The 118,673-nt window shown below is 41.5% G+C and overlaps 1 protein-coding gene across 3 annotated transcripts; it reads left to right on the top strand.

The window, feature by feature from the left end:
• Positions 1 to 14,659: 14,659 nt before the first annotated feature.
• LIN28B (lin-28 homolog B) lies at positions 14,660 to 99,501 on the top strand (the record flags this gene model as incomplete). 3 transcript variants are annotated; one of them, XM_084202504.1, is made up of 4 exons in its annotated part: positions 14,660 to 14,693; positions 22,044 to 22,231; positions 61,748 to 61,932; positions 99,132 to 99,501. In XM_084202504.1, 4 exons carry the CDS (start codon positions 14,660 to 14,662, stop codon positions 99,499 to 99,501), a joined length of 777 nt encoding a protein of 258 aa, XP_084058630.1. The 3 variants fall into 3 exon arrangements, with proteins under 3 accessions (XP_084058630.1, XP_084058632.1, XP_084058631.1); XM_084202506.1 differs by having other exon boundaries at positions 22,047 to 22,231; XM_084202505.1 differs by lacking the exon at positions 14,660 to 14,693 and adding an exon at positions 21,594 to 21,624.
• Between the last annotated feature and the right edge of the window lie 19,172 nt (positions 99,502 to 118,673).

Raw genomic sequence — 118,673 nt, forward strand, 5'->3', positions numbered from 1 at the left:
ATGAAAAGCTCCATATTACTTCTCCTTTTTAAAAAGTGCCATAACCTCCACTCTCTAACTATTCTAAAGAGGAGCATTCTGAAACCTTTCTGTTTGAACTGATCCTGAAACCTGAAATCAGAAATAGAATAAACATTTAAAATCTTGGTAAAAACTACCACTTTGGGTAATCAGCTAGACACAAGGAGACCTAAGTCCTTATTTCCTCCCTACTAACTTTTTCTTTAATAGTAGTATAATATCAAAGACAGAAAAAATCCAGAGCAGAAACCACTCAATTATGAATCTCATTTTTAAAGCTGGCTCTTAAAAAGGGAACTCTCAGGGTGGACACTCCCCTGATCCCCTCCTTCTCTGCTTCCCCTCCTCTCACCAAAGTCATTGTGGGGTCAAGGCCATGTCTCCACCAGTGAATAAAAAAGTCCAGGGCTCATTTTCTGCTACGCTGTGGCTAACTAGCCTGGCACATCTCACAGCCATACAGGAGTTTTAGCCAGTTGTTTCTAAAACCAGACCAATAGGAATCTGCCCCTTAGGGCTTGAGTTTCTCCTATGCTAGCAGCCACAGCCTGGCACCTATTGTTTTGGTGAAGCCTGGTTGGCACTAAACCACTTCATGGACTATGCACAACCAGTGCTCTGGCATTTCATTTGCTAATTCAGATGTGGCCAGAGAGTTTCCATATCCCTGAGCAAGCAAGCCAGCAGTAAGGACCTGGGCGCAGGATTTTCCATCCGTCCCCTCCATGATAGGGGGAACAGATAAATTGAGAACAGTAGTCCCTTATACTTGGTTTGGCAGGTGCAAAATATTTGTCTTCTTCCTTGATGTAAAACCAATACCTATGTGACACATACTGACATGCTCATTCTCATTAGTAGGAAAGCTCAAGCCAACACTTCTTTTGGAGCTACATGTATGGCCTTGGCCTAAAAAACAGAAAGCAGAATCTGCTTTCACTGTAGGGGTTCACATCTTCCTTTGTGGCTTGGTCTTCCTGATGAATCTCTCTCCAGTTGATCTCATGGCAAATTTCTGGAGGGACACAGCTCAATTTCTGCACCAGTTTAAACAAGAAGCATAATGTCAGCTTTCAAATTAGTGTATCTGAGCCCTGAACAAGGGCAGAAATGATTGAGCATTTGAAGAAGGCCAGATATCTACTGGCTTGGAATTAAGTGCACACTTGTCAAGGTTGGTAAATAATGGCTTAGAAAAGGTGTGGAGAAGTAACAGTTAAGGCTTGGCTTGGCAGAGAACACTGGGTGTGCCTGTGTAATAAATTGACTTTGCAGCAACTAAATAAATGCCTAAAAAGTCATTTTTGATAAAATAATTTTCTCTGATTACCATATTGAATGTTCATGTGCTTAGATATCTGCCTAGGTTTGCAAACGGAACATTCTTGAGAATCTCACATTAAAATTTAAAGCTTCATAAAATGCTACATAATTTTCATAAGGCCACAAAATAAAGCAGAACAGCATATTTTGGCACAGCTTTTTCAAACAAACTTCTAAAGAAATCACTTCATTTCTTTGGCCCCACTGGCAAATGCAAATAAAATAGGAGGAAGACACATGGAAAATAGGAAACTAAATGTTACTAACATTTTCATGGGATCATTAAAAAAGAAACCCAAAGGCAAAGAAGGAGACTAATGGCTAAAAAGAGGACAGAGATAGTTATGTAACTGCAAAAGCCATTGACAGCTAAGAAACAGTTTGGACCATGAGCATTTCTGGGGGAAAGAAAACAAGACCCTCACCAGTGTCCTTCTATAGCACATTTCATATTACTTCTGCTGCCAGCATGCAGGGATCATTTAGCTTTAAAACTGCAGTAACTTCTTTTGGTTGAGTTTTATAGTAGAATTGATGTGGTTTTAAAAAATAAATCTCTCAGTCAAATGAAAAAAGACAAATGCAAGACCAGAATGAGAAAAAAAAAAAAATCCATAGCTTAAGAGGAAGGTCCAAGGAACAAAAAATTGAGCCTGGAAACTGGGGAGCAGAGGCAGAGACTCACTGCCAAGAGCATCTCAGTCATATCAGTGTGTCCATTGGCCAACATAGCTTAGTCTGCAATATGTGAAAATGAGTTTATGAAGATTAGCATTACTGTTGGCTGGAAGAGCTGTCATACATATCTTCAGGAAGCAGCAGCATCTCTCCTATTAATTGTGAGGGGCAAGGACAGGGGAGGCTGATTAGAAAACCATGAGGAAAGAATGGGAAGTTATTGGGCAAATAGGATAGGTTAAAAGGAAGGAAGAGAAAAAGGGTCTGGAAATGCAGTGGAGGAGGAAAAAAAATAAGAAGCACATCTGCAAAACGTGGATTGGGATGGCAGGCCACTTTAACAGGTCACATTAGGAAGAAATGTCATGGCTCATGAAAATGCCTATTACTGTTTAATCTGCATAGGAAGAAACAAATTTTTCAGCAAGTTCTCAGAGGGAAACCCTATGAAAAAGGTCAGTGAAAAAAAGCTGAAAAAAAGAGAAAGCAATAGGAAAAAAAATGTGCAAAGTTTTCACAGCCTGTTTGCTGTGATTTATTGAAGGAGTTCAATTCTGCTTATGTTCCATATATAATTTGTTTTATTCAAACTTGCTATAAAATTAGGTTATATCGTATTCTGAGGGCACAGCAAAATGAAGCATGTGGGGAAGTTTCTTTTTCTGCAAAAATAACTACCTCAGCAGAAATAGTGGGTATCAGGAAGGAACTCTTCCCCATCTATAATAAATAAATAAAAATAAAGTGAAAAACCAACTTCTGACCATGATTTGGTTTTGCTTGTTTGTTTTTCAGAAAAGATCATGTAGTCTCAAACTATTAACCAAATACACCTAAAGTTGTGTTAAGGTAACATAGCTCTGTGCTAGGTTAGATTTATATATATACACACAGAGTATGCACCAAATTCTAGGTAACAGAGTCAAATATTAGGATTCTAGATAAATGTGGGTACTTAAAATCTCATCTGTGAAACATGGAGCAGCTTTCTATGGCTGTGCCTAGATAAGTTGAAGTGAAACAGTTTGGTCATTTGGTCTCTGGAAGACTCCCTACTGAGCCTTGGAAGCATCTCTGTTCCACACAAAACCTTTCTGAGCTAAGTAAGGCACAGTATTTGAAGGCTAGAGACATTTCACAGCTGCTTTAATCACAGGCTAAGATCACAGAGCAAAATTCTGTGTAAAGCTTTTTCTGTTGAAAGGAAGATATAAAGCTATGTACGATAAGAATTTTAGCGCTGACTTTGCGCTTACTTACACCAAAAAATGCTAATAAATTATTGAAAGACTTACTGCACCCTCAAAAATTAAATCTACAAAGGAAAGCCCAAGAGTGGAAAGTTCAAGGCAAGCATACTAATGCCTAATGATAGAAAATACATGTGAACCGGGCTCACTACAGTCTGTGTTTTTATCTTGTTCTCTTAAGAAAATGGATTTGCTATCCATCTCTTTGCTCTCAGGCTAATTTTGAACCCTTTTCACAATTTCAGCCCAAATCAACATAAAGGACCCAGAAACACTTTGTGTCATGATGAAAACCAGCAGTCAGAAAAATGAGACTGCTAATCAGTGTCCTCTCCAGATGGAAGACGGTGTGACTTCACCAGTTGCCTACTTTTTGACTCACCAGTTGGCTAATCCTCAGCACATGTGAGGAACCACACTGCTGACAACCATATCCGTTTTGCCAGTGCCTGTGGAAAGTGGTGACTACTGGAGCCTGTGTAGAGTGGATTGGTAGCAAAAGAATGTGGAACATGGGTCCATAGGTAGCCAAACTTTGTTGACCCTTTTATTTTTAGAACAAAGAAAAATATACCCTTGGGTGAAGTTGATGCTGGCTTATGACAGTACGTAAACTACCATTGGGGTATTCCACAGTTAAGTCAGGCCAAGCTAGGAAAATAAAACTTTGGCATTTTTAAAGTCTCATATGCCAGTAAAGGAAACCAATCATGCCGCAAGGCTACTGGGAACAGACAAGTTCTGGACAAACCAGTTGTACAGTGGGAATCCTGCCTGCTTTGTGGATGTGAACTGCACACCAGCAGGTCGTGGCTGCAGTTGGTTAAAGTGCTGTTAAGACGCACAAGATCGTCCAAACAGGAGCGATGCCCTGCCACCAGCAAGCGGCAGAATTGGGGGTGAGCAGCAGCGCAAGAAGAGCCCAGTCCTCGGGGCGGCGGGGCCGGACGCAACCACAGGTGCCAAAGGGCCTCCATGATGCGCGGCCAAGAAGGCGCCTGGGGGAGGAGGTTGCTGGCTGGATGCGGCGACCGAGGCCCTCGCCCTCGGCGAGAGTCGGCTCCGGCGGGGCCGTCGGGGGGCTCCCGGGGGCGCGGCCGGCCCCACCCCGCCCGCCGGCTGCCGCTGCCCTGGAGCGCCCCCGCGCGCAGCCGCCGGTGCCGCCCGCCCGCCCGCCCGCGGGGAGGGCGGCGGGGCAGGTGCGCGGCGGCTGCGGCGGCGTGAGCCAGCGCCGGGGCCGTGTCCGCCCGCCGCCGCCGCCCCTCCTCGCTGGCTGCTACTGCCGCCGCCTTCCCGCCGGGAGCACCGGTTCCCTCTGCCGCCGCAGCTCGCTTTCTCCTCCTCCTCCTCCGTTCCGTCCTCCCAGTGGCTCGGGAAGGCAAAGCCCCCCGCCGGGGGCGCCCGTCGGTGGGTGCGTGCCCCCCAGCCGCCGCGCTCGCCTCGCCACCGCGGCAGCCGCCGGCACAGCCCCGCTCAGCCCGGCCACCATGGCGTGCGGGAGGTAAGCGAGCTCCCTTCACCTCTCCCTTCGCGGGTCTCGCCCTCCCGCCGGCGCCGCACCTGCCGGGGCGCTGGTGGGCGGCCGCGGGGAGGGGACGGCCGGCGGGTTTCTCCGGTGCCGGCGGAAAAGTTGCGCTGGGCGGAGGCGGAGCGGCGCCGCATTGTTGTGTGTGCGGGCGCGGGTGCTCCCTGCGGGCGGCGGCGGGGCGGGTGTACTTCCGGGTTCGCACCTTTCTCCCTTCGCCGCCGCCGCCGCGCCCCCTCCTCCGCCGGCCGCCGCTGCCCCCGAGCCCGCCCGCTCCGGCCCCGGCTGTCCGCGCCCGAGCCGCCGGCACGGGAAAAGGGGGCGCCGGGCCGCGCCGCCCGTCAAACGCCAACGACGACGGCAGCCGCGGTAGAGGAAAGGGTGAAGGGACGAAGCCGCCCCCCGCGCCGAGCGGGGCGCGGGGCGCAGCGCCCCGCCGAGAGCCGGTGGCGGCCGGGGCCGGGGGACCGGCCGCGGGGACGGTGCGGCAGCCCGACGCCAGGGGGCGGCCCGCGCCCCGCCGACAGCCGCCGCCGGATGGCGGTGACCGCCCGGCGAGCGGCCGCGGCCGGGAGGGGCGGGCAAGGACCGGCGCGGGGCGCCCGCGACCCGGCGGAAGGGAAGGCCGGGGGAGGAAAGCGCACTGACGGCGGGACGGGACCCGCCGGGCGACGCTCCGCTCCGACGCGGCTGGGGAGCGGAGGATGGGGCGGAGGCGGCGCGCCCCGAAGGGTGCGGGGCTCGACCGCCCTGCGGTAACCACCGGCGGGGCGGGCGGGGGCCGCGTGTCACGCGCGGCGCCGTGTGCGCGGTGCGGGGCGTTTAACGCGAGTGGCGGCCGGGCCGCCATCTTGGATAGCTCCCGCCGCGGCGCGGGGAGCGCGGGGTCGCGGCCGGGCGCTGCCCGCCCCCGGTGGGGCTGCGGGGACAGCGGCGGGGCCGCGGCGCGCCGGGGCCGGGGGCGCGTCCCCGCCGGCGAGGGGGCGGGCGGGCTCTCCGGGGCACTGTGACACGAAGCCCCGCGACTGGCTGGCTCTGAGGTGCCGGCCAGGCAGGGTGCGGGACGCGGTGTGGGGGAGAAAAATAAAGTGCCGAAATGCCTCCAACACGCCTTGCTCCTCCCTGTCTGGTTGCGCGCCCGCGGTTCCGCGTGGCCGCTGCCTCCGCGGTGAGGGTACGGCCGCGGTATCTCCGGGCTCCGCGGGCAGCGAGCGTGTCTGAGCGCCGGCAGCTCCACTCGGCTGTTGTGTCATTGTAGTACAGACAGCGGGTCAGAAAACCAGCTATCGAATGAGAACGTTAATCTGAAAATAAGTAAACAGCAGCAATGCACGCATTTTGTCCAAGCTATAATAAAAAATGCAATTGGCGTATGTAAATAAATTTGAAAACTCTAAGTTAATTCTAAGTATCTTTTTAGCTTTAACATGAGGGAATTACCCATTTTAATCTGATAAACATATTGCCTAAAGAGATTTGATTCATTTACTTTTTTCTCTCACCAGCCAGTTAGCTTGTTAATGATGGTGAGTAAATGATGTACGATGATCTTGCAGTGATGGGACAAAACAGTAGTGCATGCTACACCGGTTTGTTTACAGACTTGACTCCTTTTCCTTATGTAACTGTCTTGCTGTTCTTTTTAAATAGGCCGTTCACAGGGCTGTGAGTTTTTTCCCACCTGTTTTGGAATTTCCTGTCTTGCATAGAAATTACGAGTATGGAGAACTGTCCTGTGATGGACAAGTCATCAGACACTAAGAAAATAGTTACAGCCAAATTTGGCCATAATTAATTTTAATGCAGTTGTGTGTAGTTTTAGTGATATCTGGATATAACATTGTACTGAAGTGGAATAGTGCATGTTTACTCTTTGATTGATACCTGTAAGCTTCACGTTTATTTTTTAAAACACACTACTGAAAAAAAACCCACAAACAAACAAAAAAACCCTTAAAGCTTCAGAGGAGGTAATACTGACAAACTGCTTTGAAAAATTATTTGTAATATATGCAGCTAACCCATAATTCTTCAAAGGATGATGATTTCTTTTCCCCTTTGGTACAAGAGCAGTAAGAATCAATGTTGAATTAAATTATGATCTAAATTATTAATACACCAGGAAGTCAAGTTTCCTTTGCTGTAGTCAAATGAATCATGTATGTAGTGGCAAAGGTAGTGATTATATCTGATAGTAGTAGTTGTAGTAGTTACAAAAATGCAGCTGTACTAAAAACTGCCTGTGTGTGTATTACAAAAGTGACTGCTGTCTACTCTGATCATTTTAAAATACATTCTGTAAAGAACATGTGCTGCTGTCTCACTTTTTATAAAACTTAAAAAAAAAATTAATCTGAAAATTTATTAGCTGGCACGTACTGAGAATTTCATGAGAGGGAAGACGGAAGGAAGAAGGAAAGCCCACATGCTCTCCCTCCTAGGCCTGAGCAGCTGCAGTCTAGGCCATTTGCAGGATGCAGTGGTAGGTCACACGCAGTGTTTCATATTGCATCGCCGAGCACAGAAGTGAATTTTAAAGCCCAAGCGGTTAAGCCATTTGTTCCTCCTCTTTCTGTGCTTTGTAACCCCGTGGCAGCGTTTTGTTTGAGCGGCGGCTGAAGCCCCGGCGCGCAGCGCGATCCTCGGGCGGAGAGGCGAGGCTCCGAGCGGGGCGCTGGGCCGGGGGGCGGCTTCCAGAGGAGCCCTTTCCGCTGGGCGGGCGGGCGGCCGCGCACCCCCGGGGCCGGCCAGCGCGGTGACCCGCGGGGCGCTGGGCCGGGGGCCGGCGGCGGGCGCGGCCCCTCCTTCCCTCCCTCCCGCCCTCCCTGCTCCGTGGGCGCGGCGCTGTCCGCGGTGCTGAAGCCCGCGGCCATGTTACTGCCCTGGGCCGTCCCGCCCGTCCCGCCGCCGCCGCCGCTCTCGGCATTGCAGCGCACGGGTCGCGGAGTGCTCTCACCCGCGGCCTTTATGTAATACACTGGATCGCGCCCGTGTCGGATGCTGACAGCAAAATCAATGGCAAATACCACAGCGCTTTCTCCTTCGGAACAGGGGCGCTCCCAGCAACGCAGATTTTTTTGTAGGCAACTTGGGAAGCTTAACGTTACCTATGTGAAATGGAAGTGTGCGGATGAAACCAGCAACTAGACAAGAACTTGGTATTCGCTGTTTTTAACCACAGGTTCCATTTATGAAAGGACGTTCTGAAAGTGAATATCAAAACGGCATGTCATCGCTGGGCACAAAATAACTACTCATGCCACAGGGAAGGTTCAGGAAAAAGCAGGTATCCATTAGCAGCAGTGCAAACACAAGCATAGGGTTTTCTCTTTTTTTCCTCTATTTAAAAAAGACAGATTTAGAAAGGTGTGCTGTCGAGCGGATCTTTTTTTTCCAAATTCACTTTAATGTGCTGCAATGTCTCTACTACGTGAAAAAAAAAATAAAAGCTTTTTTCATCTCAGAGACAAGCATTCATTTTCTGTAATTGCACACTGGATGTTTCAAATACAGTTGCACAATAAAAAGCAAATATACTCCTTTGGTGTGATGTGCAGAGGCTGACAAAAAAAAAGACAAAACCAACGTAGTATATTTCATATGGGAGGATAACACTTTTAAAAATATACATTCTGCTTCTAAAAATAGAATTAATTGATATGCAGAATGAGTTGACCTTCAAATTAAAGGTCAGAGGTGACAAACCAGGACAAAGGTCATGCAGCTCATTTTCAAGCAGTTTCTAGTTTTTTCATAGCTGAACAAAAGCTTAATTATACAGAAGAGTAAGGACTGTAATATTTAACTAGTCAATTCTAACAGAGAAATAGAAGTAGTTTTACACTATTCCCTATTTTTTTGAATGTACTTCTGTTAGGGAATTATTTGTGCTGTTACTGATGCCAAAATGTGTCTGTCTTAAGTTAAAACATTTAAATGCATTTCTTAAGTTAGCATGTAATAATCCACCATCTGTACTTAATATTACTGCTTCAGAGATGAGAGGGTTTTGTAGCCATTTTCTGATTTTTTGGTGATTTTACCCCCCCCCCCCCAAAAAAAATCCTGCTTATGGTATTGTCTCAATAAAGTTAGATTGCAGATCCATTCATTTTGGCATTCATGCACATACTTCCTATTTCTAGCAAGCCACTTCCCCGTAATCCTGCTTCCAGTCTGCAGCATACTATATGTCCAAATGCAGTAATTAGACAGATCTAATACCTGTTTAACTAGTATCTGTATGTGATTATTATTTTATTATATGCACTAAGATTCAGTGTTCTAACAGTTTGAAGGTATTGGTTCAATGTTTATATCAGTAATAACACATTTAAATTAAACCAGGCTTTCATAAATATTCTGAAGGTATTTAACAAGTATTCTATAGGCTGACTATATGCAGTAATGAAACACCTAAGGATAACTACAAGAAATTAAACTGTTGAAATGTGTACACTCACTAATAATTTTGTTTCACATATTAGGTTTTTGCTTTTTTTTTCAGATACTTTATATCCTGTACCTACTTCAGCTACTGATGTGTACATTGTTTTTAAAGTTTTCTCTTTTCTTTTAGAGATTGTGAATTTTAGTTATATATCACTGATGTTCTTGTTTACTTTTTTTTCTGGTTTGAATTAATAACCTATCTCCACTAAAGTTTATAAAAAGTGAATTTACATTAATTTTATTTGTTTGGTTGTTTTAAACAATGGCTCAATTAGAAGCCATTGACATACAGGACTGATGTCCACTCCAGTTGAAATGGGAAAGATGTGCCCTGAACTATCCACTCTTTTAGGAAAGTGAACATTGGTGCTTGAAATACAGACACTCATCTGCTTTTTCCCTTCTACAATGTTTGATTTGATTATTTTAATGAACAATATCCATATCAGTACTTGATAAGGATATTGCAAAATACAAATGATTATAAAATCCATCATTAGTAGTGCTCTCAAGTAATAATTCAGTGATTAAAAAACCCAACAAAAATTAAGAAAACAGATTCTGTGGTTTGTGGATAAATAGCACATGCAAATAAGACAAAAGTTCTGTTCAAAGGAAGAGATATGTGAAGGTGTGTAAATTCCATCAAAACAACTGGTAATGTAAAGCATCTCAGAAAAGAGGTCTGAACAAACCATAAAAAATTGTTATAAAAGTAAATAAAATTTATTAATTTTTTAAAATAAAATTTGTAGTGCCATTACTTTTGACAGGATGATACTAAAATCCTACTTGGCTGCAGTATTTTTATAACCTAGGTGAAAGTTGTAAGTTATACAAATACTGAATTCAGCTTGTCATAAGATTCGTTCTTAATTTGACCTTTAGCAGTTTGGGGTTTTTTCAGTACTTCATTTGGCACTGTTTTGTTTGCAAATAGTTATCAAGTGAGGAAATAAAATCTTACTCTCTATATGTAGTTTCTCACAGAAATAAATAACAAAATAAATAGTGATCAAGCTCTGAAAAATGTTACCTACTTATGATTTGAGCATAGGGCTTTTAAAGTTCTTTTCCTTACAAAGTACTGATAAGAAGTAATTTAAGAAGTACAAAGAAAAATCCATCTGAAAACATGTAATAAGATCACAAGGTAGTTTTCTCATTGTTTCATTTGCTGTATAGCAAATCGATGTGTAGCAATTTCCAAAGCCCTTGCTAACAGTAAACTGGAACAAAATACTTTAAATATGTAGGAAGTAGAACAGTAGTGATCCATTTTTACATTGTGTGTTTAAAAAAATTCATCTTTGAATCACAAAATATTGTTTGAAACATTCTGGTTTACGTTGCTTTTTAATTAAATAATTATGATAATTGTTTAGTATGTGTATATTCAAATGCAGAACATAAGAAATTGCAGATTTTACTAAATCAAAGAAAATTGTATATAATTAATTTGAATCCTTTAAACAAGAATAACCTTTTTCAGCATATTCCTTTGTTATGTATTATTAGCATTTAAAACTAAATAAATGGTTAATAGTTTTTATTGCTTAAACAATTGTCAGTATAGTGGTAGCATTAAGTAGTATTTAATTTTGAGGAGAAATTCTGATCCTAGAGTTGTCAGGCTTTCAGTGGCTCCCATTCCGATATTGTGTGGAGTTCTTTACCCTTTTTATTGTCCAAAAGAGTCAGATTCCTAACAATGGTGGAAGCACATTTTGCCTTTCTTTGTTCCAGTTCTCACTGTAGTCAAATGACATTCTTACACATAATTAAAAGATGTATAACTGGATGTTTGTTCCTTTCCTAAAAACTAAGGTGTGCTTAGCCTCTTTCATATCAGAAAAAAAACATATCTGGGCTACTGCCTAGCTGTGTTATTTACCTGAAGCTGTAGTTACCCTCCTTCAGATCAGTGACAAAAGTGAGTGAAATTAGCAAAGAAAGCTAAGTTTTCATTTGCTAGTTGTTCAATTAATTTCCTTAAATCAGCATTATTAAAATATTTTTAAATATCTCACGCATGCTTGCTTTCACCTTCACATGCTAGAAAATACTGTAATGGTGTATAAACAGAAGTATGGAAGAAAAGCAAAGAAAATTATGGCTAAACAAAGAATAAAATTGTGAGAGCTTTCAACTTTATCCACCCTCTCATTACATAAGGACATTAACACTTGAGTGTACCTTTTCCAGAAATCTTAATTTTTCTTATATATGCATTTCAAAGTAACTGTATTGAACTGAATGAAATGAAAAGGGAAATAAAAGAGTTTAAACAATGAAAACATCTCAGGAGGAAATCCAATATTTAGAATTGCACATTGAGGAGTCTGTGTAAAACATGTAAATTCAGAGTGCCAGCTAACACTCATTTGTGAGGTTTGAAATCAAAATACTGTGTGCTTCTATCAGCAGTCAAGAACACCAAATAAGATTAATTTTTAGTGACTGGTTCAAATGACAGCAAAGTTTGTTCATATATCTGAATGGTGTGTATGTGTATATAGATACATTTTAAAAGCTCATGTTTTATGCTCTTACTATGCTTAGGTTCTGTCCACAGAGTTTTAAAATGTTGTGTACACTTTGCAGCCTTCATCCATTTAAGTCTTCACTCCTGATGAGTGAAACTGAAAGAAGATCCTTTCAACACTGTAATGTTTCCCCTATTCCTTTGCATCACTGTTTTCCTTGTTTGTTATAAAATAAAGGATTGGTGGGTTTTGTCTTCTAGTTCTTCTACTCTCTAATCACACTTACAGTACCCAGCATTTTTTAAAAAAAATACTGCTGGCTTTACTGTGGAAAAAAACAGTCCCCTGGCTACCACTGTGAAAGAAACAAGTTTAACATATTAATCTTTCTTTTCAACTTACTTTTGGAGGAAAGTGTATATCTTAAGTGGAGTAACTATTTATGTCTGCTTTACTTTCTTCCAAACAAACAATGTTGCTAAATCCTTTGGCAGCAAATCTTCTTAAGGTAATGAATTCAAAACAATCCATATCTCAGAGAATTCATTTTAAATAGATACAAACTTATTATTTTTTACTGATCGATAAGTTGTCAAAAATAGATTACATAAGCTGTAAAGTTAGTTGAATTACTGAATGTGCTACTTGTAAGGGAAAGTTGATTACCTTTGTTAGGTGTCTGTCAGTGTGCCTTTAACTGATACTGCACTTTTCATTGTATTTCCTATCCAGCAATAATTCCATATTCTTGCATTATTTCTCATGCTGTGAATGCCTACTTAAAATAAGGTTTGCTTTCAAAGCTAGTGACTTCTTCTCTGAAAGCATCTTGCTGTCTAGTACACAATTCCTCAGCAACATTTATTTACTTGCAGTTACAAAATTCATGTAAATGCCAAGATAGTTTCAGAAATAAAATGCCAAAATAATTATTTGGTTTGTACAGCATAAGCAGGCACAGGAGATTTCACCATGAGCCATTTCAGAGCCCAAACCTGCTTCCATTTAAATCAGGGACTGATTTTGTATGTCTTTCAGTAGGATACAGTAAAATACATGCCAGAATAGTTTCTCATTTAAACTATCTATGTAAGTGAGTTCATAGAATTGAAATGCCCAAACTCTTCTACACTAACATGTCTTATGCCAAGCTTTAAGTATTGTATCAAGAAGTTTTTTGTAATAATTATTAAAAAAATTAGATATCCACGTTTCTGCTTAATAATCTATTATGTGACCCTCTAGAATATGTGATGCTTAAAAATGTGTTACAAAATTACAGTACTGGAAACAAGAAGAACTTGAACTTGTCCTGTTTTCTGCTACAGTTTTTAAGAACTGTACTTTCCTCCTTTGAATCCCAACACCAGTCCCCCAAATACTTATTTTTAATCCCTTCATAAACCAAAGCAAGCTATGTTCCAAAGCCAAGAACGGATCCTTTACTCTATGCTTGCATATTTCATTATGTTACATAAATAATGCAAGTAAATCTGAAAGACACAAAAGCCACATGGCCACAGGTTGGCAGAACAAAGAAGCAGATACAAGAGATTGGGCTTCAGTGTTTGAAGGTGTAAAAGCAGAGTTAGGTTTAGTACTAGACAAAAGTCCACACAGTTCCACTGGAAAAACTTAGTTACTACGAAAGAAGAGGAACTGAATCAGCTTGCCGGTGTTGTTGACTTGAAAAGAAAAATTGTACCACCCCCTTTTCCCATTTCTGGTGTAGAAAAGTATTCAGGATATTTCATTGTAAGGGAAAAAAAAATTAGAGAAAAATGGTTCTAATTTGTCTTTGTTCATTCTTCTGACTTTTCTTACTCCCTAGTAGGGTATCCAATTCTATTTTTTGTTTTTTAGCAAGAGAGCAGAATAGCTGTCCAGATGTTCTCTTAAAGTGGAAAAAAGACAACTCAGATTTCTCTAAAACAGAAGAGAAATGTGTTTATATCTAAACAGGTTGATACTGCAAGTCCTTGTTTCTTTTTGCATGGGTTTGAGTTAGCATAGATTATTCAAAAAGACAGTAGAGGGTGACAGGAGGACAGGCTTGTGGCAGGTGAGTTTGTGCATGCTCTTATCTATTCATCCTTCATTTGTTAAGTGAACTGGACAACCTAAGTAAGAAGAATACTCCAAAACCAAGGTATTTTCCTTAATGCTTCATACCATGTGCAGCGAGTAGTTTTTTCTGTGTGATATTTTCGTTGACATTATACAAAATAAGCCTGGCCTTTTTCATCTAGATCAAAAGTACACCTTTTAAAAAGTTTCAGTCAAGTCACACATCTGCATTTGTATAACTGATTTTGTTTAGATTGAGACCTAGAATTTAATATTACTACCTACTGTTCTCTGCAGTCATAACTAAAAGCATTTTTCTGTTGATACTCATAACTTGGCATTGAGTTACTATTTTGACCATGAAAGTATCCTGAAGAATTATTTTTATTGATTTTCTTAAATCATATACAAGGTATGACTTGATTGTTTATTATGTACAATTTAAGCATAGTAAAGACAACTCACTACTTCTTAGGTTACCTACTGCAATTAAATATTGATAAAGGAAAATAACACCTTCCAATATTCTGCAAATCTGTGTCTTTTCCCTCTTGTCATCAATTGTGTAGCTTTCCTAAGAGACTAATGAAAGGGGCAATGCTTTTACTGGTGCTGGGGGGCGAGGGGAAAGCAGCACTTAATTTTTTTTCTCTTACACCTTGGTTATCTGTGGTTCTGATGAGCTAGGTAAGTCTCTAACAGTAGGTTTACAGGTCACTTCATAGAGTCAATGCCCTGGCATTTTATGGCCTCCTAATGAGCCGTTAAACTGGAGATGAGGTAATTAAATACGGTACTCTGGGACAGTGAACGCGGTACTGACTCCAGCTCTCTGATTCTAGGTTCCTCAGAAGACGATGAGGTCATTCAAGAAGGTCTCCTCAGGCTCAGGTCAGTCTTCCCTCCAGCGTCTTACGTGGCTGACTGTGTATCTGTAAAACTAAGGTGCTGCAGCACTTCTGTCCCGCTGACTCTCCTGAACTAATCACTGGGTGGGATGGGGTAGAACGGCTAATTCTGTCCACAGGCTTCAGAGTTCTTGTTGGATGCAGTCTTGAGTGTTCTGCTTCTGAAAGAAAAATAAACAATTACATAAGGAAAGTTTATATACAATAACCCCATCTCACATACCTGTCGCAAATGGTGGGAGCCCACGGGTTTGTATGAGGGCTGCGGGACCACCACCGCGGCAGACGCGCCGGTGGGCGCACACACCTCAATCACGGACTAAAATTTAAACTCGTCGAGTTATTTCCGCGCGGCTGCTACACTAGCGCCACGCACCTCCTCCGATTGCGACGCCTCACCAGTGCCGTCTGTCCACCCCTCTGCCCGCCCGTCCGTCCGTCCGTCCGTCCATCCCCCTGTCCGGGCGCCCTCCATGCCCGCCCGCCGGCGCATGCGCGGGCCGGGGCGCGGAGCTCCCGCGGAGCGGCGCTGCGCCCCCGAGGGAAGGACGCGCGTCCCGGGGACACCCGTGATGCCGCACCGCGGGACGCGCTCCCTGCAGCGGTGGACGGCCTGGGGCGGGCGATGGCAGGCGCCGGGGGTTGTCTGTGTGCTGGGGCGGGAGGAGCTGTGCGTGTCACCGCCGGGCTGCCGCAGGCCAGAGCTCCTGAGCGCTTGCCCGTCGGGGCGGATGACGCGCGCAAAAGCCGCGCTGTCCCGCCCGAGGAGACGGGCTGGAGCGAAAGCGCCCGAGGCGCGGACCCGTCCGCTCATCGTCCTGCGCCTGCCGAGCGGGCGGCGAAGCGGTGACACCGGGCCGTGTGGCGGGTCCCTCCGCGGTGGCCGGTGTTCACTGCGGGGCGTTAGCCCTGTCAGACGGTCTCCCGCGACGACTTCAGAGCCTCCTTAAATCCCCCGGGGAAGCGGCCGCTATCAGTTGCAAATCCGCAGCTGGGAGACGGTTAATGTACGTGAGACCACATCCTGCACCCGAGCTCTCCGAGTGAGCGGCTCCCGCGTCCTCCCGCCCGCGCATCCCACGCGGGATCACAGTAATAGATAGTACTTTTAGGAGTTCCCCGCAAACCGCCGGCACGCCCGGCAGAGATGCACGGACGGATCCGCGCCTCACCCACTCCGCCGCTTCTGGTTCCAACAGAACGTGTTCGCAAAGCGCATGTTTGAAAACGCGCTCTGACCCCAGTTCGAGCAGCGGCGCTTGCGAACCTCGGCGGGGGCTGCCCCGTCCCCATGAAGGGAGCAGGGGCGGACTCCGGGCACCGAGAGCGCCCGCCTTGGGTGTGAGGAGCGCCGGGGAAGCAAAGAAACCGAGCTGCTGCGGCGGCCGGGAGAGAGGGGAGAGAGGCGCTTTCTGAGCCCTGAAACTGCAATTGCTGAAAAGAGCGGGACGTGCGCGGTGCGAAGGCGCCTCCATAAAGCCTGTAACTTCATACCCGCAGTCGCACGTCGGGTAAATCCCGTCCCTGCTCGATCCGAGCCGTGGCAGCGCGCAGTTGGGCCGGCGCTGTGTTGTTAAAAACAAAAAAGATACAAATTGCATATTTTCTACTATTAATGTCCGCGTTTTAAAGGGAGGGTAATAAGCCCGACCAGGGGAACTGGCGGTGTCCCGAGCGCGTCCGACCCTGCTCTCCCAAAGGCGCGGGAAGGCACGCCGCCACGTCCCCGCTAGGAAGGAGCCGCATTTTCTGGGAAGTGTTAAACAAAAGCCCAGGGGCAAAGCCCGGCTTTAGGGCAGGGTTGCGGGGACAGACCCACCGCCTCCCGGGCCCTGACGGAGCGCGGCCGCTGGACGCCCGAGCCTCCGCGCCCGACGGGCGCCCGACTCCCGCCCTGCCCGGCGGAGGCGCAGAGGTGGAAGCGGCCTCGGCTCCCCGGGAGCGGCACGGCCGCGCCCGGAGCGGGGTCCGCCGGGCCGGCGGCCACCCCCGCCCTCGACCCGGGCGGTGCGCGGTGGCGGAAAGGGAAAGCGGCTTTGGCGCCCAAAATGTAGGTGAGAGGGTTTTGGCGGGAACAGCTCCGCACCGGCACAGCCTCCCGGCCATAGGAACGGCGGGAAAGGCCCCCCTTCGACCAACACATCTAGGAAGAGCCGGTTTCGGTGGAGAACGTGCCGAGAAAACACGACGGGCATCTTACTCGGTCCACCATGGGCGGGGCGGCGCCGAGCAGCCCAGCGCGGGCAGCGGAGGAGAGGGGGCAGGGGCGCCGCGGCGCCGTCCCTGCCCCTCCTGCCTGCCCGTCGGCAGGAGCTGGCTGTGCTTTGAAATGGGAAGTGGTAGCAACACCCCGAGCTCTGCTTTCAAGTGTAAAACACGCGTTTTGTTTCAAATGCACAAATGCACGCGGCTCCGTCGTTTGTTTGGATTTTTGTGGTTTGTTTTTTTTTTCCCTGTTTTCATTTGGGTTCGGGTTTTTTTCCCTTTTTTCTTTTTTTTTTTTTTAATTTTTTTTTAGGTGGGGACTTTTTTGAGAAGGCGAGTAGTATTTTCGGGCGGAGGGGGGGGGCGGTTTTTGCGTTGTTTTGTTTTTGTTTAGGGGAATAGAAGAAACCGAAGTTAGGACTTGAAAAGCTTTAGGAAGGTGACAAATAGGAAATCCAACACCACTGGTTTTGGTTACATAGTTTCAAGGGAGCTCTTGCTGTGCATGTAGAAAGACAATGATTCCAGCTTCCTATAATTGTCTTTTCCAAAATTAGCATCTGTTTAGCGAAATGTAAGGATAGAAATGGATTTTTTTAAAAAAGTTAACTATTACCATTAAACTATTTTTTTTTTCCACGAACTGGCTTATTCCGTAGGGTTTTCTTACCTCTTTCCCCACTCCTTTCAGAATGAATTTTGGAAGGGTGTTGGTTGGGGTTCCTTTTTTTTTTTCTTTTAAATTTTTTTTTTCTTTTACCCGGAGAGTTCCCAGCTGGCAACAGCTCTCTACCTTCCACAAAACTTGAAAGGCTGATGTCCCTTGCAGGAAATGAATGAGTCGATAACATCTGACACCAGTGACCAGTCCAGTGACCCCAACCTTAATTCCACTAATACTGGAGGCCTGAAAATCTCAGTAAAGACACATTGCAAATCCCACCCCCCCTCCATTTTACAAAATCTGCACTTATTTTGCAACCTAAGAAAAACTTTGCAACCAATATATTTACATTCATTTATTTACGTGGTTTTGTAGTCGTTCATTTATTCATCGAAGAACATATAGTGAATTTTCTTTTCACTGAAATTTCCTAACAAGACATTTTGTCCATTTAATGAACTCAATCAACTCGTTTGTGTCTGTTTAACCAATATTCTAGCCTCTAAGGATTTTTAAAAATTCCGAATACCGGTAAATTAAATCAATCTTTAAAAACAAAGACTTAAAAAACTTTATTAAACGGGTATTTTCTCTCTTTTCGAGGGGCAGAGGGATCTTGTATTTTATTAATGTGACATTCTGCCACATAGTAGCTATGGAGTCTTGGGCAGTTCAAGTAAGAGGTGTAAGGATTATTTTCTTCCGGTAACCTTAATTTCTTGTTCATAACTGAGGTTTCACGTATATTAAAATCGCGTACATTCATTATATATTAGATTATCATCCGCGTCATAAGATCCAAGCATATAAAATTACTGGAGATTGAATATTGCACAGCAATCGCTATTATAAGGGGGAAAAAAGAGGTTATGAGCCAAAAGCAGTGGTATGTAGCACGAATGCGTAAGGCAGGTCAGTGTAGGAAGTCGACCTGACTCGGAATAACCTATAGGAAATTTACGGTTGAAAACTGCAAAGGAATTTCAGGATTTAAAGCTTCTGCTCCACTTGTCAGGGTGCTTGTATTTGTACACTCTTGCCCACCCTCGCCTCTTTCTTGCAAACGATCACACGGAGCCTCCACCTTGGTGTTTCACACAGAAATGAGGCGCTAGCAGGGGAATTGACGCTTTCCTGAAAGGCAACAAAAGGAGTAAACAGGCCCATGGGGGCAAAGGCGTTCCCCTTAATTGGGCAGACTGATCGACGCCACTTCCCAAACAACAGCAAGTGCTTTGCAAATGCATAAGCCCCTTGCATTCAGGTTCTGCACGGATCAGTTTGTTGCCTTGGCTTTTGTTTGTGTGTCCTTGGGATAAGAGGATGCTGGGGGAGGAGGGGGGAGGTTAAAAAGAAAGTCGGAGTCCAGGTTTTTACAAGGTATGGACAACGTTTAAAACACATATCTATATATACACATATATGCATGTTTATATATTTATAAACACCGCATGGAAAGACAGGTTAATGCAAGTAGGTGGTGATGAGGACAGAATACTTTCATCTGTAATTTTATACTAAAGGAGATGGGCAGGTGGAAAAATAAAACTAATTCTCCCCTTGTTTTTCACGTTTCTAAACTATTATTTTTAAAGCGTTTGGCCGTGCGTACAGCAACAGGAAAGGCTGGAGGGCAGGGCCATAGCTGTGTACCTGTGAGCGCGGAAGGGGAGTGCCTTTGCAAAGCGGCTGTTACCAAACCCGTTACACATCGCACATTTCTTCTCCGAATTGGATCCCCCCTCCCGCTGGCAGCGAAGACTTAAAACAGCAGTCCCCGGTCACTGTTATTTCTCCCCTCTTTGTCCTCTTTCCCCGAGGCTTTTTTTTTTTTTTTTCCGCCCTCTTCTCCAGTAAATCCCTCTCTCTGTCAGTCCTCTCCCAACTGCTGATTGAGGTTCACTCCAATTCTCGGCTTGAAAACTGGGCTCTTATTTAGGAAGTCATTAATCACATCCCCTCCCCCGGAAAGAGATGGCGGAGAAACCTGTGAAGTACAATTCCTCGCCCCATCCCCCCTCCAGAAATGTTGTGAAACGCTAGATCTCCGCACATTCTGGGGCATATTAAGGTGATACCGCGTTTCCGGCGCGCTTCTAATTTGAATGCGAAATTAGTCACGATCCAGTTGCGCATCTGCCCGCGTTGTGCGCGCAGGGTGCCACAGATGCCTGCGGGCGCTCGCCGTGCGTGTCTGCACACACGTGTGTCCCCGTTCCATGTCTGCACACACACGTCTGATCCCGTTCCATGTCTGCACACACGTGTGTCCCCGTTCCATGTCTGCACACACGTGTGTCCCTGGTCCGTGTCTGCACACACGTGTGTCCCCATCCGTGTCTGCAGACACACGTGTGATCCCGTTCCATGTCTGCACACACGTGTGATCCCCGTCTGTGTCTGCACACACGTGTGATCCCGTTCCATGTCTGCACACACGTGTATCCCCGGTCCGTGTCTGCACACACGTGTGATCCCCGTCTGTGCACACACGTGTGATCCCGTTCCATGTCTGCACACACGTGTATCCCCGGTCCGTGTCTGCACACACGTGTGATCCCCGTCTGTGCACACACGTGTGATCCCGTTCCATGTCTGCACACACACACTGTGTCCCCGGTCCGTGTCTGCACACACGTGTGATCCCGGTCCGTGTCTGCACACACGTGTGATCCCGGTCCGTGTCTGCACACACGTGTGTCCCCGTTCCATGTCTGCACACACGTGTGATCCCGTTCCATGTCTGCACACACGTGTGATCCCCGTCCGTGTCTGCACACACGTGTGATCCCGTTCCATGTCTGCACACACGTGTGATCCCGGTCCGTGTCTGCACACACGTGTGTCCCCGTTCCATGTCTGCACACACGTGTGTCCCCGTTCCATGTCTGCACACACGTGTGATCCCGTCCGGGAGCATCTCCCCTCCGTGTGCGTGCGCGGAGCCCGCCTGCGGTGGGCACAGATACCCCCATAATCTCCTCCGCACGGCCGCCCCTGCGTGCAGCTGTTGTTCAGTGGGCTGTATCTAGAAACACACGGATCTTCCTACGGATTTCTGCAGGCACGGGAGGGCAGAAACCCCAGAATAATACGTCATCTCGATTTCCCGTAAAGAAGCGTGCAGATTAGCTGTCCGAAAAGGAAGGGGAAAAAAAAAAGCGCCGCGTTGAAAATTTCTTGTTCATTCATAAATTATTTTGGTGTGTCAGGCTACTTGAAATGGCGATTGGCTGCTCCTGCCTGCTGCCAACCCCTTAAGGATCCGATGCGAAATTAGTAGCAAGAAAGCATGTAATTGACCGAGTCACGTGTGCGCAGGGGGCCAGAAACGGAGCGAGAGAGACGGGGAAAAATCAAAAGAGGGAAAGCACATTAGACCATGCGAGCTAAATTTGCGATCGTTCAAAATCAGGATGTTAGATTAATGCAGAAGACCACTTCGATCCACAGGGAAAGTTTTCATCTCACGAGTTTGGAGCAGAGGGCCCGTGGGGCAACATGGCCGAAGGTTAATTTTCTTTTTCTATTGTTTTACTATGATTTTCGCTCGCTCGCTCGCTCTCTCCCCCTCTCCCCCCCTCCCCCCACCCCTTTTTAACCCAACTATGCATTACCCTTTTTTAGCAGCTCGCGCAAGGGGGCTTTCTCCAAACCCATTGTTACCCAGCTCAGAAACTGTTCCGTACCGCCCACACCGATTCACAACTTGAAAAGCTTTCAGGGGGCTATTGTTTGAATTGTTCCTGTTTGATTAAGCACAGTTGCAGTGGTGGGATGAGAAAACGGCCGTACACCTGTCCCAACTTTAATCGAAAGTTTATTCCAAGGAGGGATGGATACACGGTGGAAAATAGTGGTTTCGGCGCTGCATGTGCAATAACCAGTTGTGCAATCTACCCAATTTTGCTTATTCTCTCTCCTCCACCCCTCCTCGGCCGGCCTCCCCCCTCGCCCCCCCGGTCCTGCGCCTTGCGAGGAGAGACTAATTGGGCTGAGAATTTCTGTTGAGAAATGGGATCGGTCTTAAACCAGCAATATTCAAGTAAAGTATCGCTTTCCGTGCTGTAATGTGGCTGAAAGATGGAGTTAAATGGAAAAATACACGTATGTACAGAAACGTGGGCTGCCCTGGGCTCAGAGAGAGGGAGAGCCTCCGTGCGCAGTTTCCTCTCTGTAACCGCCGGTGATTTAATTTTTTACGTATTCTGGGGAGAAGGTTGTTTATTTTAGGATTTAGGAGAAATACGCACTTTTCAACGTTTGCTTTTTGATTTTGTTTTGTTCGCCCCCCCCCTTTTTAAATTTTTTTTTTAACCCCGTTCCGTTTGTAGTAACTCCTTTATACAGCGGCAAAAGGATGTTACCAGAATTTAACTCTTTGCTTTGCATCTTGTCCTTCCTTCTTTTTCTCCCCCCTTCCCCCCCACACCCCCACATCCCCCGCCTTTCCCTCTACCTCAGCAGGGGCGAGTAAAGGTGGAGACGAACCCGGGAAGTTGCCGGAGCAGGAAGAAGAAGAGGAATCCCAGGTTTTGCACGGAACCGGCCATTGCAAATGGTTCAATGTGAGAATGGGATTCGGGTTCATCTCCATGAGCAACCGAGAGGGAAGCCCCTTGGAGTCTCCAGTTGATGTCTTTGTACACCAAGTAAGACCCGTTTTTGTCTTCCATCTCAGCCTGCCACGTTTGCTTGAGCTCAGTGGGACTCCGGTTTTATGTGAAGAGAAGTAACCTATTTTTTCTAGGTATTTAAGTACATCTGTAGTTAAAGAGTTGCCTTAGGTAGTGGTTTTGTTGGCAGTGTACAATTTGAGTAAATAAGGTCGTTAGATTCTGCTTAGTCTCTGTGGCTGGTGATTTGTGCAAGGGTATAATGTTTCCTCGTATCTTCCTCCTTGGTTGGAAAAGTCTCCCGTGGTTTTTATTTATTTTCAAATGTCACACTTTTTAACAAGGTTTATCATTTGTCACCAGACTGATCAGGAGCAGATATGCCTTTCCTTGGAAACTGTTTAAAATTAAGCTGGGAAAAGGATAAATAAATGTCGGGTTTCATTCAGATAACATTTGAGTACAGTTTTAAACGGTTTACTTGTAAACCTCGAATTACTTTTTAAAAGCTCATCTGAGATTAGTTAGTGAAATTAAGACATAATTATAGTGTTATTTTGCAGTAATTCAGACCTGAGAGTGTCCCTGTGGTGATACTCTGAAGCGTGTATGTGGTTTGGTTGGTTGATTTTTAATTATTCCTTTCTAGGGAATAAAAAAAAAGAGTAATTATTAAGTATTCAGACCAAAACCAGTGTCTCTGTAAGGCTGTTGGGGAGACAAGGGGTGTATGGTCCGTGGTTTTGATTTTAAGCAGCATGGTTGGTTTCGTGTTTTGAACGTGGAAACTGGTATGAATGCCTTCATGTTGAACGAGTTACAGATGCAAAATAGGTACGAAATAATAAGGGAACTTTTTTGAGACCTGTACTGTGCTTTGTGAAGAAGACCTTCCCTGGTCCTTCTCTGAGTCTCCAGTTGCAGGGATGCTATTTTGAATCGCACCCATCTGCTCTGTGGTCAGGGAAGAGAAGAGAGCTATCAGGTAGAGACCATTTTGGGGTTGGCTAGGGCCATGTTAGGGAGGCCAAAGGCATCTTTTTACGTGGCTGTCCGTTTTCTGTGACGTTTGCAATGACGGTGAAGGGGGTGTTCCATGGTTGTATAGTGACTCCCTTCTAATGTTGTGTTTGGTGGCCCGGCTTTATTCTGCAGTAACTTTATCAGGCTTTTTTAAATCACACACCTTAGATTAGTTTAGTGAAAAGGTGGCTGAAACTTCTGAAGACAGTGCTGCTGTGGCCTGTTGCCTTGCAGTGCAGGGTGGGGTGGATTTCTGGTTTTGGTGCCTTACACACGTGTGCCCTTGCCCCTAAGAGTCTGCGCTTCAGTACAGCTGCTTGCATCTGAAATTATGTACAAAGCGTAGAATCCAGTGGTGAACTCACTAAATTCCTACACTTCCTGCTTTGTGCTGGCATATAAGCTGCCCCCTCTTTGCTGCTGCTTTTTCTCTTTAGAACTGAATGAATGAAACACTTATCAAAGAAGGAGCAGTCTTCCTCCTCTTCCCGTTTTCTTCCCTTCTTTGTCACGAAGTTGCTCTTTACAGTTCTATAAATTTACTTTAAAGATAAAACCCCCTCTTTCTTAATGTAATTTTGTGTTAATGTATATATTTTTTTTGCTTCTTGAATAGTAGAAGACAAATATTTAAAACATAGCAGTGCTGTTAATAAAAAACACATTTGGAAACAAAGATATTCTTAGAGCTGTGGAAATAGAGAAGTATTGAACTGCGTGATAACCTGATACATTTAAGTAATACTAGACAAGGTTTTCAGTTTCATAATGGAAAGTAGTCATAGAAAATAATAAAGTAGTAGTAAATTTGAAGGTCTCTATTGAGTTGTGTTCCCTAAAGGAGGGAAGAGAAGGAAATGTTAGACAAGTTTGTTTATTACAGTTTAATAATCTACAACTTATCCATACCCTTGGGTTTCTTAGACAGTCACAGTGTAAAATGCGGTGAAAAATACCATGTTTCATTGCATGTTAACTGTGAACCTCAGTAATTTTGAGTTTACTTAGAGATATGTCTTACTGAGTGCAGTTAGTATTAGTATTTTGCAATGAATTGCTCTTGCAGCAAAGAAAGTATGGTTCTCATCATTTTCATTCTGATGAAATCTAAGGTGTATATGTATAAACTTCACGGTGACATGAATCTTCTTTCCATAGTTTTCTGTGTAATGTAACAGGGAGAACTGCTGTCTGTTGTGCTTTTGAGTTCATTTTATATAATTGATATTGCTACATAGAATGTTTTGTTAGCTAACTAGCTGACCAGTTCTAGCAGTAGCAGCCAGAGCATAAAAATGTCTTTAATTCTGTAATGTTATTTAATGCTCCTGCTTGTACAACAGTCTGTTGCCTGAGCAGTGATTGGACCCTATTCCTGTTAGTTTCTTTAATTTGAAAAAATTTGTCATGTGAAAGGTCCCTTTCAAGGCAAAGATATTAGTTTATTAATCTGTTGAAACAAAACTCTACTGTTCAAGACTGCTTTGAAAACACTTCATCATTTAAATGTGTGCAGGTAGTGTTGCATGCATTCATTCGCTTTTTCTGCAGTCTTTGTAGCTAACTCTATAATTTTATAGAATTAGGCAGTCTGAGCAGGTGAGAGAGGCTTCTAGTTTACTTAGTCTAAGTCCTGTCAAAGCTAGCTTGAACCCCACTCCAGTATTTTTACTTTCTTATCTTACCCGCTCTTGGTGAGGTTGTGCCCAGTTTATGAGGTTAGCTTACCCTTTTTTGGTGAGGTTATGCCCAGAGATCTTGCTATCAGCAAAAACTTAAAGTATGTCAAGTCAAAATTCCTGTAATAGTTTAAGCTAATTATACCTAGACTTTTGAGCTTGCAATAAATAATTTTGCTTTCTTCTTGGAGTTCACCCTTAGCTGTATGTGGATTATAGTCACATTTTTCTAAAGTCAGTGCTTTGCTAATTGTATATATTGATATATTTTTAGAGGAGCATGATTTTGTTTGGACTTCTCTTCCCCTTCACCCAATGAAAGTCCTATTCACGAAACAGCTGCAGTATTGAGTTTTTTAACCCTGCCTTTTAAGCCCTTCCTTTGGTGTTAATCATTTCGATTGATCTCCTCTGAACTACCTTCAGACTGCTGTTACCCTTCTGGCAATGAAGTACCTAGAGCTGGATGCATTATTTAAGGTAGAAACACGTCAGCCATTATATATGTGCATCTGTGTGTCTACCATGTAATTTGGTACGCTTACATCCAGTCTTTTCCTTTTTAGCTCTATTCTGATACAGCTTATATCTTTAAGTCTTGTCTTTGAGTCATTCAGGGTCATATAAAAATTATGAGTCCTAAAAACAATTTGATTTTTTGAACAGAAGCCATGCTCAGTACAGCAATGTGCCAAGTCAACTCTGTTTCTTCTGAAAAAAAAAAAGGAAGAGTAGCAATGATAGTCCTTTGTAACCTTTTTAAATCCAAGGACGGTGCACCTTACTGAATTAGGCTCAATATTATCATATGCTCTCTGTAAGTTACCATGGAATTAATAATACAGCTTGTTTCTCTTTTGTGATGTGAATTCTGGACCCAGTTATGTGTGAGTGGCTCTTATTAAATTTTAGAAGAAGTTCTGTTTGTCAAAGGGCAAAGCACACTGGGGAGGTGAAGTGAGGGAAACCTTTTGTGGTGAACGTGAATAAAGGTCTTCAGTGCAAAGAACTCAGAAGAGCTGAAGTTCCCACAGAATCAGAAAAGGATGATGTTTGTTAAATTTTTTTGTACATTCCAAATTAGACAAATATATGCTACTTCTTTTGGACGCTGGCAGTAAGGCAAAAATGCTGTATATTCTTTTTCACTCATGCTTTGTACAGACTAAGTTAGAAACAAGTCTTTTTTCCTTTGCTTAGCGTGGAGCACAGATGTTAAAGGTGATTATGAGCTGTAGGGTGCTGAATGTAAACAGATGCAATTCAAGGCATGTTTGTGAGGGTTAAGAATTGATGTCTGTTTCTCAATGATGTGTTTTTTCAGGATGGAATGGATTGTTCCATTTAGATGGAGTTGTTGGGACCTGGCTCTGTAGTCCAAAACTCTTACCACAATGAGGGATTGATACAATATTTCTGAACTGGGACCTTAAACATAATCATTCTTTGGGATACTCTTTCATGAGATGGGGAGAGGAAGGAAGGGAGGAGCAGCATGTAGGAGCTGGTGTATTTTGTCTTCTCATTAAAAGGAACATAGTTGGCTTGAAATTTTTCACTTTCATCTGAACTTTCTCACTGTTACAACAAAATTTGATTAAAATGGAAAACGCTCTTTTTTCTTGCATTGAGTCCTTCTGCACTGTACTATCATTTGTGTATTATAAAGATTGCTATTACTGTTTCAAGTACCTATAACAAGAGAAGGAGGAAAAATTATTGAGACTATTTTGACTGTAAACAGAAGAATAAATGGAAAATGAGACAGACAAGCAGCCTCTGAACAGTCTTAATGTGACCAACTATCTTTTCAAGGATGAATCAGATGCCTGTTCCTTGAATTCCTAGTTTTTAGGCACAGCTGAACTACTTTTTCTATGACAGAGTAGGGCATGACATTATACACTCAATGCTGACTTTCTTACTTTGTGAGCACATATGATCCTGTGCTTTTGCAAGGATGCATTCATTCTTTCATCTAGCATACCTTTTTCATATTTATTTTGTTGGGAGCCTTTAAAAACTACTTAATTGGTCAGGATAACTGGAAGTCCTGGGCAAGCAAGTGGGATCAGTATTTCATTGCTCCTCATGTTTAATATGACATGGGTATGCCTGTTTGGAGTATGCTGCTACAGACTTGTCGTCTTTGGCTTCTGCTGGGATGAGGCAAGCCCAGTCCTAATCAAAACAAAAGTGGCTAGCAGGATTTAGGGAGGGAGGCTGAGGAAGGAAGTGTGTCTGCAGTGAGCATGTGTGTGGAAGATCCGGCAGGGATCAGCCACGGGTGTCAAAGTCTGCTCGGCAGCCTGAGTGCGCGTAGCGTCCAAATGGGATGGAGCTGCCAGAGACCTGGAGCCAAGCTTTGGCACTCACCAGCTGTGCTGCAGCATGCAGAGAAATTATGGGGACCACTGATTGTGGTGGGGAGTGCTACAGCATTTTGGGTTTTTGTTTTTTTAATTTTGAACCTTGTTTTGGCTACTAATTACTGTATGAGTTAGCACAGTGTATGGACACATAGCAAAATACTTCACTGACAGCTTGATGGTTTAAGATGGTTGTCTGAAGAAACTTGCAGTTTGGTTAGTTGAGTTATGGAGCTGCCATCTTCTTAATCTTCCATATTTCATCTATTTACATCTAGCCCAAACACTGTAGTAAGTTGTTACTAGTAAACTGTTATTAGTGTTTAAGTGAATGGCAGCACCATTAAGTGGTGTTGAATCATATCAGACTTGGCTGAAGAGTTTTAAACCTTGCATGTTGGCAAGTAGAAATCACAAGTGGCCCAAAGGCAGAGGGTTGCAGTGGGACAACTTTGTTTTAAGAGGTTATTTCCCTCTGTGGCAGAGCAGTAAATACACCCTTTCCAGAGCAGGCTATCCTCCTTTTCTCCAAGACTGAGGAAGTTGTGCACAGGGGTTGGGATACTGGAAGGAAGAGGATATTTTGTCTGGGGCACAAACATAAGATATCAAAGCAGATGTATGAACCAAAGCTGAAAGGAAATGAATTGTCAGATTGGGAAAAATGTTGTTATTGTTGCTTGTTGTGGTTTGCAACTACATTACCAAGGTAGTAGGTACGTTTAGAACCATCCAGAGTTTTGTCTCACAAAGTATCCTCCCATGTAAATATTGTTTGATTCATTTTCCTTAAGTAACCCATTGCAGTAAAGGCCTGCCATATTTCCCCACTTATTATCAACAGAAGCAAAATTAGGCCCACCAGTTTCTACAAAGGTGTATCAAAGTGACTCTGAAACTGTCATTTAAGAGTGATCCTAGAAACTAGATGGCAAAGACCATTTATGATGCTTTTTGAAACCAACACAAATAAATAAGGACATACTGTTTAAATTTTTAATTCCCTTTATGTAGGAGTGCTTTTTGCCTTTTTAAAAACCAGCTGAAAGTAACTAGGAATGTTAGAGAGGTATGGTGTGATGCTTGGCTCTTTTTAGAGGACAGTTTTTCAGGACAGATTTGGACTGGCTTTTGCCTGGTGGATATCACCAGTGAAAGCAGTGAATCCTTAAATTGCTTTTACATTATCAGAGTATCAGTAAACACCTCTGCATGGAAGGTGGGGAAGTGCATCTAGTTGTTTAAGCCGATTCAGCTGAAGAAACTGGTGTCCATGCTTTTCCTCAGGTTAGTCTGGCTGGTTCTGACTTAAAATGGAGGGGGGGGTTAACTACTTGAGAGATGGCTAAAGGGAATTCTGCATCTCACTCCAGAGATGGCTTGGCTGCTTGTGGAGCAGCTGTGGACCTTGCTGCAAGCGTCACAGTCTGCTGTATTATGGAAAACTGGCACTGAATTTGTTTTTTTCTGAACATGCAAAGCTGTATCATGCAGCAGGTTCAGCAGCTGCTCTGCAAGCAGCTGAACAAGGCTTTGCAGTGGCAGTGTGGGGTGAATAGGTGGAGGCTTAAACTCCTACAGCTGCCCTTCTCATGGGAATCCTATGGAGATGACTTGGCTTTTCCATTGGGCAGCAGTAAGTTTTAAGAGCTTTTGTATCACTCTCCTTGTTGGACTAGGATAAGTGCTTGTGGGGCTGCATTGCAAACTCAGCTGGGGAAGTGTTGGGGTTTGTGTCTGTTTTTGTATCATTTTTCATAGCAGAGAATGCCCATGATCCCCACTAATAAATAAGGGTGGGCAGTGTTGGCACTGTGGAAGGGTGGCCAAGGGTGCAAGCAAGCAGCAGCCAGGGTGAGGTGGAGGTATTGGAGGAAAGAGCTGGAAGCTACTGTCACAGAAATGTGATGAATGGAGCTGCAGTCTCCTGGTGCAAAATAGCAAGAGTTCTTGTGTTGGCACCTTCGGCTGGGGATGGAGAGACAACGAAAGTGAGAATGACTTTTCAAGGAAAAGGGCATTTGAGGTATTGGCATGAGAGTGCAAGCATCTGAGCTCTCTTTGGAAGTGAAATGTTTCAGCAATCTTTGTGTCAGTCTTCCAGTTTCTCTTTTTCTTGTTCAGTGATTACAGTTCAGTCGTGGCACTGAAATATATTGATTGCAGTTTTTAAAAAGCACTGTTCATAAGGCAGACAAAAAAAAAAACAGGGAAACTTTGATACATGTAAATAATATGTGGGCTTTTTCTTCTACAGAACAGAAATAATATATTTACAGGGCATATTCATAATAATTTGGATAGATTTTTTTTAGCAGATAGGGGAGGTCTTAGTGAAATTAATTGATAATCTGGAAAGTACAGCTCCTTAGTTTTTCCATATGTATGGATTTTCAACTTTGAAAGTTAAATACATCAAAGCATTTGAGATTATTTGCCTGAGAGTTTGTAGAATATTTTTATTTTATTATCAGTGCAGGAGCCAAGAAAATCACACAGTTTCAATTCCAAAATTCTGATGTGGTTCTAGAGTTGCATTTTATGGAAGGAAGAAGGCTGAAAAGCTTGGATTAATTTTTTAGCATCATAAGTTAGTATTTTCACTGGTTAAAATTGTCTAACACATAAAGTCTGAGTAAAGGCATATGTAATCAATATTTGGAGTGTATGAATTTGTCTACAAAATCAAAGTAATATTTCATGACTATAACAGATCTTGTGCACTCTCAGAAAATGCTAATGTCGTTATGACATTCATAAGTGTGTAATTCTCATCAATTTAGCTGATAGTGGCTTTCCCATCAAAGATAATCTGTTCCCAGAGAGGCCTTCTTTTAATTAGCCATGCTAATTTATAGGTATGCAGTGGTGAGAGAATTTATTTTTCGTGATTGTTTTTATTATAGTGCCACGTGTGGCTACTTTAATATTTGTGTTATAACTCTCTGTTTGTGGTCATATAAATGTATGGACCGAAATAAACCCTGATCTGAAACTGAGAGTAAAAGTGATAGCCATTGTGTTCCTTAACAAGACCAAAATAAGCATAATTTCAATTTTTTTTTTTCAAAGTACAGGTGTCTTTAAAATCCCTTAATTGTGCACGTGTGCTATAATTTAAAAAATATTTTAGTTCATTTTACAGCTGTGTTTTGCAAGGTGGTAATCAAAATCTTGGTTAGTGTTATGAGCCATTTGTAATAATACAATCTTAGGGGAAATAAGGGGGTTTAAAAAGCCTCTGCTGACCATGTGTAATAATTTGTGGATATTCTTAGACTCATTGTACTGGAAATAGTAGAAATATGTAAAAGTAGTAGTATCAAACATACCAAATAGACCAAATCAGACTTCTCTAGATGTGGGATTAGACCCCGAACTGCATCCTGTATTTAAAATATATATTATCTCACCCAGTTTAATTTCCTGGTCTAAGACATGAAGATTATACACCCTGAGAATCAGCCATTTTTTACATTAAAGTGGAATAAGATCCAAAAATTATTCACAAACTTGTTTGCTGCCCTCTTCCCCAGATATTAAACACAATAGTACATCAAGTGGATGGAAATTTGAGAATTGTTTCAACAGTGAACTAAACCTCTTCCTTAATGCAATGAAATGATGACATCCCTTCCCTTCTTGTCGATTACAGACCTTGTGGGCCAAATTCTGCTCAGTATTCTCTGGTGAAGCGGTCCTACTGACCTGTGAAACTTAGAAGTGGATGTTAAGACTCTTACATGAATGTTTTTACTGAAACTCTGTGGTTCACAGGGCTTTGTGCTCATAAGGCTGTAAGTGTGCATTTTGTGCTCAAAAACAATCTGAGCTGTTCCTGTACAGCGCCTAAAATGTAGGGTCGTAAACAGGATTTGGGTTACTGTTGCTTAATTAAAAGTTGACTAAAAGTGATACAACTTGTTGAGTTCCTGCATACATACTATGTTACGTGTGTCATTTGTACATAGTTTTCACAGTATGCTACTTCTTTCCTACTGTGAATGTATAATATTTAACATCTTACCTAAATTCACCTGGCCACACATCTGCCAGTCTGCTCTGATGCTAAGGTATATCAGGCTGATAATGTGGGGTTTTTTACATCTTCCTGTTGAAAAATTGCTCAGTCCCAAATAAGTTCCTCACAGTAGGAGAAAGTGGGAGAAGTATGTGAAATACTACTCCCAGTGTGGGCACAGGCAGGTTCTGTTGGGGGTGAATGCAGTGCACCCTTGCAGTGAATGTGCCTTTGGAGTGTTGAACAGTTTCTGAGCCCCATGCAGGGCCTTTGATTTCTGGCAGGGCTGATGGGATGCAGTAGGTGTTGGGAAATTTTTTTGAAAACCTTGTAACTTGCAGTATTGCATATCTGTGTTGACAGGGGGGAGGATGGGAGTCCTACTGGCTGGATCCTTGAGGATCTGTCTTATTCCCAGGCCCTGGTGTTAGGGGTGCAGAGATACTACTCAGAGAGAAGGGAGAGCACTGGCTGGTGGGGAGGAGGAAGTAGCTGAACCTTCTGCTCAGACTGGAGCAGGTGGACAGTTCACAGATTTGGAGGCACTGTAGAATCCTCAAATATTTGTAAATAAAGTTAGTTAAAAAGTTTCCATTTCACCACAGTCTTCAACGGGCCTCCGCTGCAGAGAATACATTCTCCTTTGGCTCTGCCAAATCTGCTTTGTTTGCCTGCTTTGTTGTTTGGTTTTGGAGGTTTGTGTGCCTCCGTGTGTGTGCTAATTAAAGAAAGCACATTACATTTGTAATAGCTGTTTTACATGAGTCAAAATCACATTTGTTCAATGTTCTCTTGTAGCATGTTTTGCAGAAACTTTTTATTGGGTGGGAAGTGTGGGGTGGAAGTGAACCCCGTAAGGAATGTGCTGTTTCTTGTGTAGGGCTCTGGGTGGGTCTAGCATGCAGGCTGATCTAAGGGCATCCTGTTTGCTGTGTGTGATTCTGGTTTAGAAACTACTGCAACCTGGGGAAAAAAAGATGAAATAATTTCTACTGGATAATTTCTATTGAAATAATTTATTCTGGATGTGAAGCAGATGCATTAATACACCAAGAAACTCTTCATTTCTGATACTGTGGAGACCTTTACGTGTCACTATTGACTTTACAGCCCTAGTCACAAAGAGAGGACTGTGAGATTGAACTGTGGAGGATAAGAGAGCAAAAGATTTTAAAAGTGCATTGTTGACATGAAAACAATATTCAAGATTTTTAGGCAGAAATATAGTAGATAAAGGATAATTTTATCTGAAGATAAGGTTTTTGCTTAGACTTGCAGGAATAGGATTTTGTTAGTGTTAGTTCCTGCTTTTGCAAACACTAAATGGAGCAGTAATTACCACATCTTTCACTAAGGAGTGCTTAATTATCCTGGACTATAGTCTATTATCTACACTATGAAAGTAGGTTATCAGATTCTCTTCTTAGCAATGCCTTCTCTTCCTCACAAATTAAAAAAAGAAGTTTACAATATTCCAAAATACAATCCATTTGATCTGAAAATGTTTAAAATTATATAGATTCAAGACACTGATTGGGAAGGTTCCTTTAAATTTGATCTGTGCCTACATTGTCTTTAGTAGAAATTATTAAAGACTTTATAAAAAATAAAAATGCATATTCCATTTTATATATATTTACATTTAGTAACTACACTTTTCAAGAACGTGGATGCTTTTTAAATTAATCTGCAGTCTGCTTTGAGCAACATCTCTTTATGTTTGATAATATAATTGGTAGATCCAGATTCCCTGAAGAATTTTCACATTAATCCTCATTAATTTATTTTAATTGAGCAATTACATATTTTCTTCAAATGGCAGATTAATTTATTCTTGTAGTATAGTTTCTTTTTTACTGAGAATAATGATAAGTAGTTTATTGGGAAATGATAGCCCATTCCATGCTTGTGTGGGTTTATTGTTAATCTTCACACAGTTCTTCTTCTTTGGATGATCATTCTTTAACTGGTGACAGCTGTAAATGGACTAAGATTAGACTGCTGAAGCGGCTACAGTTGGAGCATTTGGTGAAAGATGAATTCTTTTTAGTGTTCATTATTAGATAGTATAATCAGTGTTTAAGATTTTCTGTGATCCACATATTAATACCTTTTTAATGGGAATCAGTATATTTTAAAAAATTATATATAAAACACTAAAATGTTTTATAGTTATAATTTGATTTCCTTTTATTTCAATGACCATTACAAGGGATCTAAGCCAGCACAGACCACAGTAGGTGTCATGAAATGCACCTACAGTGTATTGTATTCTCTTGAGTGAGCTAATGGCATAACATGGTTGATTTTGTTGCAGCATTTCTGGTTTCAGGATTATAAATATAATCTATTTGTTGAATTCTTAAAAACTGCTAAACCTTAGCTTAGTTTCTGTTTTCTCCCTCCATCTGATGTGCATTTTGAAAGTACAGGATGTTTTATCTACATTTCAAGGACCAAATGTTACTAAGAGATGAAATGTTGAGCCATGTGAAGTCAGTGAAATAGTTGTCAAGGAGTTTCAGTGCATATGCACAGCTTGTCTGAAGGATTTTTTATCTGATAGTTTCATTTGGGAGCTTAGATACTTAAACCAGAAAAGCTTGATTAAATAAACGAAAGCAGGTTTTGTGTGTATAAACTATCATTCCATGCACTTGTTTTTTACTATCTTTGTGCCAGCTTTGTAATCTTTAAAATGCTCCCAAAACTAATTATATAACAGCATTAACTGTATGAACTTATCATACACAAATGTTCATCTGAGTTTCTTGCAGCACATTCAGCAGCATCTTCATTAATTTAAGTGTAGCTGTGCCACTTTGTGGACAAGTTTGAAATTCCTGGCATTTCAGGTCTGAAAGAGGACTTGGCAGATAAAAATGTGTACTGTTCTACAATTTTCTCCACTTAAGTGAACATGTAGAAAATTTAGTACAGGGTTTTTTTTTTTTTGTTACTGTTTAATTCCAGTGATTTAACTAAGTCAATCTGAATTTGTATGTTTTATGAGCACATAGTTCTGGGCACACTAACAACTCACTGCCAAATTTTTAAATACGATGGACAAAAGAGCAAATAGCTTCCTTTTATTAAATCTGTGTGGAAGTAAATCATCAGGCAATAAGGGACATGCTAAATACAGAAGAAAGACATTAATCCTTTCTTCCTTTAATAATTGGTTTGTTGAAAAATACTGATTACATTATTGTAACATAATTTTTGCACATTTACTAAACAAAATACTGTTGTATCAAAAGCAGCTGTTAAGATTTTGAAATGTGAAGTTTCTATTAATTTGACAAATTTTATCAAAAGCTTTCTGGTAGCAACGTTGCTATTAAAATGTTACTATTAAAAAGCTACATTCAAGCATTAACGAATCGAATCAGAAGAATTAATTTAGAAATTATGCAAAAAACCCACAATGAAATATTCATTATGAATAGATGCTAATATAGGAAATACAAGATCCCTGAGATATCTGCATAGAAGCGATGTTTTCATCTTGTACAGCGTTCCTGCGTGTTTCGGGAAGCAGGTTTAACAATGTAGGTCAGTTTGGGTTCTGCTGGGTGGAAGACTGGCAGAGGGTGATGCAGACTTTAACCGCGGTTTTTATACTTGCCAGTTCCCTTCTGGATCAGTGCAGATCTGGAAGGGGCCAAAGGAGAAAAGATTCTGGGCCTTAATTTTTCTGCTCGCTGGCAGGATTTGCCAGTCAGCTGCTGCCTTCTGTGCCGCGCCGGGTAGCGCGGGGGGCGGAAAGCTCCGCTCCGCCGAGGCACGGGGCGGCTTTTTCCCCGGCGGGAATTGCATCAATCGCGGCCAGTCGGGCGTGCCGCAGGCAGGGCAGGTTGCTGCTGCCGGGGAGCTGCCTCTGGCTGCTCCGGGGATGGAGGCAGCGCCGGAGGGAGCAGGGTCTGGGCGGGCAGGGGGTGCTGGGGGCGCGGGTGCCGCGGCGGCGCCGAGGAGGGGCCGGGGCCTCCCGTGCGGCGCCCGGCGCTCCCCGGCCCGGCTGCGGCGGGAGCGGCAGGAATTTGCCCCCGGCCGGCTCGGGTTGCAAGCCCCGAGCGAAGCGGGGAAGCGAGGGTCAGGGCTATTCATTGCCTATCGCTTCCTCGGGCCGTTTATAACCTAACCTGGTCCTCCCCGGGCAGCCGACTGTGGTCCAAGGAAGTGATTGATATGAGAGATTCAAAGATTTTATTACTCTCTAAATATGGTTTAAATGTTCGGTTCGTTTGTTTTATTTAAAAAAAGAACGGGGAAAAAAAAGCTTCTTTGGCACACGATGCCGAACTGGAAATGCTGATTAATATCTTTGAGGATCAAAATAATGATAGATCAGAACTGTGTGAAGGGCAGCACTGCTGGAACTCACGGGTTTAGCGCAGCGTGTGCCCCATCTCCCTGCAGTGACACACAGCCTGTCCTCCACTGGCTGCGGGCATGGGGCGAGCAGGGACAATCACAGCTCCCCGTGCTGAAGGACCAGAATCACAGGATAGTCTGAGTTGGAAGGGATCCACAAGGATTGAGACTACTTTAAGCCTTGCATAGGACATCCCCAAGAGTCGTGCCGTGTGGCCGAGAGCCTTGTTCAAACACTTAATGAACTCCCTCAGGCTTCGTGCCGTGACCGCTTCCATGGGGAGCCTGTTCCAGTGCCCCACCACCCTCTGGGGGAAGAAACTTTTCCTGATAGCCAACCTAAAGCTCCCCTGGCGCAGCTTCAGGCCATTCCATCAGGTCCTGTCCCTAACTGCCAGAGGGAAGAGGTCAGTGCCCCGATCTCTGGATCAGGGATGGGTATTCCATCAGCCATGGCCAGTCTGCCCCCATCCGCAGGGCACACTGAATCACAGGCAGTGGGAATAAAAGCTCCCTGCAGCAAGCACTATTCCCTGGAGCTTTGCCACCACTTTTCCCTGGAGCTTTGCCACGTTTGTGGCAGCACTGTCCATGCTGGGGTGTGGAAGAAGCCGAGCTGGGGCTCACTGAGCCCTGCACCCTGCGCTTCTCTGCCTGGCCCGCAGGAGCTGCCCCACGCCAGGGTGGCAGCAGGGTGACATCAAGAACAACTTTGAAAAGAAGTGCAGCCTCCCTTTCAGGAGCCATTTGTTTGCTTCATTGGTGCTTGGAGGAGGAATTAAACGTGGGTAGTCATAGAATCACAGGGTATTCTGAGTCAGAGGGAACCCACAAGTGTCCAGCTCTTCAGTGAATGGCCCATGTGGGGATCAAACCCACAACCTTTGGTCTTATCGTCACCCTGCTCTGAACAACCCAGCAAAGATGTTAAAAAATTAGGCACACCACAATTTTCCATGGCCTCTCGGGCTTGCCCTCCTAATGATCAAGCAAATCATACTACTGAATGCCACACCAGCTTGAAGCAGTCATATTTACAGAAATATTTGAAAAGGAATAAAATTTTAATAACAAATTATTCTCCTTGAATTGTTAGAACTTTGCAGTGATGTTTTACCTCATATCTTACATTTCTTTTTAACTTCTGAGTTCTGTAATGTGACAAGACAGAACTTTTGAAAAATATTCAGCAGGATTATCTGCTTTTGTTTATTTGGAAGGACAGCAAAGTCCTTCATGCTAAAAAGTCTTTCAAGAAGATTAATGATTGCTGGATTCCAATCTTGCAAACACTTGTTCTTTAAAGTAAGACCTGTTCATGTAAATAAAGGTTTCAAGATTAGGACCTTAAATATGCAGCTTTTGTAACTAAATGGTCTTCTGCTTTTGTCTGTCCTTGGGTGAAGTTCCACATGGACTTGATGGGATGTTTTTTCCTTGTGTTATGACTATAGCTTTACTACCTAAAAATACTTTTTTTTTAAAAAAGAATTGGTAGTCTATAGAATTTTTTCTTTATAAAAAACTCAAGAAGTAGTGCATATACATACTGTATATACTAGAGATGAAATATATATATTTCTTCACAACAACAGTTTTGCTCTAATGGAGATACTCAAGCAATCTTTCCCAGCAGGTCACATTATGCTGGTTTTTTGGTCTCTGTGGGTGAGTTGTGCAAAGCTTTTACAAGTTTTCTAGCTGTAGTTTATAACAGCATAATTAAATCCAGTATTTTTTACATTCCTAAATATAAAATGTACTTCCAGGCTGTCAGCAGTGTTTAATGATTCACCCCTCTGGGACAGTCTCTCCTATGGGATGAGTTTGGTGGAACGCCATTGACTGTGATACATTTGTGTCAATTGCTCCTTCCTCCCCCATCAGAATCCCACTTGTTGGAATCTCACGGGTTTTTCTGATAACTTTTTTACTTGCAAACGATTTTTTTAGAAGCATATGTTATGAAAGGAGTTTTTACAGGCAAGCCTAAGATTGCTTTGGTTGTTTCAAAATAGTGCAGGGATTAAAGGCTGCTTTACTTTTATTGCTGCCTTCAAATAGGTGGCACGTGCTTTTTGAAAGTGTTTTTCAAGCAGAAGTTTTTCTTGTTTCCAGTACAAAGTATGTTGGTTTTCTGTAGTTTTAATTAATCCATGTGTCCTTATATTTACATATTTTCAGCTAAACATAGGGTTGTTTTACAAAATGTAGTTTTTTTAATAAATGCATTAGATAATGGGAATATTTTAATGATATTTTGTATGAAGTTAGCTGCTTATTTTAACCTTTCTATGTAAAATTCTTTGTCTGTTTTTAATGTTAATGTTACATATTGCTTTTACAATGCCGAATGGGAGAAGTGCTTTTCATAAATCTCAAATCTTGGAGAGCCCAGTAATTGTCATTCTATACACCAGTGCATAATTGCATTTGGTTGATATGCATTAAACTTTTCATTGCTGTTGCTGTGAGTCCTTGAATTATTCTGCATGGTTATTTTTAAATTAAGCAAGCATCTCTGTTAATCTTGAAGAAAAAACTGTTTGCTGAAGATATGATCCACGCTAGGCTTTTGCGATTGTTTGATTTGGTTATGTTTCTTTTGTTGTTGTTGTTTTTGCGCTCCCTTGTTTGGTTTGGGTTTTGGTTTTTTGTTTTTTCTTCTCCTGGATGGAATCCTTGCTTGTTATGACCCTGAAGTTTCATTACTGCCTTAAGCCAGGTAACTGTAGACTTCTGCTAGAGGAGGCAATCCTTCCCACTCTTTCCTCCACCCTGGCCTCGTGGTCCCACCCAGACTCCCGTGTCAATTCCGCTGCTTTGTAGCTGCAGCAGTTACAATGCTTTTCTCCTTGAACTGCAAACTGGTAATTTATTTTCCATGTTTGGGGTTCATTTGTATCATGAAACTCATAGGACTTTGGCTTTGCTGCATGGAAAATTCAGCTAACTTGAGGAAAGCAGTAGAGGCATGCAGCCTGAGGAAGTGCAGAATACACCACTCCGTTTGGTATCGGCGCAGTGGTGGAGTGCAATTTTTGAGGAACTGAGCCAAAATAAAATGGGAGGTCTTGTTCCCCAAACTGCTTGTTGCTCTCATTGATGCAGCATGGTACCTGGGAGAGAAATGGCAGAGCGAGGCTTTGCACAAGCGTATCTCACGGAGCTGCCACCTCTCTAGATGTGTGCTCACTGTGACTGCGCATTGTATCAGTGCCAGGCTTGGTCTGGCGTTCATTTCCTCAGAAAGAGATGTTAAGAGTCCAGTCCTGCAAATGGGGGATGTGTCTTGTTTCTGTAGCTTTTAAAAAAATAGTTTCCCATTGGCAACATTTAATTTGTGACTGGTGTGTAATTAGCAGGTATAACAGAGCTTTACTGGGCACAGCCTTTCCTTAATAGTACAGGAGGATCATGTTAAGTTCCCTGGAAGTGTCTCCATGATTTGAACTTTCTTAGTAGACCCAATGTAATGTTTATTAACTGGTCTTAGTGGCTACTTCAACTAAGGTTCAGCCATGAACAGCTTCTCTCCTGTTGTGCAAGCTGCTTGAAAGCAAGCTGTAGCAGTATTTAAATTTTTCTTGTAAGGACATTTGAAAAATATTTTCACTGAAATAAACCTCTGAATTGTCCTGAATGACATAAAAAATGTTCTTAAAGAAATACTTCTCATGTTCATGCCCATGGTGTAAGTGCTGTGAAGGACTGTGCCACATTTACAATGCCCCTTGGATTTCATTGGATTTGGCTGCTGATGAGTGAAGTCTGGAGGTGAGCTCTGTGCAGGACTCCCTTGTGTGACAAGTGGCAGGAGGGGTCCTCAGTTTGTGTGAGAGCAAGTGGGACTGAGTTTTGTCTGTACAGGACAATGAAATGATGCTGGGTGCTGCGCACATGTCATGTGGGCAAACTTAGCAGATACATTAAAACATGGAGTTCTGCTTCTTGCTGATTTGACAGGAAGTCAGAAGGGTGTTGTATTTAATAAAAAGCAAGAATGGTTGTCTTGAGATTGTTTATTGACACAAGCTCTGCTGTGACTGGCTAAGGTGTGCTGTACTGCAGACAGAGTAGTTGTACTTACTGTATGTCAGGGTTCACCCCTGTCCCCAAGGAGATTGGTGAGGAGGTAATACAGATGTAAATAAATTGAGGGAGCCTTTATTGATACATATATATTCTCTGTTGTATATGCGTGTTTTCTATAATAGAAATTACATATACATGTGTAATTTCTATCAAAGTGAGTATCCTCAGGAGCTGGGATGGGCAGTGTAGGAGCTGTTTTTAATGGAGCCAAATGTATGTCCTGGCATTTTAGGAAATATTTCTCTTCTACAGAGGGAGATTGCCACTGATGAATGGAGCCTGCCCAGTAGCAAATCTCTGTGTAATCGCATTTGATCAGGATCCTCACAATGAGGTTGTCTTTCATCTATAAAATTTCAGATGGTTTGAATTTGTAGCTACTTTTCTTCTAAATGCACCTAGGTATTTATTTTAGAAAGAAGAACTGATAAACTAAAAAAATTCTGTTCAAGTGCAACACGTAACTGAGAAGACCATTGGACTTTTCAGTAACCTTGATTTATTGAGTGGATTAGTGGTTGATTAAAGTAATTTTCTTTTGCAGACAATTATCTGTGTGCCTTGTGCACTGACATTACATGTTCAGTCTGGCTGATCACAAGTTGCTGTAATATAAGGGTGACCAAAGTAGGTATGGATGTTTCTGGTACACAGAGAAGAATCAGGAGAATATCAATATTAGGCATATTGTAACAAATTAAATTATTTGGCAAATGATTCTAGCAAAGAGTGAGTTAAGTGAACAAAATACCATTTATCTTTATTTATAGGTTGTTCTTCGAATCATTATTGATTTTCAAATTTCAGATAGTTACAATAAGTTAGAACACTGACATGAAAAGTAAGCAATTTTTTTCCCCCAGGGCTTGGGAGAGAGTATGTTGCAAACAAATGGAAAATTTAATGTAAGGAAAAATAAGCTGTGCGTGAGAAAACATTTTTAAAAGGAATATCAGTTGTGAAAGTAATATTTGAAAAACTACTATGAAATGTAAATTTATTTTCAGTTTAAAGGTATTTGCATAGCACAGAGTTTATTTAACAAAATGAAACAATGCTTACCCTTTCTGAGCAAACATATAAATCACTAATTGCAAGAGGAAGCTGTATAAACTTATTTTCTGTCCCATCAGCTTAGCATTGTGAGCCAGCATTTTACATTAAACTCTTGATTTCTTTACAAATAGGATATAACCCACAATAAATAAATAATTTCCAAATTGCTGGAAATTTTTGGAGCTTGGCCAAGGAAGAGCTTTTCTTTAATATATATATTTTTTATTTTTTTTTTTAAAGTTCTCAGGTAGTGATAAGGACATGCTATTTGGTGAGAGCTGAGAAAAATGCTGTTGTGCACTGTAGGCATTTCTGCTGGCTTTCCTTCATCTCCTGCGGGTGCCCCTCCTCCATTTTGTTTTCCTTTTTCACAAGTTTTCTGGTTGTGCTCTCTCTTGACCTCACTGTGTGAGCTTGTAGCCACACAGGACACTGGCAAGATCAGAAAGCACTACTGTTGGATTAAAGCAAGAGCAACAAGTCAGGAAAGGGTCTACAAAGGCAGCAAAAGGAAAGCAGAGGTCTGCAGATTTTTTTTTCTATAAAATAATGCAGTAGTCCTAAAAGAGGGCTTGAGTTTTGTACAGATTGTTTGACATGTAATTTTGCAAGATAGCACAGCTATTTGTGAAAAATCCCTAAATAGATTTCGTTAAGATCTGTTTTCTCTTGTGATTTGTTATTTCAATTCAGAAAAAAGAAGACTAGAGAAATAAGGATAAGCACTCTCAGTCTAAAAAGACAAGCACCAAATAGAAGGACAATTTTCTTTATATTTTTTTCATTGCAAACAAACTTCCCCAAAATAAACCTTTGAAAACCATATGACACAATTAATTTAAATATTAATTTGTCCTTGCAAATTAATGCCTTTTATTCATTCCTAAGGTCTGATATCTCTGATGTGTATAAATATGCTTTTTTATTCAGAAGTTGACCTTAACTTAGTGTTTTGTAATGATATTTTAGAACCTTGTATTAATATATTCAACCTACTTCTTGGCATTAGTGTTCCAGGTTCCATGTTTTGTAAAATAGTGTGTCCAAATACAGAATGTAAGCAGAAGGTACTTGTACTTTTGTGATAAAATGTGCTTATTCCTGCCTAGCGAGTACATGATTAAACTCTTCAAGAGTGTTTTAGAAAGTGCTTCTTGAGACAAGCACAATAAACTTTCATTCCTCTCGTCCTTCTGTCTCCAAAGTCACACCCACCTTTAGTTTGATTTTCATCTTCCCTTTGATGGGATTTGGACACCACCATTTGTTAACCTTGTCACACACCTGGACACCAGGGAATTTCATTTCCATGTTTATCAGTCATTCCTACGCACAGTGAGGAGAGGCATTCACAAGTTTTGTGGGTATCTGATAACAGAGTCTCCTTAGGACTGTGTTCAGTGGCTCTGGGCAAGTCTTTCCAGAGAAAGGACATGCTGCATCACTTTATTTTGTTGTACCTGTGGGTCTGATTTTTACCCGTCTGATTACGGATTCAGTTTCTTGGCAACTGATTGTTAGTTATATTAAAAAGTAGTGCAGAGATTTCTCTCAGGATCCAGAGATGAGCAAGGAGCACTGCTGAGCTGTGCTCACAGATAGCAGGGTACAGCTTCTTGCTTCAATTAAGGCATGGTCTAGCTATATGTAATTTCTGCAAGCAGCTGCCCAGTAACAGAAACTCTCCCAGTTAACAAACCAGCATTGCTCCTCGGCGGGCTTTAAGACTGCATGTAGTGATAAATAACCCCAGGTCAGGGGCAGGCTGAGGCAGTGGAGTGTCATCCTCCATTATTACTATTCCCTGTGTCTGTTTTTTGCCCTCCCCACAGCAACTTTTACTGCATTTGGCACACAGAGGAGGGCACTGCTCCCATCAGCAGAGCGCAGCCACCATGGCCATTGGGAATGGGGCAGAAATGGAGAAGGAAAGAATGTTGCCAGATGAATGTTAAATTATGTTGTGCCACCTTGCTTCAGAACCAGGGAAAGATGCCCAAGCTGTTAAGAGGCATGTATGTAGCTGAGATTGCAGTCTTGGGATGGGTGCACATGTGTCTGCCAGCAGATGCTGGCAGGAGCCAGTGAATCCCCGTGTTTGTGGTAATGGCAACATCTCTGTAACTCACACAGGTTCGTTGATTTGTTAAAAATTTATTTATCACTGTTGATGTTCTCATCACCTCTAAGTTCAATAATAACAGATTGCAAAGATGGGTATTTTTGCTCCCTTTCCAAAAGGACACAGTAAAATTTTAGAAGATGAAAGGTGCTACAGTGGGTAAATCCACAGCAGGGTTGGTGTGTACCTGGTTAAAGGCAGCTGTGGTCTCCCCCTGCACAGGTGGGATGGAGGCATTTGGTGTGGTGGCTTGAAGTGCAGGTGAAAGTGTCCTGAGCTGTGTCCTGTCTAATGTGATTGAGCAAAGTGCTTGTGCCATGTGGGAGGTAACAGCAATTGCCTCGGCACACGTGCAAATGCCATGTGTGGATGCACTGACTCATGTTAATGTAATTACCTCACTGTAATTGAGTTAAGTACAATTGATTTAACAGTAGTGAAGATGAGCCCACAGTTACAGTCTAAAATGTGAGTACATATTTGATTGTCAGGTTTACTGGTTCTTGCTGGAGGTTGAAATTTTTTTTCATAATACAGCAAATGAAGAATGTGCTTAACTTTAGCCCCATCCACAGTCTGAGTGGAACTTAGGATGGTAGTTTGTGTTTGCTTGCATGTGTTTTCCAAATACTTTGTGAGCTATTGATAATACACCTTTTGCAGAGCAGGAGGAATGAGCAGAGTGTGCTCAGCACCGTTTTATTTGTCAGCTGCTGTGTAGGCTGGGTTCTGATACTGAAGTAGAATGTCTTTTCTTGTAACTTAATTGCTTTCTGGGGGATGTCATGGCAATAATTTTTAAAGCCCTGTGGTCCACTGCTCCACAAACTCGATCTTTTCTCAGAAATGTTCTTCATTCCTGCATTGTATTAGTTCCTAGCTGCTAAGAAGCTCAACTATTTACTCAGACTTAATCCAACAGTGCTTGGCACCTCTAATTCAGTATGTTAGCACTTACTAATTCATGATTTTAGAGGCAATAGAAGTGTGAAGATGATATGAGAAAGGGGGTTGAAAAAAATTAGTGTCTTGATTAGCTCATCAGTTACTAAGCTTACCATATCTTAATTGTATAGATTTGGTATATTATGTTAATACAAACAAATTTACTTCCCAGTGAAGTGCAAAGTAAACTCTGAATATTTTTTTTAGAGGTCCTGAACTGGTCTTTGTCATTATTGAGAGAAAGGTTTTGTGACATGTTCAAAATTTTCCATGAAGAGTTCATCTGTGTCCCTCTGAATTCTGACCACAGCGTGTGAATACCCAAGTGAAACATCCCACAAAGAAAAATATTTTGAAATTGCTTTTAATTACTAAACTTGACTTATCTTTTACAGTTAAATTTAACTGATATTCATTCTTAGGGTCTGATTTGACATAGTTTAGCACATTTAGATTCACTGCATCAGAAGGAGCAGTCTTACTTTATTTGCTCTTTCTGTGCTGGCCCAGGCTCCAGCATCAAGCAGTTCAGCAAGTTAAACTTGTTTTAAAAACAAAAAACACACAACCCCACCTTTTTTTTTTTTTTTAATTACATTTGTGTGGACATTACTACCTAAATTGGTGATGATTCAGATGATTGCCAAACCTGGTACAGTGGGTGAAGGAAAGAATCTGCATTTCCAGCAGGAAAGAGCAGAAGGGAGCTTCTCCTTTTTCCTGACAAGGCCATTGTTTAAATTACAAATTATGTTAATGCATTTACATAGTTTTAGTTGTGTTGGCTTTTCAGAAATAGTTTCAGAAAACAGGATATTCTGAAAATAGGATATTCTGTATGTATCTACACACAGATATCCATATCCCTCTCTTTGTCTACACATACTGATGGAATTTTGTAAGATATTATAGATTGAGGCTGCTGAGCCAACTGCTTTTATTTTATGATCAGTTCATTTGCAACGGGTTGGTTGGTTTGTTTTTAAGAACCAAAATGTCATATTTGGCCAAAAACCTTGCCTGGATAGCTTCTTAATTAACTGTAATGAAGCAGAAAAATATCAGGGACAAGCTCACAATATTCTATGCAGTTGTGATTACAGGTTGTTACAGCATAAAATACAGTTAGTATATCTTATAAATCCAAGCACATTACTAAGCATATTACTATTTCTTTATTAGAAATTCCAGTTAAGCCCTGAAGTTGAAGCATGTTAAGGAAGCTAAAAATAGTCTTGATGTTTAGAAGATTGAGTCAGAAGATGTTCAAGACTTGAGAGTAGGCTGTATCAGAAATGATGCAGTGCTACTATTTGATGTGGAAAAACACGAAACAGGTGCAGCAAATATGTATATATCAGGTCATTAATAATGCATTGGGGTGGGTGTGTTCTTCAGATTTTAGAGAAACACCACTGATGGCCGTCTATCTAGCCATAGTTTACACCATGAGATTTGGTGAGTGAAGCTGCTGTTGGCTGCTCTGAGTTTTATCCTGCTTTGAAGCGTGGAGCCACTTTGACCAGCCAAGGAAGGTGCCTTTTGCTATGAATGTAAGGGCTCAGATAGTTGTTCAAACACCATTAACTGGAACTGAGACCAAGCCCTGTGTGAATCTTTGTATAAACAGAACCAGTGTTTCTGCCTTTGTGTCCCACTGGGGCAGGAAGGCAGGAAACCAAAGGCACCAGTGCAAGGAAAGGGACTCTGTGTGTTGAAATAAACTAATGACATTTGAAGTGCAAGCAATTCAGACCTTCAGCAGGCAAGCTCTGGGCTCTGTATTTACAGAAACTTTTAACAACACTTAAAAGCTTGTCCCTTCAGCAAAACTTTTGCTCCCTAAACAGGGAAGCATCATGTGTTTGCAAGCACTGGGGCTGGCTGCACTGGTAACCTGTCCAGCCTCTCCCAGGTAAAATCCATGACCCAGCTGCTTCCTGGCCCTGAGTCATCCTGTCTCTTGTAAAAGGATCCTGTGATGTTCCTGCTCAGCAAGTGCAACTGGGCTCATAACTGCCCTTTTTTCCCTTAAGAGCAGTGATGTGTTAATCAGTGACCAGAAATGACCTTCAAACAGAAATATAATTTTTATAGAACTAAAAGCAACAAAGGGAAAAGCATCTTAAAATCCCAAGCCACAGAGCATGTGACTGAAGAGCAGTGCTGTGTAATTTCCTGGGCCAAGTAACACCCATTTTCTCCAGATGGCTGTGATGGAGTCTCTTTGGGCTGGTCCATCTTTCTAGTTTCTGGGCAGGGACCCTGCCCTTTCCTTCGAGAACGACCTTTCTCATTCTTCAGAGTTAGTTTTTATTTTTTCCAACTAGGAGATCCAAGTTACTTTATCCAGGATCCTAGGATTTGTCCCAGTTGTTGCACGTGGCTTTTCTGGGCTGTTTTTATAAGAGCACTGCTGGAGAGCTCTCTGTCACTGTCCTGGCCATGTGCTTGCTTGACTGATCATACACAGCCACTTCTGTGTCCTTTTCACCAGACAACAAATGGCTTTGCTACTGGTTTTGATTTTATATGTGATAAGCCTTCATTCTCTATCATATCAGGCAATGAGAAATGGATTGGATAAGTGTGTTATTTCCCAGGAGAGACACCTGTGACTTAACTATCTGCGAGTACATTCACAGTATGTTTTCTTTGATGAGAAAGAAGAGTTTTTAGATGTCTGTTTTTCTTCTGTGCCCTCTGGAAGACAGGACAGCAAGATTTTTAGTTTTTAGAAGCTGCATTGATGGGAAAGCAGTCAATCCCCATTTTTACTCTCTAAGAAGTTTCTCATTCACATTAGGTTATGTCATTTGAGAAAAAATACCAGATCTTAAAAGCTGTGCTTTGATATTACACTGTTGATTTTTACTTCCTTAACTCTCTTCTAAACAGCTGAATTGAAAATAGAAATATTTTACTGATATGGGACTAATTCTTGCATCTTCAGGTATTTTTAATTTTAGTTGCTCACAGGAGGGAAACCTGAGGTCTCAAGTCTGGGAAAATCATGTATCTTCCAGCTCTGCATCCATTTTTATGGTGTCTCTTCTCTTTGTATTTGAATGTCCTAACTGCCAAGCACTGCCCCTCTCTCACTTTAAAGTTTCCCATGTTTGTTGTTTGCTTCAGGGGCTTATTTTTCTGAAAATACTTGAGCATGGTTAATCAAGTTAATATGTGTTAACAGTAAAAAACCACAACAATCAAGACTTTAAATTTTTGTTGTCTTAACTTTCTGTTTTCTTGTAAACATTTTTTTTTTCAATTTCTTATCTCAAAAATATCTTGCCTGTCTATATAACAGACGTTTATGCACCTGGATACTCTGAAAAATATTCCCATGTTTACAGAACAAAGCCAGCCATAAGAAATCCCATGTGCTATATGAACTGCAGAAGCCTGGCAGGTGATTAATCATTAATATAATCTTATGATTTCCTTGCTTTCTTAAAATAACTATTTGCATGAAATAGTGGTCACATCTAAGTGGTCTGGGACGTGCAAAAGTACCATGTAGCTATAAAGAAAAAAAGCTGGTTTGCTAGTTTGTCCTTAAGATCTGTTGAATTGAACTGTTTAGGAAAGTGAGATAAATTATGTCAGGTTGGTTTCAAAATCAGTCACTATCCTAAGTGTTGTGTTGTTTTGTTTGGCTGGTTTGGGTTTTTTCTCCTCTGTCTCTGTCCATGAGCACATTTTGCTTGTGAGTAGAGTGTTTACCAAGCCTACACAGTCCTGTAGCCCATCATACTTACTGTTCTTGGAGGAAGGAGGTGGTTGTTTGCCTGTGGTTCCTTTTCTGTGCTAGATTTTTGCCAGGGTATGGAAACATATTCCAAGTACACTTCATGCCCGTGGTGTCCAGTCTCCTGAGCAGCTGTGCTGTGTCACAGTGCCTGTGGGTACATTGCTGCACTGCCTGCCAGCTCCTCATGCTGCCTCATAGCCACTCTTGGAGAATCATTCTGTTTTCTGGCATGGAAGAGGTAGCACAAAGCTTTGTCATCTTCTGCCTGCTGTGTAAGGTGGTTGTCAGCTTCAGGAATTAATGCACTACTTCTTTGCGGATGCAGGCATTAGTAATGTATTTTATTTAGCCTTCAAAACACCTAAAAAGCAGAATTATCAGGTTAAATTTGTCAGCATAGTCAAAGAACTGCAGTATGTTAGCATTTACTAATCCATTATTATTTTTTTCAAGAGCTCTACCACAGAATATTGTTTTAGACCGTGCCTCTCTAATTAGACGTACTTACTGTGTTATCCAGAATTGCTGAAACATTTTTCCAGAGGAGATCATAGCATTGACACCTTTGTTGGTTTTGGTTAGTGAAAAATTCTTATCTGCCCATCTGTTTATGCCTTTTGTCCTTTATGTCTTCTGTGAGAGCAAATGAGACTCTCTGTTCTTCATGTTCCCATCTGGCCAAGGCAGGCAGGTCTGCTCAGCAGCTGATCCCTGTGCACCCTCCGTGCAACCCCACGGCTCTGTGGCCTCCTCTTGCACAGCAGGAGGGGCACCCACAGCCAGAATCTGTATTTCCTCCTTCCTATTGCCTGGATGGAGCCTGGGTGAACCAACAACTGTTAGATCCTGATCGTCCCCGTTCTTACCTGTGGCAGCTTTGAGTCCCCACCTGAAGGTGGAGATGGCTTTTGACTGAGTGTGCAAAATCTGACCTGGATTAAACACTGTGTTTTACCAGCTGCCCACAGCTGGTGGAAATGGAGCACAGCTATTTCACATTACAGTTTCACCTACCATCTTTTACCAAAGCCTGAGTCATTCCCACACAGAGGTGACTGTTCCTGATTTACTTCCCTGCACCTTCTCAGCTGTTTATAGCTATAATTGAGTCAAAGACTGCACAAATGGATGTTGGCCCATGCTCAGGTGAATCTACTGATAATCATTAGAATTTATTTAATGAGTGCTTGAGCACTTGGTCAGAAGTCTTCCTTCTCCTCTAGCTTTCTTCCTGATCCTGCTCTCTTCCTCTCCCAGTGGATACCTCTGTGGGAGCTGCTGCTGCAAGAACTGCTGGGCACATGCATCTGGTATAGGTGCTGCCTGGATTTAAAAAAGCCTTTGTGGTGAAATACTGCAACATACCTGTTCTGCCACAGTGTAGTATGTCCAGGAGACATCTGCAGAACTCAAGTTACTGACAAGTCACGTTTTCTGCCAGCAGGAGCTTCCTAGCTCACCTCTGTTATACTTTGCAATGGACACTTTGTGTGGCCCAGTGTTTAATTTGGTTGCTGTTTGATTGATCAGTTTGTTGAACTAGGTTATGGAGTTGCCTTTAAATGACATGTGTGTTTTCACATGCTCATACACATGTATGTGGGCTGTGATAAGGGAGTACTGAGTTTGTACAGTCAGGGAGGAGCACATAGATGATGCTGAAGTCACACACCTACCAAGTCTAACCCTTTTTTATTTCTCTCGCTTTAATTTCTACTCACTTGATTTTTATGATCACCCTACCATTCCATAATGTGTTGTTCTTTCTGCTACAAATGGCTGCATCTTACATAGTAGCCAGAAAATAAATCTTGTATGCCACTGAAAGGAGTCTAGGAAAAAAAAAATGCTCAGAATTTTTTGTTTCCCACAACTGAGCTGGGTTTCTTGTATTATAGTTACTATATGATTATAGCTCTGATTTTAGTCTTTGGAGCTTTTCCTTTCAAACAGTCCAATAAAAATGAAGCCTGGGATTTGTTTACTTCTGGTATTAAAAGCAAACAGCACGGGGAGCAGGCCACTTTTATTGGACCTGTAAAGGAGTAATACAGATGGCAGAGATTTCAGACTGCATTTTGTTTATTATGGATTTCAGGGTTTTGGGGGTACTGAGCTGTTGGTGTGGGTAGGGAAGGGGAGAGCTGGAAGCTTTCACTGATGTTATGGTTGTCTGTGAGAACAGACCATTACAGCAGCAAAAAGACTGAATGGAAACATAAATATGTTGTAGTGAAAAAAAATGCTATTTTATATAGTTCTAGTTTTTTTTTTCTCCAATTTGAAGTGTAATGTTATGAGGAAGAAAAGTTTTCAGCCAGAACTAGGAGGAATAATATAATTATGACTGATTGAATCTTACTACATATGGTACAATAGTAATAAATTTCTTGGAAATTAGGAAAATGTAAATTCTGCAAAGCCTGGTCTTGTGATCCCTTGGGCTGGAAAGGATGTCTGGAAGAGAATATACTCAATCATTGTTTGTGCTCCCTTTGTCAGGCAGGATCTGTGCCCCTGACAGGCAGGGGAGAACAGTGTGCCATACATGCCACCAGTGCCCTGTGAAACAACAGGCTTCTAGCACTGAAAGAAGGACAGATATTGGAAGGATGTTTCTAGGTGAGGCAGATAAACCATAAAAGTGTGTTTGGAAGGATTTCTCCTATGGATTGTTTGCCTTACAACTGCATCAGAACTCGTCTTTGCCTGGGTTTCAGATGAGATGTGTCTGGCGTGTCTGAGGTGTAATCAGCCCACAAAGCAAGCACGTTCAGAATTAGCAGGGTGACACTTTGGGGCTGAGTGTTGGTGGGAGCTGTGTCAGCACACTGCCAGAGGAAGGACTTGTCCTTAAGGAACCCCTTTGTGCCTTCCTGCTGCAGCTGGTCTGACCCTCTCTCAGGAGGCCTCAGAAAACATTGACATTCTTCACCAGCATGCTAAAATTAGGACATAAAAATGACAGATTCAATAATGGAGTCTCAAATAATATTTAAGTTGTGTTGTATTCTCTGCAATCTGAGCTGAAGCCAACACTATTGTCATTTGATTGATGCAGTTGCATGCATGATATTCCATTTTCACAACTTTTTATCTAAATAAACATCATCATAACCATAGTTATAAAACAGTGTTTTAAAAGTAAAGTTTTTAAAACATTTCTTAGTACTGCTCCGATTCCTCTGCTAACATTAATCAGTTTATAATTTATAATTAAAATCCTTAGCCCTCTTCCATAAAAGTCACTTTAATCTGCCTTCCATTTACTTGAGAAGGGTTTTGCCTCGAATGCTGTTTTCTCATTTTTATCACTGTGAATTCGGAGGTGTTTAATTGAAACACAGGTTGTGTTTTTTGTAACAGAATATAGATTTGATAACAGAAGTGTCTCCAAACCAACAATTTCTGACAGTTTTTAAAATGCAGCTGTTTAGGGAACTAATTCACAGTAAAGCTAAAAAATAAGTATTCACCCAAATACCAACTTAAAAGTGCTGCTAAGTTCAAGTTAGTTTTTGAATCCTCAATGCTATCTCCTCCTGCCACTGTGTATTTCTAAAAAAATAGTTTAATTTGAAGTCAGCCACTCATTTCCTGTTACATCCAATTAGACTTTTATTACTAGTTTCACTGCCATCTAGTACCTTGATTATCATGCATTTAGATCATCTGCCACTCCCTTCCCTCAAAAAGAACAAGTGATTAATGTTTGAAGTATAAAATAACCTTGTGCTCATTCTTCATCCAAACCAAACGGGTTCTTTTGTTCACATATCTGAATCCCTAATAGATACTTGTAATTCTGATAAAATTGTATGAAATGAAAATATAGCTGCCTGTAAGCTGGTAGAACTGATGTCATGCTAGATTATCTCATTCTAACAAAAAAAAAATTAAAAGTTGAGTAAATGTGTGTAATCTGCTGTACAAGAATAGCTAAGAAAGCCGTAATTAAGGAATCATAGAAATGCTAGGGACCTTGAATTGTAAGTTAGGAATTGTTAATATATATAGTTACATTGTTAATATAGTATAAATGTTGCTGTTAATTTTTCTTTTATCGTAAAGGGAAAAGGGCTTTCATTTACAGTACAGATAATGTTGTGAAAAGAAGTAATCATCCCCAATGAAAATTTCAGCCTATTTATTGCTTGTTTTATAGGCAACATTTGAACCCCACCAATTTTGTCAGATAATCTTGTTTTATTCTTGTGTGCGTGGTGACTTTGATTTTAGCAAACAAATATTCTAACCAGCATTTTATTTTTGTTTTGCTTTTATATTGGCATATTAAGTAAATGGAATTAAAAAATAGATGGTAAATACAGGTTCTGACCTCCAAATGGTTTAGCAGCATTGATGTATTGCCTGTGGATGGCTTCTTTTGTCATTTGTGTAGGACCTTGCACAGTGCAACGTGAGTCCTTGGTGGGAAGCAAGGACACCTGTACCATAAAAGTGAAAACTATGTTTGCCCAAAAGCTGGTGAATAGTTCAAGAGAGGTGTCTGTTTACAAGCTAATGGATTTTTATCTTGGAATTGCTTAGGGCATGGTTACTCTCAGTAGGCTAAAATACCAAGCATGTTCGCTTACTCCCTCACTCCCGGGCTCAAAGGAGCTCTCAAGCAGACAGCATTTTTCTCTGAAGAATTAGAAGAGGTCATTGAAGCATGGAGGAGCTTTGCACTAAAGCAGCTGATGGTAGTTTTCAGAAAACATTCTCTGCAGCATGATCTGGGGTTTCTGAGGTGAAGTTGCAGTCACGGTGCTGGGCTGGGCTGGCGGGCTCCTGTTCTCAGCCCAGCGCCTGGAGAGCCTGGGAGTGATATGAGGACAGTTTTTCAGACTCCAGCCCAAAGGTAGCTGGGCAGGAAGAGAAAAAAGGAGGTAGGGGCAGGGATGGACTGCCAGCATGACCCAAGTCAGGACTGGCCTGTAAACCTTCATTCTGCTCCCAGTACTTGACTGGGAAGAGGGCGCAGTTGGCTTGTCTGGGGCTTTGAGAACCTGGAGATGCTGTAACTATCCACCACTTCTTTTTCACAGCTTGGTTTTGGCTTCAGTCCTCAGCCAGGCCATTGCCCTAGCCCATTCCCTGTGAGGTACCAGCCCTGGCTTTTTGGCATTACCCAGCCCTTCCACCTCCCTGGGCTGTTGAGAAAGTCCAGTTGCTACATTCCATCAGGATCCAACAACCATCCATTCTCTTACCTCCCTCCTTACCATCCCAGAGCCCTCCCTCAGTTTACTGCTCACAAGTAAGATTCTTTTTGTCCTGGTTATTAGCCTGTATCTAGAAACATCATCCTGCCACCCTCACCCTAATCTTCTGTTTCCCTTTTGGGCTGCAGAATTGTTGGTGGCTACGTGTTACACAACTGCTTCAGGAAGAAAGAGGGGGGTCAGGATAATTGGGATATGTTTTACCATGAGAATAGGGGGAGATATGGAGGTTTTGCCATGAGAATAGGAGGTTCAGGCCTCCATATGTATGCTGATTTGCTGATTCATTTGTTTAAAATGCAGGGGGTTTTAGTGTCAGCCTGTGGCTCCCGTAGCTGCCCACAGTGTTAGCCATTCTTCTGTTTACCAGTGAAGTGTGAACCACTTAAGTTTCTCATGTGAGGGGTTACAAAAGGTGGATGAACTGCTTTCTCAGAATTTTCCTAGTACCATTTTGCAGCTGGTAAACAATTTAAAAGTTAAGAACAGCTTCCTCAGAGATGGATGCTAAGGGTCTATAGTAAGAAAACATCACTCTCAGGTCACTTTAATGCAGAGCAAGGGAAAGGTGCATGTGCAGAGAGACATCCTGCTACATCTGAATTAGCAGATCACAATCTGAGCCTAATTTATTTTTAATTATATGCAGTGTCTTGGGATGGTGGGAGGTGGTGAGGGAGGTGGATAAGAAACCTTTATATAGCTTGAACATCTTTTGACACAGGGGTTGTCATTCTTGTGCATGGGGGTGTATAGAGGAGCACAGAAATGAAGGTCACAGACATCATAGGGCAGGCATGGAAAATAGAGGTGCTGCAGTTGTTTCTGGAAACATGGTTAATGAGACCAGAAAGGTGTAGTATATCTGCAGGAAACTGTGGTTTAGGTGACATAACTCTACCTTGACTCGCTGCTTTCTACCAGAGTACATTTTCACTACTTGAAAAATGCAGCAGACTGTAGCTTCTACATTGCGCCTTCCTGTGCTTTTGATTTCCACCTCTGTGGAATGATGTATGCTGAAGCTGGCTAACTTTTAACTCTGCTAGAAGAGAACTGTGTTTCAGTATATTCAGCATGGTTTTAAAAATGAGTCAAGTATAGCCATGCTATGTTCTGTCCTCACTGTTAAGTTTATAGGAGAGATACCTGACAGGAGACCTCTTAGCCAAATCCATCTTGCAGGTTTTGCTGTATTTGTATCCATCCTGGAAGAAATTAGAGGAGTGGACTTGGTGGTATGTCTGGATTTCATGGTGGTCCACTCTGTTTTTTCTTCTTTCCTTTTTTTTCTTCCTCCCAGAAGAGAAAAGGTCTAGGATTCTGTATGATACCTCCTGTCTTCAGGTAATAGATGAGCTGCAGGAGCGGCTTGTTTTGTCTTCTGCCTTGGAAGTTAGTGTTTTTTAACAGAGAGAAGGTTTGAAAAAAACTATGCCTAGGTGGACACTACAAAAGTATGCAGCTCATGAATTTTTCAGTTTATTGCACATTGTCAGGGGAAGAGGTACACCAAAGAGCCTGATGATGGTGTTCTTCCCTCTTGGGAAGTTTTCCACTTGGAAGCATCACTAAAATGGATTGAATATCAGGATGCCTTGGAGAGTCTGGTCAGCTGGACATCAGGGCCTCATATTCTGGAAGAATAAAAATTGGGGGGTGGGGAAGAAAGAACCTCATCCTAATGAAAATAGAAAGAGGATAATCTGCCCTGTTTATTGATTGCATAAGAGGTCGTGTTTGTTTGCTCCTAATCTTTGTAGAAAAGAGCCTTTGGGTTTCTGCAAAACTGCATTACAGCATATGAGTATTTGGGACAGAGAAAAAGGTGGTTTCAGTTGCATGGGGTGACTGCACTTGCCTGAGGGTGGAATAGCTCAGTGGTGAGTGAAGGAAGGAAAGGGCCCCATCCTGGGGTGTCTGTGGGGCTCCTAAAGGCAGTACAGTCAGCTGGTAGCAAGGGAACGCTTGTGGGGAGGGAGCTTGGAGGTGTCTGACCATTGGAGACCATCAAGAGAAGAAGATGCTTCTCAGTGGGGGAAATTCTCAGGGTCTGGTATTAACAGTGTTGAGATTAAACTATCTGAGATTAATAGTGTGGCTTCAGGAGATCACTGAAGCAATGTAAGTGTTGGCTAGGTGCTGCACAGGACAGCCTTACCTGCCGTGGCTGCACATTCACAAGGCTTCCTTTGAGGTGTGCTGGTGGGTATTTTGACTGCATAGAACTGATTCAGAGAGCAGAAACAAAGCAGAAACCAAGGAGAGCTAAACGGTTTTCTTCCTGAGTCAACGTGAGGCTTTGGTGGGAAAAGAGGAACTTCCCTTTTGAAACTGATTGAAGTGAGTCAATTCTCTCTTGTGCCTAGTGTGACTGATGAGAAAATAAGAAATGAGACAAGAGACTGGTTTGATTTTCAAGCCTTGTATTAAAACACAGAACAGTGAAAATTGGTAAATGAGAATTGCATATGCAGTAACATAAATGGTCTATGAAAAGGCGAAAAGGGTGAAAATTACTAGCAGAACACTAGTTGTGTAGGTGCTACACTAACAAAAAATACGCTTACTATAGCAGGAAAAGAGGGTTAGGTTGAGGAGGAAAAGCAAAAATTATGTTTAGTATCCAGGCTCTTTTTATTAGTATACAAAATCAGAGCTGCTGCTGCTGGATGTGTAACCAGAGACAACGAGGGCATGGCCAAATTGCATTCATGGCCTGAACACAAATACTTAAAATTATGCAGAAAGTTGGCACGGTGTTGTTAGTGAAGTTGGCACCTTGGAAACAAAGAGTAGCATGGACACAGTAGAATCTATTTGGCCAAAACCACTTTGTGAAGGAATTATGAGAGACTTGTTGTAGATGTCTAGCTTAGATTTATATATGGACAACATGTCTAATACTATGATGTCATAATGTGTTTTTTCTATACATAACCATCAATAGCTTTCTTACCAAAAGAGTAATTAGGAATAGAAGTTGTGTTATTTTGGACTTGAAAGGAATTGCTGACTCTACAGAAAACATTAATGTTTAAAAAATGAAGGTAAAACACGAACTATGTTTGCTTGGTGTAAATTAAGTGAGATAAATGAGATGACAGAAAGTTGTAATTTTTTTAAGATACATGTGTTAAATTTAAGACAACTGTTTAGTAAACATAGGTGAGCTGAAGTTCTGGAGACTTAAACAGAGAAAAGGTTCAACTGGAATCACAAGTAAAGGAAAAGGAGAATTGTGGCAAATTACCTAATCATTCTAGCAGAGACCCTTTTCTTGGGAGGGATATTGGGTTGAGAAAAGGTAATGCAAAAAAGGAATAGATTATCAAAAGAAATCACTTCTTGGAAGTGATGAAACAAGAACTGTAAGTATTAAGTGGAGTTAGAATTCATTTAAACTTCTTAAAAGTTAAAGCAGTAATAGAAGTTTCTTAGATACATAAATTGAGAAAGAAGAAATCCTTCTGTGGTGTAGGGAGGGTGGTTTTGAATTAGACAGAGCCTTTTGTTCAAAAGTTAAATAAATACCTTTGCACACTTCTCAGTAAGAAAAATACCAGTGTGGGGACAGCGACAGGATGATGAATGGAAACAAGGTTATGAACATGACTACGGTCATGGTGGAAATTCAAGACAGAAACAAATTCCAAGTAAATAAAGGTGTGAAATTGCAGTGTACCAGCTGCATGTGGTTACTGCCTACATACCAGCTCTTTCCCTACTGTAAAGTTACTTGCAGTAGCTCACCCTTTCTCATAAATATTTTATACATGTAGTGTACGTGGCTCTTCCTTGTCTTAGAGCTAAAGTGCAGATCGTTGACAAATAGTGTTTTGTAGCTTTTTGAAAGTTACTTTGTGTTATGTTAAGCTTAAATAAAGAACTATGTGATGCTGTAGAGTTTGCTTTCTTACATAAAATATTAAGGAGCGCATTTCTCATCTCAAAAAGTTGCTGTTTCCACTGTGTATGCCCCAGAGCTCGTTGAACTTCTCCGTGAATAGATTTAGCTCACTGGAAAAACAAAAATCTATCTCTGTTTCCTCTTCCTCTTATCCTCCCCCCTTCTTTTTAAACTGAGTTTGTTTCCTGTCAGATTAGTGAGTTAAATTGGCTTATGGGGAGGGCCAAAAGAAGTGCCAGATTTGGTGCAAGATAAGCCTTTAGGAGCAGGAACAAGCCCTTGAGGGTCAGCAGGAGCAGTGTTGAGGTGTTCTGCAAGTTCCCAGTCTTCAAATCCTGTGTTAGTGCAGCAGAGCTGCACATTGCCCTTGTTGTTCAGGGTAGTGAATTTTTTGTTGGCTTTAGCATTCTGCCTGCAAAAATACATGGTCTTCACAAACCTCCTAGAATGAACTTTGGGTCAATAGCAAAAGTCCTCGTAGCAGGACTTGTATCATGGCACTGATACTATTCTGCATGGGTTTTGTTCTAATGCAAGGAAGGGCACAAGTAAGCATCCAGTGTAAATTGTTTTATTTCTGGGTCCTCTCACTGTGTCCCTTGCTTTACTCAAAGGTTGACGGCTCTTGATGGAGCTGTACGAGGTTGTTTCGGAGAGATTTTCTTACAATCTTTATTGTAGTTGGGCTTTAGAATATGCTTTCCTTCATGTCTGGATTTAATTGTAGATAATTTTGGAGGAAAAACAGTTTTCTTACTTTGGGAAACTCAGCATACTGGTGGCGTCTGGTCATTGTACTGAGCAATCAATCAATCACTAGATAAAAAGGGTCAGAAATGAGAGATACAGAAAATAAACGAGGTAAGCAGAATGCCACCAAATAACTTTTCCCCCTCATCCCTCTGAAGGATTTAATGTCTGCAAAAGCAGTTGTTCCCAGCCCTGACTATAAATGGCAGAGTTGTGATGAGGCACTTACTCCCCACACTTATTAAAAGTAATGCACACATATCTGAGGCAATCAGGGCCCCTGTAATGATCCTTAATTCCAAACTTCCTTTCTTTTGTAGAGCCTGGTGAAAGCTGTAAGCACTCCCTGACACTGCCCAGGAACTGGTGCATTTCTTCGGGGACCATTTTACTAATACTGTTTTTACTTGTTAAGTTTTAATTTTTGTTTTGTAGTAGGAAATGCTTTCCACGAACTTGTGATCATGGGATTTTCTATTCCTATTTGTTGTTACCAATACTGCTACAAGATTGCCAGCATTTTGGACCAAGGCGTTGCTTGTAAGAGAGGTGTGAGATTTTACATTACGATATCTATTTAAAAAAAAAAAAACAAACACAAAAACCCCCCCAACAAATCACCATAAATGGTCCTGTCAAATTTAAAAAGAGAGAAAAAAAAAGCTCCAGTCTGAAACCACTGTATTGACTGCTGGTAAAAATAACAGTAAAGTCTCTGACAGCTGAAAGAGAGAAACGAGGAAAAGCATGTTGCTTTTAAGTTTTTCTCTTTGTTGGCGGTGTGCCCATGCATCCCATTCAGGGCTCTAGAAATGGTTCACTGACTTGAAACTCTGGCTGCTTTTAATTGTGTCAGTTTTATTTGTTTAAGTAATGTGAGGAAAATACTGAGCTAGGTCTCTCAACATTAAATTATCAACTTTACAGACATTTTTTGTCCAGCTCTTTAGACAAGTTAAGAGGGATTCAGGTTTTAGATTGTTTTGCTGGTTTCCAAATGGCATTTTTTCACAATGGCTTTGAATTGTTTGTTACTGCACCCCCAGAGAATCTCACCATGAGCTATACATTTGCACAGTAAGTCAGACAGCACCAAATCCATCTCTAACATTGAAAAGCTGTTGAGATCTATTCAAGGAGAGAACTGTGCAAGTCATTTGAAGTGGGGCTTTTTCAACATTTTTTGTTGTTAAAAGTCCTCAAAAAAAACCACATGAAAAAGATGTACACCTGCATAACATGTGATTCATGAAAGCATGATTGTTGCTTTACTTAGGCTTTTAAATGTTTAAAAATCTCTTGTAAATAGAGTGCTTTGTTTAGAAATCAAGTTCTGTCACTAATAGTGAAATGAGAAAAAGAAATACATTCTAGAATACTAATAGTGCCCTGCTTTAAGTTACATTTTAAGCAAGTATTTATTTTGAGGTAAAGTGGAAGACAATGTTATGTGTATCAGGTGTTAACCTTTTGGCATTTTTTAATAATGGTGAAACTCAGGGAAAAAAATGCATAACTCTTACTGAGACTTAACTGTATCTTCATTAAGTTGTAATTAAACAAGTAGACAAGCATCCATGCTGTGTTCAGTATTGCAGGAAAATAAGGGCTTGTGCCTCCGAGGTTCCCTTGTGATTAGCACCCATCTGTGTTGTTCTGATTGTCTGGTTTTGGAACATTCAACTGTGTGCTTGTTTTAGGACAGAATGCACATTGTTCTGTTCTTTCCTTTCACCAAGATTTCCCTGCTGGCCACTGAAGACTGAAGAGTTGTGGACACACCTAGAGGTGGGCTCACACCACAGGCGGTGTCTGTTGTCTCAGTTGAGGAGTGGTGGTGTCTTCTTTTGGCACATTCTGAACTTGAATGTTTCTTCGTTGTGGCAAAGATCCCCTTTATTGCTATACAGGCATTTCAAAGTGGAGAGCTTGCTTGAAATCATGCTGCCCTTGGTTTGTGTACAATTACTGTCCTCCAGTTGCATTTGTAAGAACATTTGCATATTTATTTTTTCATGTCTTAAATTTTAACATTTCAAAAAGCCAAGGTAATGATTCAGGGAACAGATATTATATTTTTCTTCTTTCATGTGTCCCACAGCCCTTCCATTTTAAAGCCCTGCCTTTTAAATAGTGCTCAACCTCTAGCCTGTAAAATCAGCAATTTGTCTCGTATTTCACACTGTTACATTGGTGTGGTGTTTGAGAGCCAAGTCTACTAGAACTGCACAACTGGATAACCATAACCATCCTTTTTCCTAATGACTTAAGCTGTGTTCTTGGTTACTTTTGGCTACTGGAAAAATTATAAGCACCTGAGCCACTCAGACCAGCAGCAGTAGTGTCTTGTACTTTGTGCACTGAGAAAGTTTCAGAAAGCTGAGACATACGTGCTTTCACATGATTTCATTAAAATAAATATTCCAAATTATTTTATGATTTCTCTTTTAGCCTATTAGTGCTGTGAAAAATAGACTTTGCAGTGGCACCTCTCTTCAGAAAAACAGGGAGAATTAAGTGGCACAGGTGCCCCAAGGTAGCTCTGCTGCAGAACCAGGAACTGTAATCCTGTTCTCCAGTCTCACTAGCACTGGGTTAACATGTCAGAATCACAGGAAAGCTTAGGTTGGAAGGCTCCTCTTGATTTCATCTGGTTTGGTTGAACATCTTGCTGAAAGCAGGGCCTTGGATTGGGTTATTCAGTGCCCTGGTAAGACGAGTCTTAACTCTTTCCAGCAAAGGGAGCTGGTACTTTGGGCTTCTGTGTTTAATTCTTTTTATAGTGGGCAGTTTCTCCTTATGTCTGGAGCTAGTTTGCTCTGTGGCAGCTCAGAGGGAAGTGCTCTTGCTCTTGGTCCTGTTCTCTGCGCATCCTTGTGAAGAAACCAGCTCCCTCGTTGTGTGGAAGCTGTGAACTGTGTAGGTGTCAGTTCTTGTGCTCTGCTGAAACAGGGTCTTGGTGCTGGTTACAGGGAGCCCATGTCAGGGACTGCCGTCTGATTTGTGTTCCTTGTTGCACTTGTCAAGTAACAGATGCAAGTTGTGTGTCACTTGGCTTTTTTTGTCATGTAACTGACTTTGGATGGCACCTGCGGTGAAAATTTCCTTCTTGACTCCATGGTTCAGCCAAGTGAATGTTAGAGAATGGATTAAGAATCAGTCAGAGTACACTTTTTTCTCTTTCCTTTGAGGAATTAATGAGCAAAGGAAGAAAATATGTGTTATAAATCTCCTGAAAGGCTTCTAAATGTGTGTAAATTGAGGTAGTTTGTAGTATTCTCTGTGAGTCCAACTGATTTCATTCACGTACTGTGTAATTTCTAAAATAAAAGTGTACTGCAACCACTTTATCTCCACCACCCCCAAAAGCCTCCCTGTCATTTAACTTGATTATCATTTTATTTAAGAGTTTGATTAATCAGATTTGTCCTGGAATGCTTACTTACTATTGTACTTAATTTGTTTGGAATCATGATGAAAATTGTCATTGTATCAGGATCAGTGGTAAGCTCCTATTGACTTCAGCTTGTCCGAGATTTTTCTACTGCAGTGTATTATTAAAATATTTATCAGTATTTATTTCACATGCCTGATGATAAAAATTTCCTTTTCTGTGAATGAAAATATAAACCCACACATAAATCATGCTAGGTAGATAAGATTTTTGGTGTAGTCAACAGAAATTCAGCAGCTCACTAGGGATATTCGAATTGCCCATGTCAGCAGACTTTGTTCAGAGTGGCTTCCTTGTGCCTCTCATGCTTGCTGTATCTTTGATTCATTTTCAGAGCAGCAGACCCATGTCTCAGATGCAAAGAATGCAAATTATTAAAACTTTGATCATAAATTAATTTGCTCTGAAGCGAACATTTGCTCTCATTCCAGACCTTTTCACTTCCTGAGACCTGTTAAAGAGTTTTTAAGGGTTTTAAGAATACAGCATTTTTCTGCTTCATGTATAGGATTCATCACAGAAAAGGAAAATGTTATTTCAGTTTTGCTGATACTGAAAATAGGCTCTTTTTACTTGTTTAGTGTTGAATGGGGTTTTCAGTGTATTCAGGTCTATAATTTGTAGTGTCATCTGCTACAGCTCATGCAGAGGAAACTGGTACTCTACTTGTATGTGTTGTAGGATGGTAGATGGGGTAATTTGTCCTGTTGATTATAAATGTAAATATTGTTTTTAAGGCAATGGTAACCAAGAGTGTTTTTCCTATTTACAGAGCAAGCTTTACATGGAAGGATTTAGAAGCCTAAAAGAAGGAGAACCTGTGGAATTTACTTTTAAGAAATCTTCCAAAGGCCTTGAATCAATACGGGTAACAGGCCCTGGTGGGAGCCCCTGTTTAGGAAGTGAAAGACGACCCAAAGGGAAGACAGTACAAAAAAGAAAACCAAAGGGAGATAGGTAATTACCTTACTTTGCTATTCCCCCTTCTTTTCCTTCTCAAGTTTTTCTTGAAATTATGTTTTCAGCATTTGTTTGTTTGTGAAAGGAAACCCTCCTATGCATATTTGGCTTTTACATGTAGCTTAGTAATTTTATTAAAGCTGTATCTATACAATTACATCAATCACCCACTAATGAGTTTTACATGAGAAGGTTTTATTAAATTAGAGGGAGCCTGCAGAGGAATATATTATTTTTAAGATATTTGCTATTAGTCTGGAGAGAGGTCAGTTTGAATACAGGTGAAATAATGTCATGTTTAGGTGAGAATTGTGCATGCTAAAGAGACTATCAAACCTATCATTAAACTGCATCAGTTTTATATAGAAAAAAATGTGGGTGCTGCAGTAAGGGTTGAGATGTATATAATTTGGTTAATTATATTTTTACTTAGTTAACAGAGTATAAGGTGTTTCAAAGGTTTTAATTCCTGGTGGTCTGAGGGGCTGTTGTAATAATGCTTTACAAATTTCAGGTTAATTTTGATTGCTGCACTTCTCTGTACACATGTGCAGCAGTCTGACTTGCACTGCACTGTTACCCTTCATTTTCTACTTCTGATGGCTTCAAGAAATTCTGAATCTTCTCCACTACAAAGCCATCTGTACCTAGTTCACCAAGGACAGCCTTCCTGCTCGAAAGCTTATTTGTTTATTTGTTTGTTTAAATGAATTCCCCCTTTTTTCCTCATGCTGTTGCCCTGCCCTGACCAGGAATGACTGATGCCAAGGGGAATACATACTCTGTGAGGATTCTAGTAAGAACATCCAAACAGCCAGGTTCTGCCTGCAGTATTTAATGTATGGCCACCACTGAGAGGTGATGGCTCTCTTCCTTTGCACATTCTGAAGCAAAGAGTATCTTAGGAAAGACAGGGTCACCTGGAAAGGCTATGTAGCCCAGGTTTGAGAAATCTGGGATCAGGAACCTTTACTGGCTACGGATGAACTCCACTTGTCCTCACCTCTGTTAAAAGGCTCTTTTTTTTTTTTGTCCCCCCCCCCAAATTTTTAAATTTTTTTAAGTTAAGGAGTGGACACAACATGATATTTGTCCCTCTTTCACCTCCTTTGTAAAAGCTAAAAGCCATAAACAAAATTTATTGCTGCTGTAACAGATCAGAGTCCATAACCATAACAAGGAGAGACTTTGTAAGCTGGACAAAGCTTTCTTTTTGATTGCTTTCCATATCTGGCCTTATAGAGTCATGTTGCATGCAATGGCTGTTTTTTTGGTGGGTTTTTTTTTTTAATTTTATTTTGTAATAGGCTTTCAGTATTATTCTTATTTAAATCATTGGGTTTTTTCCATGAATTCTAATTGCTAGTCTGTTTAGGGTACTAGCATTTCCACTGTTCTTGATGTTTCATACTTTGGCAGCAAATAAAGGCCACAGTCATGCTGGTGTGATCCTGTTTACCTATTTGTTGCACATGTATATGAAGGAAGTCAGTCCTTGCTTCAAAAACCTCGAAATTTAAATGGGCTGGTTGTAGGCAGTCAGGGAAGACTACATATTGAGAGAGGCAGGGATTTGAACAATCTGTAGTATACAGTGTAGTAGATGCAGGGGGAAGCAGTACTTTCCAAATGGAATTCATCTCATCCTAGGGAAGCACGTAAAATGTTGGGGTTGAATCTTACTTTACTGCTGTTCCTCTTTAGGGACTACAAAGGGATCCTAGCTCCAATCCTGTAGATGCTTCCCTTACAGATCTCTAAAATGAAATGAGATTAATTCTGCTTTCAATCATGTTTTTTAATAGCTGAAGCATAGGAAGAGTTGAACAGATATACCCTGAAAAACAGTGTGGGGGGCTGATCTATGAGACAGTGTACTCTCTAATGTTCACTTGCCTTTAAAAAACGGGAAAATTTAAAATTAATTTGAATTAATTTGAATGTGAAAATGTGGGCAAAAACATCTACCCACTTCTGTCTCAGAATTCTTACACTTAAGTCATAAGACACCAAAAAAGGCTGAAACTTGAAATGTTTGAAGTAGCATTGACATTATCGCTCAGTGAAAAGCGGTGTCTTTGCTTGAAGGAAGATTAATTTTGAATGCCTAGACAATAAAAAAGGTGCACCTCCAACATGTCTAGTGAAAGGTTTCTTGAAGATTGCTCTTGTACTGAGAACTGCCTCCATTTATGAAAGCTAATTCCAACTCCTTGTGTTCATCTTGTTTTATGCTACCAATGTAAGAGTGTGAGGGCCCAGCCTCAGTGCATCTTTTTGTCTGGATCCCATTTGAATGGATTCTGTTACTCTAATTACTGAGAGGAGTTAGAGGTAGCAAAGGTGGGGGGAGAAAAAACAGAAAAGCAGCAATAGGTACAGACAGGGAGGAAAAAAAAGTCCTGGCAACAAGGCTACCGACGTTGGTGGATTTTGTGAGGCTTCCATGGTAGACTGAGGGTCCCTGTAATTTGCAGTATTGTTGCTGTGGGGACCTTGCTGTGATAATATTTGTGAGGAGTTGCACTGTAACCAGCTGCAGCTTGCTTTGTAGGAGCTCTTAACACCTTCCATACACAGTGTGCTTTGCTCAGCTTTGGCTGTGAGCTAGCATGTGCTATGCTGCTCTCTAGGAATGACCATGGGGATCTGATGCAGAAAAGATAAAGTACTCTGAAATTACACTTAATCAAGTACTTAGTAATTTGTAGACACATCTACAAACCTAACCCACCAGAGTAAAGTTGAGAGGAAAAAGGAAAAAATTACACTACTTTCTATTTTCTTTCTTTCTTTTTTTTTTTTTTTTTTTGAACAAGCACTCCTAGTGTTTCTATGTCACCTAAAATGAGACCAAGTAAGGGACTGTTTTATGGGTTGTAATTATTTATATAGATGGGAGAATATTCTTTAGCGCAGTGTACATTTAAAAAATTTGACCCACAGACCTTTGGGACAATATTAATGCAGGTGCATGATGCTCACAGGACTAGAAGCTAGACTTATCTTTGGGACCTAGAGGTATTACCCGGTATCTGTAAATATTCCTGCTAGGAGCTCAAACTTGGATACTTTTTCTGCAGTGTCTGTTATGCTGCATTTGCTTAGCTTGGCACTTGCTTCGTGTGGAGTGTTTTGGGGAAGATGGGGAGGCTGACAGCTTTCTTTTTTTCCTTCACTTTTTGGTTTTGAAATCTTTACACCAAAATGGAAGCAATAAAATAAATCAAGAAGAAGGGAACAAGGAAGAAATAATTAAGAGTATAACTCCATCTCCCAGTTCTAATTTATGTAATTTCAGTCCTCTGATACCTTCTGCTAACATCACACTTGTGGCAGGGAAACTTTCTAACACAGGTGACCTGTGTCAATAAGTAGTTTAGATTTAAACATGTAATAAATAAGTACTATATTGGGAAATTGGACATTGACACAAAACATTTCGCTGGCTTGGTTTGTAGTGCAGCCCTGCAAGTGAGTGGTGAGGAAGGGATTTGGGAGCTGCTTAAAATGATGGAGCTCAAAGAACCATTGCTACTGGATAAATGGTAATGCTGAATTACACCCTGGGATATGACAGGTGAAACAGCCGTGTATTTGTAGCCCAGCTGGCTAAACAGAAATGAGAACTGCAGCATGGATACAGCACTTTGAAAACCTTTATTCCAATACAGATAAATATGAAGGAGGAACAATTAGGAAAGAAGTGGTTTTGTGTTAAGATGTTATAAATGGTGTTCACCAGTATCTCCTGAATGTGACCAAACCCACAATTTTCAAATGAAGAAGAACATAGTTCTAAACCACCCACGGGGTGGAAATACAGCCACTTAGGGGAGGAGGGGTTGTAATTAAATAATATAATTCTCCCCGGGTGAACTGTCACTTAAAACTAGTTTGGGTCTGAGTCAGACGGAAAATGGTTTTAATATCTGAAGACATGTTGTGGATGATCTGAAGTCAGACTATATTAAGAAAATCTTAAAGGTCTTCTTTAAAAGCTCGTGATCTGCACAAACAGCCACTGAGCTGGTGTGATGCAGGAAGGGATGACACATGGTGGCATGCCATGGAGGACATTTGAATTAAATGGATTAGGAGAGCTAGTTTAGGACAGCAAAGTTACATGATACTAAGTTACTTCAAACTTGATATTATATCAATTCCATCTCTACTGATTGACTCACACTCAAGTGTATAATCTAACTTTCATAGAAAAGCCTCCCACGGCTTGAACCGAGCAGATTTTTGTGAAGGAGATACAAATAATGGGAGTGGTGTGGGCTGGGGAGGAGGGCCCTGAGCTAGTACCAACATGGGAGAAGCACATAAAACCTGTGCTCAGCAGATGGGTGGGGAAAGCCTGTCGGTCCCTTCTCCTGAGAGTAAGCAAGGCCAGGCTGGTTGTCACCATGCACAGCTCTGACAAAGGAGATACGTCCACTTGGCCAGCCCTAGGGACCCGCTTTGGGCAGGTCCTGAGCACTGGGGTGAAGTGGGGAACGGGCAAACTGAGTCATCCAGCCAGGGAAATGGACAACAAGTTCAGGGAGTCGTCACCTTTGGCACACGGTGGTGTCAGCGTGTTACTGTCAAACGGTGAAATTTTCCTACGCCTCTTCCATGTAGATTGTGCTCACAGTTCTGCCATTTTCTAAAGAGGAAACCAACACAAAAGTAATGCAAAAATTGCATGGTTTGCACCAGTTCCTTAGAAATACAACCTTGCATAAGGACCTTACTCGAGGTGGTGTTTCAGCAGGTAGAACATGAACCCCTCCTCTCTGTCTCCCTTGCACCTGGTATTAGGTGGCAAGAATCTCTTAATTCCAATTTTCATTCTTGCTTTTTCCATTTTACAAGCATAGGGCATTTTCTTGACTGTTTGCTCTTTCCCTGCATCATCATGATTTTGTTGGGTGTTTAGTTGCTCTTTCCAGTGGTGTCTGAGACAATCTTTTAAACCAAGAATGGAAAGACAGCCATCATTTTGTTCTCTTATGTGAAAACTGCCCTATGAAATGAGGTCCCTCTGGCCTGTAAACATCTTTCCAACACAGGCACATATTTAAGGAGAGACTGTAAAAAATAGGGAGATACAACATTCTATCTCTCTCAGTATTGACAACTAATCTGCAAAAGACAATTAGATGAAGTGTTAAGTACCTGAATTTGCTGGATGACAGTTTCTCTGGATTCTCAAGCAAAGCTTGGTATTTTTTGTGCAGAGTTTTATAGAGTTAACAATTTGTATGTCTAGACAATGGGCTAGAATGGGGATAAACCACTCTTTGACTTACTCTTCCTTACATAATTTTAGGATTGATATTTGCTGACTATGCCATAATAAGCCACTAAACTGTCATGAACTGCTTGTACCAGGAGCTGCAGAATGCTGAATTTTAAAAAAAAGGAAAATGATGCAAAAAACCACCTTGAGAGCTTTGCAATCAATACTCCAGGTACTTTAAGAGGGTTTTATCTTCACAGGGCTATAAACATTAGGGACAAAGTTTCTCATGCTTGTTTGTTTTCCTCAGGTTAGCAACACTTTGGAGGTTTTAGCAACATTTTGGGTTTTCCAGGAGTGAGATAAAACCAGAACACCAGAGGGTCTTTTTGGTTAACCAGAGGGTTGAAAAGTAGGTAACTTTTAAAAATAGGTACCACTTGGTGATGTGGATTGGAGGCTTGAAGGCTGGCTTGGAGATGGATCTCTAGGGCAGGAGGTTAATTAGTCTTTGCTCGTCTTTGTGCAGACCCATCCAAGTCTTAAGTCAGAAGCCTCTGAAAAGTGTTACTGCATATATTCATTAGAAAGCCCTTGTTAAAATCTACATCATCCATCTGTGTTTATAGGGAGCTCAGCAGTCACAGCCCTCCTGCATAGCAAACACACAGTGTGCTTCCAGGACTTGGTCTGTCCAGTCTAAGAACAGAGTCAGATCTTCAAGAACAAGTATTTTTGGCATGAAAAGAAATTAAAAGAAAGTGGCTTAAGGGAGAAAGGAGGAACTGCCTGGTGTGTATAGCTCCCAATACCTATGGACCACACACTATGTGTCATGATTTCTTCTCTGGCACGAGGTGTAACTAAACCCATCTTCCTGAAATGCCTGGTGTAGAACTATGGGAAAGTGTTCCAGAGTGAGAGCAGAAGCAGGAAAACCTCACCTCTTGGAAGACAGGCAAGCTTCTACCCCCAGATCTAACATACAGCACTGGGAGCTGCCTTTTTCAAAAGATACTGGATTTCTCTTCCAAAATTCTGTAGCTCAAGCAGTCAGGAGCCAGGATGCAGAGCTGAAAGATCAGTGCTTGCATGTTGGAGCAAAGTGTAGAAATTATTACAGTTGTGAATAACAGCATGTATAATATTTGAATATAAGGTTTTGTTTTTCAGAAGACATGGAAGAAATCCCATTCAAAGTTTTAAATCATGGTTAGATTTGCAAAGCCAACTGCCCATAATTAGATGCAGGCTACAAAGCTTAATTTGATTGGATATTTTGGGGTACCCTGGCACACTGTAATGCACTGGATGCTTATGCAAGCAATTTCTCATTCATTTGAAAGGCCATTTTCTGGTTTCAGACAATTTAACTACCAAATTCATCACAAGGCCACTTAAAGTAAGATCTCTTTTCAGATCCTCCATTGCTGGTGAACTTGCATGACCATGCAGTGTTTCAGCCTGCACACTTGGATGCAAGCAGGAATTGGGCTTTCCACTTAAGACTACAAGTCATCAAAATATGCAAAAATATGTGCTGCCTTTCCATCATGTGTCTTCTGGTGGGGCTTTTCATGTGCTTCAAGTCAATGCAAATATCTGTGCCAAGGGAAGAGCCTGGAACCTGGTAGCCATGATACTGCTAAGCAACATATCCAAGTGTGATTTTCATCACTGCAAGCTTAGAACAGAGTAGAGCCTGGAAAAAGTTTTTTGGTATCTGTTTGTATGCATGTACAGTAAGAAGAGAGAGGCCCCAAATTTTTCACAGTGTTTATAATAAGAAATCCAAATTTGATGCTAAAGTAAGTAGATTCAATTCTGAAAACATACCAGGAACAGATGAAGTGAGTAGGAAGGTGTCATTTCTATGCAGCCTCATGTAGAGTAAAGCTGTCCCTGCACAGCAGATGGGTTTCTTAAGTACATACACTGTTTTTGGAATGCAGAATATTTTTCTTTAATCAGCTGTCTTCTCTAGGCTTCATGTTTTCTGACTATTCCACTCTCTTTCATCAAGGGGTGAGCTCTGTCTCACTTACAGTAAACTCTCAGTGTACATTCAGGCCTTTGCCTGCACTATGCACCTAATGATCCCCCTGCATTCTTACCTGTACTAACGATTACACATACCAGCAGGAGTTTAGAAGCAAAAAGAATTGAGAACTTTAATTAACAGACATTATGCATAAATCCAGTAGAGTATATGTTAAAAGTATCTCAGTAAATTTTCTAAAAATCATTCTGTTTCTAAAAAATCTTCCTGATATAACTGGCATCTTCTTCTTTAATTCAAATTTGTTTTTCAGTGTTAATTTCTTACTACTATACTATTTTCAAGTAGACAAAAATAAACAAAAAAATGCATACATTTTCAGGGGCCAAATCAGTAAACACTTAATCTTGTGCTTTGAAAATAGCAGGGAACAGAGCATTATTTGAAGATATTTTCGCAATTGTGAAAATTCTGTTTTAAGTTGATACTGATCCTGACTACAGACTGTGCTGCTTTCAGCTCCTGAAAGAGCTGAATGACACATGGTGGCATGCCATGGAGGACATTTGAATTAAAGTTAAATGGACTAGGAGAACTAGGTTAGGAAAGCAGAGTTACTCAAACTTGGTATTGTATCAATTCCATCTCTAGTGATTGAATCACACTCAAGTGTGATGCTCTAGCTGTCAGTGAACTGGGAACTGACCTGCTCACAGGATAAGCTGCCTTTTCAAAGGTGCAGACTGCCTGTGCTGTATTTTATGACAGAAATATTCAGCATAATTAAACAATTAAACCCCAAATCTTCTATTTTAGGAAAACTATTGCATTTCCTTGTTTTTTTTTTTTAATATATATGTTGCACTCCAGCATCACCTAGCAAACATACTCAAAACATAATAATAAAGCATAATAAATACACAACACTGAGGACAGATTATAATAGTGATTCTAGATGATGAAAATTATTGTCATATAGTTTGGCCTGTTGAAAAAGATACCAAAAACTTGAAAGCTGGAGAAAAATTAATTATAGCATATCTGCTAAATCAGATATCCCTGAAACATTGCCTCTGATTTACCACTGTGGATAAATCTGACACTCTTTAGAAGGAATAAAAGTTCTGGAGCCCTTTAACTTCAATTTAATAAAGACTGTGTGGTAATGTAATTCCAAATCACTACAGCTGTATCTTTTATTAGCTGTGGCTTCATGTTTCTGTCCTTGACACTTAAAGATCAAACCTACTTAAATATGAATAATTTAAAATGTGAATTTACTTCAATATCTTATTTTGCCAAGAAGCTCAGCAGCTCATTATATAAGAGGAATGTGTCACAGAGGTAGTCATCTCCATAGTGGTGGTGCAGGCACGATGCTGCTCTTCCCACTGTGCATCCCCCACCCCCCAAAGTGCACCTGGAGCATTTGTCAAGCAGGTAGTGACACACAGGCTGTGTCCTGAAAGAAGTCATGAGTCTGTAAGGGCATATTTACACAAAGAAAGAGACTCTTATTTCAGGAAAAACATACCAGTTGAGGCCACCCCTGCACAGCAACGTTGCATCCTCCATCCAGAAGTAGCAGGACTGAGTGGGACTTTGCAGTTGCTTCTTCTGGTTCTGACAAGCTGCTCAGTGAAGAGACAGTGGAGCTCAAATAGAAATGCTCCTGTGGTATCCACAGTCCCTCAGGCAGGGTAATAGGAAGATATTTCAAGGATAAAAGGTAGGGTGAAGATTAGGAAGAAGCAGGAATGGGAAAACAAACACAGGGAAGGTGAGGAAGAAGGTGGATGAGAAAGGGAAGGGAGAACAGACCACTGAAAAGAGTGTCAGTGTGAGAGGCCCAGATCTTTTCCAGGCTCCAAATGGTTGCCTCAGTGCTGGTAGTTCTGCTGCTCTTCAGGGACTACAGAAAAACTGAATCTCCCTACACGCACAGTCAGGGATTCAACTGAATTTTCCTGCCTTTTGAAAAAATGCTGCAAGTCAAGGGCTGAAGCACAGGTGGAACGTGAGCTCCTGCTCTGCAGCCTTGCAACAGCTATGGTGATTCCAGTGGATCTGGGAGGGTTGACTGAAATGGGACTTTCTGCAGTATTCTACTTGTTGTGTGTTCCTTGTTTACCAGGTGACAAATGTAACACATCTGGACTTTGTTTTGCAGAACCACCAAATGCAGCCCTCGCAGTTGTTCAGTTTGAGCTTTGCCTTAAATGAATCAGGTGCTATAAAACAATAAGTGCTCCAAGGGCACTGGTATTTCAAATTGGGCACTTAGAATAATGTTCCTCTGGAAAATACTTTTGGCTTTTTTTTCTTGTGCTCCAGAATCCTGTGCATTTCTCTGAGACCAAATAAACCACACAATTTTGTAGAGACATTGCAAAGTAATTAATGTTTGTAGTGCATGAAGAGATCTTAGTGAGAGCCCCAAAATCAGTAGTTTTTGTGTTCATGATTTAGCTGAATTAAGGGGCGAGTTCAAGCATGGAATTCAGTAGGCTAAGGAAGGAGGATACAATAATTTGTATTTCATGCAGCAAATAAGAAAAGGCAGTATAGGAGAACTCACATGTGGGTTCACAGCCTGTTACTGCAGTGTAAATTATTTCCATCTCTTTTGAATACTGAATGGGTAGATAATAGGATTTTTAGAAATTAGCCTGCATACTCCTCTCACTAGTTTGGGGATTTGGACTAGTTTTTGTTTGCAGTGTAGGATGAGGATGAAGAGAGTTTCAGGGAGGAAGTGGAACACTGCACAAGAGAGCAGAGGTGCTGTGGCTAAGCTGGAGGAATAGTGAGCCAAGCATGGCATTATTGATTGGGAAGAGGGAGCTGGGTTTGCTCAGTAACAGTGGAATGGTTAAGGAAGAAAGAGTTTTGAAAGTTCACTATGAAATATGGGAGTGAGTGAAACAATTTCTTTTCTTTGATCTCCATTAATTTATAATCTTATGATGTTGAGTCTCCTGGCACTAGAGCTTTTACAATGAATAGCTGAAAGTACAACATTTAATTTACTTTAGACAGCTCTGCAAACAACAGCTAACAACAGACTGCTCAATTAATATTGCAACAGCCTTTGCATCAAAGTTTAACCAGAGTGCTTTGATTTCTTTTAATGATAAATGAATATATTCTCACCGTTATAAAAAGCTGAAATAGTTCAGTGTTTCGAGTTCAATTTCTGATTTGCTAGTGTTTAAAATTAGTATATTTTGCCTTTTTGTTATGCTAAACTAATACTGTAAAACAAAACCATAGTGAGTGTGTCAGTGTGTGTCTGCCTGAGACGAGTCGTAATACAGAATTCTGCAGTGTTACTGCTTCCATCAATGAGAAGGAGCCATCAATAGTTGCAATAGGATTAGAAGTTGTATGTAGCTCAGATGTAAGCCTATTAATTTACCTTTTTTAAGGTTTCATTGTATTTACCTTCTTTCTCCCTAGTTTTTATAAATCAGTTCTTCCTAGTAAGTAAATCAAAAAATCTCTCCTTTCCGGTATATCAGAGGAAATTCTTTCAAGTTCTTATGTTTTGATATATTTTTTGAAGAGTAATGGTTAGCCAGTCAAATAATAATTGTTAGAAATATGTGCCTACACCTTCTTTTAATAATTACTTAAATGTGTAAGCACTTTAGTTTTCTAAGTAAAAAAAAAAATCCTCATTTAATTTACTCAGTAAATAATTCAATGTGATTTTATGTTATTAAGTGTGGGAATATCATTACTCGCTTCACTAGTGAGAAATTCTAGAATTTTTGTCTTTATGTTCATTGTGTAACATACAGATTTTCCTTGGATCCCAGAAATAATTTTATCAAATGGTTCTTTCTTATTATCTCTGTATTTCTACCTCTCTGGAGCCTCCTGAAATTATCTTCCTCCTTTACAATTTTATACATTTCTCTTATACACAGAAAAGAAACATCTGGCATTTTTTTCAATGAGAGCTGTTCGCTCATTGACCAAACAAGCAGCAAGGAATCTGTTGTGTGGTTGACTATTGCAAGAAAATGAGGTAGCAGTCTCACTAATAATCACTAAAATTTGTATTAACTGGTGCTGTTTCATTTACCCAGTCAGCTAATCTCATACTTTCACCCTTACAAGAAAACAAATTGTGTTTAAAAACGCCTGGTGTGGAAAAATGGTACTTTCAAATGTAGAGATTAGAAACATTTAAAACACACATATCTGTGGTTAAAGATGCCGACTCTTAATTCTCCCCTGTCTAGAGCTTTCCTTTTTTATCTTTGAAGTTCTGTCATTATTCCACGTCTATGCCTTTGGTTTACTTTTGTATCCTACAGAAATTAATTCAGACTGTTTAGATCCAATCTTTTTAGAATATTTATGAATGCAATTTATCAACAAGTATACATTTTATGCAGCCTGTGGAGCTGGATTTTGGAATTTGCTTTTTTAGTAGTTCTTTTGTGGAAGAGAAATCTTTCAGGCATGAATTGATAGTCCAGATCTTTTGAGGTCTGTCTGTGCTAACCTATGACCTCTGTTCTTAGGAGGTCAACATCTGAGGGCAGGAGATTAAGGCAGTTAAAAGATTGGAATGGGAACTGGAATGGAAAAATTAGCCAGCACATTTTGGGTGGAAAACATCAAAGTCATCAAACAATTTGCTTATTTTAAACTCAGTTTAAGGGTAACAAGCTAATTGTACTGTGTTTGTTGACGCAAGCAATTTATATTATTTGAGAACATTAACACTGAAGATTTTTTTTTTTATTGGAGAAACATAATACCTCTTCAGTATAAATGCACTACGTATTTTGTATTCTAAATGTTTTTGTGCAACATTTTTAGATAATAATTCAGGATCTGCTCATACAGTCTGTGTGCATTTAATTAGCTGTAGGACTTACAAACAGCAATAGTAAATGTTGTGGAACCCAAAACTTGGCTTGTAGTCTGCTGAAGACCCCTTGCTGTCGTTGGAGAATGCAGGTGCTCTCAGTACAAGGGAAAAATTATTCCCAAATTAAAATTTTCTGACTCCAAAATTTTCAGACTCATTTGTAAGCATCTCTCCTTGTTTCAGTTTTTGAAGTGTGAATTCCTTTCCCATACAAATTTGTGACCAAGACATGTTCTTTTATAGATTATAAATTGACTTACAAGAAAAGACACCATTGTCTCTTTGTTCTTGTCTGACATAGTTCAAAATTCATTAGTGTGTGTTTTTAGAAGAGTGACAACTTCATCTTTCATCTGTGCATTGATTTCAAAAATGTTATTATCTAGAACAAGACACCTTCCCACATCTGAACAATTATGCAGGTTTAAGGATTTGTGTAAGCAATCACATTTTCTTCTTGGTTGCTTAAAGTGCAAATGAAAGTGGTTTCAGTATCATAGGCAAAAGCCAGAGTAGTGTTTTAGCATGCAAACCCATCTAGCAGGAAAGAAAACAAAAGTTCCAGGTACCTCTCAGCTCAGGCTCTGACTAACAGCATATGGATTATGGCACTTCTCCTATAGGTATGGCTGCTAATTAAATTAAAGTGCTATAATACAGTTTAACTCAAGAAGACAGCCATCTGTAAACCTCAGTGTAACCTCCACGTTTTCTTGGTCTTTGAATAGTGAAGGATAGTTATAAGCTTTGCAAGCTTATAACTTTACCAACTCTTCCTCTAACTGTCAAAACCTTCTTTTTGCAGCTTTTAGCACTGATTTGCACCTGAGGGGAAATTGAACAAAATTATCACCATAATTTCTGGTTCTTTCATGGAGGGAAAAGAAGGGAAAGCAGGAGGAGGTGCTGTGGACGGCTCCCAGGGGCACAGGGACTTTGTTTCTTTCCTGCCATTTCACTGGGTCGCTGGAGAAGCTCTGCCAGCTGCAGGGCTGGCTGTGCTCTGCCATCCTGGAGGCACTGCCCGTCCTGGATGTGTCCTGCATCCTCACTGCTGCTGCCACAGCTGGCTGTGGCCGGCATCCCTAGGAGTGCCACAGGCACTGGGAATCAGAGAGCATTTGAAGGGGCAGAACCAACTCTGAAGGTTATTGCATCTTGGAGACCTTCTTCCCTGTTTGAATTCTTGGGATAAAATGGGGTAGCTTCTGATCAGCCATTTTGGGATTCTTGCTTGCCAGCACTCTCTGTGGTTAAATAATCCATGGTTGGAGAGCCAGTTCTGTTTTACAGAATGGCTTTGGTTACCCACTTGTGAGAACTCATGAATCCTTGTCAAGGAACAGAAGATTTGTTAATTAGTAAAGAAAAAATGTTAACTACAAAGATAGTGTACCTGGCATGACTTAAGATAACTTTCTTGTTTGCCTGAGCCATTTCTATACCTTCCTTCTGTTCTGCATGTTTACCAGTAAACTCTTCAATGCAATCCTTCTTAGTCCATATAATACTCAAAATCACTGTAGTTTTTTATTACAATAGTAATTGTGATTCTTGGCTATTTGAATTATTAGCAAGCAGTGATGCACACACATTTTTTGATCTAGAAGTCCTGCTCCCCAGGATTTTTGCTGGGTGTGTGTAGCTTCTTGTTTCATGATGTTTGATGATTCAAGCACCCTGTCCACAAGCCTGCTTTTCTTAATATCTTTTGCCCACTCTTTAAAGTAATCTGTAGATACCTGTAGATAAAGAGATCTGCAGATTGAAAACTACTCTAGTACACACTCTTAAGGTGCTGGAGGTTTTTCATCCCTTAGTAATTGTGGCATTAGCTCTAAACGTGCTAAGAGCTGCCTCCAGGTTTTGTGTGCAATAGCTTACAGAGCCGAATAGAATGCTTGCAGAGTTTGTGGAAGGGTAATTCAAAACTCAAGAAAATTATAATGCAATTTTTGAATGACTTAGAAATTAATTTGACTTACTTGTGATGAAACCCTGCTTTGTTTTTGCTTGGCCTTTCGAGAAATAGCTTGAAGATATATCCTCAGTTCCCTTACATCTTCTTTTCACAACAAAAAAAATGCTGTAGAGATAGAGAAAACTGTTTAGAATTACTACAAATAGTATTTTTCAGGCTTATGTGTTTGTGAAGGTTTCATTCTGGCAGTGCAGCTGTGCCAGATTCCTGGCTGCACACCCCAGTGCTCTTGGAATCAGTGTCTCCAAATGGACTCTGTAATTTTCCTCAGCTGAGTCACTTCCTTACCATGAACGGCCATAAAGAGATTATTACTTCTGCTTTGCTTTCTAGGGTTTAGCCTGCACTGCCCCCCTCCTTTTCAAAGGAAGAACTCATCAGAAAACACTTTTTGTAGAAAGTTGAGTTCAGAGGATTTCAGAAAACTGGATTATTGGTGGCCTTTTTTTTAAGGGACTATTGAGGTTTGTGTTCCTCATCTGTTTCTGGCTGCTGATTTAAATGAGAAGCCAGCAAAAAAAGCATGTTGGTTTTGTTTCTAAGTAGTGGTTGAAGTTGTTTCCAATTGTCAGGAGAACATGAATATGAGAGATACTTTAGGTGATAGCTATCCATAAAATTTTGGAAGTATATAGTAATAAATCTAAGATGTTATATATAAATTTTCTTCATGACACACATTTCTTGCTTAATTCTTGGATAAAATACGATTTAGTCGAATCTGAAAGCTTCTGAATTTGTCAGAATAAGTGTTTAAACCAGTGTAAAGTTGAGATGCATTTTGCAGAAAATTGACATTAATTGTCAAGAGGAAAAAATAATTATTAAATCTGTTGTATACGCGTGTTGTACGCACATATATGGTATATACAAAAGATTTATGAAAGGTTGCCTCAGTTTGAAGAAAGTGGGTGCCAGAAGAAAGACGACATAAGTTTTAAGGTATCAGCCAAACTGAAGCTATAATAATGTAGCTGTGTCAGCTTGCCCTCATTAGGCCAGGTAACAACAGAAGTAAAAACGTCACATGCCCTTTTATCATCTACAGTGTTGCCTGTGTGAGAAGGTCAGTTGAGAGTTTCCAAAAACCTGCAAAAAATTCTTGAATTACAGATTCTGGTTGAGACTGTAGGTGAAAAACTATATGAAGGTGGTGTTCATGCTGGAAATTAATTGTGCCACTGTATGCACACTGATCACCGTCGTGAAACATCCCAGCTGCAATAATGAGATGCTGTGTTGTGAGCAGGATTCCACCATGTTCCCTTGCTATGGTAGCAGGTGGTAAATTTGCTTAAGCTTGCATATTTTGTTGCATTGTAGAGTACTACAGTTTGTGTGGGGCATATAAATCCATTTTCATTTAGCTTGGAAATGTTTTCTTCAAGCATTTAGTCAAAGAAAAGATTCCAAAGAGACAGGTTTATGCTTATTATTATTACTGTTATTATTATTAATTAATTAAAACAAATCTGTTTCTAAAAAAAAAGCACTTCTTTATTAAATGATAGTTCAAGTTTGTCAGTTTAAAAATCCTTTTTCCTTGAAGTAGCCAGCTGTGACCTCTGAAAGGGTTCATTCCAATCAGTGTGTAAAGGCCAAATCAGTTCGTAAAAGCTAAATGTGCCTGTTAGGAGCAGAATCAGCATGGAAGTGAAGGTGGGGGTGTGCAGAACTGGAGATGGGAAGGAAACGTGGTAACAGCTAATACTGGATGTGAACTAGGCTGTTTGTGGGACTGGGGCCGACTGAATAAAGAGAATTGGTGGGTGGGCAGCGTTCACCTTTTGTGACAGACGGAGGCAGGGCTGCTTGTGATCTGATGCTTTCTGTGGACTGGTGACTTCCAGTGCCTGTAGACAGATTTTCAGCATGCTTCTGCCCCAAACCAAACCTTTTACCCCCATTTCCCCTGCAGAAAGCTAGAGAAGCTTCTTTAAAGTGCTTATTTCGCATGATTCAGAGGAAGGGGAGTACTAAATGTGGGTCAGCTGCTGACCAAGCTGACCAAGAGAGAACACAGCACGGGTTGTAGCTGAGTGGGCCAGGGCTCTGCTTGGCTGGGGTACAGCTCTTTGCTGGGTCAGGCAGGGGGCTCACCCCCTTGTAGCCACCCAGGAGCCCCAGACACTCTGTGCATAGGGATGTGCAGTGTCTGTGAAAGCCAGCACAAGTGACAGTGTGTGGCACAGCTGTGGCTGCACCAAAGTCTGGTGAGGCCATGGTTTGGTGCTGAGAACCAGGCTCCCTGTAGGTGTGCTGTGACTGGAGTCCCGGGGTGCTCCCTCCTGGGACTGGGCTCTCTGTGACAAGACAGGCACTTGTAAAATTTCTCCTCTTGGTTTTCAGACAGACAGCACTCATGACACTGCCAAGCACAGGCTGAGACTGCTGAGACAGTCAAGCGATGTGGCCAGGAGAGTTCTCCTGAGGATGCTGTAATCGACACAGCCCTGGAGACCTGTTTGGGAGAATGTGTCAGTAAGATAATTCTGCATAAGCCACAGTCTCTTTCCACAAGGGAAAAGAGCCACTCTGAAAGAAAGACAAAAATGGGGAAGGTACACAGTTGGCCTTACCTAGACCATACCCTTTCTCAGAGGTATTCAAGACAGATTCCTTCAGATTTTTGAGTTAACTTAAAATTTCTTGCATCAGTAAGTGTTCTTAAATGTGCAGTAAATTGAGTACATCTAGGTTATTGTCAACGTAGGCACTGAACATGCTGAGATTTTTTTTTCCTTATATGTACTTGTAAATTATATATATGAAATATCTAGTGGTTCTGTATCTCATGCCTGTATCCATTAATACATAGTTAGCTTTTGGGACTTTCCTCATCCCATGTTGACATTCCTTGGGGACACACAGCTGGTGTTTAATTATGTCTGATCTAAGTTTGCCAAAACTCTCCCCAACAATTGCAGCAAAATTCTTCAGCCGGAACTGCTGGAGAGGCACCATTAAGTTGAAAGTAATGTAAATTTCAGAAAGCAATGCTTCTTTAAGTATAAAACATACGAGGTTTTTTTACCTGTTGTTGATTTGCCTGCACTGCTCTGTACAAGCTGAAGTAATGGGAATCTCCAGTGTTCTGGACTGCGTTAACAGATCGAATCCCTATTTATTATTTTTTCCTGAAGGGGAACTGTGACTTTAAAAGAAAGGGATGCTGCCCCTGACTCTGAAGCCAGGGCTCTGCCAGGGTGCAGTTTCAAATTACTGTGGCTGGGCAGCTGCCGTGGCCCCCCTGCACCCACAGCCAGCCTTGTGGTCCTCTGCCCGCAGGGTCGCCGGTGCCGATCTAATTCCGCAGAGAGCCAATCTAATTCCGCAGAGAGCCACTTCGGGGAGCGTAACTGAGCAAAGACTAATCCTGCAGGAATGAAAGGTGGCGAGCAGCAAACGGACAGAGAGGTGGCAGAGTGGGGGACGCCTCTCGGTAACAGCTCGGCGCTCGGTGGGTTTGTCTGGAGTGAGAAACCCTACGGGCGGCTCGGCATGAGACGTGTTGTGCTCTCCGCTCAACGTGCCGCAGACATTCCCCGCTGGCGGCAGCTTTTTGGCCTCTGCAGCAGGAGCGATAGGAAGTCTGCCCTCACTGGTGGCAGGTGGTGATTTAACAGCCAGCGGGGTTCATGGGAGGAAAGTGTCAGGAACACAAAACCCAGCAGGGAGTTGGGTTTGGCCTCCAAAAGGCCAGAGGTATAATTAGGCATCAGCAAGACCTCGCAGAGGGTTTGGGGAGTGTCCCAGGCGAGGTCTTTTCTATTTGAGCTTCCTCTGTCGGACTGCCAGTAGATCCCGCTGCACACAAGAGCGATGGTCCCTGCTTTTTAGCAGGGCTGCAGCTTGTGGTTTCCCTGGCCAGGGAATGAAAACAGGATGCAAAAAGCAGTCCTACCTATTTCAGATGCTTTGGTGCCACCACACCATTAACTTGACTCTGAAACTGTACAGTACCAGGAAGTTGGCAGCTGACTGGGAAGGTAAGCGGCATTCCTCAGCCTGACATCCCTGTGGGGCTGGAGAGCAGCCTTTAAAAGCTGCAGTGCTCAGGCTTAACTCACTTCCAGTCAACTCCCAGTCTGGCATTTTAGTATGTATGCAGTGGTCATTTCTCAGTTCCCTTCCAGCAGCTGCTCCTCAAAACTTGCAAAATGCAAGCAGTAGGCTTGGAGGAGTCAGCTGTGGTGTCATCACGGCTCTTCCTTCCCTGCCAGCTTCCGCCAAACAATCTGTTTTGTTTTTTTTCTGCTTCTGTTGCATTAGTTTGAAGTGCTGTGAACGATGGGAAGACAATTGGAGATTCGCACAGAAACTAGCATTTCCCATTGTAGTGTTCTGCTATTTCACATCAATCATATTATCTGAAGGGTGTTACAGTTTCAGAGGTTAACTTGGGAACTTAAATGTACTAAAATTATAGCCTGCTTTCTTCATTGACAAGGGAAAAAATAACATAAATTTCACATAGAGTAACAGAAAACCATATTCTTTCCATCTGATTCTACCACATGCTCCAGTTACAGAGTGTTTGTATGTCATAGAGAAGAAGTTAATATTTCAGGTTTCTTAATGACAGATCTTCAAAGGAAGTTTTCCCACCAAATGGGGAGGATTAGATAGAATCAGCGCTTGAAGTGAGTAGTACTGTAATGCTGGAAGGCAGACCTAAATGTCAGTAACTTTGTGAAACTTGGTCTACAATGTTGTGTTTTCCAGGCTTCCAAAAAATATATTCCCTGGTATTTCCAGATATGTGTATTTTCCTAGTCATTGCTAGGAATCAGTGAGTTTTCAAAGGATTTTTAAGTGCTGCTCAAGTATAAAAGTAAGTTATAAAATGCTATTTTGCAATGTTGAGATAGTAAACTAGCATTATTGTGAAGCTTTCAATCACCCTCTGTTACTAAGAAAATTGAACAGGTGTCTTAAAAACTTCAAACAAACAACCAGTTCATTAAAAAAAATTAATTTATGGTAAAGCTCTAGAGTGATACTAATGTTATTCAGAGTTCCTTTTGTAGAAAGAATGTGGTGCTGGCAACTGAAGTCCTGATTTATTGATGACTTCCCTTTCTATAAGACAGCTTATGGTTTTCTTCTTGTCATTATCATCAACAGAGGAAAGTTATCAGCTGAACTAATTAATTCTGCAAGACTTCATAGGAAAAAATAATTTTGCAGCTATTTTTTTCTAACTGACACACATGTGATTTAAGCTCTGGAGGCAAGAGGCAGGGTAAGGTATGGAAATGCAGGCAGCTGCCTCTGAAAGAAACAAAGCTTCAAGGAAGCTTAACATGCTGAAATCAAGGGGGGCACATAATCTCCATCCTAGGGTGCTAAAGTACTGAGTGTCACATCAGTCCAGGGTTATTAACAGCTTTTGCTTTGAGATATGGACTTAGGACTAAAGAATGTTCATGAAAAAAGGATATAAGAACTGCAGGCAATGGCAATCAATCCTGTCCAATCTCAAAATATTTATGGCAGCTTTGCATCCTGCAAATAGAGAAGACATAGGAAAATTAGAAAAAGTGGATGAAGTGCAACGATAGTTTGTCAGTTCCAAATTGTGCCCTTTTTTTTATTGTTTACTTATCTAGTATTTGTATTCTGTTAACTAGATAATTCTCTTAGACAATGGAAATGTACTAAAGGTAGTCTGGCCTTCAAAAATGAACTGTTACAATGTGCAATGGAAAATTATTAGTTAAAAGACAGAACTATTAAATAGGTGAAAAATAGTTTACTGAGCTTTACTTGGTTTTTAACCTTTAATTTATTATTTAGAAATAGAAATGGTTTTAACAACACAGTGAATATAAATGTTCTGTGCCTCTTGCAGCTTCTCCCACTTATGCCAGCACCACCACACAGATAGCCTTTAAGAACAACAATATTAAAGAAATATTCAAGTAAAAATAACTTTCCTAAGTTGCACCCTACTATTTATGTAAAAGATAAAGGAGTAAGGGACAGAATTTAAACTTGACATTTGTGGGGGAAAGCAGAAGTTATCACGTCCTGCCTTCCCTGCTGGCGTGTTTCCTGTGGTTGCCCTTGTTGCTGGGGAACATTGGGGTAGATTGGTCTTCCCCTTTGCCTGCCAGCCATGGTTGCCCCCAGGTTTTTGTGTCATGTTACAGGAACTCTAGGAAAGAGTTTGGCTGGAATTTTGCTGGGTTTTGGGAGCCTGTAGAACGGTGGAAGTGGCTCTTTGACAGCATCTAGAGCAGTTTGGGAAAAGAAGATAAATGATCAGGTCATTGATTCTTTACTCCAGTTCATGCCTACAGCATGCTGAGTTTCAGGTGCCTCCTGACTCCCCTTCCTAAAGGCACACAGACTAACTGGGAATGGCAGGGGTATAATATATTTCAATGAGTAGTGTGTCTCCTACACCAGATGAGCCTGGGAATCAGGTAATAGGATTTCCTTCCCTTCCTTACTGTGCCAGTGTAGTGCAAAAGCAAACCACTTTGAACAGATCGGGGAATTTGCCCTGAAGTATTGATTATGGTTTCTCAGCTCTTTTAATAGCCTGATCAAGCTCAGTGTTGCCAAAGCCTTTGTGCAGTTTCTGTAAGAACAGATAATTGTTTGCAGCATCCCTCTAGTGCCATTCACAGGTTGTGCTAACTGCACTGTCAAGTCCTATGCAGAGAGGGAGGCACATTGTCTGGTGCTCAGTGGTGCAATTCAGTAATTCCTGGCTGCTGCCTCCTTTTCCTCAGATGCAGTTTGCTTTCCTGATGGAAGGCCCATTGGGTAGGAAGGGCTGAAGAGATGGCTTTGTGCTTTTCTCATCCTGTGCAGAACAGCATGCACCACAGCTGGAGTAGACTGGGAGAACAGTACTCCTCTCTCCCAAAATTATGTTATCTTGCACAGCAACTGGAAACCTGCTAGGCAGCCAGCTGTAGTCTCGTGGGTTTTCTATTACCTCTGTTAAGTCATGTGTTGCAGCTTTTCATCAGCAAATGTTTGACGATTCTGCATCATTGCACTGGCACTGCGAGGTATCATCTTCTACATCACAAATGCTGTTCAAACGGGTCCTGGCATTTAACAATTTGCAAGCACTTATTTCTCAGGCTGAGTCATTGGCTGTGGGCTGTCTTTGCTCAAACTCCTCTTACTTCCTTTTTCATCTTAAAGGCACAAAAGAGGTCAAGACAGGGAAATTTGACCAAATTTTCAGAAGGCAATGGTCATTAACAAAAATGATGCACTCACAGGTTACCTAGGTTTGGTAGGAAAGAAATTACAACCTGACTGTTGATGAAGTCAGTGATGATTACTTGTGTGATTAAGAACTGCTGGGGCAGGATTTGAGGCTGCAAGGGAGGGAGAATCTGAGGCTTTTGATGAATATTTGGGGTAATGACCCTGAGGTAATGTATGATGTGCTATATAGGTCAGAGTTAGGGTTTGGTTTCCCTCAAGAACCAACAGATCAGGATTTTAAGAAGGGCAGAGGAAGAATAGGGGAGTAGAATGGACCTGCTGCTGCTGCTAACAACCATTAAAAAAATACAAAGCCAGCTGCTCTCAGAGCAGAGCTTGATCCTTTCAGTGCCTTTAACAGCACAGTATATATTCAGAGGAGGGGAATTCATGAGGCCCTATGGACCTACACCATGGCATTACAAAAAAATGCAAACCCGAACAATGGGTGGCCTCAGCGGTTCCATCTGGCTCGCCATTAACAAGGTTAAAGTAAAGTGGGTTTCCTTGGCTGTGTCACACACAATTTACACTTCAGATGCTTTAACTTTGGAGCCAGACCGAAGGGAGCACCACTCTAAACGCACGCGGCAAGAGTCGCCTAAGATGTGTGGTAAGCACATTTGGTATTGATGCTCTTTCAAAGATATAGGGTGGTAGCGTTTAGATAATTTTAAAGTACTATTTCCAAGTGCAGATTTTTTTTTCCTAAATAATTTTTTTAAAATCCTGTCAACAAACTAGAATTGCAGTCGAATATTATTTACTCCAAGTAATTTACAGGCACGATAATATTAGAGGCTGGATTCAGTAACAGCAGAAATCATTAGAGGCCCTAGAAATGTTGACAGCAGCATTTCTGGCATGAAAACCTCAAAACTTCAAGCTATACATTGAAGCTAAAAGGGATATTGATAGATATGGGTGTATTCTGCTGTAAAGCAATCTGCTTTCAGAGTCACCAAAGTACTTAGATAGTAGCAGAGTTAACCATGGCAGATAACAGCCTTTAAAAAAATTTTGCTCTAGAGAGGCAGTGGTATGTCAACAGGAATGTTGGCCTGTTAACTGCTATGCCATTGAGTATAGTAAGGCATGGGAATTATCCTGGCATTTTATAGAATTCAGGTTCTTTGTCTCAGCTTTGACATATTTAATGGAACCCAAGCGTCCTCTATGGTGTCCCATTCTTGAATAAAAATCAATTGTTATGGAATGAGTATCAAAGTTGATATTTGACTTTCAGAGCTGTTTTATCTGTAAGACAAGCATTTGAGCAGTTAAATCCGTGGTAAAGAGCCGAGGTAATTTACAGAGTGAGCATAGACTATTCTTGCTGCAGAGGTGTTCAAGGCGTTCCTCAGAACAGAGCAAGTGTTGCCCTGGATGACCTGGACATCTTGGCTGCCTTTGACCATGAATTGTGAGTTCAGCAGTGGAACAGAAGTTAATTCTGCACCTGAAGTTAAACAATCAAACTTGCATACCATAAGACCAGCAGACATAGTTGAGTCGCAGTTATCCTGGCAGTGTCAGCAGGCTCACGTGGGAAGGCCTTTAGCTCATGCCATTCTGAGCTTCTTCCTTGCTGAGCTGTGCAGTACTGCTGTGATGGGACACACTTCCTCCTGAGCATGCTGCAGAAGGGTTGGCATCAGCCTCACCAGGGCTGAGCAGTTGCTTTGCACCTTCCAGGCTTTTCCAGCAGGTGAGACAGTACCATTGATGATGGCCTCCCTTGCCTTTATCAAAGGGCTTGGTGTGGATGACCCTCTTCTTGTTTATTCCTCTTCTTACTCAGTTGTTCAGCTTTCTGACCCACCCTTATGGCCCCTCCGTGCTGCCTTTTCATCTCTCTTGCAAAGACAGGAAACCTAGAACATGACACTTGAGTTTCTGACTATATGCATCAGTCCTGTAATCATAGCCATGATTATTGAAACATACAAATTTACAATACCGTAAATTTGAGGGGCATGTCAAAGTTGCCAGGCTCCTCTCAAAGGTTTCCTGCCCACTGAATTTGAGGTAACTACAGGCAAAACAAATTGAGCTGAGAAGCCATCTCATGTAATTGGTGACAAACCATTGACATTCCCTTCTCCTATCCCTTTTTAGCTGCTGGTCTGTCCATGAGCAGCAGCTTTTTACTCAAGCCCTATCTTAACAATAGCCTCAAAAGGAAAATAGAGAACTATTCTTGCTGAGCCGTGACAGGTGCAGTGCTTCCACATGAAGCATTGCAATGGTAGGAAAATGAAGAAAGAATAACACAGCAAGGCAGAACCTGTGAAGGGGTAGAAGGAAGATAGTCAGGCTTCAAGTAAAAGCATATGTCCAGCTGCAACTTGCATGAGCATGAGTGGGAAATGCCCCAGCTATGCTCTGCGTGAGTGGAGGGACAGTTCATAAAAAGAGCATTAGTTAGCCTGAAATGGGGCTGGTTGATTTATGGGGAATATGTAAAAGAATGGTGTAAAAATCTGTTTCCTTAGAGGAGGGATTTTAACCATCTCTGTGCACTATATTTAGAGTGTATTTAACTCAAAGCACAGCTCAGCTACTTTTTGTCACTTAAGTTCTTTTCCAGCTCATTGTCTCTAACTGAAAGGAAATTCAGCTACAGCCACACAAAACTATGTTGAACATCTGCATCTTCTGCTTGGACTTGGAGTGTGTGATTCTTTCATCCCCTCTTCACATACGCACACCTACTGGTGGGGATCAGATGGAATATTATGATATTGACAAGTTCATGAATCCAGATACAGATTTGCGTGAAAGCCGTGTGTGTGCTGTGGCCAGGGGTAAATCCCAGACAGTGTGCCTGTTCCACATTGTAGTTCCTTTGCAAGAGTGTTTGAGGACAATGGGAATTGCATTGCTTAATCTATTCCCTCCCACCTCCTGACAGTGTTTATCACACCCACAGTTGTGCCAATGCAATGATTTATGATTTTGTCTCAAAACTGGAGGTGTGATATGAAGCAAGCTAAATAAATGCTACAAAATGGGAAAAAAAAAGTAAGTGTATTAACTGAATTTTTTTCCTTTGAGAATTGGCTAGCATTTTAGTGACTGCATGGATCATCACAGGGATCATCCTTAGCAGATTTTGAAACCAGTTTATATGCCTTTGGAAGCATTCTTCTTGGAAAGGGGGCTGTTTACTCAGTAATTATCTTCCCCTTATTTTTACATTACCCAAGGAAAAGCTGTGAGTGCAGTGTAAAATAGTTGAGCTGGAGTCCTGGTCACCTGCTGATGGTTCTGGATGGTTTGCAGCATTGGAGCAGGGTCCCAGACACTCCCTGCATTCTGCCTGGCACAGCACACTGTTGCTGGCTTGTTTTGCAGTACAGAGTATGAAAACAGAAGGGCACCCTGGGAACTGCTCCTGATGCTGCCAAGACAGCACGCAGCGGTGGCACTCACTGTGCAAAGCTTTGCAGGAAACTGGAACGAAATCTAAGCACAGTAGCTTATTGAGGACATTCTAGTTTAGATTTTTTCATCATTTAGAAAGTGTGTGCTTTCTTCATCTAATTCTCAAATCTGTGCTGTCTGCTAACAGGGAATGCAAAAGACTTGCGGAGAGGATTTCAGCACTTATGTGAAGTCCAATTAAGCTCATAATAGCCCTCATTTTCTGTGTAATGTTTCTGATGTAATTGAAATTACTTTTCACAACCTGTCTATGACTTTTCATTATAATAGTTGGACGGTGGTGAAATAGCTGTAACAAAGAGAACAGTTTCAACATTAGGTATTCTATGCATTTTTCAGGATGTGTTTGATTCCTGCACTAGTTCAGAGAATGGCAATTTATAGCCTGATCACCATATGGTTGTACTTTTTTGTACCATAACTTTCCTTGGTGTACCAGATATAATCCTGAGGGGCACAGACTCAGACCTTCTAAGCTATGAGGACCCCGCTTACCTCTGAAGTCAGTGGGTCTTAGGCATTTAAATACCTGTATGCATTTGATTATACCTAACTGTGTCACACAGGCTGCCTCTGACAGAGAAAGAAGTTTCTATCTCCAGATTCTGAGCCTGTGAAGGATGAGACTTTTCTGGGAAGTTTGTGGGCTGTGCTTGAAATCCTGAGTGGCAGACATACTTTCCCTTTATTTTGTGGTTATGTGGGATTATGTGTGTCCAGGAACATTGGATAGAAGGTTTGTAAGGAGGAGAGCCAAAGGGATCTTGATTAGGAGCAAAGTCCTTTTAGGTTTTCAAGAAGAGGTTGGTTTAATAAACAATTGATTTGTTCCTGGAAGTATTCAGAAATATTGTAGGAAATGACAGATTGCTAAAGGTCCAGTTCCTTGTCTTCTGTGGCTAACACTGTTCAAGTGTGACTATTTCCAACCTCACAAAAGGCATTTGGTTCCTAGATTTGATGTTTAGGTGCTGCCAAGAGACTCAAATGCTAAATTTAACTGGCTGTCTGTGTCTTGTGTCAGCTGGGTTTTTTACTGGACAGCAGCAACTCTGTGCTCTAGTTTTTACAGCTGAGTCCCTCAGGAATTACCCGGTTGGCTTCTGAATTCTCCTCTTCACTTGTGTGGCCCAAGACAGTGAGCACACTTCTAACCTACTCAAAAGGTCCCCCAGTTCACCACATACCTCCGCTAGTGTGAAAGACAGGTTTGGATGCAAACCTTCCCTCCCTCAGGAGGTTGCTGTAATCTTCAGATGGTTGTTCAGCCTTTTCAAGGAGGATCAGTAGGTTGTAGGTAATGCACCCGGGTTTCTCATTTTCACTCTCTGGGGAACTAGGGTCAGTGACCAGTTGCAAGAGCATTACACCCAGAGATGGAAGCAGCACAAGATATGGGGGAGACTGTACCTGACAAGGACAGGCAGTGATGGAGGCTCTGGGATTCCATCAGGTGCAGAGGGTGAAGAGTTCAGCTACAAAGCAGCTCCTAAGATTGGTGATTTGGTTTTCCCAATGGTGCAGTGATACAGATATCCAACACCAACACCCGTAGGATTTGTTATTGCGCTCACTAAGGATTGTGGCACCCATGTGCCACCCCTCAGGAGCAGCTGTGAGAAAGGACACTGCCACTGGAGGACACCAGCTGGATGGGAGGGGCCCTGCTCCAGCCTGATGCTGAGGAGCTGTGCTCCCTCACACTGCCTGCCAGTGAGCTCCCTCCTTCCTCAAGGACTGTGTCTACCCAGAATGAAAAAAAGAATAAATTCAGTTTGCTGCCTAGCTGTGAGTTCAAATCCGCTGCTCCAGCTGTGATATTTTAAGGTCTTGTGGCAGAAGGATACTCTCAATTTTTCCTGCAGTAGATCTGTCATAAGAATAATTAACAGCTCAATGAATAGTAAGACTTGTCTCTATACCTTGTAGCAGTATGGTAAATAATCATTAAAGCAGGAAGAAGCTGAGTTTCAGTCAGGGCTAATGAAGTCCTATGGATTTGACATGTTATACGCTCTGTTCCTAGCCCCTGCAGTATGTCACAGTCACCTTCCTGTGTCTTCTAACGTGCCCCAGAGCCTGGGATCTGAGGAGAGCAGACAGGCTACCAGCACAACTGAGTTATCCTCTATTTCACTGGAAGTCAAGATTTTCCTTCCAAATTGGAAGAACTTGTAACCTATCCCCTTGTAACCATTCCCCAATTCTTTCCTGTGGCCTTTGCACACTTCACTGAGTGACTGCAGAGACACACATGCCTTCTTCCACCCCAAACAGTGGTCTTGATTTATCACTAGCAACTTTTGGGCTTGCATTAAAATATGTTGCCCTTTCTGCCTCCATGCACTTCCACTCTTAATGTACAGTGTTCCTGCCTTGCACACAGTGAGTGCTGCTGGATAACTGGAGGACTGTTTCAGAGAATAAATGAATTGTTAAAACACAGACATGACGCTGGCATTAATCATTCCTCTGGTTTGTGACTGCTTTCAAAATTATAAATTCAGGGCTTCTATAGTTGGAGCTGTGGCTTGGGTGTGAATTTCTGATCAAAACTACAGGAAGTTGGTTGTGCTGTGTTCAGTAAGCATATCCACTGTATTTTCCTGTGGCAGCTTTACCTGATGTCCAGCTTGTAATCTGTTCTTCCCCTGTCATGATCACAACTGGGTTGCTCTTATCTGAATTGTTCTTTGCTTTCAAAGAACAATTGAACAATTCAAAGAACAGTTTCAAAGAACAATTTTATTTAAGTGTAGGGTTCCTATTTTATCAAATCTTCCAATTCAGAGTTCATCAGTCCTGCCAGAAAAGCTGATCCTTGCCCTAAAAACGTCCTTAGTTTTCAGATAATTAATTCTTTCTTAGGCTGAAAGGCTGAGCAAAAAGAAGACATATCACTCCTCTACTCTTGCCCTAATTCTTTGGTTTTCTATTCTCAACTTTGTGATTTATGCTGTGTTCTGCTTTCAAACGTTACATCAACCAGCAAACACAGATTTACAGGTGGAACGAAGGAGCTTCAGCCTACATTGCTCCATGGCCTCACAGCTTGTACCAACCTGACCTCTGCAACCAGCCTTGGCTGCTGCTGTGTGACTTTTCAGAATTCGTACACAGTGGGAAATTTTCTATGTTACATTATTAAAGGTAACAGAAAATAAGCTCAGTGAAGTCAGCAAAATTGTTCTGGATCTACACTCTTGTGACTGAGATCAGAACTAAGACCATTAAGATGCTCTGTTTCTGGGAACTAGCAATATTCAAAAAAACTTTTATTAACTTCATTGGTATAATTTTACTGCAGTGATATCACTTAATCTACATAATCCCAGCCAAGAGGATAAAGTGATCTAGTTTACCACATATAGGGAAACTATTTATGTTCCATTATTTTTAACTGTACACAGAATTAATAAAATTCAGAGATATAGGTATTAAACATGTGCATGAGATTTGCCATCCTGAGGCCAAACAAGGAAAAAGAAAACACCAAATTCTGAATTAACAATAATTTTATATGCATAAATTGCTTTATATTCTTATGTACACAATTAATAGTGAGAATTAATGATGAGGAGAAATCCAGTGGTGATGTAGGGCAGAATAGTAGAAAATGGCATTATTTCTCTTTTAATGCTCAGGGATCAGGCAGTGTGGGACAACAAGAATACCTGCCTCAGGTGGGAATTAAAAGCTTTAACATATAAGGCTTAATCCTGTTGCAGCTGAAATCCTCTTTTCATGCTTTACTGTTGCTTCTGCATTTTAATGTGAAAGTTGCAAAATAATTTTTTTTTCTTCAAGATACTGAAAGCCTCTTAAAAATGTGTTACAGAAAATGCTAAGCCCAGCCATTTAGTAATAATGTCAATATATGAAGCTATGCCATTTTAAATATCTTAAGATGCAAGTTCAGAAAAGTGAATAAGGTGACTTTCCTTTCTCAGTCAGTGCAATCAGAATGATGCGGATTTTCCTTACCATTAAAGTGTGGCTATAGAGCATGTGAATTATTTAATTGTTCTTGTGGGTATTGAATGTGGGAACTTACAGGTGCTATTTCAAGCAAAACCAAGCACCATGTTTGATGCCCTTTTGTTCCACATTTGGGATGGGAAGCCCTCCACGTGATTCATGTGACATGACTTTATCAGTGCCATTAGCTCTGGAAAGAACCCCTATAGAGATAGCTGGCGTGGTTTCCCCACAGAGAGTGTGTCATAGAGACAGTAACCATCCCTTTGCTTCTGAAGAATGAAATGAAAATGTGAGCTGCTGGTTAAATCCTGCAATCCTTAACACTCGTGAAGCCCGTATTCATGCAAGCCATCTGATTCAGTGTATGCAATAGGAGAATCCATTTCAAGGCCAGGATCTAAGTCAGTCCATACTCCTCTCACCAGATATTTCTGAAACTGTGTGCATGAAACTGATTTATATGCGGTACCTGAAATCAAACCACTCACAGCTGGTATTTGGGGAGGAAGAATAGGTTATGAACTTCCAGAACAACCTTTTTCCTCTTCTTTCTCTACCGTGGCTTGCTTCAGTGCTCCAGCCTACTGCCAGGATGCCATTTGTTGTTTCCTGCTGTTGTGAGTTGGCGTCACTTGTATTTGCTGTATTTGTTGTATTTGCTGCTATTGTTAGTGATGAAATAAGAAACAAAATTGAAAAGACAATTTTTAACAACTGATTCCCAGTTACCTACTGCCTTTTTATCTCATCTGTGGATTAACTGATCAGTGGATGTGGAAACCCTGGAACCAGCTCTGCTGAGAGGCAGATAAGGTCAGGCATGCCTCTTAGCTCATGACCAGCGCCTCACTGACCCAGAAAGAGTTGAGCCGGTTTTATGCAGTGTGCATCCTTATCCACATGGCCAGGAGGCTCAAGCCACCTCTGTGAAAGGCTTCTAGTGTTACCGAGCTAGGTTTCTGTAAGCAGGGGCACGGAGCAGTGCTTTCAGGCACAGGTAGCCAAGGTCTGCCCAGCTCTGGCCACCCCCGCACCCGCCCAGCGCCGCACCCCAGCTGGCTCTGGCAGAGCGCTGCAGACATGGGTGCAGGCAGCAGCAGAGCCCAGGCAGCCTTGCCACCAGCAGGAACTGCAGAGAACACGTACTTCTAAAAAAATTACTGCATACAAAGCTGTTCTTGTTGAAAAACTGGGTTCTTTTATTATTCCCACAGAAATTTAAGCTTACGAGGGAAATCTGAAAGTATTTGTGTGTGTGGTTTCATAGTGTAAAAAGATTAACAGTAGTAGACTTACTTGAAATCTTTTCATGTTTGAAATGTGTGATATATGACTGTTTAAAACATAGCTTCCTTAAACCATCGCTGATTTTGTATCTGCTTTATCTGGATGGGTTAAAGCCATTAAAATATACGCATTCTTTCCATGCTATATTGATACTATGGGAGCAAAACCATCTTTCATGTTATTTAGAAACAAAACTTCACTATGTAAATTGTTATTTCAGGACTTTTTAGCTCTTAATATAAAGAAAACCCTTTTGTTGTAATAAATGAAAATGCATCCAAATCATTCCTCCATGAGGATGCATTTCTTAAGGATTTTTGTATGATTGTGTGAAAAATAATTCTCCTCCATGCCTGTAAAGGGAGCTGAGTGGATAGTAGAGATAAGGTTTAGTGGCAAGGAAGAATGGAAACAACATCGTTGAGGTTATTTTTTAAGATCTGCTGGCTCTGTAGTCCTTTCCATTTTTGTGGAGAGAAAGCTGCATTTTGTGCTTTTTGAGCCACCTTTCTGTTTCATTGTTGCTCTTGGTTGTAAAAAAACCAAAACAAACCCCATCACCTTCCAGTAAAATAGTATTAGGAGATTTTAAACAATTTTATTTCCTCATGAACTTAAGCTAAATTGTATCCTGACAGGCCTGATTTATCAGGCAAATGCCCCACGTTGTTTGTCAGCTTCTTTGTTGGGGGGAAGGGGGAGGGGAAACCCAAGCAACAAAAGACCGTAACCTATTGATATTACTTCTGTGGTACACTGGGGAAAATAGATTGATTCAGAACTAACCACAGAAAACTAGTCGATCTGATGAGTTTACAACAGAGCATTTTTATTTATTTATTTGTAACAAGAGTAAACATCATCAATATTCCACCCTGTGTTATTGGAAGCCTCACAGACAGTGCGGGTTTGTGTCAGCGTGATGGGGCTATCTGTAAAATGAAAGAAGGCAAGCTTAAAAAAATGGAAGGACCGTGTTTTTCTCACAAAATTGAAAGTCTTGGATCTCTAGTATATTATCATGAGTTGCAGGATTCACAGGACAAATAGATGTGGGAGAATTTTTATTGTATTAATTTTTTTTTTCTTTAAGAGGTTATCTTTTTTAAAATTATATTCCTGTTAAATATCTCAAAAAGCTAGTAAAGCACAGGAAATTTTCTAACTGAATTTCACTGAAGATGAATGCCAGCCTGCAATTAACTTTCCCAGCATGTTGCCTCTGCACAGTGTTTTGCATGAACAAGAAGTTCAGGGTAGCAAATACTCACAGGACCAACACAAACCTAAATGTGGCACCAGTGTGCCATTTTCTGCATTGATAATACGCTGTTTTACAACATTCTTGATTAAAAATACTTCCAGTTTTAAAATTAAACTGATTTTTTTTCCCCATGGATTGATAGATGAGGGTGCTAGTGAGGTTTTCTTCCTCATTGTAAGCCTGCTTGATGGACAAGCCATAAATGCTCTGATGAAGATTGTAATGTTCCTTTCTCTAGTTTATTTAACAAGATAATTTCACATGACCTTAATTATTATTTCAGTAGTATTTTAGTATTCACTACTTTTAATTCTATTACCTGTTTAGAGGTAATAGAATTAGAACCCTGTTTAGAGGGTTTTCAGAGTTGGCTGTATTCTCTCCTGCATTCAGCTACAGCTTAAGAATTAAAGGTTGATAACCAGAGTGGTGTAAACCCCAGCAATGCACGCGTGAGCAGAAACATCCCATCCATTTCCCTGTCAGAGGGCATGAGTAGAGTGTACATTCTACTTATCTTCTGTGTGTCTTGTTAGTCACCAAAATGCTTTGGGTTGAAAGGAGCCTTAAAGACCATCTAGTTCCAGCCTCCCCTGCCATGGGCAGGGACAGCTTCCACTAGACCAGGTTGTTTAGAGTCCCATCCAGCCTGGCTCTTCAAGCTGCAGCAAAGACAACTTGAAATTAGCAGATCCTTGATAGTCCAGAAGATCCTTTCTGAGGATCCTCCAACACCTGCTGAGGTGTGGGAGGTCTTTCTCACTTGTCCCAGGTGGTACCTGAGCAAGCACCCTGAGCTTTTTTAAGTGTCACATCCAGGTAGTGAGAAGCATCCCTTTGCAGTATTTCATGGCCTTATTTTCAAGACAAGTCACCAAAGCCTTAAACAGAGGAAATCTTAGTTATGTCTAAGGCCCATTTTTCTGTTAGATCATGGACAGTTTAACTTCCCTTTACAGCCATTTACAAAATAGAATAATTTAAGTGATCTGCTGCCTGTTCCATCTGCCTTTCTTTAGGTATGTTGTGAAAGTAATGGCTGAAAAGGACAGAACATTTAGGTATGATTTTAAACGTTTCCTTTGTGCTTTAACTGCACAGTTGCATTCAGTGAATTGTAACAGCATCTCATGTGCACATGCTGCTAGGATTCCAAGCTGTTTCTCAAGGCATTAATGTTGCAAGATGGAGCATTGTTAGCCAAAAATCATTTTTTTGTAGTCTGATAGCATTCAGAAAGGAATAACAAGAGAGGAACTGGTGTGGGGTATATCCTGGTGAATTATTTTAGTCTTCCTCTGAGTGTCCCCCCTTCCCTCTCTTTTCTATCGCTGTTAGATGTTAACCCCTTATTCCCTGCCACCCCTCCCCCAAGTCAGTCACTAGGGTAATTTTACAGTTTTTTCTCTCAACAGTTAACAGTCTGGGGTTACACATATTTTTCTCTGCTTGTCATATGTATTGGATTATCATCTAAATTATATTATAAAACAGCTCAAAGAAGCAAGCAGTTGTGCTTACTAGTGCTGCATAACCCATCTGAGTTGTTACTGTGAAAAACGTGTTTTCAAGGCAAGGGTATTGTTGTTTTAAAAAGTTTAGGGCTGGGGTGTGCTTCCTGAGTAGAAGTATCTGATTGCTGGAACAAGGAAAAAAAGGCTAAAGACTAGATGGTTTTATTTGGTTGTGAAATTGTGCACTTTTAATCAATTTCAGTCATCAGCTTTTTGCAATTATCAGCATATTTTATGTTGGAATCTGTATACTTCTGCTTTTTCATGTTTCCTTTAATATGCACAGTTTTGTGCAATCACAAATCCATAGTGAAGGAAAATTTAGGAGGTTTTCTTAACCTTGCTATATGCTCTCTTCTTTCTTCATTAGTAGGTATTATTATTACGGTTTTTTTGAAAGTATTGAAATATAATGCAAGACAATTTCCTCAAGGTGTTCCTCTGTTAAGATGTTCATCTTTTTAATTTAAAAAAATCACCCTGGTTCACCTTCCTGTCAGTGCTGTAGAGAAGAAAGGATTTCCCGTTAGGATAATTGCCATCTCTTTATATTTTTGAGCCTGAAGCTAGCTAGCAAATCATGGAAGCCTACTGTGAGAAAGACAATCCTATTTTAACAAATCCTTCTTACTTTTGTTCTTTGTAAGTGCTGATTCTATTATAATAGCACATTTAAGGGCTTTTTGTGTTTTATTCATCTCACGGTAGAATTTACATATAAACTTGTGTTTAAGCTAACATACATTCTTTCCGTGGTGCTTCGGAAGAGAAGAGATACTTGCTATGGTTGCACTAATCTGGAGTTTTTGAGAGCAGAGTGGAATGAGAATTGGTCAGTTTTCATGGCAGGAGTCAGCTTGTGTATTGTTATGTGTATGTATGTAGGTGGAGAAGTGAATGTGAGAGCACATCGTGCTCTCGGCTTTAGGGATGTTGTAACATAAGTACACGCAGCAGAGAGGAGCAAAGGGCTGAAGTGCTCGGGACGAAAGGGTTAATGCCATACCTTAATGCCTGGGGATGATGCCATGCTGTCATTTGTGAGCTCTGAGGTGGCTGACCACTTCCATTTTGGGATAAATCCCTTGGAAAGGGAGGGCATTTCAGAGCGAGGTGTGATCTGTTCTCCTGGTAAGAGTGATTGATGAGGATGAATTAATAGTTAAAAGAACTGAATAAATATCACCCTCCTCTGTAAGTCCAGGCACATCCCGGCAGGCACATATATACTCTAATGTGACACTTTACCCAGATGCTTGAATTGGTTGGTAACAAAAAACATCCCCAAAAAACCAAATCAGAGTTTAATCACAACTGCTTCTGATAGAGTTTTTCTTTTACAGTGACATTTCAGGGAAAATTTAAATAGGTGCAAGGAATTACAATATTTTGCAAATAGGATGTATTGATTGAGTATGTATGCAAAGGATGACAGAGGCTGCTTGAGTGGGAGCAGGGGCCCTGACAGCAGGTTCTTTGCCGACTGGTGAGGTGAAATGGTCCACTGAATTGGATAACACAGAGCATACCATAGTGACTGATTAAATTGATTTGTCTGTGGCTACTGCCTATCCTGCTACTGAGGCCCTTTACCCTATTTTGAAACTTTTTTTCTTTTTTTTAACTGTTCTAAACAAATGTGATATTAAGGGAGAAAATAAATGTGCTGATGCGTTCACAGCCATACAATTCCATATTCTAAATTAAGATAAATACCACAATTTCCAGAATGTCTGCACACTCCTATGCTATACTGTGTTATAATGCATTTATCCCAGGAATAAGTACACTGCTAGAAACCAATGCCAAAGGTAATAATAAACATAATTTTCTAATATAACGTAATTACAATCAGTACCATATCTGTGAGTCCTTAGATGGGAAAAGGGAAGAAAGAAAACACTTAAAAGATTTTTACTTGCTGCTATTGTTCCATTTCTCTAATTGCAAGGCTTTTTTCCTTACTACTTTTTTCAGAAGGTGTTTAGAAAGCTTGTGGTGGAAACATAGCTGAATGCCAGTTATGAGACTAAATGCTGAACATACTGTCAAGTGAAGGTCACTAATTTGAAAATACCTGCAATGATTTGGCAAAAGGTAGTCAGAGGGATAATGTTCAATAACTTGAAAATTAATTCTTTAACCATAGGAGAAAAAAGCTTGATATTTTCATCTTAGATCAGGATGTTTGGATTTTACAATGTACTTAGTATGTCATTTCCCTTCCTGTGCTAGGGAAATCAATACTAAGTGATAATGGGGCTAGTGCATGTAATTTTCTTTGTGATTCAAGGGAAGCTTTGTTAGACTGTGTTTGTCTTCATGGGTTACTCTGTAGTATATGCAGACAGAGTAGTGTAAGCATAGTCTTCAAATTCCACTGAAAAATCACATCAAACTTCAGTGCAGTGGTGACATCAAAATGGAACCTAAAATATGTTATTGCAATTGTTGTAGAAGTGCAGAGTTCATTGTACTGGGCTTGGTTTCTTCTTACTCATTTTTAGGGAAGATACAACAATAAATCACAATAATTTCTGAAAGCATAATGAAGTTCTGTTAATTATTTAACTTCTCTAAATTATTGGTCAGTCTTGTAGGACACAATGGCTTACAGCATGCCAGGAACAACTTGTGCAGTTTTTTTCATTTGTCTGTGAAAATGAAAATATGGTTGGTATCTTGCTACTAGTGATGAAGAGATGTGAAGTGGGAGGTGCCAGGGATTCTTTCTTGGAGTGGAATTACAAATGTTGATATTTGCAGTCTTTTTTAAAAATTACACAGGTTTTATCAATAGCATTTCTTTGCAAGGTAAAGCAAATTCAGTAGGTGAGACATAAGCTTTGCTCGGATTAAACTTCTTGATATGGTATAAACCAGTAGGGACTACTAAATGCTAGGTGAAAGAGTCAAACAGTGCTTTGTTACTTTTCAGGAATCTGAAAATGTAACATATCTTTATGTGGGTTTAATTCAGAGCATGTTGCAGTATTTTGTTCATAGTTATAGTTACAGTCTTTTTTTTAATCCTTAAGTTGACTCCACAGACCTAAGTATTTGTGAAATAATTGTTTTTAATTAGCTGGTGGTTAAGCGAAAGCAGAAAAAATATAAAAATAAATACAGATTTAGTTCTTTCCAGTAATATTTGATTAGAAATAGAAATTAAATGTCTATGCATTCAGTGCAAGTTTTATAAAACAAAGAAACAGAAACCATACAAAAGCAGCCTAAGTTGAAAACTCAGTAGTGCACATAAGGTCACCACACCAAAGGCGTGTAATTATTTCTTTGTATCATATGTTAGAATAATGTAATCCAATAACTGGTGTTCCTGGTGTGTGTTACAAAGGATTCAGTAAGGAATTGCTGGAGAGTTCTTCAGGACTCCCCTGGCTAACAAGGTTAAATAGAAGAGGTTTTGTGGGCTTCAGCCCTTTCTGAGAAGCCTGGGAGAAGCCGTGTCCGTGCGGCCGGAGGGGCCTCTCTGCCCCCCGCGGCTCCCGGCAGCGCATCCACGGAAAGCGGCAGCGCGGCCACAGCCACGTGGGCTGGCAGGTCTGGGAGGAAACACACAAACACAGATCCACGACTCTTGACGGGGCTATTCTGACTTCATTTTGAATCGAACCCCTAAGTGCCATTACAGACCGTGTCCCCACTGGCCTTGGCCCGGCGTGCCTGGGCTGAGCCAGAGGAACCGAGGTGCCGGACCTTGGGGCAGAGCCGGGCCCTGGGACAGAGCCGGTCCTTGGGGCAGAGCCGGGCCCTGGGACAATGCCGGACCCTAGGGCAGAGACGGGCCCTGGGGCAGAGCCGGGCCCTGGGACAAAGCCGGACCCTGGGACAGTGCCGGGCCTTGGGGCAGAGCCGGGCCTTGGGGCAGAGCCGGGCCCTGGGACAGTGCCAGTCCCTGGGGCAGAGCCGGACCCTGGGACAAAGCCGGGCCCTGGGACAGTGCCAGTCCCTGGGGCAGAGCCGGTCCTTGGGGCAGAGCCGGGCCCTGGGACAGTGCCGGGCCCTGGGACAGTGCCGGCCCTGGGACAGTGCCGGCCCTGGGACAATGCCGGACCCTGGGGCAGTGCCGGGCCCGGCTCGTGGCGGGCACCGCGCCCCTCCCCACGCTTGCGTTTCCCGGGCTGCAAGCACCGCGTCCCTCGGGCCCTGGTTCCGGGAGCGGCCGAGCCGCAGCATCCCCGCTCCCGCGGCCGCGCCGGGACAGCCGGTGCCGGGGCTCGCAGGGACAGCGGGGCGGTGATGGCTGGAGATCTGGTGCCCTCTAGTGGGGCCGGGCCCGGGCCCGCAAGAAACCTTCCCGCTGGACGCTGCATTGCATAACTCCATCTCTGTCTCTGTTTGGTTTTAGATGCTACAACTGTGGTGGCCTCGACCACCACGCTAAAGAATGTAGTCTACCTCCGCAGCCAAAGAAGTGCCATTACTGTCAGAGCATCATGCACATGGTGGCTAACTGCCCCCATAAAACTGTCTCGCAGCAGCCCACTAGTTCTCAGGGAAGACACGAAGCCGAACCACAGCCTTCCACTTCTGCCTTCCTGAGAGAAGGGGGAGGAACGCACGGCTTCTCGTCTCCATCGTACTCTCAGGAAGGCAGGTCGGAGATCTCGGAGCGCTCGGGCAGGTCACCACAGGAAGTGTCGTCGAGTAAGTTGTCTGCGTCGCCTGAAGAACCAAACAGAAAGGGGCCTTCTGTTCAGAAAAGGAAAAAAACTTAATGCATTTTTCATAATGTTCCGTTTTCTTTACCCTCTTGGGATGTCTACCTCATGCAAGTACAGGGGAAATAATTCATTATCAGTAGCTGACCTGGAATTTTAACTACTGTTGAGGAACTGTGAATGTTTTGTTATTTGTTTGTTTTTTTTTTTTCTTTGATAGACAAATCACTCCCAAAAAAATACATTTGAGCAGGGTGCATTATGTTTTACTTTTCGTGTGTATGTGTGAGTGTGCATGCGTGTATGTGTATGTGTACATATCTATAAATATATATTTTTCCATCAGACCATTCTCCAGATCCCACCAGACATTACTGTGAAGCAAAAGTCACAGTACCCAATGTTCCTGAACTCATTCCTAAAGCCCGTTTCTAAACATGTTCAGAAAGCAAACAAGAAAACCCAATTTTCTGAAATTTCACTCAGAAACAAACCAACCCTGATAAACCACACAAACAACTGAGATCAAGACTGTTACATCTCTTGTGAACCAAAGGATACTTTCATATTTTAAAGCTGCCACATGGTACTAAAGATACTAAGACATCCCCCGTACCATCCATTTGAATGACTTCCTTTTTCATCTCCACAAGGTATCAAAACCCTCCCCTCTCCGTGCCACTGCAGGGCAGTTTCATGACTCAAGGCAACTCTCATTGCCACCACCCTTTGTTGGTGAGGAGTTTAAAGCTCCAGAAAAGACAATGAATGTGTAGTTTCTGTGATGGTTTCTCAAAACGTTTTGTTAAATTAATATGATTGTGACTGTAATCTAGATGTCTGTTGTGTAGGGGAGAATGTGTAAGTTGTTACCAAACAGACCCTTTTGAGTGGTGTCAGGATGCCATCCTGGTTAGCCATTTGTATACTGTGAACATTTAGGGTACCTTGGTGGCAGTAGTAGCCGCAGCAGCAGCAATTTCTCTTGGTCCCAAGTAGCGTCCCTCAATTCGAAGGGTCTTCCCCCTTATTTCCTGTTGAAATACCATAGAGAGAACTCCCTAGGGATTTTTATTGTTGTTGTCTGTTTGAGTTTTAAAGAAAACAAAATGCAAAGCTACCGAGATCCTGGGCTGTATAAATTTTAAGACTAAAGGTTGATGGGCTTTTGGAGTTGCTCAGCTGGCCTCCCTAGATGATGATACAGCATGGGTGCAGACCAGCCCGAGTGAAGAGATCTGCTTCTGGCAAATTTGCCAGAAGCCCTGGGCATCACCTGCTTCTTGTGAACTGGGGGCTGCAGCTGACCAGCCTTGGTCCAGAGTGCCCTAGGACCACACACTTCTGTGTGAAAGAGGAGGAAGATTGGTGGCCTCAGAGTGAGACTCCCTGGGCTGCAGGCCTTGCTCGGGGTTAATAGAGTTGGAGCCTATCAAAACTTCAAGTCGCTTTCCATTTGTAACTTTTGAATTACCAAGTCATACGTAAGATAACGTACTCTGACAAATCCCATTGTGGATGTAAGTTAATTAGAGAAACCTGTATAATCCTTAACATTGGCAATAAACACAGGCTGTTAAAGCTTGAAAGTGTCGGGTAGGTTTAAGCTCGGATAATCAAACTAAAGAAACAGCTTGCATGAAAGGCTACAGCGAGCCAAAGTCTTACCGTGATAACTCCTCTGCAGCCGATGGTTACAACAGGTATGCAGCTGGCTCAGTGCGTGGCCTTTCCCCTTCCCACTTGTCCTGCCAGATGAGACTTTTACTGGTGCTGCTGCTGCTTCAGTGAACAGATAGTCATCAAACTCCTCAGTGAAGGGCACAATTTCGAGAGAATTATTTTGTGTGAATTCCTTGCCAGTGTTTGCAAGAATCTCAAGGTTTGTACTGAAGTTCTCAGTAATGCTAATGCAAAGCTTACCTTTGACGATATTGAATGTGATATATCTATAGAGAAGTCCTTGCCTTACGTAAGGATAGTAAACTTATTTAAATTATGTAGACAAATCAAAGTGGCATTGCTTAACCTTCTAGTCGGTATAAAAACCAGGTTAAACAGCAAAGATGCAAAACTTAGGTCACTTTGAAAATTTAAACCAAAGTTCCTTATAGAAATAGGCAACTGTGGATTTGAAAACTGGTCATTCCCTGTTTATATGTAAGAAGTTCAGAGCTGAGATAAGGAAATGTTTTCAACATGTGGAATTTTATTGGTGCTGTTTGAAATCACTGTGCGCACCAAAGTCAGACTGAACTGCTAAGAGCACATACCAAACCCTATCTTATTGTTGAAAGCTTAAGGTTTTATTTTTATATATTAGAATGTTATCACTGTTACATAACATACTCAGGACAAAGAACTTTGCTCAGGGAATATACCATGAAATGTTTTTTCTTTACAGAATAGTCTACAGACCTGCTTACTCAGAACAAACCAAATAGTCTTAGACCTTTTTATCTCTATATAAGTATTATGTACTGATGTTAGTAACTACCTCTGAGTTGACGTAGACCTACGTTTCTGATAATCAGATCTCAGCATTTTGTATTATAAGTTCCTGTGAAATGATGAAGTGGTATTATGTACTGGTTGCTTATGTGAGCATTTGTGTTTTTATATTCACAGGGTCTGAGTTTTCGGAGATGCTGGGCAACCACAGCTCCCACTGACTTCCAGTCGGAGTTACTGGTGCTTGGCTTTTCTAGGAGGGGAGGGATGGGGGATGGGGGTGGAGGGGGAAGAGCAAAAACACAAAAGCATCAAGCCCACTTTGTTTACATAGGTGACAATAAAATTATTATTCTGTTTACAGCAAAAGGCTACCTCATATCTACTGCATGAACACACCTTTGTGCTGCTGTGGCCTTAAAGGTGGCTGTTGATCTATGGTACATACTTTTTATCTGTACTAAATATGTGACTATTAGTTCACCACTGCAGACATTATGGTAAATACTTGTTTAAAATGAAGCATCCATTTGAAATTATGAGACCTTTCCAAACATTTCTTTGAAAGTTGTTATTTTTTGTTCAAAGGATTATGGGCACTGTTCACGGGAATAAATACAGCTCCAGAAGAGACAAAAACGTACATGCCTAAGTTAAACACATAGCAGCATAAGCTGCTGCAGGTAACTACTTAGCACTGGGCTGCAGTAGGAAAAAAAACTAGTTACACTCCTTCAATTGGCTGCTCCAAATAAGTAAAGAACCTTTTAAAGGAGGAGGCACAGACTGAGTTTGGGATTCTTCCTTCATGCCTAAGGACAAAATTAATATTCGGCAGCATTCGCTCAGGCTAGATTTCCTCCTATTCACCAGCCTGTCCTTGCCAGAGTGCTCCACAATAAAACTCGTTTGAGTAGAAATAGTTCAAATATCTGCTCAGACAGATGTACTTTTCTCCTAACAATAGTGGAGATAAGGTTAAACCTGAAGCAAGAATCTACCTCCCTCCCCTTTCCCCATCCCAAAATGCTCAATGTGATTTAATTGTAAGGGACATTGTGAGATATTTTTTACTCTTCCCCAAGGAGAGGTCACAATATTTAATTACACGCTACAAAAGATAGGCCATGAGGAAGACTTGTATTTGGAGGAAGAGCCAAATAACTTTTTGCTGCAGTTAATGGTAGATCTGGCATTGTAATACCATTTGCAATATTTTGCCTTTAGCCAGCTTTCAGGGAGTGCCAAACACCACATTTGGATCCTACCTCTTCCCATTGCAGGCCACCTTCTTCAGCCATTTTATTCTGCACCAGTGTTATCCTGGAGTTCCTGCTTGGTTCCTGCTAACTTAGTTTTGTTAATAGAACCCCATTTTAAAAAAGTGCTTATAGATCTTGTACCATTCTTTGTAAGAAGAATTATAAAAGAACATGGGAAATTGCATGGAGTCTTAAATTTAATTTAATTAATTTATCTGTAAGAAATGTTTATCATAAAAAATATATATGTATTCCCCTGTGCTAGATATAAAAGTAATTGGGAAGATGTGTACATGTGCAGATGCACTGATTTTAATTTCCTAGAAGACTTAATGAGATTTGAGTATTGTTTTAGAAACAAGCAGAGCCTTGTTAAATGCATCGATCTTATTTTGCTTAGTTTTATCAACAGCCTCTTTAAGATCCAGTGGTTTTGTTACCCCTGTTACAACTGTTGACTAATAACAAGAGGTTGATCTATGAACACACACTTTTTTTTTGTATAAACCAGGGCTGTGTATCAGCAGCTGTGGCAGTATTTTTTGAGAATGTTGAAAAGTAGCAAGGTATTTGCTACCATTGTCATTGAACCAAATGTATGAATATCTTTACAAAGGACAATGGTTTTGACTACCTCTTGGATTACTAAGTTAAGCAACAACTGTCTGACAAACATCACCAGACTGACTTTAACTAGTATGTGTTGCTTGTGATAATAATAACAATAACCATACTAGAGACCAAAGTGAACACTGATTTCTGTATGTCTTTAATACTGTGTCTTATCTAGTGTTTTTAAATTATCTTCTGTAGTATAGATTACCTCATTGTCCATTTTGACTTGTATGTTGTTTACAAGGTGAAATAAAAGAAAAATCACTTGAATTTTATGTTGTAAGAAAAAAGCCTTGAGTTGAAGTTTTGAAAGTCATTTCACCTGTTTACTGTCTTAAGGGACTAAAGCACTGATTGCCTTTCTACATATCATGTATTTTATATCCTCATTTCATGCCTAATGTCTTTTTTTTCCTGTCAGTCATGGATATTGTGAGGTTGAAAAGAATTACTTGATTAAAAATAAAACATATAACATTGGCATTTACAGTGAGCCTTTGAGATTTGCTTTATTTGCATGGTAAAAACATACTGGATGTAGTTTTCTTTTGCACCTATGCTCGCTTAGATTTGGGATATTACCTTCAGAAAAAATAATTTTAGTTATATAAGTCATTGTTGGGGGAAGGGAGGGAGAAATAAATTATTAATTCATTCCTGAATTATACTTGTAGTGCTGCAGAAACTGTACCCCAAAACCTATTCAGCTATTGCAATTAAACTGCAGGATTATAGCTTTTGGTACTTACTCTCTGTGTGAATACACTGGACATTAAAGCTATCAGACATTTAGACATTTAGGTTATTATCTCGCCTGAAAAGCTTTTGGTATTTAAGCCTCATCCCATCTTTATTGCTACTTCCATAATCTGTAAGCTTGTATATATCTATTTCATGGTGATTTAAACGGAATTGAAGAGAGGTTTCTATTTAGAAAGGAAAGTGCTGTCATTTTTCATTACCTGGAAATTCCTTCTCTAAATTACATAAAGTGTTATTAGTGACTTGGATAGCATTAGCTCATCATTCTCTATTAAAATATTTGAGTACGTGTATATGCCAGCTCCAGTGCCTCTGTTTTAACACAGGGCTCTGCATGCAGTGATTAATGGCAAAATTTAACAACGTCTGCTTATACAAGGAAGAATTTTTTTTTCTTATTGTACAAACACCTGCATGAAGGGGTGACTACTCTTCTAGTCACAGAAAACTTCCATTTGCTTCCCCTTACCTCACCCCTCTAATACCTGTCCTCAAAAAAGAGCTATGAAAACATGTCCCAATCACATGTCCAGTCGCATCCAGTCACTCCCAACCTGTAGCCAAATGGTTTCATCACTCTCCTGAAATGTGGACTTGCAATCCCCTTGGCTAAGATCCCGCACATGTCCCACTGCTGGTGTCAGTCATGAGGAGTGAGGCTTTCTGTGAAACATCAGATGAGCGCTATGCGAAGAGCACGGTTCACACCAGGTGCTTACATGAGCTCCTGGCCAGCCTTACCCCAGTTTCAGGGAATGGGAGGGGACACCTTGGGTATGCCACCACCTAACTCCTGGAACACCCTGCAAGGTGACACAGGCAGAAGGAAGCCACCTCAGGGAGCACTGAGCAGCTCTGACCATGCACAGATGTGGGAAACTCTTGGAACAAGTGAAATGAAGAAACTTCCTCTCCAGCAGTGTCTAAATGTTGACTGAGACCAAAGTACCTGGAAGAAGAGCAGCATCTAATTCTCCCCACCTCATCTCCCAAAGGAGCAGCCCTCCTTCCCAGAGCCAGCATCTTTATCCTTTCAGCAGCTGCCCCAGGACAGTTTGGAGCTATTCTCTTCATGTTATAGACAGGAAGCCTTGTCTTGTGCATTAGGCAAAGGCAGATCATCAGCAGTACCTAAATCCACTGCTGCAAGCCAAGGCCCCCCTTCCTAACCTTGCAAAGTGATCACTGCCACATAGCATTAACGACGACATTGCTCTGTGTCAACAAGAATAAATCTTTGGGTTGAAACTTCTAATTTAGTCAATAGAGTAACATCAAAATCACAGAAGCCTTTTGAAATAACAATAAAAGTAACATGTTTATTTTCTTCCCTGTTCAATGGGTCCTGGGACGCATGCTTCCAAGCTATCTCCAGCCCAAGTGCCAAAACAAAAGTAGCCATTTTTGAAAGAACTGCACTTTTCTTGCAATCTGTTGGGAGCAAGAGCTCCCACAAGCTTTTACATTTATACAAGCCATTCATTTCAAAACTACTACTAATTTATGGTAGACTCAGCATACCTAGCTCCTTCCCTCAACGCCAGTCACCTTTTCCCCAATACCAAAAATACCCCAGATGCAAGTAATTTCACGTACTTTCTAGTTGTTTACATAATTAGCCCTCACACTTCCTGTATACTTGCACAGGAAGACACTCTTTGGTGGACAGGAGGGAATTAATTCTGTGGATGAATATGTGACGTGAATTCTCCTGATATGAGTATAATTCAGGTGATGTCCCGATTAATTAATATAAACACCATTTTGGCAAAGTGCTCTGCTGTTTTCAGTGTTGTCTGCTGCCTGCAATGTTGTTGACCTCTAGGATGAGCAGTCCCCTCAAGAGCATGTTACTCTGCACCAGTTATTATTTTTTGCAGTCATTGGCCACTGCATGATTGTCGAGTAGCTGCCATCGAGCCCCAGGCACTTTTTCAGGCTGCTGATGCTCAGTTAACATGCAGCTGGTCAATTTTTGTTTGCTGGCTGTTCAATATTTGGCCCCAGGCCTTACTTGCTGCACAGCTCTTAGCCTAGATAATCAGGGCTGGAGCAGCCAAACATCTCCTAAACCAACAAAGATGGACTGGTGGTGTTTCTAATGTTCTCCAGCCAGGAGAAGGCAAACTAGGCGGAAAGAATGACAAGCCCTGAGCTTAGGTATCCATCCCAGTTTAGATGCTTACAACCCATTTACCTCCAAATAATCCAGGATTCCAGGCCAGGAAGTACCAGTTGTTTATCTAGTTTGACCTGCCTGGACCTCCCAGGTTATTAAATTCGAGGCAGTTACTAGGGCAGTAACTTGAATTTTAGCACTTGGCTTTAACTGGAGCCATGTTTGCTTGGGCGCTTTAAGCATATTTTCTAATAGGGCTTCAGATCAGGCATGAATGCTTTTGAGAAAAAAAAGAGATGCTCTACTCCATGACAGCTTGTTTTAATCACCTGCTGCTAACAAGTGGTGCCTCATTTTACAGTTCCACTGGCTTCAACTTCCAGCTCTTTGTCCACTGTAGTGAAAAGTCCTATGTACACCAATAAGGAAATTCAACCCTCTTTCTTTAGTTTTTAAAATTATAGACAAGACCCAGTTTTTTTTTTTTAAACGCAGAATTGCCTCCTCCTTTATCATGATTTTGAGAAACCTGCTACATTCATAATGAGGCAAGATATGCTGGGATAGCATATCAGCTCTGGCTTTAAAATCAGCCTTATTGAGCTGCCAGTGTTGGTCTTCAGTGTCCTAGAAAACTGGTTCTTTTGTCTTCTTTTCCTTTTAGAAACGTGCTGGATTATCTTGCACTGGGTTCTTTAAAGCAATTAGCTAAAACTGCCCCACTAAAACCAAATCAAACATAATAATAATAAAAAACCAAACAATGAACAACCAAATCCACTTCAGTTGGAGCATCCAAAATATTTGAGGCAATCAGACTAATCAGACATTTTGGGAAATACTGGCTGAAAGTTACTAGAATAATGTATAATAAGTTAAATTTGGAACTATTTGGGGAGTTGCCTATGAAAGAAAGCAGCAATGCCGTTTCTCCCCCAAGGCAGCACAGCAAGGGTGGGGGCTTGAAGCGCAGCAAGTTCCTTTCCATTCAGCCTCTGTTTCTTTCATCTCTCCTTGACCTACACTGACAGCTGTGACAAAAAGTCACAGTCAAGCCTGCTGAACCGTAACTTCTCTGGAGTTTCAAGCCTGAGAGTTTCTGAAAAGCAGCTGTCTTGCACAAAGCTGCGCAGAGAGGAGCAGAGGCTGCCCCCACAGAGACCCTCTGCTCGGCTGCTGCGGTGTGGGAGGGTGAAGGGGACAGGCACAAGCACCACGCCAGCAGTCCCTGAGCCCTAAGATCTGTTTGTCTGTCAGCAAAAGCCAAGGGGACTTAAAGCAAAAGAACTGCAGGAACAGACATATGGTTTCAGCACCAGGTGATTAAAAAAAAAAAAAGAAAAGAAAAGAAAGGAGAAAAGGAGGGCAAGGTTTGCTAGCCACTCTGACCAAAGAATCTGGAAAAAATAGGATTAGTGGCAGCTCCTGGAGTTTGGGGACAGCGAATCAGAAGGCTTCAAAGAGCAGCAGTAGTCTCAGGTGCCCTTCCATCTGTTTCAGTAATGCTCCATTTTCAGACTAGGGATTGGGGTTGTTTCTCCTGATGACTCAAGAGGAAGTGATGGCCCTGAATTGACCTGAAAACGAAAAGCTACAGCCTTGTTCCTCTGCCCATCTTGGGTTTGCTGGCAAGGTTTGGGGGTGTGGGGGCAGGGGCAGCTGCGCCTCTCCAGCCCATGGAAGTCCATGGGGCAGCAGGTGGATGCCCAGAGGATGCTGTGACCCCATGAGAAGCCCACACTGGAGCAGGCTTCTGGCATGGTGGTCCATGAGGGACCCACAATGGACCACTCTGTTCCTGAAGGTCTGCACCCCATGGAACTCTGGAGCAGGGGAAGAGTGTGAGGAGTCCTCTCCCTGAGGAGAAAGGAGGAGTAGAGACAACCTGTGATGAGCCTACCACAATCCACAATGTCCATTCCCCTGCACTGTTGGCAGGAAAGAGAGAGATTTTGGGAATGAAACTAAGCCCAGAAAGAAGGGTTGGGGGGAAGAAGTGGGGAAGTTGTTTTTAGATTGTGTTCCTCATTACCCTACTCTGATTTGATTGGTAATAAATTATTTCCCCAACTCAAGTGTGTTTTCCCCATGACAGTGACTGGAGGTTGATCTCTCCCTGTCCTCATCTCGACCTGAATGAATCTTTTATTACATTTTCTCTCCCCTGTCCAGCTTAAGAGGGAGCAATAGAGCAGCTTTGGTGGGCATCTGGTGTCTAGCTGGTGTCCACACAGCCCGAAGTCAAGAGAGGCTGAGAGTATTTCACCTTGAGCCAGTGCTAGTGAGAAACAGCCACCTCTGCAGAACATCCTCTGGGTGCTGTGCTCTGCTGAAGAGTCACCACAGTCCTGCTGGATGAAGGCCATGAACCACAAAGAAGAAGGTAAAAGCTTGTTCCTAGAAACCTCACATAGCTTCCCAGAAATTGCCAGGGAGGGGCTGAAGTTCCAGCTGTTTGACCAGACAGCATCATCTCTACAGGTAGCGGTGTAAAACCTCCTTTCTTTTGTCTGCTCATGATTTCCTGCTCTTCAGCTTGACAAAGTGGCAAAGGTAGGCCTAGGGTTCTTCACAATTTTTCTGCAAGATGAACATTTTCTGAGCACTCTGGCAACTGGTAGGTTTTTGGGACTGGGAATGACAATACGCTGATCTATTTCTGTGGCTTAAAACAGGTAATTTTTCTCTACAAACAAGAAGTTTTTCAAATCAACAGCGCTGACAGTGTTTTCCACAGCAGGGATTAGGACCGATTTTCAGGTGAATTTTTTCAGTGAAAACAGCCCACCTGCCTCTTTTTACATGGATTTGAAGCACTGCAGCAAGACACAGACACCCCGGGAGCAGGGAAGGTAATGGAAGAAAATGCACCAATCAGCACCGATCTTGAGCCCCTTAGCAGCCCAAGGTATTTATTAGCTTGCAGCTAAGAGCTACAAGCAGTTACCAGAAAAACCTTGTCACCCTCGTGAGTCACACAGGGACATGCTATACTCACTCAAAATCAAAACAAAATCATCCATTTCCTGGAACACTACCAGCACAAAGCCTAAGTGAAGTGACAGGATACAAGAAGAAAGGGCTGGTAGAAGAATAAAGAAGGTCAAGAGTCTCTTTCAATTGGTTTCCTCTTGCTGCAGAGAGACTCTGGCCAGTCCCAAGAGCCACAGGGGCTCCTGGGGTCACCCGGAGCCCCCAGCTGAGCTTCCCAGGCCCGTGCCGGCACTGCCAGGCTCCAGCCGCACTCATCACCCGCTGCCTCTTGAGTGTCCATCTAACCTATTGCTTCTGAGCCCGGCTTTGTCCCCACTGAGTCAAAGGGGGAAGGATTTGGGTCACTGTGAGCTTTTGTTGGAAAGGTTCCCTAAATTAGCTCCTCTGTTTGAGATAAAAGAAGAAAGGGGTCCATCTTTATTTTCCCCATTCACCCACTGTAATTACTCCATCTCATCCCTGTCTGCTATTCACTGGCTCTCAGCAAGGCCTTGGCAGCCAGGTCACAGGTCAGCAGGGAGGACAAGCCCCTGCTTCCCTGAAAAGGATTGAAATGTTTTAAGTGCAGCTTCAGCAGCTTCCAGAATGTGCCAATACCTTCTGAAAAAGTGGGCTTGGTGAACCACACCTGCAGTGACGTGGTGAGGAGACCACAGGTCTGGAAATCCTTGCTCCTGCACTTCATTCTCTGGTCATCACTTGGTTTGCTCAGGTTCTCAGGAAAACAGTTAATATACCCCGAGTCTCTTTATTGTGCACTGCTCTATTTCTCCAAATTACGTAGCAAGGTGCTTGCCTTGTGAAGTTTCAGATCTGCTCAGTTGCCTTGTTTGTATCTTTATTTTTAATTCAATGTGTAATTTTGCTGTTGCTGGTAGAGGGGCTGTTAGACAGCTCTGTGCATGTCAAGTACTAGCTCTAATATGAAATGTACAGGCTTTAGAGAAAAAGTGCAATTGCCCTGTGACTATTTGTTTGTTTGCAAAGATAGACATCAAAACAACATAAAACAAAAACTGGGGGAATTTGCTCTGTTCTGGCATCAGTGCCAAGGATCCAGCTGGAGCCGCTTCTCTACTTGAAGGTACCACACACGATAAAGTGACAGCTTCTGGTACAAGCAATAAATGCAAAAAACCGCAGCTGTGGGGGTGGGCTGAAAGAAGAAAATGTCTCTCTTTTAGCAGATTCCTTTTAAAGGGAAGGCTGGCTCAGAGGGATTGACAAACAGTTGTTCTCCAAGTCCAAAGGAGAGGGAAAAGACCCCAAAACACTAAACCTAGTTTCCTTTAACAACACTTTTTAACAGGTCAGGCATAGGTGAGCACTGAACACCCACCTCTCTGACCTTACAAGAGGGGAACCCTGGTTGGGTTAGACAAAACCAGCAGAAGGGGTTTTACCTTTCCCTGTCCCATTCTGAAGGGTAGGGGCCTTCAGGGAAGAGAAAAGCTAGCTGGAATTTTGAATGCCTTAGGACTGCCACAGCAGCAGCTGCAAAAAGAATCTGCTGCCTCCCTGCTCTACTGCACAATGTACAAATCCTAATGAGGCAGGTTTTGATGAGAAATATCCCATTTACCTGCCCATGAGGGTAGCATTCACTCTGCAAGAGCCATACAGAGCAGATGCCAAAATTTTCTCTAATAACAGCTCAGTAGATGTTATTATTTTCTTTTCACAGTAAAGCCCAGAGCTGGGCTTGGATATTAGTCCATTACAGCTGATGTACATATCAGACATTCAGTCAACAGAACTCGTAAGCAGAACAAAAGGAGGGTAAGAAAGCATATAAGAGGCTTTGATTTTCCAAACTGAAGTGCTTGGAAGTGCCAGATGACTGTGGAAATCCTTCCAAAACATTTCTCCCTTTGGAAAAGAAGAATAACGTTTTCCTCGCTGCAGGAGCCATTAAATATTTCCCATTATATTTATATACATCCCCCTTTCATTCAGATCTACTCTGCTGGGGATCTCCATTAATTTCAGCAGTAAGCACTTTTTAGTGCTTATAAATGCACTGTATAGCATGATAAATATGGTGCTGGACAAGAGCAGAACTCAGATCATCTGCCTCAAGACACAAACAGCAGAGTGATCATTCTTTCCATTACATGATTATGCTAGTGCACAATTGATTTTTTTCTCCCTGTCTTTCCTCAGTAGGCTCTACTGCACCTATCTCAGAGAGGCAGAGAAAGCATCTCCAAGAGGAAGACAAGAATCAGAATAGGAATATGTGTCTGGGAAAGCTCTGCAGGGGCAGCTCACAGATCTGCCACGTATCAGGACAATTCTATTCACCTTAGTAGTTTTCCCCCAAGAGTCTGTGGTCACAACTATACTTAAGCACCCCAACCTAGAGCAGTGTTGCCTCCATTGCTTACTTGGCAGCAGAAGACATACTCTAAGCTCATCTGGCTCGTCCCCAAGCCTGAAGATTGCATACACTACCACAGCCTCTGTCAAATCCATGTCCTTCCAATTAAGTGGTTTTTGTTGGTTTTTTTTTTTCCTTTTGGCTTCCCCACTGATATTGAGAGCATTTGCAAAAAGCACAGGAAGTTTCTCCCCAGCAGAGGCTGCTGTTTGTCTGCATTCTTGTCTTCCAACACAAGCAATTTTTAAGATTTCTCCTCTGATAAGCAAAACAGCTTCACATGGTGCTCTAGCACACAGCTAATTTCTGTTACCCTGACCAACAGAGTCAGGGTAACAGAAATTAGAGTCAATCAGAGCTCATCTGCATTTGTGCCATCAGGCTGTGCTGGAAGAAACACTCGTGCTGGCTGAGTGCACTCCAGAAGCAGTTCAGGGACAGGCTTGGCCACAATACAGCCTCCCAACTTCACCTTCCCTGACCCTGATGAGGTAGCTGCCGCAGAGAAAAGGTAGCAATCCAGTTCTCTTTGCTTCTTCAATTTTTAAGGCAACTTCAGAAAGCAATTAGTTTTCTGAGAGGTTTGTGATGAATGGAGATACAATTTAAAAGCAGGCTCCATCCATTAAGATAGTCAATGTAAAAAGAAGCTGGTTTGAGCTGAATGCAACGAAAACAACTTGTGGACAAACTCCACTCTAACACAGATGGATTAGCTCCAACTGCCTGATTTAAATGAATGTCACAGAAAAATTCTGTGGTAATAACTCACAGATAGATACTACCTGTGCGTTCATGTGTCATTTAGGATACAAACTAAATATGCTGAACCCAAAATGTTGATTGTTCTACAAAAAAACCCACGATTCCCAGCCCACTAAAAAAATAAAACATGAAAACAAACCCCACTAATTTTGTTACTGATTTGCTATCACAGATTATTTTAGGGGCTTTTATTTGTCTGTTGTTTCTTCATTTGTAAAATTTCACATCGCCTTTTCTAGGAAAAGGCAGCAGAAGGAGTAAACATTTGCTGCAGTGTTAAGAATCCCAGTTTCTCTAGGAATCACATGTTAGAAGTGTATTTTCTTGGCCTTTTACTTGTCCCACCCTCTTCAAATAGTACTACAGCTCACAGTAGTAGGTTGAAGCAATTAAAGGATGTCCAAGACATACCAGGAGAGGAGTCTTTTTTCTCCCAAAATAAACCCACAACTTTTTAACAAACTCTACTTTTGTTTTCTATATGAGTGCTATGATTTGCCCTTTGACATTTAAGTAAGGATTTGCATTTAAACTTTCACATTCTGTTGGATGTTTTACAGCATACCCTGTGCACATAAAAACCCATTTTCTATTCAATACACTCTAAGTCAAAGAAGCAGTAATCTGTTAGGCACTTAGTCCTCCAAATGTAATGATAATTTCTGTCAGTACAAGTCTTTTTTTCCTGTTGCTAATTGTATAGTTTAGTGGTGAGCGCATAAAAGCTGCAAATGTACATAATGAAGTTTCCTTTGATAACTGTCTCTACTGCCAGATGTGTTCAAAGAAGGAAATAAGGAAGGCAGCAGGAAAAACACAGGGAGCCAAATAATCCCCACAATACTTGTATGAGCTTTATTTCACTATGGGATTTCCAGAAAAGCAGTTCCAGTTTTGCATCCTCACCACAAGCACCTTTGTATTTCGGACAAAATTGTGTCATTCTCCATATGCTTAGAGAGATGAAATACCAGCTGGAACATAAGACTAAACCTGCCTTAATTCTCAGAAGAACAAACCCCTGGAGGTATAAGGGGCAAGGAGCCTGCAGACTCTTTGTCCTGCACTCAGACCACTTACCTCTCCTCAGATGGCAGGTGACAACCACATGCACCACTGCAGCAGCTTAAGCACATCCCAGAAATGCACTTCAGTGGATTTTCCCAACCCCAGAGAATAACCTCACTCAGCTCCAAGCAAGCAGAGATTACCTCTTACACACCTGTATGCTGATTTTATCCTGCTGACTCTCACTCCTCTTTTCTCACACCCAGCCAAATGAACCAGCCATCTCCACCTGGATTTCCCAGTTTCCGCTGTTCTTAGTACAATCCCACTGCTGAGATACAAGCCTGTCTCCCCAGTCCACCTCAGAGCTCATTCCTGACTGTGCTTTGGCACGGACCAATGATGTGCTCCAGGAAAGGGAAAGGTGGAGGTGTGATGGGAAAAACGTCCACAAAGCAGTAATGCCATGGTCTTAGCATTTACTTATATTTAAAAAGATGCCTCTGAGGTCCTGCCTCTGAGCAGGTTTCTTTCTCTCTCCCCTGAAAGTGACTGCATGCCTCATGCCCCACACTCATGCCAAAGCCCTTAGAGGTCAGGACAAGTCCAGTTTAGCCAGGAGCAGGTATGTTACCTGCCCTTTCTAAGACTTAAGCCAGCCACCCAGCAAAGTGCCACTGTCAGCTTTCCTGAGCACACCTGCATAGAGAAGTAGCCTAATGAACAGGGTGTGAACTTGACTGGAAGATGAAATTTGAAGCCTTTTGAAAAGGATTCCTTCCTCTCTTGTCTCTTTGTGGACCTATGGCAGCTTTTGAAAAGTTAAACAATGAGGAAATACACAGAAAAACACACAGATGGCTGTTTGGGTTTCTAAGTTGTAGTCCTCATAGAGTGCCCCTGAAAGACTAACAAAGCACTTGCACGCATGAGTCATGAAACCCTGGAAATTTTTGGCCACAAAAAGTTTTTACAGAGAAAGCTTTTCATAAAGATTTGGAGAGAAGCCCAAGGACACTGAAAGATAAAAAAATTTACAAAGTAAAACTCCAGAGCGTAGTGTGATCAGGGAAATTATTTTGAAAAAAACTGCAGAAGAACAGGTATTTAAAAGCTTAGAAGATTCATATTTCTTCACAGTATTTTGGCAGACAATGTCTATACTATTATTAAGTTCCTTAGTTTTCTGGAACAGGATGGAGCACTGAGTGACAGCGAGCACAAGAGTGTTGACGGAATAGCATACAAGTGGATGCATGTCAAGAGGCACTGCCTTTGATCTGTTCTTTGCTATGAAGGATGACAGGGAGTTGTTATCCCAAAAGCACTTTGCACAGGAAATCAGGATGTGGCTGTAACAGATATTAATCCCCCAGGAGAAAGCTAAGGAGTAATTCAAGCATGGTAAATTGCAGTGACTGAACAGTATTCAGCTACAGTAGGTGTAACACTGGAGGTTTTAGTAATATTTGCACTCGTCCCTGTGAAAAGGGGTTCTGATATCTACTTTATCTCTGACTTAGGGGTCTTAAAGGGTTCTCTGGGGGAAAAAAAGCTCTCAAGACTTCTAGAAGTATTTAGCAAACACACAGGCATGATATGGCACTACTGTAACTTAGATTATTTTATGTGCATTAAATGCTAAGTAAATATTCTCGTGAACTAAAATCCAGGTAATATTCAAGCTCACTGAATATGCTTTGTTCTACCTGTAGTCATAATAACTTTATCAACTGAAAAGCATTTTGTTCTCTTAAATGGCCCAAAAGAGCCCATCAACTTTTGCAGTGTTGTTGAGCCCCTCCATATTGCTCTCTCATTACTGAAAAAACAGTACAGAGACCGTATTGCAATCAATACTGACTGAGCCCACAACTTTTGCTTTGTATTGCATCTCTGCACCCTCTAATGACTTTCATATTATCATCAGCATGCTCTCAGGAAGTTTACATGTCAGGGCTAATTAACTAGGATGGTTTGTCTTCCCTTATTAATCCCCTAAGTACTGAAAACCCATTCCCCTTTGAGCAGGAGCAGCTGTGACCAACATGGCACCAGAGATGCAAAGCCAGCATTTTATTCAGAAGCACTTACTACAACATTTCTGAGAAAATAATTAAAGTAACTGTTGTTGTGATTCCAGTAATAAGGTTAAAATTAAAGGTCTTTACAATGTCACTTCCCAAAACTCCATCCAAACGATTTGTGGATGTGTATGTGATAGCCTGTCATGCACAATGTTGCTCTAAAAATTGCTGCCTTCCATCTGCAGACATACTTTCCAAGTCTGTACTTTTGCAATTAGGCTCTACCTACGTGCCAAGAATTTGCTGAAGAATGAAGCCTTGCCTTTTAATTGTATCAGTATTGCTATTTTTTTAAAACCAAATCACTTCTTTTGATAGATCTTTGTTTTGCTTACTAATGCATGCATCAAGTAAAGTAGCCTATTTTCCATAAGGAGATTATAATTCTGTTGTCCTCATTTCTTAAAGGGAAATAGTATAGGAAAAAAATAAGACAATTAGTATTTGCATACTAGTTCAACACATGGTATTTTTTGAATTTAAAAACATTTGGCTTGTTTGTAAAATGACTGATTCAAAACAAGGGTCATCTAAAATACATTAATATTATTGAAAGAGTTTTGGTTGTTGAATTAACCTTTTCTAAGCTTGCCATTTACTGTAATGTCCATCATGGACTAGAACCAGAGAGCTGGTTTTCAGCCTGTAGAAACATCATGTAGATCATGGCTACCATGTTTCTTCTCTTTAATTAAGGTGTTGTAGTTCACTAGCTCTGCCACTATGTGACTTCCCAAGTGCCGGGCTACAGCTGATTTTCTGAATCCTCCCTAAATGCTCAAATTAATTTTTTCCAGCTTTGGCCAGTTCCTCCAAAACAGATTTACCTCCTGGGGTAGGAGCACACAGGCTCCTGCACGAGAGTTATAGCTCAGTCAGCTCCACATGAAGTTCATTCCACAAAATTGAAGATTGAGACAAACGGTGCTTTGCTATGAGAATGGGACAAAGCCTTAACTGTATCTCTAATACAGCTCTTGACAGAGCTAATTGAGATCTTTTAGTTTGGTCTCCCTGACACACGTGGTACTCAAGATGCATTTTCATATATACAAATTCATTGCAATCCCAGAATTCTCAAAAAAAAAAAAAAAAAAAAGTGAAGTACATTTGATTTTTACCCCACAGGCATTCTGTTTAGCAAAGCCAACAAACTGCTGCTATAGTTCACATACATACAGTTCACTGTACTTAGTTACAGTTATGACCAACAGAACATGGTGTTCTGATTTAAAAATATATGTTGTTTTATGTTTGATTTACTAATTTAAATTAGTTTTACCTTGAAATGAGTGAATCATGTGTTTACAGCACATCTTCTACTCCTCTACACAAACCCTCCTTTAACTCTGAATGATTACAGGATGATTTTCCTTACCTTCTGCAACAGCAATGAAAAGGGGTACCTCATTCAATATGGAAAATTAGTTTACAGTCTGTCTTAACTTCTGTTGTCTGAGAACAATTCTATTTGAAACAGAGGGACAGAAGGAAACAGCATCTGCAAGTTGTATTTATCAAGCACTCTTATTTCCTATTAATTTTACCCATTTATCAGGAATTTAAAAGTTTTCAGTTAAGAATTTTCAGGTAATCAAATGTATCACTTTTGGTAAACTGACATAGTTATTTATCATTATTTGCAGTGTTACTGCTGTAGCATCCTTAGCTTTGGTGATAACTCAGTTCATGCTCCCAGGCACCAGACAAGGGCTCACAGCCTGAGCCAGGGGTGCACAGTGGGTTTCCAGAGCTCAGCTTCTGCAGGTCCTCCCTGGTTATTAAGACAAATTCTATGATAATTCAGGAGATGCAGTCTCTCCAGGCACTGCATATTGATTGATTTGCTAACAAAACACAAGAAATTGTTCAGCTGGAGAAGGAGGTGTAGAAGCTGCTATTTTCACTTTAGGCACTTTGCATCTTTTTCTTATTGCTAAACTGCGAGTTCCACTCCACCAGCGTCGTTTTCCTCTTTAAAAGGAGTTTGAACCCAGCAGAAATTTGGGGAAATGACATGAGAGCAAGGACATTACTCTTTGTACCTCCTCAAAAGTAAAATAGTTCCCATTTCCTCTCTTACTCCCCCAGTAGCCAAGGGGCAACCTCAGAGATCTGGCCACCATCCCTGAGACATTGACCTAACAATGCTCTTTGACTACTCCATCACCTCCACCAGGAGCCACTGTGCTGCCTTTTGCACCTGTGTGGTCTAAAGATATTCTGCATCTATGTGCATATCTCAGCTATGTGTGCCATTTATAATAATGCAAAACTGTTGGAAGCACAAGACACAATGAATGATGTAATCTTAAACAACAGATTTAAATTCCCAGAAGCAGGAATGATGACAACACAGGTCAAACTTCTAATCCCTTGAACATGTATTTTGATATTGCATGAGGTTTTAAGGAGGGAAGAAGTGGGTTGTATAACTTGGATGCAGGTTTATTCAAAGAAGCTCTGTCAAGATAAATTTTAGAAACAATAGGGAATTATATAAACAAAAAAACCCCAGACTATGACACTTGTTATTGCAAGAGAGTTGACACCAAACATCTATTATTCTATGTATCAGTTTTGTGCAATTCAATAAAAGGAGCAGTAGCTATTTTTTTTTTATATTTTGTTAAAATATACTATTTGCTCCATGATTTTCAAGAGTTGTCAAAGCTAAGTAGAACAGCTACCATCTATATGTCTACACATTTCACAGGCAGGACTGGTACAAGTACCTTCTATAAAAGCTTCCCAATGCCTCCCTTTATGAGGCTGGGCTTTACTAA

Source organism: Fringilla coelebs, assembly GCF_963513975.1.
Source record: "Fringilla coelebs genome assembly, chromosome: 3".
Classification (NCBI taxonomy): Eukaryota; Metazoa; Chordata; class Aves; order Passeriformes; family Fringillidae; genus Fringilla; species Fringilla coelebs.